Source organism: Mirounga leonina, unplaced genomic scaffold, assembly GCF_011800145.1.
Source record: "Mirounga leonina isolate KUSES-001 unplaced genomic scaffold, KU_Mleo_1.0 Mir_91, whole genome shotgun sequence".
NCBI classification, from domain to species: Eukaryota; Metazoa; Chordata; class Mammalia; order Carnivora; family Phocidae; genus Mirounga; species Mirounga leonina.
The window spans coordinates 37669785-37813963 of record NW_023270839.1 but is presented as its reverse complement, the minus strand read 5'-3'; the positions used below and the strand labels follow the sequence as shown (position 1 = coordinate 37813963).

Genomic DNA, 144179 nt, shown 5'->3' with positions numbered 1-144179 from the left:
ATAGGGATCTGACCTATTTAGAATTGGTCTTGGCTAGCCTGAAATTTAGCACCAGTTAAGTCCCTGGCTTAGCTGGAACACCTGTGAGCTTTCCCAGTGTCTGATGTTGACAAAGGGGGGAGGGAGCAGAGAGGGCTGCATACGTCTCAGGTGAAGGCACTGGTGGGGAACTGGAGAGAACAAAGGACTTTCTCAGATGTGGCCAGATAGAACAGCTGGGGAGTTCTCAGCAGCATACGAACTCCAACTGGAACTTCATGGTTCTTTGGGAAGCCAGGTGGGATTCCCTGACAGCGGGCTGACAAGGCAAAGTGGCTCTGGGTCCCTTTATCTGCCAGCAGTGCAAGGACCCAGGGACATTGTAGGAGACACTGAGCTTTGGAGGAGGAGGGAGAGTTATAGAACCCAGGTCTTCCTGACCTTGACTTCTATTCCACCTGTCTTTATAGTGTCTCAGAAGTTGAGGGTTTTGACACCATCCTGGGCATTAGTAAGGAACTGAAGCAATAACTAGGAGTGATCATTAGAAAGTGTTCTGAGTCTTACTATGCATCAAGTGCCAGAATAAATTCCAGGTGAATTAAAAAGTTAAAGGATAAATATCATAACAAAAGAATGAGAAGAAAGTTTAGCTGATCCTAAGATGGCAAAGGCCTGTCAAAACACAAAAGCAAAACAGGAAACACCAATAGGTTTGAAATATATGTATACGAAATTAAAAAATTCTATATAGTTTAAAATCACTCCCCAAATTAATAAGATAGAGTTAATAGGAAATAACAAGTTGGGAAAAATATTTGCAGCATATGTGATTACTGGTTAATGGCCTTAATATGAAAGAATACATAATGGAGGAAGTGCCTAGCTGACTCATTTGGTAGAGCATGCGACTCTTCATCTCAGGGTTGTGAGTTCAAGCCTCACACTGGGCGTGGAGCCTACTTAAAAAAAAAAAAAGATACAGGGGCGCCTGGGTGGCTCAGTCTTTATGCGTCTGCCTTCAGCTCAGGTCATGATCCCAGGGTCCTGGGATGGAGCCTCGCATTGGGCTCCCAGCTCAGCGGGAAGCCTGCTTCTCCCTCTCCCACTCCCCCTGCCTGTGTTCCCTCTCTCGCTGTGTCTCTCTCTGTCAAATAAATAAATACAATCTTTAAAAGAAAAAAAAGGATACATAAGGAAGAAATGGATGATCATCTCAATAGAAATATGCTAGGTGCCAATAAGCACATGAAAAATATTAATTAAAATAACAGTGGTATGATAAAATACCATACAGTTCTTCAAGATGGACGGACATAGGGAAAAACATAATATCCAGTATCGTCAAGGGTACAAAGAAAGGGGCATTCTCAAACATTTACAATTGGAATGTAAATTGGTTTGATTTTTCTGGAGGGCAATTTGGCAGTTTATATTATAAAGCTTAAAATATGCATAACTTTTGACTCAGGAATTTCTCCTCTAGGAATTTATCTTTTTTTAAGATTATTTATTTGAGACACACACAGAGAAAGAGAGAGAGAGAGAGAGAGCATGCTAGCACGAGCAGGGCAGAAGGGCAGAGGAAGAGAGAGAAGCAAACTCCCCACTAAGCAGGGAGTAGGGGTCGATCCCAGACCCTGGGCTGACCTAAACCAAAGGCAGACACTTAACCGACTGAGCCACCCAGGCGCCCCCTCTAGGAATTTATCTTAAGGAAATAATCAAGGATGTGCACAGAGACTTATCCACAAGAATATTTTCTACAGTGTTATTTTTAAAATGACAAATCCTGGGAAGGGGGTATTGAATGGTCAGATTTGACAGAGTTGGGGAGTGGCTACACGGTCTTCATTACTGTATGTGTTTCCTACTGTAACAAATTACCATAAAGTTAGCAGCTTAAAACAACATAAATTTCTTATCTCACAGTTCTGTAGTTCAAAGTCTGACCGGAGTTTTACTGGGTTACAACAGAGGGGCTGGCAGGACGGTGTTCCTTCAGGAGACTCCAGGTCAGAGTCTATTTCTAGCTTCTAGATGCTGTCCACATTCCTTGGCTCTGGCCCCCCTTCTTCCATCTTCACATTCAGCAACATAGCCTCTCTCAGACCTTTTTCATCACTTCATCTCTTTCTCTTACTCTTCTTTCACTGTCTTCCTCTTCCACTTTTAAGGACCCTTGTGATCACTTTGGGCCTACCCAGATAATACTCATAATTAGCTAATTAGCAACCCTAATTCCAGTTGCCATGTAACTATAGGTCCTGGGGATGAGGGCATTGAAGTCTTTGGGGGTCATTATTCTGCTACACTATTGTATTATTCCATATACTTATCTTTACAAAGTATTTAATATTTTGTCATATTTAAAATACTAAACATTAAAAAACCCAAACCCAATTACCACTTTAGTGTATGGATGAAAGCAGGATATATATTCATAGGATGAATGCCATGTCCACATTAAAAGTCATAATGTAGTAAAGTATGTAGTAGCATGGAACAATGTTCATTATAGGTAGTGGGGAGATAATCAAGTCTACAAAAGAATACGCACAAGATGATAGCAATTATGTAAAACCCAAATCCCCAACAAACCTAAATCCACGTAAATAAAAAATGTTTGGAAGATTATCGGTCAAGTTGTCAATAATGTTTATCTCTGGATAGTAATTTTAATTTTCTTCATTTTTTCTGCATTTCCCAAAATGTGTGAAATAAAAGGTGATGGAGAATGTCATGTAGGACATTTTTCTGGTCAAGCATTTCCCTGGTTTCCTAGCTTTTTTTTTTTTTAATTAACATATAATGTATTATTTGTTTCAGGGGTACAGGTCTGTGATTCCTCAGTCTTACACAGTTCACAGCGCTCACCATAGCACATACCCTCCCCAGTGTCCATCACCCAGCCACCCCACCCCTCCCACCCACCTCCACTCCAGCAACCCTCAGTTTGTTTCCTGAGATTAAGGGTCTCTTATGGTTTGTCTAAAGGTTTTATTTATTTATTTGTCAGAGAGAGCCTGGTTTCCTAGCTTTTGATCGTATTCACACCCATCCCTCAAAGCTCGTCCTCCGCAAGAATATTTCAAGTCCGGCTCTCGACGCCGTTTCTTCAGGCCCGAGTTGTCCGCTCTGGAAGGTGTAATTCTCAGAGGCGGGAAGGAGCCTTGCGGTGAACCACGCTTGGTAGCGAATCGGTGCTTCTTAAAAACTTTCTCAGGGCAAAGCAAACCCAAGGCAGAGCCGCATCCCCCGAAGAACTTAACCAGTTCCTTGGAAGCTGGATGCACAAGTATACGAAACTTTCGTAATTTCGCGGCCACGGATTAATAGTTTTGATTAATGCTACTGGTTCTAATAAACGAGCGGACACCTGCCGCACCGCAGAACCGCCGCAGAGCTGGCGCCCGGGGCCGTGGAGGGCCGGTCCGAGGCGCCCGCCGGGTCCCGCCACGCGACCGGGCTGGGGCGGCCGCCGCCGCTCCCTTCTCCGCGGCCTAAGCCCCAGGCGGCTTCCCAGCCGGGCCGCACCGCCTCAGCCTGGTCCCGGGCACCACTTGTCCGAGGCGGAGCCCTAGGGCCGGCGGCCCCCGCCCAGGAGGCCCTCGGCTCGCGCCGTCCGCGCCTTCGGAACGAGGGCGCCCTCAGACGCCCGCCGCCCGCGCTCTGCGGCCCCGGCCGAAGCCGACCCCACCACCGAGAGGAGCGCCTAGAGCGGACGGGCCCGCCTGCCCCGCCGCTCCGCTCCGCCCAGCCTCCTCTATCCCGGAAGTTGATACCGCTCGCCCGATCGCGTGCTGCTCGCTAGGGGTGTCGCCTTAGAGATCGGGACTGGCTGGGATTGCGAAAGATCAACATGCCTGTGAGTTGTTTACTTCTGGCTCTCCGTTTGTTTCGGGCTTCTCTGCCGGGGGGCCGCGGGGGCGCGTTCGCCCGACGCCTCGGCGGGCCCGGGGAGGGGTCCCTGCCGAACACGGCTCGGTGGCTCGGGTCCGCAGCTCCTCCGCGCGTGGCGGACTTGTGGGACTTGCCGGGGCAGCGCGGCGTGTCGGGCCCTGTTCTGGGCGTGGAGCGGGGAGGATCCGGGGCGGCCCTGGGCTCAGGTCTGGAGTCAGTGGCTAGGAGGGGACAGCTCCTCGGGTGACACTCAGCCTTCTTGGGGTTTGGTGGGCGCCCGTGAGACTAATCTTTGGTCTTTTTGCTTTTCTTGGGCTGGTTGGTTCTCGCCCCCTCTCGGAAGCGATTTTCTGCGGTTTCCTTTTTAAAAACTGTTTTCGCAGTTGCCTTACATGTTAACTCCGTCAAGGACAGTCACGCTTCAGCCACTCAGAGTTCCTGTCAGATCAGATGTTGGACCCCGGGGGCAGGGAGCAGAAATCGCCCCAGCGTTGGCACTGTCGGGTCTACCTCAGCGATTTCTGCTCTCAGCGGGCGCGGGGTTGGGGTCAGGTTCTTAGCACCACAGTGTTGTTTTTATTGGAGACTAGTACTCAGTTGAGTAAAGAACGGGATTACGCGACCAGAGGCTTCTTGATCGTCATAGGGTTCCTTTACCGGGACTTGGAGAACACAAGCATTATAAAAAGTACTGATTAAAGTTACTTAACAGGCTAAATAAATAACATCTGGCGTGTTGCCTCTGCTGAGTGTGACTGTTATCCCTTGTCTTGCATGTATATTTCACATATGGTTAAATCTGCCAGCAGTGTGGATTCCTTCTAGCAATAATAATATGCTTTTTTATTCAGTTGGCTAGAGATTTACTACACCCGTCCTTGGAAGAGGAAAAGAAAAAACATAAAAAGAAACGGCTAGTTCAGAGCCCAAATTCCTATTTTATGGATGTAAAATGTCCAGGTAAAATTTCAAATCTTAATTCCTTTCCCAAGGAAAATTTCTGAAGGGATTGCTAGTGTGGTGTGTATGTTTAGATAGATAAGTTAGGACCTTTTGTGGAGTAGAGGTGGGATCACAGAATTGGAAATGTCAAAAAGGATATTTTCCTAATAAACTATCCAAACCACTATAGAAACATTTGGGGGGAGGGGTTGCTGAAGATGAGACTCCAAAGGGGATAAGACATTTGACTTACTAAGTCGTTAAGCTGTTCAGATGATTAGTTTTCTTTTTTATGGTGCAGTGAGAAGTGTGTTGATTCTTTAGTGTTAAGCTGTGCTGCCCAGTGTGGTGGCCATTAGCTATACGTAGCTACTGAGCACTTGAAATGTGGCTAGTCAAAGTGGAAAATATTCTTAAAGTGTAAAATATACACTGGATTTTTAAGATGTAGCACACACATAAAAACCATATTGATTACATGTTGAAATGGTAATAATATTTTGGAAATACTAAGTTCAATAAAATATATTATTAATTTCACCTGTTGGCTTTTTAAAACTTTTTATGTGACGACTGGAAAAGTTTAAATATGTGGCTTGTTATTGTACAGCACTAATGTTCTTCATCTATTACAAGGTCTTTACTAGAAATACGGTGAACAATAGGCTTTATTTTCTTCTGCTTTTCACTTTTAACGTTGTCCTTTTTCTAGGTTGCTACAAGATTACCACGGTTTTCAGCCATGCTCAGACGGTGGTTCTTTGTGTAGGCTGTTCAACAGTGTTGTGCCAGCCAACAGGAGGAAAGGCCAGACTCACAGAGGGTATTCGTTTGGCATTTTCTAACCCAGTGATGAGGTTTTAGGATTATAAATGTCCACCTTATTAAAAACCAGTTTAAAAGAAATCATAAATTCATTACTACCAAAATAATTTTATCTTTTGTTGTATGCTCTTTCAGTAAAGAGTGCCCTGCTCAAATGGATAAGTTTATACCTTTGATTTTGCAAAGAACTCCTTTAACTATTGTTTTTCTTGGTCTGGAACACCTAATTCTGTGTAGTTATTTAGGCTGCTTAATTTGGAATATTAAACATAAGTCAGAATGGAGCAAAAGAATAAGTACATACCATAGGACATAAGGGATTTTTAAAACCATAGAATTTTTAAAATTCTCTTGTAAATATTTTGTTTCATATGTATTTGACACATTTGACTGGAGACAGTTTTTATCATTGCTAGCTAGGCAACAGATAACTAAGGTATAAATTAAAATGCCAGCAGTTTGATTTCTCAGAGCACCTACTTAATGGTTAAATAAAAATCCCATTTTATTTATTTTTTAAAAAGATTTTATTTTTAAGTAATCTCTACACCCAACATGAGGCTCAAACTTAAAATCCCTGAGATCAAGAGTCGCATGCTCTACCAACTGAGCCAGCCAGGTGCCTCTAAAAATCCCATTTTAATTCCTCTTTCACTTTTGTGCAGTAAGAAAAAAATAGTAATTATGTATATTGTTTTCCATAGTAGTACTTACAGATTTGTAATTCTGTAATATTTGAAATTTGCTTGTGATATTTTGGGGGTGTTGTGAATTCCATGTTCTCACCAGAAGAGTTTTAAGTAGATTGGCAACAAATCCAACATCTATTTTGTGTGACCTGGTGAGATCTAAGTACAAAGTCACTATATGATATTTAAGTGCAGTATTTCTCTCAAAAGTATACTTGTAAGATTTTTTAAACCTTTATATCATGTCATGATCTTGGAGTTTTGTGCCAATGGATGATTAATAGGGTATTAGAGTTTTCCTAATAGATTTGAAGAGAATTCTAATCAAAATCAGTTTCTTAGGAAAGTAATTCAGAGTAACTCCTAAAAATTAAGATTGCACTTTCTGACAGCTTGGATTAAAGTCTTAACTGTTGAATTTAGGCTCATGGTCTTACATAGACTCTAATATAGCATTTGAGAAACAGTTATAGTCACATCAGAATAAATTCAAATATACAAGATTTATTATAGTAAATTTCTGGCATACAAGGATAAATAACCTGTATGTGAATATTATTCTAATATTCCTAAAACTTAGGGTTTTTTTTAACTGAAAAAATACTTTTTGTCATTAAGACTATAGCAGAGAGAGTGTACACTTGTGTTTAACATGTTCTCGTGATTCCTTTGCAGGGTGTTCATTTAGAAGAAAGCAACACTAATGATCCACACAACCTCTTGAATTTGTGTTATATCGCAGAAAGCCTTATCAGTTCAGTAATTCCAGTTATCTACCAAGATAATGTAATTATGCTTAATTTTGTAAGTTTTACAACAGTGATGTCCTATTTTGGTGTCAGTTTTTCAATAAAGTTTTGATTATGGGCAAATTTCCCTTCTCTCTTTTTTTTTAGTGTGTGTGTGAGTATGCTGTATGTTTCTATATACCGTGTGTGTGAATTTGGTATAAACATTTAAAAAAGTGTATTCTGATTAGTTTGTCTCATTTCAGGAGTAGAAACCGTAAATATTTGATTATCAGTCCTTTTCCAAATTGCTGTGAGTGGGCTAAATAATTAAAAAATGGAAAGAAGTCCATTATTTGTTAATTCTAAATACAGTTTTGCCATTGTAACTATGGAAACACATGTATAAAAGTACATATTTAATGCAGTAACATTCAGTATAATTAAACAGTAATTACAATGTAATGCCATGGATTTATGTGGCCCTAACATACTGCAAAATTTAGTAGATAACTGCAGCTGGGGTCTTAATTATAGGAAGCACCTTTTGGGGTAGGAAATTTGAGAGGAGGCATCAGGAGTAGCTTGATTTACCCTCAGGATGTCCTGGCTGAGAATGGTAGATGACATGGAATTCTCTGGTCCAGACACATGAGCACTCATGACTACAGATGTGTGTTGAGTGGCTCTGGTGTACTTGCTTTTTATCACAGCAATGGCCCCAAACCCAGCCTCACAAAGATAGGACACCATCAAAAGGCATGTGGTGCCATATAATGTAACTGAACTACCTGGAACTAGAATTAGGCATGGTATCCGAAAGGTATCAATTATCAATGTTTTTGCTATGGTGCCCCAACTCACCTCAGCTTGCATAGTTTAGGAAACTTGGCCCTAGGGAGAGCCAGTGGTGATGACAGGCTATTGATAGGGAAAGGGGCAAAACCTATGAAAACTAACTTAGAGGGCAAATCCCTGAAAATTTCCTTGGAAATATTAGTGAAAGAGGATTGTACTTGGAAGAGCATATCTAAGGATTAAGTTATGGAGATACTTGCCACTGGGAAGTGAATGGTGTATTGAGTTTTATTTCATTATTAATTTAAACAGTATTACTGGGCTTGAAAAATAATAGTACACTAGGACAAACTTCACAGTCTGCCACACACTTTGTTACTTACTAATTGTTTTTCTTTAATACTATTATTTATACTGATTTTTTTCATGTAAACACTTTATTAATATTTTATTTTTAAGTAATCTATGCCCAACGTGGGGCTTGAACTTAAAGCCCTTAGATCAAGACTCACATGCTCCACCAACCAATCCAGCCAGGCACCCCAGACATAAACATATTTTTAAAGAAAACTTAATCTCTTCTATAAATAGAAAATCCAGTTACATAAAGATAACTAAAAAATAAAATGGAATTCTTGGCTTCTGACCTGATCAGATGACAAATGGTTTCTTATCTGGTGTGCCTGGAAATCATCAGAAAAGATTCTTCTTGTTCTTGATCTTGTTCTTATTCCTATTCTTCTTCATATAATGTAGATATCATAAAATTCAACCTTTTACAATGTAAAATGCAGTGGTTTTTAGTATATTCACAGGTTGTGCAAACTGTCACCACTGTCTAATCCCAGACTGTTTTCATTACTCCATAAGGAATCTCCGTATTTGTTAGCATTCACTTCCCCTTCCTTCCTTCTCCCAGCTCCTGGCAACCACTAATATGCTTTCTATCTCAATCAATTTGCCTATTCTGGACACTTCATATAAATAGGGTAATATAATATGTACCCTTTTGTATCTGGCTTCTTCGACTTAGCATAATGTTTAAGATAACCACACTGTACTATGTATCAGTACTTCATTCCTTTTTATGACAATAATACTCTGTTGTAAGAATACACATTTTGTATATCCATTCATCAGTTGATGGATATTGCATTGTTTTCACTTTTTGGCTATTTTGATGGCTTATTTTTTTTTTTTTTTAAAGATTTTATTTATTTATTTGAGAGAGAGAGAGAGAGCACATGAGAGGGGGGGAGGGTCAGAGGGAGAAGCAGACTCCCTGCTGAGCAGGGAGCCTGATGTGGGACTCGATCCCGGGACTCCAGGATCATGACCTGAGCCGAAGGCAGTCGCTTAACCAACTGAGCCACCCAGGCGCCCACTTTTTGGCTATTTTGAACATGAGTGTACACTTTTTTATGTAGACATATTTTAAGTTCTCTTGGGTAATATACCTAGAAGTAGAATTGCTAGGTTATAGTAATTCTGTGTTTAGCTTTTTGAGGAATTGCCTATTTTCCAAAGAGGCTGCACCATCTTACATTCCGACTAGTAATACGCAAGGGTTACAATTTCTCCACTTCCTCACCAACACTTGTTTTTGTCAGTCTTTTTGATCATAACCATCTTAGTATGTGTGAAGAGCTATCTCACTTTGATTTTGATTTGCATTTCCCTGATGATTATGTTGACCACCTTTTTATGTGCTTACTGGCTATTCATACATCTTTGGAGAAATGTCTATTCAGATCCTTTGCCCATTTTTAATTGGGTTCAGTTTTATTGTTGAGTTGTAAGAATTCTTACATGTTCTAGATACAGCACATATATACGATTTTCTCCCATTCTGTGGGTTGTCTTCATCTTTGTTGAATACCATCCTATGGTATAGAAGTGCCATAATTCATTCAGTATTATCCTGTTGATGGGCACTTTGTTTTTGTTTTTTTCCACTATAATCAATTGTCATAAATATATTTAAATATGTTCTTAATAATGGTGCTTTTATTTCTGTGAGTTAGATTTCTAGGAGTAGGATTGCTTGTTGGAAAGATAAACATGTATCTTTAATTTTGACAGGTAATACCAATTGCTTTCCACCAGCAATATAAGAAACATTCTCTCCCTCCTCCATCTCTTCCATTAATAAATGGAATCTAATTTTTTTGCCATTTTGATGACTGTAAGATTATACATCACTGTTACTCTAATTTGTGTATCTGCTTACTGAGTATGTGACTGTAAAGAAGGCAGAATAAGCTGTTATCTTCCTAGAATTCCTTCTCATTTGCTTTTTCTTAACAAAAAATTCTCCGTATTAGAAGTATGGCTAAAAATAGTTGGAATATAGTTTCCTGTTGCTGCTGTTAACAGATTAGCACAAATTTAGTGGCTTAAAACAGCATAAACTTAAAGGATCATCTATCTCTCTAAAACAAAACAAAAAATACACACACAAAAAAACAAAGAAACAAGGAAAACAGAAACTTACTATCTTACAGTTCTGGAGATCCGAAGTCCAAAATGGCTAAAATCAAGGTGTCAGTGTGGCCATGTTCCTTCTGGCGGCTCTAGGAGGAGATCTGTTTCCTTGTCTTTTCCAGCTTCTAAGAAGCTGCCTGCATTCCTTCGTCCGTGACCCCACATCCTCCTTCCTCTACTTATGTCTTCACATCTCCTCTGACTCTTGCTTTCTACCTTCCTCTATTTTTTTTAAAAGATTTACTTATTTATTTTAGAGAGAGAGAGAGATTGTACACGTGAACAGGGGGAGGGGCAGAGGGAGAGAAATCCTTAAGCAGACTTGCCACTGAGCACAGAGCCTGACCTGGAGTTCAATCCCAGGGCTGATTTTGGCTCAATCAACCCTGAGCCAAAATCAAGAGTCGGATGCCCAACCAACTGAGCCACCCAGGCACCCCTTCTTTCCTCTTATCAGGACACTTGTGATTACATTGGGCTCACCCAGAAAATCCAGGACAATTTCCCCATACAGGATCCTTGATTTAATTACATCAGCAATGTCCCTTTTGCTAAGTAAGGTAACCTATTCACAGGTTCTGGGGATTAGGGGGCCACGGTTCTGCCTATCACAGAATACCAAGTTTTAAAATGCTATCCCAGATTTGAAAACTGAGATTCTGAAAATATGAGGTTATTCATTCCCTAATCCATTCCAATGGCTAATGGTTGTGTGACCTCTGGCAAAATAAGAATAATTTCTACCTAATAGGGTTGTTTTGAAGATGAGTAATATACAAGGTGCTTAGCACAATGCCTAACACATAATAAGCAAGTTGTTAATAGTTTTTTTTTAATAAAAAAGGATACTATTAAATATCAAGTACTTTCAAGTTCTGTTTTTCTTTTCCAAATTATTTACACATTTCATTACCACACTAGAGGATAGTTAACTATTTTTTTTAAAAGAGATTTTACTTTTAAATAATCTCTACACCCAATGTGGGGCTCAAGCTCACAACCCTGAGACCAAGAGTCACACGCTCCACCAACTGAGCCAGCCAGGCACCAGTGAGCATAGCTACGTTAACTACGGCTGCAAAGTAAGCCACCCCCTAATGTAATGACTTAAATTAATGGTGATTTATTTTTTCTCATGATTCTGTGGGTTGGTCTCACCTGGGCTCACTCATGCAGCTGCATTCAGCTAGAGGCTCTACTGGTCTGGAAGGTCTAAATGGCTTTAGTCACAGGCCTGGCAGTGGGTGCTGGCTGTCAGCTAGGGCATCTCGGTTCTCCTTTGTGTGGCCTCCCATGCTCCAGTAAACTAATCTGGCTTCTTTACAAGGCAGTTTTGGGGCAGTATTCTCAGAGGGGAAGCTGGAAGCTGGAAGGGCTCTTAAAGCCTACGTTCTGGAACTTACACAGCATCATTTCCACCATATTCTATAGGTCCAAGCAAATCACAAGGCCAGCCTAGATTCAAGAGAGTGGAGAAACAGTCTCCACCTTTGGCTGGGGAGAAAGGTAAAATCACATTACAAAGGAGTACACACAATGGAACAAGAGGAATTTATGGCCACTGGAAAATTACCACACTTTGGGAGAACTTTGAGGTTACTCATTTCCTAATCCATTAACATGTCCACAATAAATTCTTAAAGAAATGCTTTATTCATTTCCCCTATTCCAGATGAGCACAGAATATAGGTGGGAAATTTCTATTAGAAGAAATCAAATGGCTCATAATGAGCATAGGAAAATATGTCTAACTTCACCAATAATACGTAAATGCAAGTAAAAACAAACAGATACCATTTTCCATTCATCGTATTAAAAGTTACTGTTGGCATACACACAACAGAATTAAGTTCAACCATAAAAAATTGTCCCTACTCAAATATTTTTGACCTACAAAAACAATTTCATATGGTTCAACCAAGAAAAGGATGTTCCTTACAGCATTGCCTACTAAAAAAAAAAAAAAAAAAAAAAATCCGTCAATAAGAAAACAGTATGAGATAGTCCTACAATATAGTATTTTATAGCAGTAAAATACGCTGACCAGATCACAAAACAATGTTAAATTTAAAATGGAACGTAGGAAACATGTATACTGTGATGCTATTTGTATAAATGTAAATAATACAAATTAATACTATTATTAGATATGGATACATACATGGCTGTGAGAGAACTAAACAAGGAATAGGAAGGGTATACACCAACTCCTGATAGCTATTGCCCGTAAGGCAAAAGGGCTGGAACTTTGGGTGGCAGTTAAAGGGGTCTTCAGCTTTATCTCTTATGTTTTATTTATTATTTTTTAATGAGGAAAATGTAACTAAATGTTAACATTTTAGGGTAGTGAGACTATACTGAGTATGTGCCATGTGAATCTTTTGTGCTTTGTGGTATTTTCAATTTCACAAAATAAAAGACCAGTTTGATACAGGAAGGTAAAGCAAACACTTTGTAGCTAATGATTGCCTTGACAACTTGTAAATTACAGAAAAAAAAAAAAAAAACCCAAACACAAGAAACTTGTGCCAAGTTCTTTCCCCCAATATTAAGGATCAACCACACCAGAGATACAACTTTGGGAGATATGTAAATTTATCAATACTGTTTCTAACAATATTAAGTGAGAAAAGACGTTATCATGGCAAAAATACCTGAAATGGGAATTCTTAATCTAGGGTCTGTAAATCCCTGACATTTGCCTATCACCTCATTTTGAGAAAGTTCCCAGCTCTTCTCAGAGCTTCAAGAATCCTAAAAAAGATGAAAAACAACGAAAGCAACTGCCTTGTTCATAATACGCATTCACTAAATTTACGGGGCTCTTCACAGTCTGTGGACCCTGCCACACCTATAGTTCAGTCACGGTGCACTTCTCCCTGACACCCAGATAATGCTCTTGCCTCATCTTTTTCTCCCAATTTAAATGTCCCCTCTTTGGAGCCTCTGAGCAGTTCACTCTGTGGTCTGTGCAAAAGTACAAAGTTTATATTGATATCACATGATCAAATTAGAACCATGGCTCTCTATCAGAAACACTTTTTAAATTATAATTCTATTTGCTTTTAGTCAGAATATATTTTAAAATGTAAATACTAAATTTAATCTAATAAATTGAAGCAATGACCTTTTTATGTTTATCAAAAATGGCACGGATGGAAAACTTTGACAAATATGAATACAAGACATAGAGATCAGAGCCAGAAAGAAATCAGGAGATGAAGTGGATCTGTTTTAGGGAGCTGCTTTCTCTGCACTTCAACCAACTCAGAATTATCCATCCATTTATTTACCTTTATAGATCAAAGTGGAAAGTGAAGAAATAGGCTTAGGGCTCAGAAATACAGGAAACCCCTCCTTCAGAGGAGTGTAGAAAAACTGATTTCTTTCTGAATTTTCCTGAATACAGTATAATCTCCAATATACTCATCTATGGCTGTTACAACAAAATTTCCTAAGTTGTCAACACTTTGACAAGCCATCTGTGGAGCCAGTCTCCCACACTGAATCAGGGTGGGTCTGTGTGATCACGAGAATTTGGTGTAAGCAATGGTGTATAACTTCCAAGGCTAGAATATAGAAGACATTGTGGTATTTGCCTTGTTCTCTCTTCAATTACTCAATCTGGGGGAAGTTATGGGACAGTCAAGCAGATCTATGGAGAGGTCCATGTGGTAAGAAACTGAGATCTCTTGCATTAAGCCAGCAAGTAATGGAGGCCCATGGGTGAACCATATTAAAATAAGATCCTCCAGCCCTAGGCAAGCCTTCAGATGACTGACATCTTGTCTGCATTCCTAGGAGAGACCTTGAGTTAGAACCATTCAGCTGAGCTGCTTCCAAACTTACGAAACACAGAAATTGTGAAATGGGCTAATTTGTTACACAATAGACTCCTGATGCATACTGTACTAGATGAAAGAAGCCAGACACAAAGGGCCACATACTGTAAGAGTCTATTGATATGAAATTTCCATAATACGCAAATCCAAAGAGACAAAAAGTAGGTTGGTGGTTTCCAGGGTCTTGAAGGAGAAAGGAACAGGGAGCAAAGCCTAATGGGTAGAAGATTGCTTTTTTGGGGTGAAGATGTCCTGGAATTGAATGGATATACACCTTATAAATCTACTAAAAACCACTGAATCATATACTTTAAAGTATATGAATTTTGAATTATATCTGAGACATGTATTTTTTACATTACAGATTTGTTACCTAGAAGTAGAGTGAGGCCATAACAAAAACCTAAAACATGGGGGAGTGGATTTGGAATGGAGCAAGTGGTTGGAAGTTGGAGTGAAGTCTTTTGAAGAGAGCATTAGTGAAAGCCCAGGAGCCTTGAAGAAACTGTTCAGAAGTATGATGGCCTTTCTGGAGGCTGCAGGTGTGGACCTAAAGGAGAGTAAGGAAAATCTTATTGGAAACTGGAGGAAAAGGAATTCTAATTTTGTGGTGGTGGAAAGTTTAGCAACATTGTTGCCTGCAGGGACAGGGAAAAGTAGAAAATGTGCCCAATGAACTGGGTGATCCAGCTGAGACGTCCAGTGTTCAATGTGTCTCCTGGATTCTTCCTGCTGCTTATACCAAAATGCACAAGAGACATAAGCTAAAGGAAGGACTACTGGACAAAAAGAATAATGATGGTTTGGAAAATTCCCAGACTCTCCAGATGGTGAATGAAGCTAAAATGGCTTCAAGGTAAAGATAAAATTTAGGGCACTTCCAGGAAGACATGGTCTAAAATGAAGCTGAAAGGGCGCTTGGGTGGCACAGTTGGCTAAGCGTCCGACTCTTGGTTTTGGCTCAGGTCGTGATCTCAGGGTGGTGAGATCGGCCCCACATCAGGCTCCAGGCTCAGTGAGGAGGCTGCTTAAGTTTCTCTCTCCCTCTGCCCCTCCCTGTACTCACACATGCTCTCTCCCTCTGTAAAATAAATAAATCTTTTTTTTTTTTTAAATAAAAAGATAAAATGAAGCTGAGGGTCTGACTAAAATCCTTTGACTGCTGAAATTTCCAAAATGGTGCCTCAGAGAGCTATATAAACAGGGTTTATTAGAAACAAGTTTTTTCTCTAATTGTCTTAGCAGAATCCCAAGTTACAGAAGCATTTTCTTTGAAGAGATTTGGTGGTATGCTTTTTGTTTACTAACATGAACCCCAATGAGATCTGTAGGAGCCTCGCCAAGTTTAAACAAATCGCACTGGCAGGAACACTATTCCAACTGAAAGGAGAGAGAGTCCAAAAGAGGCCTTTGAACCTCCAAACTTATACAAGCAGAAAGCAGGCTGAGAAAACCACTCAGCTACAAACACATGCTACCTTTCATGAAAAAATAAGAAGTCAGAGGGCAGAATCAAGAGCCCAGAGAACATAGCCCAAGAGCCAAGAATTATCCCCAGGCCTTGAGTACTAATCAAGGAGCTGCCAACCTGTGTCTGGTTGGATTTCAGAATTGCTAAGATATGTCTTCCATTTCCCCCCTTTCTACAGAGGAGGGTCCGTAGCCATCACTGCGTAGGTTGTGCCATTGTCTGTTGCACATGTGGGGAACAGATCACTCACCTTGAGTTCACAGGTCTTCAGATAAAGAAGAAACTATACTTAAGGAACTACCCCCAAGGAACCTCATCCACACCTATACTTACGTGATAGTTTTGAGCTGATACTATAATGGAATGAAATTTCTGGAAAACTTGGGAGGAGGGAGGAAGGACATTAATCATTGGTGGACCAGAGGTCAGACTGTGGTAGATGACGCCCAATGATCTCCACCTCCTGATATGCATACCCTGTGTAATCCCTCCAAGACTGTTATCAGGGTTGGTCTGTGAGATCTAGAGAATATAGCAAATGTGATGGTATGTGATTTCTGAGGCTAGGTTATAAAAGACATTGGCTTCTGCCTGGCTCATGGATCTCCCTCCTGCCCTCCCTCTCTCTCTGTCCCTCTCTCTCAATGTCTCTTGAATCACTTGCTCTGGGAAAAGCCAATTAACATGCCACTAAGATACTCAAGCAGTCTTACAGAGAGGCCCACATGGAGGGAAACTGAGACCTCTTGCTACTCACAAGCCAGAGGACTGATACTTGCCACCAGTCAAGTGAGTAAGCCATTTTAGAAGCATTTCCTCCAGCCCCAGAGAAGTCTTTAGATGATCACAACATCTTGTCTGCAACCTCAAAGAAGGGCGTCAGATTCACCCAGCCATGCTACTGAATTCCTGAGCCTCGGAAACCATGAGATAATTTTTTCTTCTTTTAAGCTGCAATAGATAACTAATAGACAATTTCTCATAAACTTGTTTCTGCTGTCATATTAAAAAAACAATATTTGAAGTTTCCTGTTGAATGATATTTTCTTTATATTACATATTCAAAAATATATTTTTTATCAGAATATTTTATTTCAAGAATTAACACTTTCTTCAAAAAGTAAAAATAATATAATTACTTCCCTGAGTATAAAGAACTAATCCTACAATAAAAGACAATTACAAAATTAAGCAATTAGAGGTACATAATTCTCTGCATTCAATTACACCCTATTACAAATCTATTTTTAAAAAATCTCATGTATTTTGGGGCTTTAATGTTTCAAACGACAGCAACAAGAAGAACAAAACAGCTCATTTTGCACCTGCAATGTTAAGATACGTCAGATCTGTCTTTATCAAATTCCAGAGCAATCTTTAAAGCAGTGCTATTGAGGCCAACAGACTGCATATTGCAGATGATAGAGACGACTATTCCTCTTGGGGGAACCTTGTTATTTATAGCTTCCGCATCCAGTTCTTCGGGAAGGACCAGCAGCACGCTGCTGGCACCCACCGCACCTCCGGTGTGTGAGGCATAATGCCGCTGCTTTCTACAAGAACCATACGTTTGCTTCTTTTCCACAACACCCCAAGCCATTGCGTATTTACCCTCTTTATCCCAAGACATCTCTGTGTTAGGGACTGGTGTCCAAATCATAACCATTGTTTCTGGCTTGAGATATCCGGGTAAAAGATTTTCATGTGAGTTCTTAAAGAGCCCAACTTGGTAACCATACAGCATCGCATTCCCAAATTTCAGAAGGTCACCCACTGTAGACAGAAATCCACCACCAGCCCATTTATAGGAGTTATCCACGTATGGTGTGTTGACAAGACGTCTCTTTTTATTGTAAACATAAAATCTAAAATGAAATAAGAATGGTCATTAAAAACTTAAAAGTCTATTATGGACTTTACACATGAGAACGAATAGGAAAATATGTACACGAGACAGGTTGTTTCAATGTAGTGATCATACATTCTGAGAAACCATTAATTTTCAGTATGATTCAGATTCTAATAAAACACAGATAATTGAGTAATTAAAGCATAGAAAGTGGGTTTTTTTTTCCTACTGGCACAGCTTGCCCATTTTAAGTGTATCAAACTTTTAATACCTGTAAAAGTGAATTGATTAATATTACACATGATACATTTGCCCAGTGCATATGCAGAAACACTTACTAGATATTCCCAGTCCTTGGGCTCAGTGAATCATGTGCCACATGTGAGTTTTATAATGAAAAGAGTACACATTGAGATGTTTAAGATTAATATTTATAAGGAGACTACATCTCTTGGTTAAAAATGCCATAGGAATACTATGTGTAATGATGTGATGTGGGACTCCTTGGTGTAGTGAGAGAAGCTGGAGCTCACAAACCCATTTGAATCCTAACTCATCCTTACTAGCTGGTAAAATATGCTTTATTTGATTGACACTTACACAGTTCTTGCTACATGCCAGGCATTGTTCTAAGAACTGTATCAGTATGAACTAATTTATTCTTGTAACACGGTTCATAGGTAGGTACCACTATAATTCCTATTTCACAGATAGAAAACGGAGGCACAGAGAGTAGAAACAACTTGTCCCGGATCATACAGCTTGTAAGTGGCAGAGCTGGATTCAAACCAGGTGGTCTGTTGCCTCTGATTCAGCATCCTAATGTGCGAAGTGGTGACAAAAATATCTACTTTGCAGAGTTAGGAATGTTTGTATCAATCACTTTCCATATTTCTGGTAGCTTCCTAATAAATGATAGCTGTTGTTTACTCATGCATTCAACAATTACTGATGGAGCACTTACTATGTGGGAGGCACTGCTTGAAATGCTGGAATAAAGTGTTAAACAAAAGAGACAAAGTGCCTGACCTCATGAGGTTTCTATTCTTATATCAGGTAACTGAAATGAAATCACAAAATAATTAAACCAAAAATGAAATGTGGCCCATGAGAATCCTTTCTTTCAAGATTCATAATAAAATGTGTTCTGAGGTTTTCAGCGTACTGTCCCATCTGTAATGATTGGTCGTCGTCTTCATCCCACCGTGGGACGTTCGTAAGCACTGTCAGACTGAGTCTCACCATCACTTTCAACCGCTTTATGGGTAAGGTCTCAAACTCAGACGTTTCTTCCTGGGACTATGATTTCCAATTCTGCCAACTCTCCAACTGAACCTGCTCTCTGCCCTCATTGTAACCTCCATCTAATTCCCCTTGACTCTTCCCAATTTTCCAGGTCTTCTAGCTCCTGATTTCACCCAATGTTCTGTTCTAGCCTCAACTGTTTCAGCTGTGGTCTCACTAGCACTCTTGTGACAGTATACCAATCTGCCAATCCTGAATAAATCTAGGTACCCCGTTCTTTGGCTCCTTATGTGGGGAGAAAAGCTGCACACGGTCACATAACAAAGAGGACTGGTATCAGTTCATACGCTTGCTAAGGGTCTTCACTGGTGCTACCAAATCTCATTCTTTTCCTGGTTATTCCCTGGTCTATTCTTTCCAATATCTATTCCCAGTCTCTTCCAGTCCTCTACCTCACTCTGGCCAAGGGGCAGACAACTATATCCTTTGTTTTACTGAGAAGATTCCAGTGTGCTTTAGATGGCCTCAAACTCCCATATTTACCTTAAAATGTATTTACATTATAATGCATTCTTTTTTCCTTCTCTCCAGTCACTTAAGAAAATTTCCTATTGGGGCACCTGGGCGGCTCAGTCAGTTAAGCGGCTGCCTTCAGCTCAGGTCATGATCTCAGTGGTCCTGGGATGGAGCCCCATGTCGGGCTCCCTGATCAGCGGGGAGCCTGCTTCTCCCTCTCCCTCTGCCTCTCCCCTGCTCGTTCTCTCTCTCTCTCAAATAAATAAATGTTTAAAAAAATTTCCCATTGTTTTTATGACTAATTCTACTAACCTGCATCCCTGACTGCCTTTTTGCCTCTACAACATTCTTCCACCAGTTATACTTCCTAGATCATTTTATCTCCTTGCAGTCCATTCTCCATGCAGAAGCCTGAGATTGTGTCTTACCCTTCTTCTATTTGAAAACTTCCAATGGTTACCACTGTAATGAGGACAAAACCCAAATTTCTTACGATGGCCTACAACACAATCAATGGTCCTCAACAGAGGCAGTACCAACTCCTTAAGGGAAACTTCTGGAGGCATTTTTTTAGATGTCACAATTATTAGAGATAATGTCTTATGACATTCAGTGGACAGGGGCTCAAGGTTCCTAAATGTCCTATGATGTGTGGAAAAGTCCCACACAGTAGTGTATTCTCCCTCACCGTGGAAGACCTTCAACCATCCTACCAGATAATCATTTAAGTAAAATATCTGTTTATAATGAGCTGAGACTAGAACCCTCTCCATTTTATATATAAACACAAAGCACTTTTTGGACATTTTTATTCTACAATAACTTTTTCTTAAAAGTAACCACTGTGAAAACTGAATAAAGACTGCACTTTATTTTGCTCACAACTTTAGCCAGAGGTGGCCACCAAAGGCATGAGTAGAAGCACCAATATGATATATCTGTATTGGTCTGCATTTATAGTTGTTACATTTATGATGCTTTTATGTCTTACGTCGCATCTGACTTTATCATGTCTTCTAATGTTGTGAGTAAACTTTAACATATTGAAATATCTATAATTTATTATAAATTATATTTCTTTTATTTTTTCTTTTATTATTTTTTAAAGATTTTATTTATTTTACAGAGAAAGTAAGAGACAGAGACAGAACATGAGTAGGAGGCAGAGGGAGAAGGAGAAGCAGACTCCTTGTGGAGCAGGGAGCCTGATGTGGGGCTCGATTCCAGGACCCTGAGATCATGACCTGAGCTGAAGGCAGACCCTTAACCAACTGAGCCACCCAGGTGCCCCTTATTTTAGTTAAGAGTAGTGAGTATAAGTTATATGATCTATAACTTTCATTTCAGGAAACTAAAGGAGGTATAAAATATTTGTTAAATTAAGGGGCAGGGGGTCTAATGGCATTGAGATTCACTGTACAATGCGATTTAGCCCCTACTTACTTCTCTGATCTCATCACTTGCAACATCTTGCCTTGCTTCTTTTCATGCCAGACTTATTTCTGTATTTGCAACAAGGCAATTTAGCTTTCCTTATCAGTCGTGTCTAATTTTAAATAGATCCCCTACATCCTCTCCCTGTTACTCTATATAATATTGCTTTGTTTTATTTTATTTTTTTAAAAGATTTTATTTATTTGACAGAGAGAGACACAGCGAGAGAGGGAACACAAACAGGGGGAGTGGGAGAGGGAGAAGCAGGCTTCCTGTGGAGCAGGGAGCCTGATGTGGGGCTGGACCCCAGGACCCTGGGATCATGACCTGAACCGAAAGCAGATGCTTAACCGACTGAGCCACCCAGGCGCCCCAACTTTGTTTTATTTTCATATCAGTATCTGAAATTCTTAGTCTACATGTTTGTCTCTTTCCATAGAATATAAGTGTCATAAGGGCAGGAACCTTACCTATCTTGTTCTTCGATGATTCCCTACCTAGAACAGTACTTGCCATCCACTAAGCGCTCATTAAACAAGTTTTTGGAGGCGCCTGGGTTAAGTCTCTGACTTCGGCTCAGGTCATGATCTCAGGGTCCTGGGATCAAGCCCCTCGGCAGGCTCCACACTCAGTGGGGAGTCTGCTTCTCCCTCTCCCTTTGCCCCTCCCCCGGCTGGTGCTCTCCGTGTCTCTCCCTCAAATAAATAAATAAAATAAAATAAAAAACCCAAAAAACAAAAACGAAAAAAAATGTTCAATACATGAAAGCATCATTTGTTGGCCAAATATTTAATGGAGACACCTTCCAAGGCACTGGAGAGACTAGTTAAACCATACACTGTAGCTGCTTTCAAGGCACTAACAGTCTTGTCAGACAGTTCTAACTTGCAAAGCACTGTATGAATCACCTGGGGATTTTGTTAAAATGCAGATTCTGCTTCAGTAGGTCTGTGAAGGGGGCACGTAATTCTGCAATTGTAACAAGTTCCCAGGTGATGTCAATACTGCTGGACCCTGGACCACATTTTGAGGAACAGGTTGTGGGGTGACTACCAAGATGGGATGGGAGGAATCCTGAGCACTAGTGAGAGTGAGCCTTGCTCAAATGGCAGAGGCCAAGCTGGGGAGCAAAGTAGTTCCATTTGGCTATAGCAGAGAGCTTGAGGGGATAAGTGGTAGAAGGTGATGCTGGAGGAGTGGACAAGGGACAGGTCACAAAGGACTTCCTGTGCCATGCTAGGAGCTTTGACTCCTTCACCTTAGTTAACAAAATGCTCTATGTTTTCTGTATCCTAAGGAAAATAACAACTTTTTTTTTTTTTTAAAGATTTATTTATTTATTTATTTATTCATGAGAGACAGAGAGAGAGAGGCAGAGGGAGAAGCAGGCTCCCAAGGAGCAGAGAGCCCGATGCGGGACTCAATCCCAGGACCCTGGGATCATGACCTGAGCCGAAGGCAGACGCTTAAACATCTGAGCCACCCAGGCGCCCAACAACTTTTATCTTTTGATCCTTGTTACAGCTTCCAGCTGCCAGTCCTTTCTCCCATTACTGCCAAACTACACAGAACAGCCCACACCTTCTGTTTCCGGGAACTCACCCTCTCCAGTCATTCAACTCCTTAAAATCTGGCCTCTGGTCCCCCATCACTAAACAGCTCTCTTGTGGGTTTTCAAGACTATTCTAATTCCCTTGTATAGTCAAAATCCTATTTGCCTCCTGCAGCACTGTTAACCAGCACTTCCTTGCTACCCAACCTTGGGCCAGTCTGCTGCTCAGAGCTCTCTCTTCTAGATCTCAATCCTATGATTCCCTACATCCCTCCAATCGCTGCAGCCCCACCTCCCCAGGTCTTCTCTTCTACAGAGAAAACTATAGGTCTGCATCAGTACCACAACCCCTGTTCCAATTACAATCAGATTTTTACTAGCATTAATAATTCTCAAATCTGGTTTTGGAGAAGGGCAGGAAAGCTGTTTATCAGAATCACCTGGGGTACTCCTCTCTCTCTCTCAAACTGTACCCTTCCCTCAAAATTCATAACTTTGGAGGGCTGTGGGCATATATAATTTGAAAAATTACTCCTTTCTTCCTTCAAGAATCTTCTATGTCCCCTAAAAGTCCAAGTCATAATACTGGGTGAAGCAAGGGTGGCCAAAGGTATGTGCTTTGAAGATTTAAAAAAAAAAGCAAAAAAAGCACACAGAGAATCTTAATATGCTCTCGAGAACCAATAATTTGATATGTGTGTGGTCTTCTCATTTCTCAAAATAAACTTGTCTGTTTTTGTTGTTGTTGTTGTTGTTTAAGTAGGCTCCATGCAGGGCCTGGACCACATTTTGACTCTCTCTCCTTCTGCCCTTCCCCTGCTCTTTCCCTCTTTAAAAAAAAAAGTGTAATCAGAGTTCAGGCAGAAAGTAATGACCTAAAATATGGGAGAGGCCATAGGAATGAAGGGAGGGAAAAAGGTAAGTCACAAAGCAACGACATGACTCCAAGATCAAGACCTGAGCTGAGACTGAGTTGGACGCCCAACTGACTGAGCCACCCAGGCGCCCCTCAAAATGAACATGTCTTAAACTAATCTCTTCCAAACGTTCTTCTCTCCATTAAAACCTTGGCTGAGGGCGCCTGGGTGGCTCAGTCAGTTGAGCAACTGCCTTTGGCTTGGGTCATGATTCCAGGGTCCTGGGATAAGGTCCCACATCAGGCTTCTAGCTCAGCAGGGAGCCAGCTTTTCCCTCTGCCTGCCGCTCCCTGTGCTTGTGAGCACACACACACTCACTCTCTCTCTCCCTGGAAATAAATAAATAAATAAATAAAATCTTAAAAAAAAAAAATAAAATCTTGGTTGACTCTTCTGCCCTCAACTCTCACATCCATCAAGATACTAAATCCTATTATTCAACCTTTGCTTTGTGACTTACCTTTTTCCCTCCCTTCATTCCTATGGCCTCTCCCATATTTTAGGTCATTACTTTCTGCCTGAACTCTGATTACACTTTTTTTTTTTTTTTTAAGAGGGAAAGAGCAGGGGAAGGGCAGAGGGAGAGAGAGAATCTTCAGCAGGCTATACACCCAGTGGGGAATCCTATGATGGGCTCAATCTCACAACCCTGAGATCATGACCTGAGCCGAAATCAAGAGTTGAAAGCTTAACTGACTGAGCTACCTAGGTGTGCCCCCATTCTGATTACACTTCTAATTCCAGCCAATCAAATCTAGAAGAAACCACATAATAAAAATACATTTTCTCACTGACAAATATATTTCTTACAGTGAACTCCAAGTTTGCAAACTAGGAGAGAACTACCAGTATATTTTGGCTGATAATCAGCTTTGTGTAAATTTCTTTTAACAGTAAAGCATTCCAGGGGCAACTGGGTGGCTCAGTCATGAAGCGTCTGCCTTTGGCTCAGGTCATGATCCCAGGGTCCTGGGATCCAGCCCCGCATGGGGCTCCCTGCTCCACAGGAAGCCTGCTTTTCCCTCTTCCACTCCCCCTGCTTGTGTTCCCTCTCTCGCTGTGTCTCTCTGTCAAATAAATAAAATCTTAAAAAAAACCCCAAAGAGTAAAGCATTCCAAACCACTTATATCAAGGCTGGAAATTAGGACACCCTCAGTCATTCCTCCTTTAAAGTATAAAAATGTGGAGAATTCTAGACTTCAATCTAGAATTTTAAACTTTAAATAAACAAATTATGTGCTTTAATCTCTTGATTCCTTTTCACAGAGGACAAGTTAAAGGCTTTTCATGAAAATAATTTTGTTCAGCTAAAAGATAAGTTTACTATTCCAAATTCTTAAGGCATTTCTGCTCTAAAAAGAATGCAATATAGACACAAGTTCTTAAGTAAGTTACTGAAACATCTCTGTAACTGAATAACTGATGGAATGATGCCAGATAACAAAGAGCCTCTTACTTATTTAAGAATCTCTAGATTCTGCACAAGAGCACTATATAACTACAGAAATCTACATCTACAAACTTAGAAGTTCAAAATACTTTTATTTTTACAATGCTTCTTAAATGCCTTTAGAAATAATTACGTACTGTTTGTGTTTTATTGTTATGAGAAGTTTAAAAACCCACAGAATTTAAAATGTGTATAATAAAAACCAAGCCCACTTTAACGTTTAGCATTAACATTTGGATTGAACCTATTACTATCGAGTCTATCAGCTAATGGCATAGAAAAGAGCTTCATAAAGAACAATGCTTAGGGCACTTGGGTGGCTCAGTTGGTTAAGCATCTGCCTTCGGCTTGGGTCACGGTCCAAGGGTCCTGAGATCACCATGTCAGGCTCCCTGTTCAGTGGGGAGCCTGCTTCTCCCTACCCGCCACCCTTCCCCCCCCACCCCCCCGTTCATGCACTCTCTCTGTCAAATAAATAAAATCTTTTTTTTTTTTAGATCTTATTTATTTGACAGAGAGACACAGTGAGAGAGGGAACACAAGCAGGGGGAGTGGGAGAGGGAGAAGCAGGCTTCCCACGGAGCAGGGAGCCCGATGCGATGCAGGGCTCCATCCCAGGACCCTGGGATCATGACCTGAGCCGAAAGCAGATGCTTAACGATTGAGCCACCCAGGCGACCCTAAATAAAATCTTTAAAAAAAGAACACTGCTTAATTTTAGAAGACACTTTAGCAAATAAAGATAATAAATAATAATCATAAAGATAATAATAGAAAGTAAAGACCATATCTGTACTGTCAGAATACAGCAAACACTTCAGGAAACATCCACTGTATTTGCTTTTGGTTCCATCCAATTATAAAAGACATTTTTGTTGCAAGTATTGTGCCAAACACAGCAAATATGAACAGAGTCTAAAAATAAGCTGATGCATTGACCAGGTATTCCCCTAACAACAGAGTGTCTTTTAGTGGCAAGAATATTCAGTCCACTCCCCCATGGGTATTTGCTTAAAGGGTTATTTAGTTTACTTGCCTATACAATATACTTGTTATATAGAATCAATATACCTATTTGTGTATACTAAGTCAATTCCTAGTCTTCCATTTAAGAAAATCCCAGTTTTATTCAGGACAACACTGTACCCAGCTACTAACTAATTTCTCTGCATCTCTTAGAGCTAAGTGTGGCCTGTTGCTAAAATTCTGGCCAAAGAAATGTAAGTAGTATTTTGGGTCAGGATTCTAGGGAAATACCTTAAAAAGGTGACAGACATTGGGACACATTGTTTTAAACACAGGCACACACAGAGGAGCAAAAAGATGGTAAGTATTTACTCTTGGGTTACAATAACTCTAAAAAGCCTACGTTAGGATAATACAAATATATTTAATTTATGATAATTATCAAGGAGTAAGCAGACTAACAAAGCTGCAAACTTTTGCTGGAAATTTTATTTCCTGCAAAATGATGAACATAAATGAATAGAAACATATGTATTTACTAAGTTTTACTTTAAGGTTTTTTTTTTTAAATATATGTATCTTTGAAGTTTCCTTTTACTCCCTGAACTCCCTTAAAAAGCTGGCACCTTTAAGCTCTTTTAAAATAATTACTAACAAAAAAAGAATCAGAGTTGAGTTTTAGAGGCCCAAGTAGATATTGCATCAAGTAAAATAAAAATGAAGCAACCGGACAGACCATTTTCACAGGTAACATTCTTTCTTTCCTTTTTCAGTCCCCTTTTTCAGCAGGCCATTTAATGTAACTAAAATGAATTAACTACCCCTTTAGCACCACTGGGTGCTTCTAACAAACTCAGAGCTGATAGGAACCTTTAGCAGAAGAAATGGAAACCCACAGCCTTTTTTTTTTTTCTTCAAAGAATGGGAGATAAAATGAAATTAACTCACCATCATATGTCATATTTTGATTTTTGTGCAAGTCATAAATTACTCATTAAGAAAACAGCAAACTGGGGGCGCCTGGGTGGCTCAGTTGGTTAAACGACTGCCTTCGGCTCAGGTCATGATCCTGGAGTCCCGGGATCGAGTCCCGCATCGGGCTCCCTGCTCCCGGGGAGCCTGCTTCTCCCTCTGACCCTCCCCCCTCTCATGTGCTCTCTGTCTCAAATAAATAAATAAAATCTTTAAAAAAAAAAAAAAAAAAGAAAACAGCAAACTGCCTTGCAGTTCTGTACATTCAAAGAGTCCTAATTTTCAATTTAGAAAAGCAGCTCAGTGATTATACCTAATGTTCTTCTCTCCCTTACATGTAAGTGTAGACATCCGCTCTCAAATACCTAGATCTAAATCAAAATAAGGTCATGTATCTATGCCATCTTTACTAAAGAATCTTTTTTAGATTCAACTGGCAACCTCTGGTATTTGTCAATTTTTCTTATCCTTTCCAGTAGAATGTAATGTTGGACCTAAAAATAATAAACACTAATTGAGATGGTTTGAGAACTACAGGCCATTTTAAAATTAAAATTCATTGCTTGCTGCTAACCTAATTTCTTTTAGGTCCCCAAAAACTCCTTCAGGCTGATTTGCAATGCATATTTAATCCTTTTAAATAAACTGGTAATTTAAAAATAGTAATTTAACTAAATATAACAGAAGACTGAACAAAACTAACGGGGATAAGAAGATAAAGCTAAATAATAATCCCACCATTATATTTCAAGTACCATTAAGCCATTTGCAAAGCATGTACTAAGAAAAATATGCAAAGTAAAAGTAACATTTGATTTGTTAAATGCCTTACCTTTCTAGTGAAACAAATAATAATGAGTAAAATGGAAAACATAACCACATAACTCATAACTGTCATTAGTCTCAAAATTCTCTCCCAATGCCCATTTTACAAATCACTAGAAAAAATTATGATAAAATTTTAGTTTGATATATTTCAATGAAATGACTCAAACTTTTACAGGGGGAAAACCTAGCAGGTACCACTTCAACAAAGCAATTAAATCACCACCACAAGTAATGGGACAAATCGACTTCATGTGACTTCTGAGAGACATTACAACTAAATGTACTGTATGATCCTGGACTAGATCCTGAAGCAGAAAAAATTTTTTTTCCTTTTCTTTTGCTATAAAGGACATTATTGGAGGAACTGGTAAATTTGAAGAGGGTCTGTAGATTTGATATAAGTATTGTGCTGATATTAGTTTCCTGAATGTCCTTATTTTTAAAAAACACACATTTAATTATTTATGGGTAAAGGGGTACCATGTCTGCAACTTATGTCCAAATGGTTGAGAAAAAAAATAACAGAAAGCAAATGTGGTAAAACAATAACATTTGGGGAATCTGGGTGAAGGCTATATGGGAATTCTTAGTATTTAGTCTTATAATTTATCTTTAAGTATTAAATCATTTCAAAATTAAAAAAAAGTTAAAAATAATAAAAGATAAACAAAGTATTAGCTACAATATATATAAAGGGATGATGGAAGAGCAAATTATAGATACCCATGATAGGAGCAATTCTGGTTTAACTATGCATGAGTTTAAATTATTATTGCTGTCTTTCATCCAAGGATCCTGGAGTGCTTTGTAAATACATTCAATTTCCCTTACTTTATAGATGGGAAAAACAGACATGCAGGAAAGCTCTCAAAATGTGGCAAGTGTAATTTTGGAATGGAGACAAGGAAAGTTTGACTTTTAATGTACAACACAGTGTTAAAATGTGATATGGCGAGACACACCAAAGGTATCATTTACCTTGCTCTATTGTAAATCACTGGCTCATTTTCTTCCTGCACAGTTGTCAGCATATCCAAGTCATGGAATATTTTCTGCATATAGTCCAAATATTTATATCCTGAAGCTCTTTCTACTATGGCTGCCAGTAGGGTATAGCCAAAAGTTGAATACAAAAACTGACTACCTTGAGACATCATTGCAAAGGAGGGGAAGAAAAGAAAATGCTTCATTATTATTTAAAAACATGCAAAATATTTCCCACTGAAAATTGACATATCTTTACCTTTTTACTTCAGCATTTAGAAACAGATCATGGATGATATATTAATAAATTTAGTCAACTTTGCAATGGCCCTGCTTATTCCATTATTTAAAGATGATCAGAATGTGAATCTACTCCTTTCCATAATAATGAAATAAGCAAATAAACCCTACCTCAAAACTAAATTAAAATCCTTCAAACTGGTACCAAAAGCGGAAGGGAAAGAAAAGCAAATTTGATTTCTTGAGTTAATGGTCTTGTTCTTAATATATCTAATACCCAATGTGTAAGGCATAAATTAGTTGTGCACATTCCTATTTTAAAAAAGTGTATGTAGGTAGAAAAACTGTTTCAAATATATATTAAAATACAAATACATATTCAAATATAGATACTATTTCAAATACATACCTGTATATCATTTGGGATTCTGGAAACACAGAGTATATGATGTGTACTAATAACTGGAACCTTATATTTTAAGACAAAATCCATAAATATATTTCTTTGCCCTTATTAATTTTACCTATTATCTATTCATGGTAAAAAACAACTTTTAAAATGAAAATGGAATACAAGTACATAAACCTATGGTAAATTGAAAGATATTAAGTGGTGTTGGTAGCCATCATACCAAAAAAATACATTTAAAAAATATTTTTCTAGATCAGCTTTTTGGCAAATAAATGGATGAAACCCAATTTCTTTAATGAATGAAGGCACAAAATAAGTTGAGCAATTTAAATACTAAATTAAACACTAACTAAATACTGGCACATTAGCAATATTTTATCATGCCCTCTTTGGTCCAGATTTTACTTGAAGAACAATTATTACAACATTTCTCCATAATTTTCCACAAATAGCTTGATCCGGAAAATCCACTAGATGAATGATGAGGCTAAATCTAAACAACTGGCTACCTGGATGCTAGGCTTCTTCAAAAACTACAGACAAGAAGGCACACGTGGGACTGACAACAAAACCCATGCCACAAGCATCAACCACATTCAATGCCCTCAGACTGGGATCATTTCAGGTTTTCTGAAAATTAATACTTCAATAATGATGACTTTGTTAAGAGAAGGAATTAACACTCACCGGGTTTAAAAAACAAAGGGTCATTTTTAAATAATCTTAGGGATTCAATTGAATTCTCAAACTTTTCTTTCAAATACAATTCGCCTTGTTCAAAATCATTCTTTTTCTTGCCAGGTTTTAAGTTCCGGCCTTTGGCATCAGTATCTTGCTCTATCTTAGCTTTAACAAAGTCACTCTTTTCATTACTTTTGCCTCCTTTTTCTTTGAACTCTTTTTCTTGGTCAGATTCCATTATCCCTCTCATCATCTTCAAGGCTTTGTAAGCTTTCTCTTCTTTCACCTTTTTCATGTCTTTTTCATAATGACGAATTCCACTTAAATGGGAAATCAGTAATCTTGTTGTGACAGAAACCTAATTGTAAAAACATGGAAATTCAATTACAATATTAAACTTTATAGTGAAAAGTTAGTAGGGGCGCCTGGGTGGCTCAGTAGGTTAAGCATCTGCTTTCAGCTCAGGTCATGGTCCTCCAGTCCTGGGGTGGAGCCCCATGTCAGGCTCCCTGCTCAGCAGGAGTCTGCTTCTCCTTCTCTCTCTGCCCCTCTCTCCCTGCTTGTACTCACTCTCCCTCTCTCTCTCAAATAAATAAAATCTTAAAAAAAATTAAAATAAAAAATTAGTTGCATTGGAATAATGTCTCAGTAATATTTTCCATTTTAAACTGCTGCTGAAAAACATGTCACGTACACATCTTCAGCTTTAAGTTTCAGAGAAATACTCAATCGATTATCACTTGAATTTTAAAAAACCCCTTGAATCCATTAACAACAGTTAAAGACAAACCAAAGAATCTTATGAAACCTTTTAAACCATTTAACATGCTGTTAGTAGAATGAACTGTGAGTTTCGTTACCTTTTCACCTTCATATTCTTTTTCTGGGAATTCAGGAACATAATGTTGTACTGGAATATCAAGATCCAGTTTTCCAGCTTCCCACAGTTTGGCAAGAGCAACCATGGTGAGGCTTTTGCTGATACTGGCAATTCTCATAACCGTCTCTGGCTTGCATGGTACACGATTCTCAACATCAGCATAACCTAAGCCTTTAGTGAAAGAAAAGCAAAAAATTACTAATAACAAGCTTCATGGTCAAAGGAGTCTTTAAAAACTGAAATAAAACTATCTTAGAACATCCCATGTGTTTGTTGAAAGGAAAAGATATTACACTTTTAATTAAGAGTGGATGAGAGTCTTAGTAACACTGACAACAGTAAACCTAACAACTTAATCTTTTAACTAAACCGAAATTGTACTCTGTGCACAATAGTAATTTTCTGTTGGTTCAGATACTAATTTTTCTTAGTTTATCCAGACAATTTAGTTATCCCACATTTTACGTAAGTTATTCTATGTTCTTTAAAGAAAACATCATTATTCTTCAGATTATATTTACTCTTGATTCTTGGGTTTCCACTAGATTCCGTAAAATAACCACCCAATAAAAGTTAATGTGAAAAGGTGTCCCGCACACCCAATCTAGGTAATCATCAGTTTACCTCAGCTGCAAACCAGAAAAAAAAAGTACTATTAATTCAAAGTTCCTAGAGAACTTTTTAAGTCTGGTTTCATCATCTGGAGGCTGAAAGTGTGAAAATCTAAGCGATAAGAACTGAGATCTAAAAAGGACGAAAAGGCATACAATGATTGCTTTTAAACTGTAAATATAGATTATGCTGAAAAATATTTGCAGAAAAACAAAGCCCTCACCTGTAAAGCTGACATTTACATAGTTTTTGATTACAGTTATTTTTCATAAATTGGGTATACTTGGGGGAAGAATCATTTTTCTTTAAATTCAAAACCTTATTGCTCCCATCAACTTCTTTTAAAGGTACTAATTCCTTTAAATGATGCCTGAAACATTTCCTAAAAGTAGGGTTCCTAAAAACTTGGGATGACCAGTTAGACCAATTTGTGTGCAATGGGTAAGTAAATCAAATTATAAAATATGATTTGATAAAATTATCATAAAATGATTAGAAATCTCTTTCCCAAGGCTTCTAACTTTTGGTATGAAAAACATTAATGACACCTCTGCCCGGTAAAAAAAAAAAAGTAATAAAGGAGATCGTAAACTCATTAAGACAAGGAACCACGAATGGCCCTAGTTCTTGGTACTGTGCATTTAACAGATAGGGGTCTCAGTAACTTGTTAATTAAATTGTTAATTAAAAAAGAAAACAAACTTCTGACGTTTTATCTAGTAGTAAGGGTTATCTACAAATATGCAGGTAACAGATTGTTCTATATACAACTTTCAGAACAATAAATTCAGTCCTTAGAAACAAGCCATCTTGAAGACTCCAAGAGTCCCATTTAAATCTTGCTGTTTACAGAAAGCCCGATTCTTTATTCTGTTAGACATGTTTTCTCTACAATACGCACGGCTTCACGAAAACTGAACGTTTCAGGGGATCCACTCCTAGCAGTAAAACATCAAAATTTCATTCATCAACTGGCATCAAACAAGCCAGCGAATCACACTTTTCCGAGCCCACCTTCTGACCAGACTTCTTTTCCATCTACAGAGACTCCAACCACCACGCCGGGGGCGCCCACCTCATCCTAAGACCGGAGGGAAAGGACAGTTTAGAGACGAGCCGAACCGCCTGGCCGGCGCACAGAGCGCGGCTCTGGGGCCTCCCGCCCCTCCGCCCGGCCCCGCCCCCTCGGCGGCGGCGGGCCCGGCGCTAACGGCGAGGGGCGTGCCTGGTCTGCACGGAGGGCGAAGGGGCGGTGCCCGAGGCGGGCGGTGTGACCTCCGCCCCGACTTGGGCAACCCGCAGGAGCTTCTGACCGTGGCCGGGCGGTCGGGGAACGGGAAGTCCTTCTCGGAAGCCGGCCGCGGGCATCCCACCGCCTGGGGTGGGGTCCGCTCGGGCCCGGGCGATGACCACCAAGTGGCCCCATTCCGAGGGGACGCGGGCAGTGGGGCGCCAGGTTCCCGGCCGCCTGCGCCCCCGTCTCCGCACCTTGATCCGGTGCAGCAGGTCGCGGCTGCTGTCGATGGCTCTGGCGAAGCGCCGGGAGGGGGGCGGCGTCGGGGTCTGTGCGGACCACGGAGCCAGAGGCTGCTCCTGCGGCGGCAGCTGTTCGGCCTGGGGCGACGCCTCGGGGTCGGGGGCCGCTGGGGGCTGCGCGGGGCCCGCGCCCCTCAGGCCGTCCGCCAGCTTCACCCCGAGCGCCAGCCCCAGCCCCAGCCCGAGACCCCCGACCCAGCCAGGGCCGAGCGGCGGCAGGCCGGCGCGCTGGTGGGCCCCGCGCCCTCCGCGGCCCCAGGCCCAGCCCCCGGGGGTCGCGGCCCGGGTCATCACGGCTGACAGGAGCCGGTACATGGCGTCTGCCGCGAGCCGGCAGCCTCAGAGCTCGCACAGGCCGGGCGGGCGGTGGAGGCGCGGGGAGGGGCGGGGACTAGATGGAAGGGAGTGGGCGGTGACCGCGCGCAGACCGTAGCAGTCGACGCCGGATGCCGGAGCGTCGATCTCATCGAGCCCTTCCTCTTTTCCCTTTCTTTCCTTGCCTTGTCTCATTCTTGATGTTCATTCATCTTACCCCTCACCGCTTTTCTCCCCTCTGCCAATCCTCCGATCAAGTGTCACCTCCTCAAAGAAGGCTTCCCAGTTGCCATCCCAATGGGAGTACTCGCCACACCTTTTTGACCCGCCAGTGCGCACACCTCTATTTTTTTTTTTTTTTAAGATTTTTTTTATTAATTTGACAGAGACAGCGAGAGCAGGAACACAATTAGGGGGAGTGGGAGAGGGAGAAGCAGGCCTCCCGCCGAGCAGGGAGCCCGATGCGGGGCTCGATTCCAGGACGCTGGGATCATGACCTGAGCCACCCAGGCGCCCCCGCACACCTCCTCAGTAACACTTTTAACACTTCATTTCATTGAACTTAACTTGCTTCCTTACCAGACTGTGCCCTCCTTAGAGAGCCGTGACTTTTACTTTTGGATCCTCAGCTCTTGGAACAGCACTGGCACACAGCAGCCTCTGAGCATCTCCTTTTCCCCTAGAACTCTCATCTTGCCATCTCCTTTCCTTATGCCTCATTTCAGCGCCTTCCATTTCCCTAAGGCCCTTTTAAAGTCTCTCACTGCTGGAGGTCCAGTGCCACACCACATCGAACATTAAGGTATATGCAGACTTATATTAAAAACAATTTTTTTTGCTGTAAACATTTAAAAATTTTTTTTGCACTTGAAAATTTTTAATCCAAAAGTAATTAATATAGTTTATAATTAGCTGATTTCTGACATCTGTAGACGATCAGAGATTCTTGTGAAATAAGAAACCTAACCTCGGGGCGCCTGGGTGGCTCAGTTGTTAAGCGTCTGCCTTGGGCTCAGGTCATGATCCCAGGCATCAGTCTCCCTGCTTGGCAGGAAGCCTGCTTCACCTTCTCCCATTCCCCCTGCTTGTGTTCCCTCTATCGCTGTGTCTCTCTCTGTCAAATAAATAAATAAAATCTTAAAAAAAAAAAAAAAGAAACCTAACCTCAAATTGCTACAAAATGTAAAATGTGTACAATCCTAACTGAACAATTAATGGCAATGTTAATTTTGAAGATAAACATCCATTCCAATTTTACAACATATATACATACATATATATACATATATATATATATAGAGAGAGAGAGATTTTTGAAAGCTTCTAGTCCTTAAGTACAAGAGCAATATACCCAATGTATAAAATGACCCTGTCTTTCCTTGCAGGTGGAATATATACATAGAGAGTTCACAGATTTGAATTGACAAGATATTGTCAGGAGAAGAAGCTGTAAACATCTTGAGTTAATAATTGTTTAATTATTTAAAAGGCAATATGGTAACCACACATAGTCGGGAGGTACTGGGGCTAAATAATTATAAGGTGTTCGGGCTGCTAACAAAGCCACATTGGAAGAGATCAGGGTATCCTAAGATTCAGGGGTTTGGCAACTGAAACTCACAGAGGTTTCTGGAGCACCACCTGCAGTTAGAGTGGACAGGTGCATTCTATCAAGATGGTATTGTTGGTTCCCGTCCCGGGAGCCCCACTACTCCAAGCTCATGACAGCAAGAGGAAAGTGTAAAAGACCCATAGCTAGTGGTGGTTACAATGAGTGCTCACTTTATCATTCTTTTAAAAATTGTACATATATATTTTATGTACTCTTCTGTACCTCTCCTTGGATGAAAAAATGGAACAGAAGCATAGAGCCATGCAGAGAGCAAAAACCAAGTTTCTGGTGGACTTCCACCAGTTTAGAAGCAGGTAGAGGCCACCTGAAGTATGGCTTCTGTGAAGGTAACAGAATAAATGTTCTCCATGCAAGCCAAGTACCTAGGAGGCAACCAAACCAACCAGCCGGCAGGTGTATTGGCTGGCTCTTTACTAGCACCATGGGGCAGGAGCCCAGAACTCCACTATTTTAGCTTGCTCTGGACTGGGAGTCACAGAAACCAGACAGAAGAAAAGTAAACAACTACACAGGGAGGGGAAGGGGAAGAAAGGAAGAGAGGAAAAGGACAAGAAAGAAAAGGATGAAGGAAAATATTTCTAAGAAATACTGGCAACAAAATCAATAATCAAAAAGTGAAATCATGGGCAATGCTCTTGGGTCCCCTCCCTCTTCGGGAACTTTGTACTGTCAATAAACTTTGCTTTGCTGTCCACCAAAAAAGAAACAAACAAAAAAAGTGAAATCACCTCAAACAAATGAAAGCAGTAGAACAATCTATAGGAAAAGAGAAAAGAGGCCATTCTCTGGCTTAAAAAGAAAACAACCCCCCCCCCAAAACACAGTGGGTTGACAGAAAACAAAATATGTGTTTTTTTCAAAGAATCCTCAAAGAAATGAAGGCATAAGAGTCACAAAACAAACCAGGGATTATGAAAAAAAAAATAGGAATAAATGAAACAACATAAAGATGTAAAAAAGAATTTATCAGAAATTGTGGAAATAAAACATCATGAGAGATTTAAAAAGAATATCTTTTCTGAAATTGGAGGTATAAATTTGGTGGGCTGTCTCTATCTGAGGTCAGCTTTCGTTTTCCCTTAATGTTTACTTTTGCAGGCTAACCTTCTCCAGCTCCTCTAACCATTCTTCATATCTCAAGGTTCCAGGCCCCAGATTGGCTCTAAGAACTAGACAGACACAGTGCTTGAGGGTCCACCAGTAAAGTGAGCCCATCACCTCCTCTCCTCTGGACAGTTAGCATTTTTACCAGTTGAATCACAACACTGGTTCATAATGAATATGTGGTCAGCAATCAAGTCTTTTTCTTTTTACATAAACAATATAGTCAAACCCAGCTTCCCTTCCATATCATGTATTTGCAAGATTGATTAACCTTTCTCTTACCTGTTTTGGCTTAGTATTTCCATTGGTATTATTATTATTGTTGTTGTTTTAGAGAGAGAGAGTGATATTTTAGAGAGAGAGAGCTCAGGTGCACTGGGGAGGAGCAGAGAGAGAGAGGAAGAGAGAGAATCCTTAAGCAGGCTCCACGTGCCCCCCGCGGAGCCCGACATGGGGCTCAATCTCATGACCCTGAGATCATGAGCTGAGCTGAAATCAAGAGTTGGACGCTTAACTGACTGAGCCACCCAGGCTCCATTGGTATTATTTTTAACCTAAATTCTGACATAGTCTATATTGTAAACCTTTTAACTTTCATATCATCTGCAAACAACATGTCTTGTTTGTATATGTCTTGTTCAAATATTGAATATGTCTTGTCTTGTTCAAATATTGAATATGACTGGACCTCCTATAGAACCTATTGTACAGCAATAGAAACTTTTCTCCAGGGGATCAGAGATCCAGTAGCCAGTCCTCTTGAATTGGTTGTTCAAACAGAAGCCCATCATTGCCATCTGTGACAAGCTAGTGCATGATGTCCTGAAAGTACTTCCATTTCCTCTCCTGTTTTCCTCTTCAGAATGTTTCCCATTGCACTTTTAATCTCAGATTCATTAAAGGCTTTCACAGAACCCTACTCTTAAATCATCCAACACATATATATGGATATCTGCTCTTTTTCAGACAAAGTTGGTGCTGAAGTTACAATGCTTACTCAAAAAAGACACATGCCGAGCCCTGCTAGAGATTATGAGGCTGGAGGGTAATATATTCATAAATCCTATAAACGCACAAGTAAAATGTAAAATTCCAGCTGTAATAAGTGCTGTGAAGGAGAGATGCATCATGTGTTGAGAAGTTATGATGGTGAGATTTGATCTAGTCTGGAAGATTAGAGGTTTTTCTATTGAGGTAAAATTAGACCTAAGACCTTAAGGATAAATGGGAATTAACTGGGTCGGAGTACAGACAGAAAGAGGAAGTGTTCCATGCAGAGGAATCAGCAAGAACAAAGACCCTGCAGTAGGAGGGAGGAGGTTTCATTCAAGGAGCTAAAAGAGGCCATGGTGGCTGCCACGGAGAACAGAGGGGAGTGGAGTGATAGATGAAGCTGAGAACTGACATTCAGGACCTTATCTCCCTCTTCTATTTCTTTGGAAGAAAGAATACTCTCCTAGAGCTGCTTCCTGCCACGAGTCCTATTCTACGATATCTCAGTATAGTATAAACTATACATACCTAGTATTATTTGTTTTCTTGGGATAATCTCAAAATTACTTCATCATTCATACTCTGTGCTTTGGTGTGGAGATATCAGAGGTCATAAATATTACTGTTAAAAAGCTTCCTGCCCCCGCTTCCAACCACAAGAATTCAGAGCACTTCCTCTTTCGTGTTGCGACATTCTTTGTTACATTTGTTGCTCCATACTTTAAATGTTTTGTTTGGGTGGTTTATTCTTTTATCCCTTAAAATTTAGTTGAGGGTACATTGACTTTGGATGGCAGCTTGGGAGTGTCTATTAATTGTTGAAGAAATACTTGTAACGTATGGCCCGGCAATACCATTTTTAGGTTATATACTCCAGAGCTGTGACTTTCAAAGTATGGCACTTGGACCATCATCATTTGCATGACCCGAGTACTTGCTAGAAATGCAAATGTTCAGGTTTTGCCCAGATCTACTAAATCAGACACTCTAAGAGGGGTACCCAGCAATCTGTGATTTTTTTTTTTAGAGAGAGAGAGACAGTGCTCAGGGGGGAGTCTGCTCAGGATTCTCTCTCTCCCTCGACCTCTGCCCCTACCCGGTTGCTCGCTTACTCATGCACACGTTCAATCTCTCTTAAATAAATGAATAAATCTTTAAAAAAAAAAGGGCAATATAAGAAATCCTTGTGGTGACGGAACTTTTCTCTATCTTGACTGTATTCAATTGTCAGTATCCTGGTTGTGATATACTATAGTTTTGCAAGATGTTACCATGGGGAAACTGGGAAAAGGGTATACAAGATCCACCTTATTTCTTGGAACTGGGTGTGAATCTACAATTACCTCAAAATTTAAAAAAGCTTATTTAAAAATAAAAGATACATTATGAACCAGTATGAATATTCTGAAACTGAAATAGAGTCATGTGCATCCCCTACTTAAATGCTTTAAAGCTCCCTTTAACCAATAGCAGAAAGTCCACACTCCTGTGGTTCATCATGAGGTAGAATAACCTATTGAGAAAAACTTTCTTTTTTTTTTCCTTTTTGGAACTGGATTCACCACAAAGGAATGAACCACATCTCCTTTCTTGCCAAGAGGGCAACCAGCCCTCAGAGTCCTGAAGGTCTGGGCTTTCCTTACCTCCCGGGGGGTAGTTAACAAGTGCAGGTGGTTGTTGGAGAGGTCTCAACTCACCCAAGTATATACAGAAGGTTTTGTCTTTCCCAGTTATCTACTTTGCTGGGCCAAATCCCTTTCCAACTGGGTAGAAAGGAACTTTAGTGACATCTCTATCTTGTCCAAAACCTTTTCAGCCACATTTGCTATGAAAGTAGTGTAATATCAAGGAAATATTCAGTTGCTCTAGGTACTATTTCCTTTGCCAAGTGTGATTCAATGCCCTCTCTCCAGGAGCTGGGCAGGCTGCCTCTTGCATGAAGGCCATGGCAGGGGTTGAAAGGGGGCTTCTGCTTGCTTGCTTTCACCTTCCTTTCCCTTCCTTCCGGTCCCTTGCCCTCACACTCACCACCAGGAGCAGTTGTGGGGACAGTGAGCCCACAGGAGAATAGTGGTTGGTGCAAGTTCTGAGTGTGGCCCTGCGTCTGGGCCATGCAGCCGGCAGAGCCTTAGAGAGCCTGCCCCTAGAAGGCATGGTTGCCTGGGTACATAGAAGGCTTGGTTGCCTGGGTACATGGAGTACGAGCCTCCCAAACCCGTGGCCAAGCTCAGGGAAGACCTCCCAGGACTATGTTGGGTACTGATAGGGTTAAGTGTCCAGAGAGGATTCCCACCTGCAAGTAGCCTCCACAGACCTGGGGACCCCCACAGAGCCCAAACCAGCAACAGCCATAGACAGAGGACCAGCAACACGACCCTACAACTTTCTGGGGTTCTTGTTTAATACTAAGGAGGTATAAGGAGTCCCTCCCCTACAAAGAAGGTCAGTATAGTGCTTTTTACCAACCTTGATGGGTGGAGCTTCCACTGAATTTGATTTGATTTATGCAAATGAAAAGATAAGGCATTATTTGCATCTTCAGCCCCATGGACACTGCCATTTTTTTAAAAAGACTTTATTTATTTACTTGAGAGAGAGAGAGAGAGAAAGGGCACGCACAGGCCAGGGCCAGAGGGTGGGAGGGGCAAAGGGAGAGGGAGAAGCAGACTCCCTGCCGAGCAGGACCCTGGGATCATGACCTGAGCCAAAGGCAGATGCTTAACCGACTGAGCCACCCAGGCGGCCCAGACACTGCCATTTTTATTGAATAAACAAATGAGCGGAATAATACATTTTTGTTACATTCTTCAGCCCTGAATCAAGGTGTAGTGGATATTTGTCATTCCTTTGGGCCCCTTCAAAACACTTCCTTTCTTTGAGAAAATTTCTTATCTTATGAAGGCTACCTCCCTAAGGAATAACAGCAGTAATAGCAAAAGCTCACATAGTGCTATCCTGTGCCAGGCCCAGGTCTAAGCTTGTTACACGTCATTTCATTTAAACGTCATGCCAACTCTCGAGGCCGCTGGTGTTCTTATCCCTGCCATCTTGGACAGGAGGAAACAGAGGTACAGGGAAGTGAAGTAATTTGCCCGAAGCCTCACAGCGGGTAGGTGGTGGTGTCAGGAATTTATTCTCCTAGTTTCCCTTCACTTGGTGGCAGGTGCGTGAAGAAGCCTCCGCCAATCAGAGGTGCCCACTTTAGGAAGCTGGTAATGCCATCAAGGGTGCTTCCTGGGCAGCAGTGACAGGGATGCTCATCCCGCACCAGCACCTCGGGGGGGGGCGGCAGGACTGCCCCACTGCAGGCCTGGGCGGGGCTCCAGGCTGCGCGGTGGCTCTCAATCTCCCAGCCTCAGGGAGTGCCCCCCAGTTAATAACTCCATGCGTGTCTCCTGCACATCTGCTGTCAGGCATAATTAAAAATAGCGCCCTTTCCCTCTCAAATGGGGCGTGAAAATATATAGTCATCCCACCCAGTATGTTTCAGTAAATTCCTTTCCACTTGAATGGGCTCTAGGGGTCTTTGTAATTGGCAGCTAACATTATGCCCCCTCCTTTCCCACCTTCCTCATCTCCCACTTCTCACCAGGACTCTTGCCTCAGTTCTCTGAAAACAGGCTGCTGGATGCCTCCGGGCCTTTGCACAGACTTTTCTTCCTGGAATGTTCTCATCTCCAGTGTTCCCCGGCAAACCCCGCCCTGGAGGATGTTAGCTGCTCCCTTCCTGCCTCCATCTTGCCCTATAGTCCCCTCTTGTGGCACTTAGCCCTGTGGTACAACTTGACCTAACTTTTTGGATTTGCCAATGATCTGTGAGTTCCTTCAGAGTCCAGACTGTTTCATCTGGGTTTAGCCCTAGTGCATGGCACACGGTAAGCTTTCAACAAGTATGTACTGAAGACTTTATATGAATGAATGGAAAACTGTACTTAATATAGAAAAATAGTTGCAGTCTGCTACTAGAGTTTCATTTTCTGAAGGTTTTCACTTGTCGGTCTTGATTTTGAGCTTGAGAGAATCCTACTAGAGCACTGGAAAATGGAATTCATATTGGGAGAAGACCTCAACAGCACTGGGCTATCTCACCCCCTTAGGGAGGAGAGCTCACCATTATTAGACTTTATTATGTGCGGGCTTCTTCATACACATTCGTTCATTTAATAGTGGGCATTACCTCCCAGACAAGTAAGAAAACTGAGGCTAAGAGAGGCTAAGTCTTACAGAAATAAAGTCAAATGGAAGAACTGGAATTAGGGTTTGCTCCGGGGTCCACCCATTTCCTTGCTTTGCTCCCGGGGATTTGTACAAAGTGATTCAGGCAAGGGAGTATGCATTTGACATGAAGACTTACAGGGAAGGAAGGGCCACAACCTCCTACATCCTCCATTCCCTGTCCAACATTTCTGCATACTGTCTTTTCAGCCTGTTTCTTTGGCTCTGTCTTCAAATGGAGACAAAACAGCCTGTGGTATTACTGTAGGATTGCAAAGCTGAAAGCCATTTTAGACATTATCTAGTATGGTGGTTTTCATGGGATGGGGCATTGGGAAAGGCACTGAGCTATTTTTTTTGCTTATCCTAATTGGAGGAAGGGAAAAGGGGTCCCTGGCATTCAGTAGAAGGGGGCCCAGGATGATTTTAAAAGCCCTTCAACCGGGCGCCTGGGTGGCTCAGTTGGTTAAGCGACTGCCTTCGGTTCAGGTCATGATCCTGGAGTCCAGGGATCGAGTCCCGCATCGGGCTCCTTGCTTGGCGGGGAGTCTGCTTCTCCCTCTGACCCTCCTCCCTCTCATGCTCTCTGTCTCTCATTCTCTCTCTCAAATAAAATAAAATCTTAAAAAATAAATAAATAAAAAAAAATATAAAAAAATAAAAGCCCTTCAACCTGTGGGAGAGTTGTGCTGGCAAAGATTTCCTCCCTGACCAAACTCTGGCCGGCCTCCTCTGAGCCCTCTTCTTGACTTGGCCTCAACCTTGGCTGTAAAAAATGAGAATCGACACTAACAGTTTCTAAGGTGCCTGCCTGACAGAATTCAAGGCTGCTAAAAGCATTTATGGTTTGTTTCAGTCAACACCTGAAAACAGGCCATCTGTCTCCCAGTTTCTGGGGGTGGGTAGGAACCTAACTTCATACGGACAAACAACCTCACGCAGGTTTTAGTAGTTTTCCCTTCCCTGATTCTGTTCATTCTGCCCCCTTGCTGCTCCCTCATTCTTCCTTCAAAACATTCCCATCACCTCTGCACAAATCAGAAATTTGAATTTCCCCCACTGTCGGTAGTTCCTGAAGAAAATCTGTTTTCACCACTTTCACTGACTCCCTGCTATGTTTATCTTTGACAGTGCACAGTGGATTGTTCAACCCAAAATACTACCCTTCAAAAACAGAGATCCTTGTTTTCAAAGCAAGGCCTTATGGGTGTGTTCACTTTGTGAGAATTCATTGAGATGTATACTCCTAATTTGTGCATGTTTCTGTTTGCATTTTATATTTTAATGTAAAAGTTCATGTATGAAAAAATAAGAACCTGAAAAAAATGATGAAGGATAAGTTAAGAAATAATCGTTGAGGGGTGCCTGGATGGCTCAGTCGGTTGAGCGGCTGCCTTCAGCTCGTGTCATGATCCCAGGGTCCTGGGATGGAGACCCACACTGGGCTCCCTGCTCAGCAGGAGCCTGCTTCTCCCTCTCCCTCTGCTGCTCCCCCTGCTTGTGCTCTTGCTCTCTCTCTTAAATAAATAAATAAAATCTCTAAAAAAAAGGAATAATCATTGAAATAGTGTTAAGTGGAGAAAGTAAAACATTCTGATTTTCAGTGGCAAAAACACAAACATATATAAAGACATGAGAACGTGGAGGAAGAGGAATTTGTATGATTATAGGATTTTTTTTTTTTAAGATTTTATTTATTCATTTGAGAGAGAATGAGATAGAGAGAACATGAGAGGGGGGAGGGTCAGAGGGAGAAGCAGACTCCCTGCTGAGCAGGGAGCCCGATGCGGGACTCGATCCCTGGACTCCAGGATCATGACCTGAGCCGAAGGCAGTCGCTTAACCAACTGAGCCACCCAGGCGCCCTGGATTTTTTTATTTTTAAAGATTTTATTTATTTATTTGACAGAGAGAGGCACAACGAGAGAGGGAACACAAGCAGGGGGAGTGGGAGAGGGAGAAGCAGGCTTCCCGCCGAGCAGGGAGCCCGATGTAGGGCTCGATGTGGGGCTTGATCCCAGGACCCTGAGATCATGACCTGAGCCGAAGGCAGACACTTAACGACTGAGCCACCCAGGCGCCCTGATTATAGGGGTTTTTAAAAGTATGTTCTTTAACTGTGTACCTACAGAACTCTTTGTTGAGATATACTTGAAATATAATCAACGATATGTATTTGAAGTATACACTTTGATAAGTTTTGACATACATATATACCTGTGAAACCATGACCACAATCAAGATAATGAACATATCCATCATCCTCTTTATAATCCTTTCCTCCCTTCCTACTTATTCCCCTATCCACTCCCCAAACAATTATTGATCTGTTTTCTGTCACTACAGATTAGTTTGCATTTTTTAGAATTTTATATATATGAAATAATAAAGTATGTATATACTCTTTTTTGGGACTTATCTTCTTTTATTCAGCACAATTATTTTGAAAGTAATACATGCTAATTCATGTATTAATAGTTCCTTCCCTTTTACTGATAGGTGGCATTGCATTGTATGGATACACCACAATTTGTTTATGTACTTATCGGTTGATAGACCTTTTTTTTTTTTAAAGATTTTATTTATTTATTTGACAGAAAGAGACACAGCGAGAGAGGGAACACAAGCAGGGGGAGTGGGAGAGGGAGAAGCAGGCTTCCCGTGGAGCAGGGAGACCGATGCGGGGCTCGATCCCAGGACACTGGGATCACGACCTGAGCTGAGGGCAGACTCTTAATGACTGAGCCACCCAGGTGCCCCATGGGTTGATAGACCTTCGAGTTGTTTCCAGTTTTTGATTACTACCACTAAAGCTGCTATGAACCTTCATATACAAGTTTTTGTGTGAACATAGGTTTTCATTTCTCTTGGGCATATACCTAGAAGTGGAATTGCTATGTCATATGATAACTGTATATTTAATCTTTTGAGAATCTGCCAGATTGTTTCTCAAAGCAGCTGCATTGTTTCACTGTCTCACCGGCACTGTATAAGAGTCCCAATTTCTCCATATTCCTACCAACGCTGTCTTTTTGCTAACAGCCATCCTTGCAGGTGGAAAGTGGTACCTGATATGGCTCTGCTTTGCATTTCTCTGATGGCGGATGTTGAGGTTATTGGTCATTTGTACATCTTTTTTGGAGAAATGTCTATTCAGATCCTTTGCTCATTTAAATGGGCAAACACTCTTGAAATGACAAAATTAGGGAAATGGAGAACAGATTAGTGGTTACAAGAGGTTAGGGACTGGGACAGGAGGAGGAGAGAAGGGAGGTGGGTGTGTTTATAAAAAGGCAACTTGAAGAATATTGGTAATGATGGAATTATTCTTTATCTTGAATGTGGTGGATACATGAACCTACACATGGGATTAAAATACATAGAGCTAAATACACACGCACACACGCACGTGCACGCACGCACACACACACACACACACACACCCAAATGAGTATAAGTAAAACTGGGGAACCTGATTTGGATTGGTGGATTGCAGTTCTATCAATATCCTGATTGTGATATTCTACTATAGTTTTGCAAGATGTTAACATTGGGAGAAACTGGGTAAAGGGTACTTTGGATTTCTCTGTATTATTTATCAGTGCATGTGAATCTACAATTATCTCAGAAAAATAAGAAGTTTAGTTTAAAACATGCAATTAAAAGAACTCTTATGGTTAATTTTTCAACAAAACATAATTCTTAGTGCGTACACACCTGACAACAGAGGGTCAAATGATGTGACGCAAAAACTGGTAGAACTGCAAGGAGAAATAGATGAATCCACTGTCATAGTTAGACGCTTCAACTCCCCTCCATCAAAAATGGACAGGCCCTGGGTGCCTGGGTGGCTCAGTTGGTTAAGCGACTGCCTTCAGCTCGGATCATGATCCTGGAGTCCCGGGATTGAGTCCCGCATCGGGCTCCCGGCTCGGCAGGGAGTCTGCTTCTCCCTCTGACCCTATCCCCTCTCATGCTGTTTCTCTCTCTCTCTCTCTCTCAAATAAATAAATAAATAAAATCTTTAAAAAAAAAAAATGGACAGGCCCTGCAGGCAGAAAATCATTAATGACACAGTTGAACTCAATAACACCATCAATAAACTGGATATAAAGGACATCTATAGTTCATTTCATCCAATAAGAGCAGAATACATATTCTTCTCAAGCTCACATGGAACATTCACCAAGGTAGACCACCTTCTGGGCCATAAAACACAAACAACCCTTAAGAAATTTAAAAGAATAGAAATCATACATCTGCTCTCAGACTCCAATGGAATTAAAATAGAAATTAGTGACAGAACAAAATTTTTTTTTAAGTAATTAATAACAGAGAATAGCTAGAAAAATCCCCAAATACTTGGAGACTAAACAACACACTTTTTGAAAAAGACTTTATTTATTTATTTGAGAGAGAAAGAGAGCAAGAACGAGTGGGGGTTGGTCAGAGGGAGAGGGGGAAGCAGACTCCCCACTGAGCAGGGAGCCAGATGCGGGGCTCGATCCCAGGACCCTGAGATCATGACCTGAGCAAAGGCAGACACAACTGACTGAGCCACCCAGGTGCTCCCATACTTCTTTTTTTTCTTAGTAAATAATTACCAAATTATCTTACAGAATTTATATATCATTTAATCCTTCCAAAAATAGGATTACATGGTCTGGACTGAGCTTGTATTCAGATTCTGAATTCACTTATTCAGCAAATATACATTAACCCTATTACAGCCAGGTCCTATGACAGATGCAGGGAATACTAAGATAAATAAGACATTGGCTTACCTTCAAAGTACTTATATTTTATGGAGTGTAAAAATAAATGGAAATAAAAGAAAAATCCAAATGTACGAGACACTGGAAAGACAGACACACTGAAGATTCATCCTGGAGACAACCACTTCTATAACTACATGTTACACCATCTCTCCAGTCTAAACAACACACTTCTAAATAACACATAAAACAAAGAAGAAACCTCAGGGAGATTAAGTTAAAGATTATTGAACTAAGGGTGTTTGGGTGGCTCAATCAGTTAAGCATCTGACTCTTGATTTTGGCTCAGGTCATGATATCAGGGTCTTGAGATTGAACCCACATGTGGCTCTGTGCCCAGCACAGAGTCTGCTTGGAATTCTCTCTCCCTCTCCCTCTATCCCTTGCCCTCCTCTCTAAAAAAAATTATTGAACAAAATGAAAATGAAAACATAACTTACCAAAATTTGTGGGATGCAGCAAAAGCAATGCTTAAAGGGAAATTTATACCACTGAATGTATATATTAAATAAGAAAAAAAGATCTAAAATCAATCATTTCAGCTTCTTAGAAAATTAGAAAAAGAAGAGCAAATTAAATACAAAGTAAGCAGAAGAAAAGAAATAAAAATTAAACAGAAATCAATAAAATTGAAAATAGAAAATCAATAGGGAAAATCAATGAAATTACTGAGCCTCTGTCTAGGATAACTAAAGAAAAAAGGAGAGGGGAGGAGAGGAGAAGAGAGGACAGAGGAGGGGAAGGGAGGGGAGGGGAGAGGGGAGGGGAGGGGGGAGAAGAGAAAGGGAAGATATAAATTACCAATATCAGAAATGAAAGGGGAACATCACCATAAATCCCACAGACATTAGAATAATCAAGGATTACTATGATCAACTTTATGCCTACAAATTTGATAACCCAGATGAGATGGACCAATTGCTTGAAAGACACAATCTGTCAAAATGCACACAAGAAGAAATAGACAATCTGAGTAGGTCTATACGTATTAAAGAAATTGAATCAATAATTAATAACCTTCCAAAACAGAAAACAGCAGTCTCAGATGGGTTCATTGGGTGAATGTTAATAAAAATTTAAGGGAGAAATTAAACCTATTCTCTACAATCTCTTTCAGAGATTAGAAGTGGAGAGAATACTGCCTAACTCATTCTATAAGGCCAGAAGTACCCTAATACCAAAACCAGACAAAGATAAGAAACTATAAACAAATACCTCTCATGAACAAAGATGCAAAACTCTTCAACAAAATATTAGCAAACTGAGGGGCGCCTGGGTGGCTCAGTTGTTGAGCATCTGCCTTTGGCTCATGATCACAGAGTCCTGGGATCGAGCCCCACATCGGGCTCCCTGCTCTGCGGGAGGCCTGCTTCTCCCTCTCCCACTCCCCCTGCTTGTGTTCCCTCTCTCGCTGTGTCTCTCTCTGTCAAATAAATAAAAAAAATATATTAGCAAATTGAATCCAACAATGTATAAGAAGAATTATATACCATGGCCAAGTGGGATTTATCCCAGGTATGCAAGGATGGTTCAACATTCAAATATCAATTAACGTAATCCACCACATCGACAGGCTATCACATGATCGTATCAATAGATGCAGAAAAAGCATTTGACAAAATCAATACCCATTCATGATTTAAAAAAATCTCTCAGTTGGGATGCCTGGTGGCTCAGTCAATTAAGCATCTGCCTTCAGCTCAGGTCATGATCCCGGGGTCCTGGGATCAAGTCCTGAATCAAGCTCCCTGCTCAATGGGAAGCCTGCTTCTCCCTCTGCCTGCCGCTCCCCCTGCTTATGCTCTCTCTCTGAAAAATAAATAAATAAACTATTTTTAAAAAAACCTCTCAGTTAACAAGGAATAGAGAATTTCTTCAGCTTGATAAAGAATATCTACATGGGGTGCCTGGGTGGCTCAGATGGTTGGGCATCTGTGTTCAGCTCAGGTCATGATCCCAGGGTCCTGGGATCGAGCCCCACATTGGGCTCCTGGCTTAGCGGGGAGCCCGCTTCTCCCTCTCCCTCTGCCTCTCCCCCTGCTCATGCTCTCTCTCTCTCTCTGTCTCAAATGAATAAATAAAATCTTAAAAAAAAAAAGAATATCTACAAAAACCCCTACATTTAACATTAACTTAATGGTGAGAAACTTTCCCACCAAAATCAGGAACAAGACAAAGATGTCCCCTCTCAGCACTTCTTTTCCACATTGTACTGGAAGTCCTAACTAATGGAATAAGACAAGAAAGGATATAAAAGGTTTACAGATTGGAAAGGAAGAAATATAACTTTTGTCTATCGATGAAATGATCGTCTATGTAGAAAATCCATAAGAACTGACAAAAAGCTCCTGGAACTAATAAGCCATTACAGCAAGGTTTCAGGATACAAGGTTAATATAGAAAAGCTAATTGCCTCCCTAATATACTAACAATGAACAAGTGAAATTTGAGATTAAAAACAATACCATTTACATTAGCACCCCCAAATGAAATACTTAGGTATAATCTTATAAAATATGTGCAAGATCTATATGAGGGAAACTATAAAACTCTGATGAATGAAATCAAAGAACTAACTAAATAAGCAGAGATATATTCCATGTTCATGGATAGGAGGACTCAATATTGTCAAGATGTCAGTTCTTTACAACTTGATCTATAGATTCATTGCAATCCCAATTAAAATCGCAGCAGGTTATTTTGTGGATACCAATACACTGATTCTAAAGTTCATATGGATAGGCAAGAGATCCATAACAGCCAACACAGCCTGAGTGGCTCAGGTGGGCATCTGCCTTCGGCCTGGGTAGTGATCCCGGGGTCCTGGAATTGAGCCCGGCATTGGGCTCTCTGCTCAGCGGGGAGTCTGCTTCTCCCTCTGCCCTGCGCCACTGCTTGTGCTCTCTCTCTCTCTCTCAAATGAATAAATACAATCTTAAAAAACAAAACAAAACAAAAAACCCAGCCAACACAATATTGAAGGAAAAGAACAAAGTTGGGAGTATTGACATTACTCAACTTCAAGACTCCCTTTAAAGCTATAGTAATTAAGTACTGGCAAAATAATAGACAAATAGATCAGTGGAACAGAATAGTGGGTCCAGAAATAGACCCACATAATTATAGTCAACTGGTCTTTTTTTTTTAAGATTTATTTATTTATTATTATTTTAAAGATTTTATTTATTTATTTGACAGAGAGAGACACAGCGAGAGAGGGAACACAAGCAGGGGGAGTGGGAGAGGGAGAAGCAGGCTTCCCATGGAGCAGTTAGCCTGATGTGGGGCTCAATCCCAGGACCCCGGGATCCTGACCTGAGCCAAAGGCAGACGCTTAACGACTGAGCCACCCAGGCGCCCTATTTATTCATTTTAGCGAGAGAGAGCTCATTCGTGAGTGTGGGGGAGGGGCAGAGGGAGAGGGAGACCCCTGCTCAGTGGGGAGCCCAATGTGGGGCTCCATCCCAGGATCCTGAGATCTTGACCTGAGCTGAAATCAAGAGTCAGATGCTTCATCGACTGAGCCGCCCAGTCGCCCCTATAGTAAACTGGTCTTTGACAAAGGAACAAAGGCAATACAATGGAGAAAAGTAAGCCTTTCAACAAATAGTGCTGGAACAACTGGACATTAATATGCAAAGAAAAAAAAAAAAGAACTAGATACAGACCTTATGCTCTTCACAAAAATCAACTTAAAATGGTCACAGACCTAAATTTAAAAATGCAAAACTATATAACTCCTGAAGGATAATATAGGGGAAAATCTAGATGACTTTGGGTTTGGCCATGACTTCATAAATACCACACCAAAGACATGCATGATTCATGAAAAAAAATTGATAAGCTTGACATCATTGAAATTAAAAATTTCTGCTCTGCAAAAGATACTGTCAAGAGAATGAGAAGACAAGCCACAAACTAGGAGAAATACTTGCAAAAGACATTATCTGATAAAAAACTGTTGGGGTACCTGGTGGCTCAGTTGGTTAAGTGCAACCACTCTTGATTTTGGCACAGGTCATGATCTCAGGGTCGTGAGATTGAGCCCCTTGTCCGGCTCTGTTGGGCATGTAGCCTGCTTAAGATTCTCTCTCTCCCTCTCCCTCTGCCCACTCCACACCCTTCCTCCCCTACCATGCTCGTGTGCATGTGCATGCTCTCCTTTCAAAACAAAATGAAAAATTGTTATCCAAAAATATACAAAAAAACTCTTAAAACTCAACAATAAGAAAATAAACAACTGAATTAAAAAATGTGCCAAAGACCTTAGCAGACACCTCACCAAAGAAAATACACAGATAGCAAAGAAGCATATGAAAGAGTGCTCCACATCATATGTCATCAGGAAAATTCAAGTTAAAACAACAATGAGATACCACACACCTATTAGAATGGTCAAAATCCATAATAGTACAATACCAAATGTTGACAAGGATATGGAGCAACAGGAACTCTCATTCATTGCTGGGTATGCAGAATGGTACAGCCACTTTGGAAAGACAGTTTAGCCATTTCTTACATAGCTAAACATATTTTACTGTACAATCCAGCATCTCTCTCCTTGGTATCTAGCCAAAGGAGTTGAAAGCTTATGTCTACACAAAAACCTGCACATGGATATTTATGGAGCTTTATTCATAATTGTCAAAACTAAGAAGCAATTAAGATATTCTTCAGTAGGTGAATGGATAAACAGTGGCCCTTCCAGACAACGGATTATTGTTCGGCAGCAAAAGAAATAAACTAGCTATTAAGCCATGAAAAGACATGGAGGAAACTTACATGCTTATTACTAAGTAGAAGAAGCCACTTTGAAAAGGCTACATACTATTCCAACTATAGCATATTCTGGGAAAGGCAAAACTATAGAGAGTAAAAAGATCAGTGGTTGCCAGGGATTAGTGGGGAGGGAGGGATACGTAGGTGGAAAACAGAGGATTTTTAGGGCAGTGAAACTACTCTGTATGATACTATAATGGTCATTAAAATTTGGCCAAACCCATAGAATGTACAACACCAAGAGTGAACACTAATGTAAAGTGTGGATTTCAGGTGATAATGATGTGTCAATGTAGGTTCATCATTTGTAACATACATACTGTTCTGGTGGGGGATGTTGATGATGCAGGAGGCTATGCATGGGTGGGGGTAGGGGATATATGGGAAATCTCTGTACCTTCTATCCTAAATCTGCTCTAAAAATAGTCTATTTTAGAAAACCTAGGGTACAAATGAAATTGTGATGAGTTCTGAAGCGGGTTCAAATCCCTGCTCTGGCACTAACTGTATATTAAAAAATTCAATCTTACCACCTGCAGAATGTTTTCATGTCTTTTCCTGAATGTGATTATTGCACAATTTCCAATTTCTGTCTTCTGCATGTAGACTTCTTTGATTAATACCAGCCCTAAATGTTCTCTCCTTTACCTTGATCTTTTGTTTTCCAATTACTCTCCATGCTGTTTATTCAAATTTTGTTTGCAAACCACTGAAGGCATAACTTTGTCTTAGACATGTTTGTGTCCCTCCTATACAAAGCTCAGGACCTGTTTTGTGGTCTCTTGGGTCTGAATTTGGGTGATGAGTCCTGAACCTCAGTTTCTTCATCTGTAAGTTAGGGCTAATCATAATGACGTTGAAGGTTTGTTGTGATGATGCTTCACCTTGTAAAAAAGATGAAATATAGGGGCACCTGGGTGGCACAGTCACTTAAGCATCCAACTTTTGGTTTTGGCTCAGGTCATGATCTCAGGGTTGTGAGATTGAGCCCCACCTTGGCTCGGCACTCAGCACAGAGTTGGCTTGACTCTCTCTCCCTCTCCCTCTGCCCCACCACCCTGCTCTCTCTCTCTTTCTCAAATAAATAAATAAATCTTAAAAAAAATGAAATATAAACTTGAGTGAGGAGACTGGCTGATTAGGAGTAGAAATTAGAACAGTTTATTCCCCTCTAATATGATTTTTAGTGAAAATACAAAAACGAGATGTCAACTACTAAAGTCACCAGCTCTTTTCCTGCTGCATGTGAACTAATCTTCCAGTTTATATTTGGATGGTTTGCCTTCCTTTCACCTCTCTTTCCTTCCACTTGTCAACTTACTTGTTTGGTCACTGCCTCAGTGATTAAAGACAAAATAGGAATTCAATTCCTATGCCTCTCCTGGATTGGGACTGATGTAAAGGTAACAAACAGCCCCGTCTTGAAATGTCATAAAGACCTTTTAAAGGAAAGGAATGGAGTCACACATGAATGAGTTCTCACTGGAGTAATGAGAATTTTAAACTCTTGGGAACTGGAAGCAAACCCTGCACTCCCCAGGGTCTGTGCCCCATCTCTACCGATCAGCAGGGAGTCAGAAACTCTGCTCCATTCTGTTCCTGCGGCTGACTGTGTCTCCTGAATTAGCCACAGGGAACCTGATGGGCATCCCTACTTCACTGATGGGCAGGTTGTGCCACAGAAGGGATCCAGTGGAGGGTCTTTCAGGCAGGTGATTTCTCCTGTGGCCTTAATAACAACTAGCCTCAGACAGAGATTAGCTCTGGGGAAAGTAGATTTTTTTTTTTTTTTTTTTAGGTTCCCAAAAGCAAACAATGAGGTAACAGACTGCTGCAGGCATCTATTTTAGCCTCAGAGCTCTGAACAGTTTGCAGTTGCAGATGTTAAAATATCCAGAATCCATGGAGAACAGAACAGATGACATTATTCAGCCCGCCTATGCAGCTCTGGGGGCCTCCTGCAATTCACAGCATTTGATGACTCATGTGCGGAGCAACCCTGTGTATGCTCCCAACCCGCAGACAATTCACTTCAGCTTATAAAACCTTTTACAGAGAGTCACTGCAGGGCCAGACTTCGGCGCTGGGGATATAAAAGATGAACAAGCTCCAGGGGACCCTCGGGAGCTCACAGCAAAGACAGGTGGAGAAGCCCTGCACGTGGTCCAGCTGGCTCCGTCCTGCACACGGGTGCCTGGGGAGGGCGAACGGGCTGAAATCCAGTCTGGGCTCTTATTGCCAAGGCACGTGCCTGGGCATGGAGGAAGGGGTGCCTTTTTTGCACAAAGGAGTAATGTGTGTTTCCCGGCAGCCCTGGACCGAATTACAGACCTAGAACTTGTTCATACAGTAACATAAGTTCTCTAATAAAGACAGGGATCGATAACTATGAGAAGGGAGGAGAGAGCAGGGAAGGAGTTAAGGAGAGTGCCAGAGAGGGAGGGACATTTCCGGAGGGCCGTGGAGGAGAACAGGAGGAATAGGAATTCACCCCATAGAATTGGAAAAAGAAAGGCCGAAAGGCAGAGGAAACAGAGTGAGCAAAGATGCAGGGCTTGACCAGATAAGGCCTGTTTCTGGAATAGAGAGTGGTTCAACCTGGCTGATGGAGGTGAGGCCAGAAGTTGGGCAGGTCTTCTAAACCACACTGAGGGTACTGGGCCTCAGCTGGCAGGCTGGCTGATGGTTCTCAAACTTGGGTGTGACCTGAAGCACACGGAAGACTTGTAACAAGTGTAATTTCCTTGGCCCAAGCCCTAGAGATGAGTTCTGATTCAGTAGGTTCGGGATAGGGGTGGGGGTTTTAAGAGCGAACACTTAACAGTGATTTTCCCGTTGGATTTTGATCCAGTGGTTAGAAGACAAATAGTGCTGAGCTCTGGGGGTGTTCAGAGGAGGTAAGGCAGCAGAGTGTCTTCTGGGCTTGCTGGAGCAAAGACAACCAGCTGCAGAGTGGAGAGTGGGGGCAGCTGGGGAGATCCATTTGGCCGGTACAGGCTGTTAGAAAGCTATCTCAGAGCCTGGCCCTTAATTAATCCACCCTCAGGTGCGAAGGTCAGATAACAGCTTTAGAATGCGAAGAAAGCAGATGGTAGGGACAGAGGCAAGGACTTCAGGCCCAGCTCCACCACCTGTGAGTTGGGTCACTTCAGGCCAGTCATTTCCCCTCTGAGTCTCTATCTGTACAGTAACAGGAACTCTGAGGCCCCTCTTGGCTGCATATTACGGGACTTCAATCCCTTCCAGTGAGAAGTTCATTGTATGAAAGGATGCTGGATAAGTAAAAAAAAAAAAAAAAAAAGACTAATAGTGGAAGTTAGAATAGGGTCAGAGTCGTTTTGAGAAAGGGAAGTTCTTTCTTTCTGAAATCTTCTCGAGCCTCTTTGTGTGTCTCATAGCACCTAGCACAGTGCTCTGCACCTTGTAAGCACTTAGTACCTACTGCTGAGTAACAAACAGCATCCAGAGTGTCAAAGTTGGCTCTTCAGGGCGGGGCACATCCAAAACTCCCCCTCTGTGCTTTAACCAGCCTATATTATCAGCATGCATTTTATGTAGTGACCCTCCTATTATCCAGACTTCTCTTAATTAGGGCTCTTGATTATCTGGATGTTTTAAAATAGCCTCAGATAATGACAACAATAAACCTGAGCTGGCTGTAACCTATCGGTGATTGGGTAGGGGGAAGGATTAGAGATTTTTAAAGGTGATGGAAACTTTCTCTTGGACTTACACAGCCCTTAATATATTCAGACTGTGTCTTTAAAACTTGCCAAATGAAGGTAATTTTGTGGGATATTTGAAAGTATAACAGAAAGCAGACTTTGGTTTGGGAAGTGGTGTTCCTTTCTGTCCCCAGTCAAAAGACAGATAGAAAGTTCCTTCATCTGTCAGTCTGCAAATGGCAGGAGCCTATGACAAGGATGTAGTGTGCCAGAGCAAGGCATAGGCATGTCACACTCGCTGTTGGTCAAGGGAAGGGCAAGACCAGTGTGGAAGCCGTGAGCGGGAAGGCGCGCATTCGGAAGGTGCTCCGCGGTTGGGGCAGAAGCTGTTGGTGTCTCGCCCACATTCCCCTGCCATGCCTTCCAGTTGCCAGTGCCTGTGGGTCTGTGTCTGAGGATTCTTTGGTGCCACAGCCAGTCCTGGCCACGGGTGCAGCACACAGGGGGTGTCAGAGAATCCTTGCCATGTCACCCTCACCCCTGCGAAAAGACAGACCGATGGGACCAGGTGTATGCCTTCACTCTCTTGCCCCTGGGACAGAATAACTGTCTTCTAGAGTTCCCTGGGGTGGGGGTAAGTCACCAGATGGGCACAGTGGTACCTTGCATGATCACACGTCATTCCTCTCCGTCTCTCCTCTCTACTGGCGCTTCCTAGGGCCATCTCCCAGACAAACCACCTGTCCTGGAATCCTGGTCTCCGGTGCTAGTTCTGGGGGGAACCCCAACTGACATATCAGGACCCTGGAAATGTGATCGCTGCGGTCACTGAGGTGTAGCCCTCGTGTTAACAAGAGACAGGGCCACCATGTGGCTCACTCAGCTATAGAGGAAGTAGCTGAAGAGTCCTGCATAAACAGAGGTGAGCACAGGGGACATTCTGGAGAGCAGGGCAAGAAGGTGGGAGAAGGCAACCTTGATCGGATGTCTCCTCTGGCCCCGCCCTGGGTTTGGTGTTAGACGTACATGATCTCTATCAATCTACAACAACACTAGAAACTAGGAAGACACCATCTCCATTCCACCGGTTAGGAAATGACAACTGAAGGAAGTAACTTGTTTATAATCACGTGACCATCGCGGGGCATAGAGAAGGGATTTAAACTCAGGCCTCTCTAGTGCCAAAGCCTATGCTCTATTTCCCAGAGCTCACCTAATAGCCCACACAGAACGAATAACTATCAGTGACCAGTGTGGTCTTTACAGAGAAGAGCCAGCGGTTCCTGCAGCCAGGCTGGGCCTCCCAGTGGAAGTACCTTAGAGGGAAGCTGACGTCAGTTGTCTGTGTTTCCCACTCAGTGTCCACGTCTCTGAAATTCATTCAGAAATGTTCCATGAGAACCTGTGTGTGTGCCAGGCAAGCGGGAAGGACCTAGGTATACAATACTGAACAGACTCGCTCCAGCTCTCGTGGAACCTAGAGACCAGTAGGGAAGATGGATCTTTATCAAATAATCACACTCATAAATGTGTAATTAAAAATGAAAGTAATTGCTCTTAAGGAAAGAAACATAGTTAATGAAAACTTAAAACAAAGGCTTGTCCTAGATTGGGGGTCCTCAAGGGAAGCTTCCTCAGGGAGTGCCATCTGAACTGTGATCATCGGGTGGGCGGAGGGGAGAGGTGGAGGAAGCCGTGAGGTTAGTGTGGATGGACAGGAGAAAGGGTCAGGATGAGGCAGCAGAGGCAGGCAGAGGCCAAGGGAAGGGTTTTGAGCTTCAGCCGAAGAGCAAAGGGTCAGACGTGGTTACTGAAACCATCGTTCACGTTAGAGCATGGAGAACAGATTTTAGGTGAGGAGAGGGCAGAATTGGTGCAGAGGGGGCAGTTAGGAGGCTCTCCAGGTAACACAGGCAAGACAGGAATGTGACGTGGCTGCCGTGGTGGCCATGGAGAAGAAAAGTGATGGATTGCTTCTTTGTGGAAATTTGGAGGTAAAACCCATCAGGGGTACGCTGAGAGTTTGAATATGAGGGCAAAGAGTGGAAGATTTCAAAGAGGAAATGATGCTGAATGGCTTACATAAACTCCTTTTAGCTGAACTGATGTTTACATTCAATTGCAGTGAAACACTGTTGAAAGGACAAAATGCCCGCTCTTGTGTATTTTATGACAGGCCTGATGAAAACAGCTGCCTCGCATGTGAGAGGGCTGCACATCCTCATGAACCTCAGACATGACCACGGTGGTAGCTTCCAGAAGAAGTTTACATACCCCAGTTCAAGCCCTTGGGTGGCCAACATGGTTGCCGCTTTTCCTGTCAGAAACTCCCTAAGAGTCTCCGTCATAGGGGGAGGGGCTGTCTCTAAAACAGAACCACCAGCCAGAGCCCACTGACCTCAGAGTGAGAGGCTTATAATAAATCGGAGCATTCTGGGAATCCAACCCCAAGAATGCTGGCCCCCTTCCCCACTCGTGACTGTCTTTCGAACTTTAGAATTTGGCAGTCGTTCAAACCAAATAACTCTGGGGTGCAAAAGGCAATGGAGTCAAGAACAATCTCTGCCTCATTGTTTCATATGAAATGCCTCAGAATCCCTGCCCTTTTCCCTTTTCAGTTAGAGTTATCCTCTGGTATAATGAGAATTTGCATAAACATTTTTTTCTCAATATGCTTTCCTCTAACAAGGCATTTGGTTGCCTCATTGGGAGAGAATTTCCAAGATTTCAGACTTGAGTGTCTGGTCCTAAGTATCCTGGTGGCACCACTTGGGTGTCCCAATTAAAGTCACCTGTTAAAATGAGCAGGTATTTTGGAGCAAACATCCTGGCAGTTTCTGCTATCCAAGAGTCAGGGACTTGGCCTCCCAGCTCAGCAGAGAGGCAATAGGGAACAGGAGTATGTCCCCTGGGATGAACACTGAAGGCTCCCAAACAGGGAGCATAGCATGGCCAATGGGCTCCGAACGGGGCCATTACTTTTGTTCAATTACACATCAGGAAAAGGGGAAGAAATGAGGAAAGCAAATTAATACTTAATAACTGGTGCATCCAACACATAACTAAGGCTCTAAAATTTCATAGTTGAGATCTATGCACACCCGAGCCCTGACTCCCACCAAACTCCCTACTTCACCATTAACATCTGTGATTCCCAACCTGCACTTTGAATCATGGGAAGTAGGGTTGGGGGCGGAGATGAGAGTGTGAAAAAACAAACTAATGCCTTTGGTAATGATTTCATTCATTACCGCACAATATGTAAGTCACCCCAACTCACTCTATTTGGGGCCTCCATCTTACCTGATGGCTTCTAAGGCAAGCTGTGGCCACTTCTGTTCTGTCATCTGTTCTGCCTGTCCAGCACACTCTTTCCCCCAAAAGGCACACACCTCTGTTTCCTATTTGAACCCAGGCCATACCCTGTCTTAGCACTGAAACCTTGTACTGCTCAAGAACATGAACACTCACTCATCCCTCTGGTTCTCTCCTTTCTGGCCTCCTCTAATTCTGGTTTCTAGGAACCAGATCTTGGCTCTGACCTGCTTGGTCAATGCCTACCCCTGCCCTTGGGGAATGTGGGGCAGATACTTAGATTTGCATAAGCAATCTCTGAAGTGGGAACTAATATATTCCCTATTTTACAGCTGGGGAAATTGACCTCAACAAGAAAGGTTAAGTTATCCATATAATACCACCCAGCTCTGGACTTTACTGCTTTTGAGTCTGTAATCCAAATAATCTATTACTCTAGTTTCAGCTGCAAAACAGAAAAAAATTATTACCCACTTACTTGGATGGTGAGGATTAAAGAGACAGAGATGTAAAATTAGTGAGACTAGCATACATAAAATAAGGCTCAGATCATTGGGAGCCAACTGGGTAAACTGTGGGCATGAAACGTTACCCACAAAATACCAAGTATTTTGTATTAGTCAGCTCTGGCTTCCATAACAGAATATCATAGACTGGATGGCTTAAACAACAGAAATTTGTTTTTTCACAGTTCTGGAGTCAGAAGTCTGAGATCAGTGTGGCAGCAAGGTCAGGATCTTGTGACAACCCTCTTTGTGGCTTAATCACATGGTGGACCTTGAGTTTCTTCTTATGAGGATACCAATACCATGGTATCAGATTGCACCCTTATGACCTCAGTTAATCGTAATTACCGTCTTACAGGCCCAATCTCCAAGTACAGTCACATTGAGGATTTGAGCTTCAATTTACAGATTTTGGGGGACAGAATTTAGTCCATAGCATGTTCCTCTAGGTATCACTAAATCTTGGAAATCACACAAAGTCATTCTTTTCTTGCACATTCCTTCCCAGTAACTCATGGCTCTGTTCAGCCTTCTTTCCTGAGGGAGATTGGAGGGAGGGGTACCTTTTGTCTAGATTCTACCCTCAGGCTTCAGGAAAGGTTATCCAAACAGACTTTGTTTCTTTCGTAAGTTTTTCCTGCACTTGGGTTACTTTGTCACACAAACATATCAGGGATTTCCAGAGAAAGCCCCCCAAATTCTGTGAGGCTGACTCCTACCCTGGGTTCAATGATTTGTTCCCTAGTTCACTCAGCCAATCTTTCCATTTTAAGGAAAGGGAAAAACTAAACTGCAGGGCAGTTTTTCTTATCCCCAGAAGGACTCATCCCAATGATAGTATTGGCCGCCAAAAGCATCCTCTATGGGACAAGGGCAAGCTTCTCTGAAAGGTCATAACTTCCCATTTTTGTCCTAAGAGGCTTTTTCTTATTAAGTTGTTAGAAGCTGTTATAATCTGGGCTCACTGAGAAAATCTTAAGAGGTCCTTGCTCTGATACTTAAAGAAGCTTACGTGCAGCGCTATCAGCAGGTCACTCGTGGAAAGGAAAGTTAGAACATGTTAATAGGTCCGGGACTTCAATCACACTTAGGAAAATCACAGTTGGGAAATTTCTAGAATGGGCTGGGCAGTCTCTCAGAGATCTGTACTATCTGAATGCAGTAAAAGGGTAAAAACCTATAGGAAAGAAGCCCCAGGTTCTCTCTACTTCAGATGATCCACTTTGGCTTCAGCTGTCCGACCAGAGGGTAAACCCCATCTCTGTGCTTTACCATTTTGTTGCCAAGTACCCCGGGTCCGTCTCCTTTTTCCCGAGCATAAGCCTAAGAGGGAGGGCCTCCTTAAATTTGTGTTGAATGTGCCTCCTTAATTTTGAACCCCAAGTGCCTCACTCCCCTCACTCTAGTCCCGCCCTAGATGATCACATCTGCCTCACAGGGCTTTGTGAAGATGAAATTATGGAACGTATGAAAAGTGCCTGGCACGAGGTGTACATTGACTACATGTTAGTTTTATTTCTTGTCCTCCTTCTAAAAATATCATTGTAGGAGGGACTCTACCCTTAGTTATCACCTAAAATCTGACTAATGATAACTGACATTTATTGAGCTCTTAGGTGCCAAGCATTACGCTAATAATGATCATTTACTGAGTTCTTTCTAGGTATCAAGGGCTTTTTAAGCATTATTCTAAATAGTCCATTCAATACTCTTATAAGGTAGAGATTATAATCACCTCCAATTTACAGATGAGGAGTCTGAAGCGAGGAGGTTGGAAAATTTGTTTAAGGTCCTATCGCTAGGGTAGAACAAGTTGTTGGGCACCAGGGCCAGTCCTGAGAACAAAATTAGGGAATAAGGCAGTTCTTGAAAGGGGAGAGAGAAGAATCAAAGAGTGAAATGCTTTTTAACATCTTCTCTTAGAAATAAAAAATGGCTGCACGCTTTCATCTCTAACTGAACCCCTGTATTAATCCTGTGAGATAGGTAGACACACTCTTATTTTACAGAGGAGCTCGGAGAAGTAAAATTTCTTGTCTAGGGGCACCTAAAATTTCTCAGCAGGTGGTCACATGTCCATGTGGGTTTTCCACCGATAACAATGGCATTGTCAGGGTCTCTGGGCTCACGAATATTGTACCAGTCTCAGCCACAAGTCAAGTGCTAATTTTCTGCTCATACTTGTCTTTCTTGGGTCAGAAATTCTTCACGGTACTGCAGATACAGGTAGGTATTATCTGAGTTTTGTGGCTCTGTATGTATTCAGTATGTTCTGTATTTATAGCTGTGTAACAGTTAACAGTGCAAGGAGTTTATATGTAATTCCATGCTAGCATATATTTAAATGGCATTCAAATACAATTAATTTTGGCAAGCCTAGAGGTCTACAAGATATTTCCCTTTAAATGTATATAACCATGAACCCCAAATAAGTCAAATTGACAACATCAATTTAAAGATGTTTTGCTAGGGGTGCCTGGATGGCACAGTTGGTTAAGCATCTGACTCTTGGTTTTGGCTCAGGTTGTGACCTCAGGGTTGTGATCTCAGGGTTGTGAGACTGAGCCTGCATTGAACCCCGCATCGAGCCCCACGTCAGGCTCCATGCTCAGTGCCTAGTCTGCTTGAGATTCTCTTTCCCTTTCCCTCTGCTGTACCCACTCTCTTTCTCTCTCCCTCCCTCTGTAAAAAAAAGAAACTACCATTTGTTGAATTTTGGTGTAATATCAAAGAAGAATGTCCACAACTACTTGAAAGTCTATAAAAATACTCTTCTATTGGGATGCCTGTGGCTCAGTCGGTTAAACGTCTGCTTTTGGCTCAGGTCAGGATCCCATTGGGGTCGAATCCCACATCGGGCTCCTTGCTAGCGGGGAGCCTGCTTCTCCCTCTGCCTGCCGCTCCCCCTGCTCATTCTCTCTCTCTCACTCATATTCTCTCTCTGATAAATAAAATCTTTAAAAAATAAAATAAAATACTCTTCCCTTTCCAACAATATATATGTGTAAGGTCATATTTTGTTCATATATGTCAACCAAAACAATATATCAAAATGGGTTGAATACATAAGCAAATATGAGAATCTAGTTGTTTTCTGTTTAGCTAGACATCAAATGGATTTGCAAAAATGTAAAATAGTGTTACTCTTCTCACTATTTACTTTGCAAAATATATCTTCATTAAAAATGTTAGATATGTTAATATATAATGAGTATTATTGTCATTTAAAAATAAATTAGTAAACAAATCTCAGTTTTAATATCTAATACAAAAACACTGATAGATACAACTCATAAGCAAAAGCTCTTTGGGATTCTCAATAATTTTTTTTTTTTTAAAGATTTTATTTATTTGACAGAGAGAGAGATAGCGAGAGCAGGAACAGAAGCAGGGGGAGTGGGAGAGGGAGAAGCAGGCTTCCCGTGGAGCAGGGAGCCCGATGTGGGACTCGATCCCAGGACCCTGGGACCATGACCTGAGCCGAAGGCAGACGCTTAACGACTGAGCCACCCAGGCGCCCGGGATCCTCAATAACTTTTAAGAGTATAAATGGATCCTGAAACCCAAAAGATCATCCTTGAGTGGGCCTTCATCCCAGTATGCCATGGAAGGGACATGCTGCTCACCTTTTTTGGATATTTTCTCTTGACAGGGTTCTTCTGTATTTGGTATGTCTATACATCATGAGCTATGTGATAATTTTGCATACCCACCAGTTTTCTGGTTGAATGACTGGGAAAGTTTTCTTCATACAACGTTATGTGATGTCTTTGGCCTCTACTTGTTGACATTTACATATATCTCTATTCTTTTTTCCTCTAGTTGTGACAATTCACATAGCATTATTTGGCCTCAATAGTATCTAATGCAGTGCCTGTGGAGACACTGAAATCATGTTATGGTATTCAGGGTTGTCCAGATGACCCAGAATCTGCAAGCATTAATATTATTTTAAATAGGAATCAAATGACAGGATAAAATATGAAAGTCCTCATGGAGCATTCACAGACACCTGAAGGGGATTCTGTAGCTCCCAGCTTAAGAAGCCCCAGCCAGCTGGCTCAAGCACAGTGGCCAGAGCCCTGTGTTGAATGAACCTCAGAGATACTGGAAATGCTCCTCAGCATTTACAACACCAATTACATAGTTACTTAGTAGTTTCTTAAAAGCTGTGCCTAAATACCATCTTAAGAATTGTTCTTACTTCTATGCCCTGGGACTCAGTTTGAAATGCTTTCTTCTCAGCTTCCTTGATCACCAATACACCAAAGATCTACATCCAGGTTTGCCCTTAGTTCTTCCTCCCAAAGTTCCCATCAGATACATCATAAGCCTTGTCTCTCTCACAGATGCCTCCTTGTGTGTGTACAGAGGTCCTGAGTCATCTTCCTTCAACTGTTCCACACTCTGGCTTCCCCACCTTGCTATTAAGCTTTCCAACGGGCCATTGTGAGCGTTTCCCAGGTACACTAAACACAAACCATTCCTTTCTTCCCTTAAAAAGTCAATCAATATTTCCTCCATAATCCCTGTACTGCAGAGTTGAATGCAGACACTCAGGGGGTGTTTGGTCATGTCCTCTTATATCCAATAGTTCTCAAATGTCTGGTTCCAGCTCTTCTGCTTACTAGCTGTATGAACTGGGCAGATCACTTGGCTTTCTGAGCCTCAGTGTCCCCATCTATAAAGTGGTCATAATACCACACGCACTGCCTGTTGTGTAGGGAGTTGTGAAACTAAATTTGATCATTTGAAGGATGTAAAAGTATTTTGAAAATTGCAAAGTGCTAGTCAAAGGCAGGTTGGTAGTAAGACACACATTGACACTTTATGATTCCTTCCATTGAGGGTGGACAAGAGTGTCATCTCAGCACAATCGATGTATTGAAGATTTAGGAACATGAGAGTCTTAAATAGAGGATATTTTCCCCCTGCATAGTGTGTCTGCTTCTTTTAATTGCAGTATATCATGTTTGAATATTGTGGTGCTTGATGATATTTTTTGGCAACCTATTACTGATAGAAATGAGAAATCATTTGCCTCTCCAAATACATTGTAACCGCCTCCTTGCTCCAAAAAGAGGTGCTCTGTAGAGTAAGTAAGTTCAATTTAGAAATAGAATATCTGCACCCTGAAAGGCCAGGTTTCTTTTTATAATGTAACCATATTTAAGACAACTTGAAAATAAAGAAATAAAAATAACCTAGAATCCTACTCTCTGAGTACAACTTTTGTGTACTTGCCCATTACTGTCCAGTTATCATCCACAAGCACAGACAGCTTAAGATAGCTGTAATTATAATGTACACACCATTTGGTATTCTACTTTTTTCATTTAACATTGTAGCAAACGTTATTTCTCCACATTTCTACATAGACTCCATGTTTATCATTATAATGGCAAAATAGTATTCCATGAACTTAATCCTCTTTGGGTTAATCATAATCCCCTTTGGCTCAGGATTTAGATTGTGTCCAGGTCTCTCTTTTGCTACTATTAATGATGCTGCAGTGGATAGCTTCCTAAACATAGCTTTTTGCCTTACTGAGAGATAAACTCTCAAGGGTGGAATTATTCTATTCAAAGGGTATGAACAACCTTTAGGATTCTTGCAAATATATTTTTATTGCTTTCCAAAAGGACCTCCCAAATTGCAATATCATTAGGTGTATTTGATTTCATTGCAAACATTCCATGATTGATCAATTTATTGTAAAATTTTACTAACCAAATAGGTGTAAAATGCTCTTTTAGAGTTGATTTGTTTTTATTTCCATAAAGGAAAGACAGTTTTCAAGGGCTACATTTTAGAGGAGAAAGTTCAGGCACCAAGAAGAGAAATCCAGGCAGCAGACAGTATCTTCATTTAACATTTTGTCCACTGCAAGAAGGCAGAGCATGAGTTCCCAGTCTCTGTTTTAGAGGATGAGAACAGCTGGACCTGCCCTGGAACGCACATAGCATCCAGGCCTATAGAATGTAGTAGAGGAACAGTCCTGCAGATGTTTACACATACTTGCTGGAACTCACCAATAGAGACTTTCAGTTTTGCCAAACTTTGAAACCAGCAATGCAAGTTGCAAATATTCCAGGAAGGGATATTAGATTGGCAATATGAAAGTTGATCATCGCCCAACTACTGGCATCTAGACCTAGTCAGAAGGAATTTTCAGGCAAACAGAATCTGGTGTGATGTTTATTGCTACTTAGAGGAAGCCAGGCCTCCTTGCTTTGCTACTTGCACAAATTCCAAAGGGAACTTGGGTGGCAAAAGCCCACTCTAGTTTTCTCAGTTTTATGTTGCCCATTTGCTAGGTGCTTTGCCTGAAAGAAGTGCTATGAAATGTGTGAACTGGAATCTTGGAAATAACTCTGAGAGTCTCAGAAGTGACAATTTTAATTATGAAAGCTTGTTCCATTAAAGTAAAATCAGCCAACACCGAAGAAATACAAACAATTATAAGAACATATTTTGAGCAAATATATGCCAACAAATTAGGCAATCTGGAAGAAATGGATGCATTCCTAAAAGTGTATTACCAAAACTGAAACAGGAAGAAATAGAAAACCTGAACAGACCCATAACCAGCAAGGAAATTGAAGCAGTAATAAAAAATCTCCCAACAAACAAGAGTCCAAGACTGGATGGCTTCCCAGGGTAATTCTACCAAACATTTAAAGAAAAATTAATACCTACTCTTCTGAAACTGTTCCAAAAAATAGAAATGGAAGGAAAACTTCCAAACTCATTTTATGAGGCCACCATTACCTTGATCCCAAAACCAAAGACCCCATCAAAAAGGAGAATTACAGACCAATATCCCTGATGAACATGGATGCAAAAATTCTCACCAAAATACTAGCCAATAGGATCCAACAGTACATTAAAAGGATTATTCACCACGACAAAGTAGGATTTATTCCTAGGCTGCAAGGTTGGTTCAACATCCATAAATTAATCAGTGGGCTACACTACATTAATAAAAGAAAGGACAAGAACCATATGATCCTCTCAATAGATGCAGAAAAAGCATCTGAAAAGGTACAGCATCCTTTCTTGATTAAAACTCTTCACAGTGTAGTGATAGTGGGAACATACCTCAATATCATAAAAGCCATATATGAAAAGCCCACAGTGAGTATCATTCTCAACTGGGAAAAACTGAGAGCTTTCCCCCTAAGGTTAGGAACATGACAGGGATGTCCACTCTCACCAGTGTTGTTCAACATAGTACTAGAAGTCCTAGCCTCAGCAATCAGACAACAAAAAGAAATAAAAGGCATTCAAATTGGCAAAGAAGAAGTCAAACTCTCACTCTTTGCAGATGACATGATACTTTATGTGGAAAATTCAAAAGACTCCACCCCAAAATTGCTAGAACTCATACAGGAATTCAGCAAAGTGGCAGGATATAAAATCAATGCTCAGAAATTAGTTGCATTTCTATATACTAACAATGAGACAGAAGAAAGAGAAATTAAAGAGTCGATCCCATTTACAGTTGTACCAAAACCCATGATACTTAGGAATAAACCTAACCAAAGAGGCAAAAGATCTGTACTCAGAAAACTATAGAACACTCATGAAAGAAATTGAGGAAGACACAAAGAAAGGGAAAAATGTTCCATGCTCATGGATGGGAAGAACAAATATTTAAAAATGTCTATGCTACCTAAAGCAATCTATACATTCAATGCAATCCCTATCTAAATACCATCAACTCTTTTCACAAAGCTGGAACAAACAATCCTAAAATTTGTATGGAACCAGAAAAGACCCCGAATTGCCAAAGGAATGTTGAAAAAGAAAACCAAAGCTGCTGGCATCACAATCCTGGACTTCAAGCTCTATTACAAAGCTGTAATCATCAAGACAGTATGGTACTGGCACAAATGCAGACACATGGATCAATGGAACAGAACAGAGAACCCAGAAATGGGCCCTCAACTCTATGGTCAACTAATCTTCGACAAAGCAGGGAAGAATATCCAATGGAAAACAGGCAGTCTCTTCAATAAATAGTGTTGGGAAAATTGGACAGCCACATGCAGAAGAATGAAACTGGACCATTTTCTTACACCATATACAAAAATAGACTCAAAATGGATGAAAAGACCTAAATGTGAGACAGGAATCCATCAAATCCTAGAGGAGAACACAGGCAGCAACCTCTGTGACCTTGACTGCAGCAACTTCTTGCTAGACACATCTCAAAAGGCAAGGGAAACAAAAGCAAAAATGAACTATTGGGACTTCATTAAGATAAAAAAGGAAACAGTTGACAAAACCAAAAGACAACTGACAGAATGGAAGAAGAAATTTGCAAATGACATATCAGATAATGGGCTAGTATCCAAAATCTATAAAAAGCTTATCAAACTCAATACCCAAAAGAACAAATGATCCAATCAAGAAATGGGCAGAAGACATGAACAGACATTTCTGCAAAGAAGACATCCAAATGGCCAATAGACACATGAAAAAGTGCTCAACATCACTTGGCGTCAGGGAGATACAAATCAAAACCACAATGAGATACCACCTCACATCAATCAGAATGGCTAAAATTAACCACTCAGGAAACGACAGATATTGGCAAGGATGCAGAAAAAGGGAAACCCTCTTACACTGTTGGTGGGAATGTAAGCTGGTACAGTCACTCTGGAAAACAGTATGGAGGTTCCTCAAAAACTTGAAAATAGAGCTACCCTACGACCCAGCAATTGCACTACTGGGTATTTACCCCAAAGATACAAATGTAGTGATCCAAAGGGACACCTGCACCCCAATGTTTTAGCAGCAATGTCCAAAATAGCCAAATATCCATCAACAGATGAATGGATAAAGAAGATGAATGGAATACTACTCAGCCATCAAAAAATGAAATCTTGCCATTTGCAATGACGTGGATAGAACTCGAGAGTATTATGCTAAGTGAAATGAGTCAATCAGAGAAAGACAATTATCATATGATTTCACTCATATGTGGAAATTTAAGAAACAAAACAGAGGAGTGTAGGGGAAGGGAGGGAAAAATAAAACAAGACAAAATCAGAGAGGGAGACAAACCATTTTTTTTTTTTCATAAGAGACTCTTAATCGTAAGAAACTGAGGGTTGCTGGAGGGGAGGGAGGTGGGGGGATGGGGCAACTGGGTGATGGACATTAAGGAGGGCACATGATGTAATGAGCACTGGGTATTATATAAGACTGATGAATCACTGATCTCTACCTCTGAAACTAATTATACACTATATGTTAGTTAATTGAATTTAAATAAAAAATATAAAGAAAAATCAGATACCCCTTTTCACTATTTCGTATTCTGGGTCAGATATTCTTTTTAATTTTTTTTAATTTAATTTTTTTTTTTTTTTAGAGAGGGAGAGAGAGGTGGGGGAGCAAGCGGCAGAGGGAGAGGGAGAGAATCTTAAGCAGGCTCCATGCCGGGCATGGAGCCTGAGGCGGGGCTCAATCTCAGGACCCTGATATTATGACCTGAGTTGATATCAAGAGTCAGACACTTAACCGACTGAGCCACCCAGGAGCCCTGGTTCAGATATTCTTTTTTTTTTTAGATTTTTAAAAACTTTATTTTTTTTAAATTTAAACTCAAGTTAGTTAACATAGGGTGTATAATTAGTTATAGGGATAGAATTTAGTGAGTCATCAGTTGCATATAACATCCAGTGCTCATTACAAGTGCCCTCCTTAATGCCCATCACCCAGTTACCTCATCCCCCTCCACTCACCTCCCCTGGTTTTCAGGTACTCTTTTTTTTTTTTTTTTTTTTAAGATTTTATTTATCTATTTGAGAGAGAGAGAGAAAACAAGAGAGGGAACACAAGCAGCGGGAGTGGGAGAGGGAGAAGCAGGCTTTCCGCGGAGCAGGGAGCCTGACACGGGGCTCGATCCCAGGACCCTGAGGTCATAACCCAAGCAGAAGACAGAGGCTTAACCAACTGAGCCACCCAGGTGCCCCGTTTTCACATATTCTTAATAAAACACACAGAAAATGACCGAGCCTTAATTTCGATAAATTCAAAAGTAGTAGCAAAATATAAAGGGGAAGGCTTTATTAGAAAAAATGTTTTTATTTTTAATCTTACTTTATTGTTTTTATATATTTTATTTATTTATTTGAGAGAGAGAGAGAGCAAGAGAGAGCACAAGCAGGGGGAGGGGCAGAGGTAGAGGGAGAAGCAGACTCCCTGCTGAGCAGGGAGCCTGACCCAGGCTTGATCCAGGGACCCCATACTCATGACCTGAGCCGAAGGCAGACTACCACCCAGGTGCCCCAGAAAAGATGTTTTTTAATTGTTAAAAATGTTACTGTAAGCAGAGGTGATTTCAGGCTGGTAGGGATGTTTACTTGTTCCCTATCCTGACTGGCCCTTTACATATCTAACTTTTTTCTGGTAAGAAGGTAGATTGTAGAGGGGGAAAAAAATCTTATTTCATCTTAAAAACAATTGTATGAAGCAGATATTACTGTTGTCTTCATTTTACAGATGAAGACGCAGACTCAGAGAAGCCAAAGGCCTTGCCTCCATGGTCACATGGCTCAGAGCGCATCTCTGCTTTCCTGTTGGAGCCCTTCCACTTCCGCTAAGGGTTTACTCTTCCTGCATTTGAAATCGAGCAAAGGCTGATATTCTTCTACCCAGGTCCTAGAAGGGGTCTGGGAAAGAGTGAGGAGGATCCTGAGAAGCCCTTGGATGATGTGTGAACAGCAGGTGGCAGCAGTGTCCTTGGAGTCGTGGTTATCCACCGAGTCCTTGGAAAGCAAGGTCAATGTGCAGCGTGGAAGGCATGGATCTAATGCCTGACCTCTGCTCTCTGACCTGCCTCCCACCCTCCATCCACCTCCTCCTGAGCCAAGTGCACTATCTGACACCTAGGAGGGTGGTTTCCTTTCTCTGCAGTGTGTATCCCTGAGGAACCCGTGGGGAAGAGTGGGGAAAATGACCCAGAAGTCATTTACAATGGAAAGGCTCCATCTAGATAATGAATGCCATGTACAGTTGTGTGATCGTGGCATGTTGCCTTCTCTGTTCCTTGATATTCTGTTCTGTAAAATGGGGATCATAAGGGCCACCTGCTTCCCAGGGTCATTGAGATGACTGAAGACACATGATATATGCAAAGCCTTAGAATAGCACAGTGAATACAACACATGCTACTCATTATACTATTCTTTGTAGAGGGCTTTATCATTTGCAGTGGGCTTTCATACCTATCATCTCATTCCATCCTCCCTCCATATTTTGAGATGCAGATATTATGTCCATTTAACACAGAAGGACTCTTAGGTTGAGTCAGTGGAAGTAAAACTTAAAATGAACTTTGAAGTCAGACAGAGGAAGTCAGATTCCTCTGAGGTGTGGGAACACATGCAAGTTAATTAATGCTTCAGAGCCTCAGTTTCTTTGTAAAATGGTTAGAATATTACCTATCTTGTGTGTGTGTTATGAGGATTAAATAAAACAACATATATGGGGCGCCTGGGTGGCTCAGTTGGTTAAGCGACTGCCTTCGGCTCAGGTCATGATCCTGGAGTCCCTGGATCGAGTCCCGCATTGGGCTCCCTGCTCGGCAGGGTGCCTGCTTCTCCCTCTGACCCTCCCCCCTCTCATGTGCTCTCTCTCTCTCATTCTCTCTGTCTCAAATAAATAAATAAAATCTTAAAAAAAAAACAACATATATGAAGCTCTTTGGTGTAGTTCCTCTTACATAAGGAACACATAACATTACTAAAACTATGTCTTAAAAATCAGACATACAGAAAAGTCAAATGGAAGGCAAATTACTCACAGTCCCACCACCCAGAAATAGCTCTGTTATTATTGCGGTGTGTTTTTCCCTCGGCATTTATGTGTAATATGACTGAGATCATATCACGTGTGTAGAAATAACCTGACCAAAGTGTGGCCCTTAAGAAAGGGGCAGAGCTGGGCTACTATACCAGGTAGGCTGGCTCCAGGTGGGAGCTGTCCTGTGTAACCATTTCTCTACACTGACTCTATAAAGTTAAGGCTTACATGACTTTTGAGAAACTGATGAAAAATGTTGAAATGTTTCAAGTCTGAAAATATATACTTACATTCAAAAACATGTCAAGGAACCAGAAGTAGACAAAACAATCCTATCATATAGTTAAAGGCTGGAATTTTGCCTGGAAAAATAGTGTTACATGTGGGCAAAAAATTTTTTTTCTGCACATTTCTGTTTAGCCAACATTCTAGTCATTAAAATATTACTGTTCAGGCTGTTATAATTACAATGAGTATATTTGGTTAAACCAGTAAATTAGTCATTTGGCAAATCGATTAAATTGACAAACTGTGTGAATTGATCATTCAGTGGATTGGGTTTTGGGGTGCACTGATTTTTGGCTAATTGGTTTGCATCTATTGGACATGGAGTAGTGTTCAATATATAAACTTGTTGAGTAAATGAATATATGAATGAATGAATGCCTGAATCTTGCTATAAGCAAGATGATCTTTCCTTCTGAAATTCAATGGCTTTTCAATCTACAGATACAGTGCAATCCCTCTCAAAATACCAACAGCATTTTTCACAAAACTGGAATAAATAATATTAAAATTTATACATACTAAAAGCTGGAGGTATCACAATTACAGATTTCAAGATATACTACAAGCTGTAGTAATCAAGACAGTATGGTACTGGCACAGAAAGAGACACAGATCAATAGAAGAGAGAGACCCCAAAAATAAACCCATGATTATATGGTCAATTAACTTATGACAAAGGAGGCAAGAATATAAATGAGGAAAAAACAGTCTTTTCAATGAACAGTGCTGGGAAAACTGGACAGCTACATGCAAAAGAATGAAACTGGACCACTTTCTCACACCATACACAAAAATAAACTAAAAATGGATTAAAGATCTAAATGTGAGACCTGACACTATAAAAATCCTAGAAGAGAACATAGGGCAGTAATTTCTCTGACACTGGCTGTAACAATTTTCCTAGATACATCTCCTGAGGCAAGGGAAACAAAAGCTAAAATAGACTACTGGGACTACATCAAAATAAAATGCTTTTGCACAGCAAAGGAAACCATCAACAAAACCAAGACAACCTACTGAATGGGAGAAGATATTTGCTAATGATATTTCTGATAAGGAGTTAATATCCAAAATATATAAAGAACTTACACAATTCAACACCAAAAAAGCACTCCTATTACAAGATGGGCAGAGGGGGGCACCTGGGTGGCTCAGTCCTTAAGCGTCTGCCTTCTGCTCAGGTCATGATCCCGGGGTCCTGGGATCAAGCCCTGCATCGAGCCCCACATCAGGCTCCCTGCTCAGCGGGAGGCCTGCTTCTCCCTCTCCCACTCCCCTTGCTTCTCCCACTCCACTCCCAGTGATCAATACATAGGTACTGGAGATGTCCTGTCCAACACGATGACTAGAACTAACACTGCTGTATGATGTACAGGGATGTTGTTAAGAGAATCAATCCTAGAGTTCTCCCACCTACTGTGGTCATCATGTCACAATATATGTGAATCACACCGTCAGGCTGTATACCTTAAGTGTATATGGTGATGTCAGCTATTTCTCAATAAAACTGGAAAATAAATAAGATAAAATAAAATGACACACACACTCAATGACTTTACGTGATGTCAGCATTTTAAGAGCCTTGAAAGTTTCCTGAGACAAATTCTGGTTCTAGAATCATGTTGGTATACTCCTATTCCAAATCCATGCTCCTGGCCTGGTTGGCTGCTTAGCATCGGCTGGTGTGTCCCAGTGGTTCAGGGTCAAAGCCCACACACTTTGGAGTCACAAGAACCAGGTTCCAACCTCACCCGGCTCACCCCCTTACCAGCCCCAGAACACTGGCCAGCCAGTTCACCCTTGAGCTGTCCTTGATCCACCCTGATCCTCATGGATCAAATGGGCATAGTTCTGATGATTGCCCCCTCCCTTGTTTCTGGCATCACTGTCAAAATCAAACAAAATATGTCAATGTTTGCTGGGAGCAGGGGAGTGCTAGATGAATGTGAGTTCATTATTATGACACTATTAGACCTCAGGGTGCAAAGCGAACTGGTGGGTGAGGAAGGAGTAGGATCTCCCTGGGGAAGGAGGGCCAGGTCTACTCTCCGGAGGAAGGCCACTCCTCCCCTTTGCTCTTTGGCCTTGGCCCTTCTGGTCACTGACACCAGTGACAGTGGCAGAGAGACCCACAGACCTTTTAAACTGCCCCGTGCAGGTCACCTGCCAGTGAAGAGCAGACAAACAGCAGTGGCCTCATAACCAGCGCCTCCCCACTGGACACGTCGGGCTGAGGTTGTCTGTGCAGAGCCAGTGAAGGAGGGGTGAGGAGAGCAGCCTGGCCTCTCCCACAGTCACTCCTGGGCCTGTGAGGCCCAGCTGCAGATTTTCCCCCGGTCTGGCCTCTCCTTCTCTGCCACGCACAGCTCTGAAGCCAGCCTGCCAGTGTTTGGAGCGAGGGTCTACCAGCTACCATCAAGGAAAGCTGGCTGGGGAGGGCTGGGGACAGGACAGAACGCAGCCGGGTGGGACAAGACAGCCTGGGAACACTAAAGACAAAAAACTGGTGGGAGTGGGGAGAAGGCTGGAGAGCACTCTTCTTTTCTCCTCTCTTCTTCTCAAGTGTAAGAGTGAACAGGGGGTGGGGAGGTGGGGGGGGCAGGGGGTGGGGGGGCATCCTTCAGAGGGAAAACAGCAACCAGTGTCAGCTTTCAGAGCTTGCATGGGCTACAGGACATTCCTGCAGCCATCAGGAGACCTACCACTCAGTGATGCTGCAGACCGTCCGGTCCAGGCCAGAGGCCCCCCTGCAGCTTCTTGCCTCACACCCAGGCCATCAGACCTGTGCAGGCCCCCTGTCACTAGCCCAACAGTAACATATCACCTCCTCATTCTGGTTTACTTTCTCTTTCATGACCTGCATTAGCCCTGGTAAAGACTCGGCCTACCAGTTCACTATACCTGTAAGATACTTCTTTCCAGAAAGCTTCACTCCTACCATCTAAAAGCTCATATACTGGAAGAGCCCTTCAGGGTTTAAAGCACTTGTGTATAGATGGACTCTGCATGGAAAGGTTTTGAGCTTACTCAATGCATTTATTATCTGATATCAGCTGGGACCTCCATCTTACCCCTCAGAGATCTGGTTCAAGTTGGCCCGAACCCCAATTCCAGGGCCTGTGATCAGGGCTGGTTTTAGACGGTAACAGGCCCCAGGGCCTTTCAATTAATTATGGAATTCACATTCCACAGCATATCAAACACATTAGAATACACCCATATTTCCCAGGAAATATAACATTTTTGCATAGCAAAAACAAATAAAAATGAATTTTGCTTTTGAAATTATGTAGCTACTAGTCATCCTGTGCTGTCATCACAGACGCACAGGAAATTTTATGGAGTGAGAAAAGTCAAGCCATAGCATTATTTCCAAATATGAAGGATTTATAAATACATAATTTAAAAATGCAGTTGACATAACTGTATGTTTTAGAGATGTTTAATTAGAATGCTTTACTTCCCATTTTATACTTTTCTCCTTGTTTTAGATCCATTCATTGTTTTTCTCATCTCACATGTTTTCACAGGCCTTTGAAAACTGTTCTTCGGCCAGAGGTCCTGCGCCAGTGGGGTCTGCACACCAGATGGCCCTGTTGGAAGGGCCATCTGTGAAAGGCCCTTCCCAAGACTTTGGCCTGTCCTCACCTCATTTCTAGCCTCCTTCTGCTCCCTGACTCCTGCATATCTGCTCATGCTTCGGTTTCAGCTGGTACCAAAACGGGTCACAAGGCTCAGTTCCTTTCCTGTTTCCTATAAAAGACCACCAGGAGGTGACTCTTGGTGGAATCTGATCAGGGCTGGTCACCAGAAGGACCAAGGATAATCAGGAGCTTAGAACTCTCAGCCTCAACCCCCTTTCTCTGGAGAGGACAGGGGGCTGGAAATGGTGTTAATCATCAACCATGCCTACATGATGAAGCCTCCATTACAATTCCAACAATAGCTGGTTGGGGAGCTTCTGTGTTGGTGTGCACACCTGCATGCTGGATGGTGGCCGACCCCCCCTCCACAGGCACAGAAGGTCCTGGGCTCAGGACCTTCTGGATCTTGTCCTATGTATCTCTTCATCTGCCTCTTCATTCATTACCTTTACTATGTCCTTTATAATAAACTGGTTAGACCTAACTGTTTCCCTGATTTCTGCGAGCCATTCTAGCGAATTATTGAAGCCAAGGAGGGGATCATGGGAACTCTGACTTCTAGCCGGTTGGTGAGAAGTACAGGTTACAGCCTGGGACTTGTGATTGGTGCCTTAAGTGGGGGCAGTCTCGTGGGATTGAGCCCTGAACTTGTGGTATCTGATGCTAACTCCAGGTAGAGAGTGTCAGGACCGAATTGAACTACAGGACACCCGGGCTAACATTGGGGAAATGCCTGAAGTGTGGAAAAGCCACACATCTGGTGTCAGAAGTCTTGCGAGTATGGTAGTACTTTGATTTTATGATGCTGGGCAAATTCAAAGTTCCTTCACATCAGGAAGAGATTGAGGATTCTTTGCTTAAAGGTATTTCGTGACATCTAACACATTACACTATGAAAACAGGGAGATGGAAACATTCACTGGTGCCGGCAGAATGAAAGCCTGCTGTTTCCCATTAACTCCCTTCAGTTCACATCCTGAAGGTGGAGCTGACTTTTAAATTGCTCCCCAGCAGTCCAGAGTGCGGCTCGGAGACTCCCACGCTGCTACCGCTCTGTGAGTTCTCAGACAGCACTCGGCTGAGACCCTCTACGGTAAGAAGGGAAAAATGGAGCTTCAAAGCTCATACTGGGGAGACCAACCAAACCCCTCGGGCAAACCCAGGAAAATCTAGAATTCCAGAGAGCCAGGGGAAATCACAACTTTCAGACTGGGATTGAACTTCATCAGTTCTCCTAACTGCGAGGTGATGTCTGGCTTGACAATCCCTGTGCTGCCAACTCAACCCAAGTTCACTTTCCTTGAAGTTGAGCAGCTGCAAAACTAGGAGTTTGGGGAGAGAGTAGGGATGTGGGGGCCAAAATGACAATCCCATCTTTATGGATAAGCTTGAGGGTGGGGTGGGGGACAATGGGAGAAATACCAATTCTGGAATTCCTATCCTTGTTTTGTTCCTGTCCTGTCCTCCCCACGTCCCCCCCACCTCCTGGCCTCCCAACACACACACACACACACACACACACAAACACACGCGCGCGCGCGCGCGCCCCTTACAGTACGGAAACCATTTAGCTGCACACGGATGATTTCCCAGGCATATTGTTGGAGTAAATCACTTCCTTCTCTACCCCCGAGAAAGGTCTCTTTCTGACTCGAATCATAATTCAAACAGTCTGCCTCCAGTGAGCTGAGACTGAGATGAAGTATGGAGTGCATCAGCACTGATGGCCTGAGCTCCAAGAATTAGGAGCAGAGAAAAGATAAAGAGAAGGTGCCTCTGGGACAATGCAGTGCCTGCTTCAGACAAACCTGACTGCCAAAACTCAGAGAGAGAATGTCTTCATTTCTCTAAACCAAAATAATTACTTTAAGTAGCAATATAAGACATATTCTGAAATATGATTTTAGGGGTGCCTGGATGGCTCAGTTGCTTAAGCGTCTGCCTTTGGCTCGGGTCATGATCTCAGGGATTGAGTCCTACATCGGGCTCCTTGCTCAGTGGGGAGTCTGCTTCTCCCTCTGCCTCTGCCCCTCTCCCTGCCCATTCTCTCTCTCTCTCTCAACTAAATAAAATCTTTAAAAAATGATTTTATTCATAAGATTTCTATTTATACAAAACTTTCTAGGAATCTAGGTATCTCACAGGTTGAGTATTAAAAACTACTGGAACAAGCTGATGGGATAAGTAGAAGAGCCTCCCTTTAGAGTAGACAGTCAGCAAACCTTTTCTGTAAAAAGCCAGACAGCAAATATTTTAGACGTTTGGACCATAAGTCTCTGTTATGACAACTCAGCTTGGTAGCTATAGCACAACAGCCGCCCTAGACATCACATAAATGAATGGATGTGACCGTTCCAATAAAACTTTATAAACAATGAAATGTGAATCTCATATACTTTTCACATATCATGAACTATTATTCTTCTTCTGAATTTTTTTCAACCATTAAAAAATTTAAAAACCAATCTTAGCTCTCAGGTTGTACAAAAACAGGTGGTGGGTTGAATTTGGCCCATAGGTGATAATTTGCCTAGCTTATAAAATTCCCAGGACAAAGACACACAAAGGTAAAGTTTTGTTTTTGATTAATGTAATCCTTTTTTTGTGGTTCTGGTATTTTATTTTATTTTATTATTTATTTATAAAAGAGATTTATTTATTTATTAGAGAGAGAGAGCAAGCACACAAGCGGGGGGAGAGGCAGAGGGAGAGAGAATCTTAAGCCGACTCCCTGCTGAGCATGGAGCCCAGCGGGGCCCCATCGCATGACCTGGAGATCACAACCTCTGCCTAAACCAAGAGTTGGACCCTTAACCAACTTAGCCACCCAGGCACCCCTGGTTCTGGTATTTTATTTTTTTTTAATTTTTATTTATTATTATTTTTTAAAGATTTTATTTATTCATTCGAGACACAGAGATACAGAGAGAGAGAGAGAGAGAGAGAGAGCACAAGCAGGGGGAGCAGCAGAGGGAGAGGGAGAAGCAGGTTCCCTGCTGAGCAAGGAGCCCGATGCGGGACTCGATCCAGGGACTCCAGGATCATGACCTGAGCCGAAGGCAGACGCTTAACCGACTGAGCCACCTAGGCGTCCCGGTATCTTATTTTATTTTAAAGATTTTATTTATTTTTTAGAAAGAGAGAGTGGCGGGGGGCAGAGGGAGAAAGAGGGAGAAGGAGTCTCAAGCAGAATCCCTGCTAAGTGCAGAGCCCAACGGGGGGCTTGATCTCACGACCCTAAGATCATGATCCGAGCTGAAACCAAGAGATCAGTCACCCAACTGACTGTGCTGCCCAGGCACTCTGGTTCTGGTATTTTAAAATAAGACAAGTGGGTAAGGAAAATGAAAGTCAAAGGAATAAATTATTAATACAGGAATTTCAAGAAGAATAAAGAAAAAATATTTTGAAGGTCTCTCATTTGACACTTCGTGTTTTTTTGTTTTTTTTTTTAAGATTTTATTTATTTGACAGAGAGAGACAGCGAGAGCAGGAACACAAGCAGGGGGAGTGGGAGAGGGAGAAGCAGGCTTCCTGTGGAGCAGGGAGCCCGATGTGGGGCTCGATCCCAGGACCCTGGGATCATGACCTGAGCCGAATGCAGACACTTAACCAACTGAGCCACCCAGGCGCACCTCATTTGACACTTTGTAAAACAAGTACTAACTTTATTTCCACACAGAATGGGTTTCACCTCTATCAAATTCAACAGAATTTTATTGACCTCTGTTATATTCTAGGAACACACTAAGTGCAAAGACTGTGAAAAAACAGCCCCTGCCCTTTGATAGGGGGCAACTGCTCATCAAAGGTCCTTTCTATTTAGTAATAGTAGCCAATCCTTTATTGAACAAAGCATTTGTTGAACACCTACTTCACTCTAGGTCCTGGATTAGGTGCCAGACCTTCCAAGATAAATAAATTCCAAAGAAGGTTATGGTAAGTGACTTTCTTCCCTGCTTTCATTTAGTTCTTATTTTCTTGAGGGAAAACCAGAGGCACGGAGGGTCTAGCTGGCTGTCCCAGATCGAATATCAAAGTGGGAAACTGGAGCATGACTAGCACCTGCCTTAGCAGGTGAAGCCTCAAGGGCACAGAGCGCAAGGAGGCCTCACACACAAATACTGCATGACCTTGAGAGTGAGCACCTCCTTAAATTTTGCACTCGGTGCCTCACTTGCCTCACGCTAGTCCTGGTTGGTGCCTTAGCTTCCCCAAAGGCCAGCTGTGGTCCCCGGAGGGCTGGAATGGACTTGGGTGGGTTTGGGCAACCTCGTGTTCATATCCCCTTCCTGAGATGCCCCAACTTCCTGGTGAGGAATTCCTTCTTTCTCATGGGATAGTCTTGTGGAATTCCAGGCTGGCCTCACCCTCAGAGCGTGAGCATGGTGTGGGCATCGTGTCTTCCCTTCCTGGACTGTGACTTCTGAGCCGAATGAGTTGTTTTCTGTTTCTTCTCCCCACCCACAGGACATCTATAGTCTCTCTGAGTAATGCCAATGTTACATTCCAAGTCACACCTCCGAGCTCTGCTCTTCCAACTGCGGTCCACCCACCAGCAGCACTGGCATCACCTGGAGCTGGTGAGAAATACAGACCCTCCAGCTTGCCTCAGACCCCAGCCAGAACCTGCATTTGGACAAGGTTCCGGGTGATTCCTGTGCTCATTTAATGTGGGAAGTGCTAATGTACACTTTCCCCCTACCCTCCCGCCACTGAGTCCCCTTGGGCTTCACAGCCACAGGGGCCTGGGAAAGGGCCTTTGTGGGAAATGCATAACTTGCTGAAACTCCAGAAGGCACAGGGCTGGCCCTCCCCTTCCAAGATGGGCTCGCTCCCTGAGGAATCCTTGGCCCAGGGCTCCTTAGACACACTCATGCGGTCTCCAGTTGATGGCTGACACTAAAAGAAAAAAATAGGCACTGACCTCAGAAAACAGTGACAGTGTCATCCTTTGAGTAAGCCTCTCTCCAGGGAAGCTCCTCCCCTTTAAAAGTTTGGGGTAGTGGGGGCAGGAGACTCAGGAAGCTACTTCGAAGGGTGACATTTCCCTACAAAGTCCCTCAGACTAACACGGGATGGTGGGGGATGGTGGTGGTTCTCTCAGAGAAGGGACCTGTTCTATCTACCTTTTAGTATGGGCCAGGAGTGAAGAAAGGGCATTAACAGCCCTACTATTTACTGACAGCCTGTCATGTGGCCTGGACACATTTTACCTTTTATTCTTTAACATAACCCTAAAGGATAGGCTTTTACAGAGGAGGAAACTGAAATTCAAAGAGGCCAAGTAACTTGCCTCAAGTTCCCCAGTTGTTCTCTGGGAAGAACCAGGGATAGAACCAGGTTTTGTCAGTGTTGCAGACTCACAAAAACACATGAAACGTAACACATAAGAAGTAACTGTGGTGACTGGGTGATAGTGGGGAGGCTATGTGCTCTGGTAAGCGCTGTGAATTGTGCAAGACTGTTGAATCTCAGGTCTGTACCTCTGAAACAAATAATGCAATATATGTTAAGAAAAAAAAAAAAGAAGATAGCAGGAGGGGAAGAATGAAGGGGGGGAAATCAGAGGGGGAGACGAACCATGAGAGACGGTGGACTCTGAAAAACAAACTGAGGGTTCTAGAGGGGAGGAGGTGGGAGGATGGGTTAGCCTCGTGATGGGTATTAAAGAGGGCACGTTCTGGGGCGCCTGGGTGGCTCAGTTGTTAAGCGTCTGCCTTCGGCTCAGGTCATGATCCCAGGTTCCTGGGATCGAGCCCCGCATCGGGCTCCCTGCTCGGCAGGAAGCCTGCTTCTCCCTCTCCCACTCCCCCTGCTTGTGTTCCCTCTCTCGCTGTGTCTCTCTCTGTGAAATAAATAAAATCTTTAAAAAAAAAAAAAAAAAGAGAGCACGTTCTGCATGGAGCACTGGGTGTTGTGCACAAACAATGAATCATGGAACACTACATCTAAAACTAATGATGTATGGTGATTAACATAACAATAAAATAATAATAAAAAAAAGAAGTAACTGTGGTTGGCGTTTGTCCCATGTGGGTGGTGGTGGAGGCAGTGATGATGGCTCTGGGTGTGGGTGTGTGTGAGCGTGCGTTGGGGGAAGGTGGGATGGAGTCCTTGGGAGAGTCAAGGACACAAGTGAGAAGCTTGCAGAGGAACCCAGCTCCTCTTGGTGGTGGGCAGCGATGAGATATGCAGTCCCCTTATTACACCATTTACACATTAATAATTTGAAATAAAATATCACTATAGAATAAGTGGAAATAGACCAAGGACATTCAGATTTTTCCAATGATGACTTCATCAATGCTTTTTTTGGGGGGAAATATAAAATATTAAATTCTATCTCCTTTTCTTTTGGGTGCTCTTCTTTTGCTGGTGCACTCAGGACTCATCCTTGTAGGACCCATCTCAATACCAGCGCTGAGGCCAAGAGATGCTCACCCAGCTATTTGGAGGTGGTGACACCCTCCACTTGGAAGACCAGTTGCGTGCCTCATTGTTAGGGAGGCTGCAAACCTAAGTGAGTCACTGCTCTAAGGATTTTTGGAGTGCTTGCTCTCCCCATTCCTGGGCTCTGAGTCAAGAATGTAACTGAAGCCCCAGACAATAGGGTGTGAAAGGAAAGATGTTCCCTAGTGTCAGATACCCGGGCCAACCAGACCCAAAAGCACAGAGCAGGTGCTTGGCTTTAGTTCCTGGTGCTGGCTGGTGGGTCGCGCACCCTGCCCCACACCCCACACCTCTCTAGACAAAAGCCACAGCTAAGAAGCTTGCGCTCCTGCCTCCTCCCACATATCTAGGATGCGCTCCAAATGAGGACAGCCTGCTTCCTCCTGCCAACCCCTTCTTTCAAGGCTAAAGATACAGAAGGCAGGAACCACATCCCAACAGAGGAAACCATGAAGCAGGACCTTAGATATGAAGGATTCCACCAGAGGAGGATGAAGGTATTTTATCATCTGAAGAAAACTTTCAAGGGCCCTAAGTAATCCTCTAGTGTCTGAGAATAAGATCAACAACTAGGTGAGCTGGGTTTTCAGAGTGTTATTGAGAAGTCCCTGGGAAACCAAACCCTGAGGCAAACCCCCATCATGCTGTGGAGACACAGGACCTGGGCGCTCTCTTCTGGATGCCATGGAAGAGGTGACTCCCTGAGAGCTGGTGATGGTTGGTCGATGCCTCGGTCACTGAGGGTCTACTCAGGCCCCTCTCCTCCCCACTGGAGAGGGGCTGTTCTGTTTCCCAACGCTGGATTTGAGTCCTGAAGGGCCACGAAGCCTTGCCTCCTTGTGACTTCAGGCGGGGGAAGAACCCACTGACCCATCTGGCCCTGAACCGTCCTGATGGGCATCCGAGGCAGCCTCACAGGTGAGTATGGAAGGGACAAGGGCTTTCCTTTGAAGCCTGGGGAGAGTGGCTATAAGGGCTGGTTGCAGGGACTCGAGACTCAGGTGTGTTTCAGGGATGATAACACAACAAAAGAAGTTGTCCATCCTGGAGTTTTTTTATCAGGCACTGTACTAACAACTTGACATGCATTATCTTCCAGAGTCACGACCTTAGACCTCCGTTTTGCAGCCAGAAAAGTTAAGTCACACAGCCACGGGTGGCCTTACAATTCCTCTAGCTTCCAAGCCTGGGACTGTAACCACTGTCCCAGGCTGTGTCCTCTGTAGTACAGCCGAAGTTACTCTATTACTGCTGCTCCCCTCCGTCACTGTTCTTTATCAGTAAGGAAGGGGCTTCCCGAAACTGAAGCAAGAATGGCCCTGGATGGTGCCGCCGAGCCCCCATGCCCGTTATTCACGTTTATCAGTTCTGGGTCTAGACATGGGGTATAGGAAGGAGCAGGGTGACTGCTGTGAGACCACTGCTCAAAGCTCAAGTTTCTGTGTTTTTGTTGGTGGGAGGAGATTGGGGAGAAACGGAGACCACATGTGGAGCTAGATTTCTCAAAAGTCTCTATTGCAACCAGTTTGGGAAGTGTTTGTTTTGTTTCTTTTTTAAGAACCCAAAGCTTGGGACCCAAATGGGCTGTCTAGTCCTGGCTAGAGCATATTTAGGGTATGCCTGTACTTAAAAAGAAATAGCTTTTTTTTTTTTTTTCCTTTAAGTGTATGTTTTCATGTCCCATCAGTCAGAAATATCCAAAATTATAATGAATCTCTTATCAGTTCTAGTTATGAAAGAAAAAAAAAATCAGAAACATTCCAAATGATCAAAAATAGAATAACAAATTATGGCACATTAACCAGATGCAATACCATATAATAATACATGAAGGCTAGCGTAGCAGCATAGGAAGTAGCTACCTATGCAAAAATTTTTGGATAAAAAATACTAAGTTTTCAATAAAAAGCCCTAAATATACATACAGGCAAAACATATGAAAAATAATTATTTTCAAAAGTGGTGGTGAGATTATGAATGACTTTTCCTTTAGTGATTTTCTCTATAGTGTTAATAACATGTGACAAATGAAAAACTCAAAGTGTATACAATTATATGGTGGCGTGTACCTTATGTATATATTCTGGCTTATTTACCTTGCAACCTTGTATCCAAATATGGCAGAGCTTTTCATTTGAACTTGCAAATTGCTGCATGAAATTTACATGTTCCTTTAAATACATAACACACATCCACCGCTGTTAATACAAATTGGGATTAATTCTTTGGGTTAGAGTCTTTGTCACTCAAATTTAATTATGCCATATTGATCCCTAGCACTTATCTTTTTGAGTAGGAACCCAAACTAGAAAAGCAAAAGAAGCGCTCCCGACCCCCAGCAGTTCTTACCAATACAGTAGTGAAACTCAATGTTCTCTCACGCACCACCTCACTTTTCATCTTTCCATGAAAGCTGGAAAATGAATTATCTGGAGACGCCCAGGTCCCCTAACCTATTAGGAAGGTGGAAGACCAGCAGATCAGGTCACTGTCTTCTCTAAGGGCTACAAGAAAGGGTGCTGGGGGATCTTTCCACGGAAGAAGGGAGTGTTCATGGCATCTCTCATCCATTTGCTTTTCCAGAAATCCCTGCAAATTTCCCTACTGGCATAGAATGCTGAGTTTATAGTCTCTAAGAGTCTATGTACTAATTTATTTATACTCTACTGTTTGCTCTAAAGATTGAGAGATGCTCTAGGATAAAAGCAAAGGTATGGTTAAGACCAAAACCAAAGATTAATTTAAAACAAGTTAAATAGCATAAGACAAAGAATAGGACGGTGGGGAAGAAGGGAGAATTTTTCAGTTAAAGTCAGGTAGAAGAAAACTACAGTGAAGAACAAAACACTTGGTGGCCTGAGTAAAGAGCAAAACCAAGGCATTTATAATGAGCAGAGATCTTGTTTCTAAGGTTTGAGAGGTCAGGGTGTCGTGAACCGCCTGTGATGGGAGTACTTCTAAGAAAACGACGAAGCAGGCCCAGTTTTAGGTGGTTAACAATCTTCCAGGAAGGAGGCATGATGCCTGTTTTCAACACACTCCTATATCATTTACTCTCAATTTGCCATGTAATCACATCCTATTATTTTTAAACGTGTGTGCACTGCTTCTTCTATAGACTTCGAGGGCGAGAAGTCTATTTTATGCTTTTTCTATATTGTTCTACAACCCCCAACCTAGAGTTCCTTTCTAAAATGATGTGCATGCTTCTTAAGTGGAAGTGGAGTTTCTTAGTCCCAGAGACAAAGTCATGTATAATCTTAATTTCCATCTCTTCTCTAGTTACTAGAAGACAATATGGGAGTCCTTTCTGTGTTTAAGAGAAAGTGAGCAGAACAAGAGATTATAGAGTAGTAAAAAAATGGCAGCTGGAGAGGGGAGATCACAAGCCAGAAACAGGAGCTTTGAAGGATGAAGAGATGTGACCGGGTTTGCCAGGATTTGAGTCTAGAAACACTTCACTTAGGCACATTTTCTTTACGTTTATTATATTCCTATTCCTAGACAAGTTATTCCAACTTGTTCCCTTTTAATTTCTTGGGAAGGTGCTAAGGCAGATAATTCTGGAGTATTTTGGAAAGGAGTACTTTGTGAGAACGCAGGAGGAAGATAAATCATGGGAATGGCAGTCTTCAAGCTGAATAAATCAGTAATTCATCACTTCCCATCTGGGTTCTGAGATATAGTATGTAGCAGTCCCTTAAGAGCAAAAATGAAAAAATCCTATTGCCCTGGGGGCTGGCTCACACTTCTAATATAGGCTTTTAGCACCAGTACTAAACCCTTTTGGGATAGTGACAGGGCTTGCTTTAGATAACGGTGTCCTAGAACCACAGCATGATTCAAGTAGTTACTAGCAAACTGTTTTAGTGTGAAAAATGGTTTTCATAGAGGAAGTGGGACAGAGTGCAGGGTGGGGGTGCTGAGGCAGAATGTGGTCAGCCCATCAAAACCTAGCTCTTTGGAAGGCCAAAGGGCTATACCATCCTACTGCGTGTCCCTGGGAGTTTAATATCCAATCTGTGAGTCTAAGGAACAAGAATTCCAATTCCTGAGCATCTAGCATTCCAAAGTTGAAAACAGATCGGGACTAACCATCACGAAGTGTGCTTTCCTCTTACCTGTCCCCACCCACCCCGGTCATGCAGCATCCACCCAGAGGAGCCTTGGCCCAGCCAGGCCCAGGCCCAGGGGGCCTCTTGGGAGACAGAACAATCCTGGGCCATACACACAAAGGGCTTGTTTGGCCGTCACTAGCTTTCCTCTGGAGACGTGGGTTCTGCAGTGGTCCTGCCCTGTGGCTGCTCAAGATTGAAACAGGGCTGCCTGCCTTCGTTCACGTCTGCTTCAGGGCCCCTGGGCAGTATTCGTGTATTCTTACTGTCCGCTTCACTCTCTAGCATGTCCAAATGCAGTTCAAGAACGCAGCAATAGAAACTTATTTTCAAAGGCCAGTGTTTTGCTTAAAAAAGGAATTTGAATCTATTGCTTTGAAACATTCTTTACCTTCTGTGCACTGTTGGTAACGACTCTAGAAGTGTTACTTGAGCGTTTGTGTCTTGGCCATCTGTCCCATCAACGACCGTATTCTGAATGGCTTTTATGTGTGGTATGGAGGCCATGTGACAGATGGCCTCTAGGGGGAATGGTCCTGGAGATTTTTCACTTCAAAAGGAACAGAGTTACTTTCAGTCTCCCTAAGGATCCCCAAGGAAGGAGGAAAAAGGCTCAGGCTGAGGAGCAGAAAAGGGCCTGGAGGTGGTAGGAGCATCAACACACACCACTTGGTTTAGTTCCCAGGCTTGTGAGAAGTGCAGAATATGTGAAGAGGCTGAAGAAACTGCTGCTCAAAATGGTACAATGAACCAAGGTCATGGTGAGTGGTGGAGCAGGTTTCAGAGCTTGCCCCTCTGCTTTCCGGGCCCTGCAAGAGAGCTAAACTCCACTAGCTGAATGACCTTGAGCAAGCCATCAAAACTCTCTAGGCCTTGATTAAAAGCCTCCTTCCAGTTGGGCTCTGAATCAGCATTTCGGTGAGGGCATCAGCCTTGGCAGGCCCTAATAAGGCCTTGACTCTTTGTTCTCCATGGCCTTGGAAACAGATGGAAAGAAAACTGTCTCAGGCAGCAGGAACCAGTCTTATCCTCTAGGTCGATGCCCATTTGTCAAAAACTTGGCAAAGGTTGCATTCATGTTAGTGAACCCTCAACATAGCTTCATTCATTGTTTGACATACAAAATTTATGACATCTGTTGGAGGAATGTAGCTCTGAACACTCTCAACGTCAAAAAGTATATATAATGGAAGGAACACTTCTTGCACTGCCTGACATTTCTAATTTTTTCCCAAACCCCTGTCTCCAGTTCAGGAAATGATGGCTCCCTGAGCACCCCAGAGCTTTTTGTTTTGATTGGAGAATTCAGATTTTTTTTTTCTTCTGTATGTAGATTTGACTGCAGATTTTAAAACAAAATTACATCTACAAATAGTGTTGACAAGTTGGAAAAAGTGGTTAACATACACTCAAATATTTGTTCAAGTAAAAAGACTTTTTTTTTTTTTCCCTGGAGAAAAAAAAATCAGGCCAAAAATATGACACTCTGGAGAATACATACCAGCATACACAAAAACTAGATTTTCTTTCTGCTAATGACCTCTCCAGGAGCAATAAGGAGGGGAATTGTTCTCCTCAATGCCAGTCTCAAAAAGTTAAGAATGTATCCAGAAAGTGCTTCTCTTTTTTTCCTCAGCAACAGATTATGGAACTCTCATTATAAATTTAAACATTCTGGGGAGATGCTGATTTCTTACTTGTACCCTTTTTCTCTGTGGAGAGCCACAGTGTTTTACCCTGAACACGGCAACTTCTCCAGCTGCTCACTCTGAAATCCGGGCCTGCTAATGGAATTTAGGGTATGAATCTTGAACTATTTCTCTGTACTTCATGGTTTTCTAAATGGTGACTATCAGCTTCCAGCCTCGGTGCTCCCATTTGGAAGAGCCCTTATCTTCCTCCTGACCTGGCAGGGGCAGCATGTTCAGAGATTATCACATTGGAACAGACCCAAGGTGTGTGCCATGTGGAGACAGGGTGTTCCCTCCTGCCTATCAGAAAGATCAGGCAAGAATTCTTGGAATTGGCCTGATGCTTCATTAATTCATGATTTCACTGGGCCTCTGGAGCCCAGGGAGGAAGTTAGGCGGAAACCACTCACGAGTGGTCACGGCAGCCCCGAAGTTGATTCCACCTACATCTTCCCCGTCTTCTCCCCCGACCGTGTTTGCCGCCTCATCTGTTTCTAGCTACGTCCAGCAGTGGCTTTTCTTCTGCTGCACAACATCTGAAACATGTGAGACGATCCGCGCGGGCCTGCAACCCGACGCCCGACCCCACTCCCCGGGAGCCATGGGACTGAGTAGTTCCGCGGACTGAGCCTTGGTCTCCGTGTTAATGAAACAGGGACTGACGGGAAGCTGAGAGAACCCCTGTGAGGCACTTCTGACCGGTTCTGGCATATGGTCTCTGAGAACAGTATTCCTAAGCATCGTCACGGGGGGCGAGGTGCTGGCCCAGCTCCACCTCGTCAGGTGGTGGAGGCTTGGTGAAGGCCCTCCGCAGTGGTCTCTGGAGCACACATAACATAGCCTGAGGACAGAGGCAGTTGATGCTTATCAAGCAGGTCCCAGGGGCTGTGCTTTATGACACGGGTGATACATTCCAGTCCCGTGGTAATACCCTGGGAGCTAGGTGCTCCTCTCATCCCCATTTCATAGATGAAGAATCTCAGATTGCGGGACTTGACCGGCTAGGCAGCTAGTGAAGGTGAAGCCAGACCTGGCTCCCAAAGTCAAAGGGTGCTGGGTTCAGGGCTTCTGTGACTACAATGAGGCAGAGAGGCATTCTTGGTCTAGCTGAGGACAGGCAGCGGGGAGCCTAGGGGTGCTGAAGACAAGGGGGACCCAGAGCGTTTCTTTGCCTCGAGAAAGGGGACCGTTTTTCAGAAGTGGGAACCCGCAAGCCTGGCCTCCAGGCTTCTTTTGGGGTTCTTTGCCTTACACGCCCTTCCTTTCTGTGGAGAGAAAAATGCCTGATCAGAGCGCTTGGAAGAATAGCTACAGATATATTTAATCCTTTTTAGTGAAAACATTATCTGTCATCCAAATGAGTTTTCGTTTATTCCCAGTCTACCGCATTCGCTTTCCAAGAGAACATCCTTTTCCGCCCTGCAGCCCAAGTTTGGCCAACTAATTTTGTTTGTAATCTCCTTTTGTTTGCTTCAAGTCTTCAAGAGTGACCGGTGGTATTTTCAGTTTCCAAGTCGGAGAGAATGAAGTGTGGGAATTCAGAACTCAGCAGGAGTGCAAAAGCAGAAAATCACAGAGACCCTACAGAGCAATACTTTTAAGGAGAGTCACGAGGCTGGGGGACGAGAGCTCGCTTGGTGCATTCACTCACCATCTGACATGTGTGGGCTAAAGACTTAGCTAAGACTTGAGGGAGGATCCCCCAAACAGTACAACCCCTGCAAAAACCTTTATGTGTGTGCAGACAGGTGCCTGTAACATGGAGAAAGCCTTTTGGAAAGGGTCTTTCCTGCTGGGTTGTAACTGTAACAGACCTAAGGGATGCTGCCTGGAGTGCTGGGGGGAGGATGACACACAAAACCCAGCTTCCCCCGATCTCTGGGATACTGTTTTAAGAAACCATTCATGAGGGAAGGTAGGTCAACCATACCATCTGAAGTTCACAAAGTAAAAAGGTACAAATGACAGGACCACCAAATTTAGAAAATGTCCTACAATGTGCATTTTATTCCATACCATTATACAATGTTTACATATAGTTATAAATCTTAAGAAAATGTTTTTTCTTTACCAATTGTACGTAGTGCCTAAATCTTTAACATGGAGAAATGGAGAGTGGAAATCCACATCGAATGCTATCCTACAAGTTGTAATGAGCCACAACTGTGCCAACGAGAAGGAGATAGAAGTCTTACAAGAGCAGCGTGCCTTACAAACCCTTGGCTTTAGTGAATTCAGGCATACAGGACCCACAGTCTCATCTCGTAGTAAAACTCAAGACAAAATAAATTAGTGTTGGACAGAATTCTAAATTGTACAATATTGAACGAAAGACCACAGTGGGACTTTTTGTTTAAAGTAGCACCAATCCACACCTGATTGTGTTTTCAACATTAATCTGCCTATTGAATACATCGTTGGCACTTTGAGTGGAAATCTTTCTGCTTTAGTGAGGATTCCTGGACTGGCTGAGTACACTGGGTTACAAAACTCTCTATGAAGTGTGGCAATGTCAACCTGGGAAATGGCACATTTAAGTCATTACGGCCCTGCCACGGGCTCGCGCGCACGCGCGCTTGTGTGTGTGTGTGTGTGTGTGTGTGTTCCCCATCCCCTGACCTAGCTGGTATTTCGTGGCTGTTTTCTGTGACAGTGTAAATAAAGTAAATAAAAATGCGTTTAAGGGGTTTCATGGTAAGCATGGTGTTTCCAAACAAAACAAAACAAAATAAAACAACACAACAACATGAAAGAATGTGGTCGCAGCTAAGGAGGTTTTCACATGTTGTTTAACTCCAGTAAAGTCTGATCCAGCATCTGATGCATACTAAGGTTTTCTTCTTTGGCATGAGCCACTTTCTCTGTGGTGGGATTAGAAAATTAAGTCATGAATAGCTGCACTTTGGACACAGTGGCGGTTTTTACATTTAGGCAGGCAAACATCAGTCACAAACAAAGATGAGATGATTAGGACAAGGCATGCTGGTAAGGTATTACTCATTGCCAGACAAGGACCCACAAAGGGGGAAGATGTCTTTAACCCAAAGGAACTACAGGCACAGCGGGCTCTCACAGAGCGGTCAGCTGAACCTTCACCAAGGGTCCACTCAGAATAAAGCGCAGGTGGGGCTTGGCGGAGGTCCACGGGCCGTACGCCGTGGGGACAGGGACGGGTACTTGCAGCACTGCAGTTAATACAGCAGACATTTCTGAGTTACAGGCAGGTAAAGGTCTGGGAGCTGTGTTGTAACACAATCTCACAGGAGACAAAAAGGAAGTAAGTAGGTTTTCTGACAACTTTTAAAACGATTTATTTCTGCTGCTCATTAAAAAAAATGAGTATCAACATATTTCATGCACACTTCAGTAGGACATTCTCTTACTATTCTTATAGTGTTCTATTTATTATTAGAATGACATTCTCACCAGGTTCCAACAACACCATTAGACGGAATAAAAGCATACCTTTCAGACAATCAGGGACTTCTGACATGAGCTCCTGTTTTCAAAAGCTATTTTGCCCAAGCATAGGTACATTTAATCAAACACTATACCAGATATTACGAAGTTAGGAATATGAATATGTAATAGCTATATGTGTATATATATATTATATATTGCATCCTATATATAATATATATATGTGTATAGTTACTCCTCTGCTTTGGCTTTCTAACTTAAAGCAGGACTCAGTTCTCTGTAGGAAATAGAAAACAATTTTTGGTCCTCATTATGTATCAGTTCAAACACGAGGACCTGCGATTGAATTGTTATATTTAATTCATATACATATACGTAATTTTACCACAAAAGCAGTTTCGGGGTTTAAAGAGAACTTAATTATTCCAGATATAAGAAGAAAACACAGGTGAAGCCAGCTTTTTAGCTAATTCCTTCCATGTACAATTCTGCAGAAAGCAAGTGTTGTCAGCCCTATTAGTTGAAGGTACGGCAGTCTTAGATTTCCTGCCCATGGCCTCCATTCCTAGAATTCAGCCCAAGGTCTTTCCCACTTAAGTTTAATCCTCATTCAGGGCCAGCTTTAGTTGGTTAGTTAGGCGGCGGTTTTGCTCAAGTTGCTGGTAGAGTTGATCTGGACAGGTCAGCAAGCAGGTTAGCAGAAGAGAGGAGGCAGAAGGAAGAGAGGTTAGCCAGATTTGGTAAAGGAGTTAACAGACAGCACACAGAGATACCTCGGGTCACCTGCTGAGCAGCTCACCCTTCCCCGGTGGTCAGCTGTCCCTCTCCCAGGAAGGGTGGGCGGTAAAGGCCTGGCAGACTTAGGAAGAGCCAGGATTTTTCTCTCGGTGGCCGGGAAGGGAAAGGGAGTGACAGGGGCAAGGGGGAGGGAGGGAGGGAGGGAGGGAGGGAGGGAGAGAGAGAGAGAGAGATAGAGAGAGAGAGAGAGAGATGTTCCTCTTGTACCTTACTAAAACCACTGTGTGAATGAGCCACATGCAGTTTCTGGCAACAGCCCGAGTGTCATAGTGGAGAACTTAACAGTGAAACCTCAACCTGCCCATTTTGCCCACCTCTTCCCAGAACCCCTTTCATCTGCACTCTCGGGGCTGGCTTTCCTTTCAGGAAGTACCGAGAGGGGGCCCCCAGTGGCTGCTGCATTTACAGTCCTTGAAACACAGAACTAAGCTCCCTGTCCCTCCCCCAGTCACCACCATACAGGGTGCTACTCTACTCATACAGCAAAACCAACAAGCACTCATCTCCACACGAAACCGACTTAAAATTCATTTGCTTACTTCTTGAAGAGAATGGCATTCATGCACGGCGCGAGATTGAGGTGTAGAGAGTGAACAAAATCTCAAACACCCACAGGGAGAGCAGTGCAATGTCAACTTTACACAAGGGCATACAATCTGCTCACATGGCAGGGAGGCCAACCACAGGTGTCAGGCTGTATCTGATGGCCCAGGGGATGCCGCCAAAATGACAAGAACCTGGCACTTACCATGAGAAGGAGGATATACAACTGGTTCGAATGACAGTGACAACCTGGACCCAGAAATTCTACTTACTGATCTTGAAAAGCTGACAATCCTACCCCTGGGGAGAATGCAACCATCCAGCCTCCGGCCCCCAGGTGTGTCAGGAAATTAATCAAGTCTTATTTCAGCTTCCTCTCTTAAGTGGTAGGAGATGGGGGGAAGATGCCATATGCACTAGGCTTTCTGCTTGAAGTATCTGCTACCTTGTCCTTTTTGCTCATCCACATTCTCTGGATATTCAAAACCCTAGTCAAATGTCACCTTCTCCATGTAGCTCCAAGTGTACACCATCTATGAGTTCAGACATGCTTCACTCCTCTACCTTCCAGCAAGGCCAGCTCATCAGGGTCAAAGAACACTTCCGGCTCATCTCTTCACATCTCCACTGCCTTCCACAGTGTCTTGTGTAAGGGATGTGGCTCTGGGGTTGCAAAGCTAAACCCCACCGGCACATTCACATTACCACATGTGGGGTGATCGCCATGGGCGGGCAGGATGTCTCAGTTTGCCAAGTCCATGTCCAGCCAAACTGGAATGAAAGAACTTTAGGGAAACCCTGGAGAACCCAGAGTCGATGTGAACTCAGCTGAAATGACAGATGTTCCTACCACACCCCCCTTTGGACCTGCTCCCCTGCAGCTGCCATGGAGCTGGTCTGCCCAGGTGGCCTGAGGGCAGGGACCAGAAACAGTTACACATTTGGAAGGGTCTTCCCTTCCTGTCCTACCTCCCAGACATCTGGAACCTCTAGGGCCCAGACTCAGCAGTGCTTTCTGTTTGATCCTACCAGGTTCTTGCAGTAGCAACAGCTATGGTCTGGCCTTCTGAAATAGACACCTGGGCCCTGACAATTTCTGGATGGAATCAAGTCGCTATTGATCCTCTTGTGAACCCACACCTTCTGGGGCTAGTCTAGATTTGCCTTCCTAAACCATTAGTTTCCCATTTCCCCTTGTAGAATGTTCTTACGTAGAAAGTGTGAAAGTCTCTACAAGGGTTTCCAAAAAAGAAAAAAAAAAAGTGCCTCTAGAATTAACTCCTCATTTTGTCTATAGCAGGAAACAGGGTCACTCAGAGAAGGGCCCACTTCTATCACTAGGAGTTTAAAAAAAAAAAAAAAAAAGAGAGGACAGGAATCATAGTCAAAAGCAGACCCAATGAGGCTTAGGGAAAAAAAAAAATCCATGAAATTACAGAAGTCTACACTCCCAAGGGAGAGACACTGACTCCAGATTCTAAATTTTAGAGAGCCTACTATAACACTATTAAAATAATTTGTGGTCCTCTTAAAAAGAGTATTTTTCTTCTGCTCTGAAGTCTTTGTAGAGTGAATGACATTATTTTCAGTTTGTCTAAATTTATTTGACTATAGTGGTATATATCAACCCTCTCAGACTAACAAAAACAGATGAAAATCACCCACATTTAAAGCACAGGAGAAATATAGCCAGACTGTTGAGGATGCAGGAATGCTGGGAATTAAGAAACAAAAAGTCCACATCATTTTAAAGTTCTAATTTTGCAATGTGTTTCTCTTTGAAAATCACTTAGCTGTTTTTGAAGTGAACCAGTAAAGCCTAAATAAAATATAACTCTATTCTGAACAATTTCTACTAAATTTGCTTTTAGGAAAAAAAAAAAAAAGAATCAACTCCAATGGCTATCTTTAAAAATGCCTACAAATGAAGGATATCACAAAGATTATGTACATACAAACCCTCCTAAAAAAATACGTGATGTCCTTAAGGGCACAAAAATGAACCTTGACTTAAATGTTATCATATTTAGAAAACTAAGGGGCGCCTTGGTGGCTTAGTGAGTTAAGCGTCTGCCTTCGGCTTAGGTCATGATCCTGGGATTAAGCCCTGAGTCGGGCTCCCTGCAGAGCAAGGAGCCTGCTTCTCTCTCTGTCCCTCCCCACAGCTCATGTTCTTGCTCTCTCTCAAATAAATAAAATCTTTAAAAAAAAAAAAAACTTAAGATGTCATTGCATGATCAAAATGAAGGTGGCTGAGTAATGAATATACTTTTAAAAAGCTTTAATGGTTCTTTAGGCTGTAAAAGGATGATCAACAATAACCTTAACTACCACTGTCAGGACACAAGTAATTTTTCGAGATCCTGGTATGTGAATTCCTGGCAGTGTGGGCCGCTAGTTAGTCATGTCCCTGCAAGCAGGGCCACCTCAGCATCCACACAGGGGGCTCACCACATCCCACACCAAACCTCTGCCAGAGGAAGACAGTATTCAAGGCACATCTTCTCACTCCAGCAAGCAATGTCCTCTGTGCGGACGTTCTCAACGAGGACTACATACCAGAACCATCACCCTCTCAAAAACACAAACCACTCTCCCCCCGCCCCCGGAGATGCCCAGGCCTCATTCTAACCTTGGCAAACCAAAACTCTTGAGAGGGACCCACGCATGAGTATTTTTTAAAAGTTCCATAAGGAACTACTGCTTTAGAAACTTTTAATATTAATGTTCAGCATGGGGGGGGGGAGCAGCCAAAAACTAACCCTCGTATGTGTGAAATAGATTTGTAGTTTTATTCAGTGTTGAAACAAAAAAATGTCAATAAATAAGTAAAAAGAAGAGCAAACAGAAACAGCTTGCACAGTGTTTATTTGACACTGAAATGAAGAGCTTCTGTACAATGGAAAGCAGTGTGCCTGGCACTGAGGCAGGAGGCTAAAGGAACGAGCCAGGTCAGCTGGAGAAGAGACAAACTGCAGAGCTCAGAGAGGTGGGACAGCCAGCTTGATGAAGGGGTCTCGGGAGAAGTGAAGCAAAGAAACTTATCTGCATGAGGAGAAAAGGTGGGAGAAAAAGAAAACAAAGTGGCACAATGGAAAAAAGGAAAACCAAACTAACAGAGGAGAGCAGCACCTGACACACAGATGAGAAGCAGACATGCAAAACCTGCTGCCAGCTGCACCTGCAGGAGGATGCCCATCCTCACCCACCAGCGTCGGGACCCAAGGCCAGCACACACCCCTCCAGGCGAGGGGCCATTACCAAGAAGACCCAAGAACAGAGTTTAAAAACAGACTTTAAGCTAACCCACCTTTCAGAATAGTTAATCGTACACAATGTTACAAGTTTTCCCTATAGAATCACCACATTTTAGCACTGGAAAAGACTTTAGAGACAGAGGTTCTGATTCACTCCCGCATTTACAAACGAGGGAAGGGAGCATGGAATTCTCTTTACTTTCCATGGGGATAGTCAATACATCTTATGGTGATGTGGAGATTCTAGAACCTGTGAGGTGGCAAGGACAGGCCACACCCTTCAGGCTACCATTTCCCTGCATAGGTGGGTCTGGAAATTTCCAGCTTACATGGAATTCAGTGCCATATTATTAGAATGAAGGGAACCCTCTGTGGAAAGCTCCAGGTTAGAATTTAAAGAGGCAGAGAAGTGTGATGCTTAGGTTTAGTTAGCAATATGCGGATTAGTTGTGTATGCTCAAAGCTCTCATGAAAACAAGGGATCTACTCCAACTCTCACTGCCTCATGCAGTTAAAAGTGGGCATTAACTCCCGAACTCATACTGGGCAATCAGGGTTTTATTTCCCAATTCTTTGACACCAGTTGTGGCGTTCGTTGTGAGTATTTCAATTCCTTTTATCTAAACACAAAAAATTAAAGGCTCTGGTATTCAGCAGATGAACCATTTCTCTCCAGAATTCTTAAAAGTGAGGAAGAGATGATCTCTCACAGCACCATTTCTTAGGCTGTACCGGATCAATTTCCTCTCAGATCATCAATAACTGGACTTAAGGAACTTTAGGGTTCCTTAAATTTATAGATCTTTTACAAAAATGATCATACTGTATTTAACTGAATCTCAGGATACCCATTTTTTGGATATTTCTGGGGAAGTTTGTGCACGATGGCATGGCCTCCAATTTTACTTGAGCCTAGTTTGATTTCCTAAAAGGGTAGCTCTCGAGTCCTTCATATTTCAGTTCACTGCTTGGTGGGAACAATCTAGCTCAGAGATTGTGAAAGAAACAGATTCTGAAAGGAAAATGATTTGTACAGATAGACTTAATCTGCTTGGCTTTTGTATTAGTAGAATGTGAACAAAACCAAACTACCCTAAGTGATGCAAAGAGAGTAAACAGAAAGGTGTGAAGATGGAGCTTCTGGAAGTACAGAAGGGGGCAGTGGTGAGTTTATCGTATTAGCATGAGGGCACGGATGTGAGCAGGCAGGGTGGATGAACATTTACATGGAAGTCATATCGTTGAGAGCGTGGTCCAGCTCCTCGCTGATGGCTTTGTACTTCAGTTTCTGAGCGTACAGCTCGTCTATGACCAGGAAGTGGAAGGCAGAGGTGCAAGGGCATGGAGAGTGATCAAGAGATGGAGGGTGAGCGGGGGTGGCGCAGACGCCATCCCGACACAGCAGCAAGAAAGGGGCAGTGCATGAAGGAAGTGGTATCGCAGCAGTTGGCCAATGCAGGAGGCGTGCGTTTTGTTTTTAAACGAATTGAAACAAAAACAAAAAGAACAAAAGCCATTAGAAAATAAAACAAGAAAGACCCAAAATGAAAATCATCACAAGTATGGTTGGTATAGCAGTAACCCATGTTAAACCCTAAATGAAACCACAGAAGGCCGTCAGCCGGGTAGGTGACAGCACACCTCTCCTGTCTATAGCTCCATTTCCATGGCGCTGGAGCAGTCAGCCACCCGCGACTACGAACAGTGGGGAAAATATCCATGGGCAGTGCTTTGGAAGAACAATTTTTGTCTCTCGTCTGTCATCCTGATCTGGCTCCGCCTTCCACCCCCTGACTTCCTGACCAAACTAGACTCCTGGGATGTCGGTTTCTGAGTGCCCTGTGAGTTGCTCCTGGGGGCGGGGGGGGGGAGGTCTTCTTGCTAAGCTACCCTGCTCCTGGCCTGGGGGGCCTGAGAAGTGAGGGGAGCCATTCGTTTAGGGTGGTGCTGTGCCAAGTCTCCAGTTTAGTCTCTGTAACGAGGAGGGTTTCATTCTTTGCTGCACTCTGGCGGATTGTTTTGCAACCATCTGTCACCCTCTCTTCCCCACCAGCTTGGTTATCATCAGCACCAACGTCCGGTGCCTTCGCCAGCCCCTTCTGCCTTTCTCGTCCATTTTAAATATTTCCCTGTATTCTTTTTCATAGCTGACCCTCCACACGCCTCAGAGTTCAACATTTAGGATTTCTGTGAGACAAAGGTGGGTGTTACTAAAACAAAACCTACATACCTTAGGGGAGAAAGGCTTAAATATAATCTCAAACAACAATGTCCTATTAGCCCCACACCCCTTTCAGAATGTGGAGCATTTGCCAAGATATGAAGGACTTAAACCCAACCTTTATATTGGATTCTTACTTGGAAGATGAGTTGTGTCTAAAAACAAATCCATGCCACTCTGACAATTAGGAGGTATCACTGAGCAGAAAATACGCTAGTCGCTCTCACCTACAACCGCCTCACCCACAATGACAAGTAAACCTGCCACACTTCTCAGAGTGTGAAGTCAAGCTGGATGGCATCTGCCGTCACAGAGAGACGGGCCTCGTCTGGTGGCTAGCAGTCATCTGGTGAGCAGAGGACTCAGGTCCAAGAGTTTAAGAGCCACAGAATGAAAACCCCAAAGGGCAGACAGGAAGAATGTGCAAGAGCAAAGAAGTGTATCAAGGAGGATGCATTTGGATTGGAAAACCGCTTTGCAAGGTCAGTAGTCAACCATAAGAACTAAATAAAAAATAAAACTTAAGATCTTACCTTCTAAGTCATCAATGCTTTTCTCCAACTTAGTTACTGACCTCTCCGCAAATTCAGCCCGAGTCTCGGCCTGTAAGGATGCCATTTATTTCAGTCAGAATTGGGAAGTTTTACATCGCTAGTAGCTACAAATACAGGGAGAACTAGAGAATGAAAGTCAAGCACAGCACCCACGAAATGGGTCTGGAATGGCCTGTCAGTCCGTCACTAGCATAGCACATTAACTCCAGGACCACCTCTGAATATTCCTGACTGGGCCAACCATACTTTTGAGATGAAGAAGCCCCGACCAGCTCCATAAAAACGGGACTCAGTTAAAATCCAGTTGGCTTCATCTAAAACATTCATAATATTACCTCCTTCAGCTTGTCAGATAGGACCTTGATCTCTTCCTCATATTTGTCTTCCTTCTGCGAGTACTGTAATCAGAAAGAGCATTCCAGATGTCAAGCTACAGCTCCCTCTATACTCAGGTCTTCAAATACAAAGAAAGTGCCAGCCCAGCCAACAGATGTTGAGGATCTCTTAGGAGGTAATGGAGCCTCTGATATCAAATGGCACACTACAATACATTCTCTGTTTTCTTGCCTATTGTTTTACATGGGATAAGAACAAGATAACTCAGCCAGGTGGCGCTTGGTTTAAATTAAATTGTTGCAGACAGACTCACATACTCAACATTAAATATGTTCTCAATTCAAAGAAAAAAAAGGAATGTTATCCAATAACCATCAGGAAATCACCTCACAATGATGCCATTTGCTAAATAAAATGCCTAAGGGACTCTTGCCTTCATCGGCGGGGCCTCAGACGAGAAAGAGTGCATGCCTTTTGAGCAGCTCTTATGAGACGCCTTTCCCCCACACCGTGCTCCTGGCCTACCTTCTCAGCCTGAGCCTCCAGTGACTTCAAGTTGTTCGTCACAGTTTTCAATTCTTCTTCAAGCTCGGCACATTTGCTAACGTTTTCGATCAGAGGCAGAAAGGGTGGGAGACAAGCCCAAGGAAGGAGGAGAGAAAAAGGAGAGGGATGGGAAAAAGTGAGAACTGAGTCCTAGAGAACAAAGGGCTGCCTTAAAGTAGCCAAATCGTCAGGTATTAAAATGCTCCATTTTGTCAAGGACACTGTCCCCGACCTTGCAAGAGCACCAAGGCAGGGTGACAAAATCCAACAATTCTGAAGTGTGATAATTTGGCTTCTTTTTTTGGCTGCACCAAAGAGCATTTATGAAGGAAAAACAAAGGAGTATAAAGGACCCAAAGAAAGCATTTAAAGCAAGACAGAAGACAGCAGAGGGTGTCGTTATACCAAACGAACCAGTAGACATTGGAAGCTGAAAGACGTCTGGGTTGCAGTTAAACCTAAAACCACACGAGCCATCAGTACCTTATCCTCTGCAGCCATTAATGCTTTCAAGGTCTGATCCATTATTCTTAATTGTTCTTCCAGCTGTCGAACTTGGCTGTTAGTGGACACAGGAAATGCACAAGGCCATTCTCAAAATCAGTGTGCAGGGAAGGCATGCAGTGATACACGCATTCATACAGACACCCCACACAAGTCCTCCGTGTTTCATACTCGCAGCTCATCCACGGCAGATGAGCGCAGAAGGAGCCCGGAGCTGAAACAGGTAAATGTGCAGCTGCCAGAAGGTCATGCTGTTTAGTCACTGCTCTGGAGCACCCCACACACAGGACACCGGCACCGGGCCCACCTACCTTTCCGAGAGCTCAGCCCGCTCCTCCGCGCGTTCCAGGTCACTCTCGATGATGACCAGCTTACGGGCCACCTACAGCACAACAAACACAACACACACACACCATGGGGCTGGCAAGCGTTAAGTAAGGGGACAGGGCATGGAGGCGGGTACTGGATCCATTAGACGTTCTTACAGACAAATAAGATGGCCCTTTTTCTCGTGGGCTGGAGAGAAGCCACTCTCTACCAGGAGGGCCAATGGAGAGTAGGCCAGAGGCTTCTGCTCACAAAGACGAATAGTTGGTTATGAGTAGGCAGTCTCGTTTTAGGTCTGACCCAGGTGAAGTCCATATAATTACACAGCAGCCAGTCAAAGTGTGGAAGGAGGGAGAGCTATAAAATTCACAATCTCAAAAATAGCAGCATGATGAGACACGCTGCGTTGGATGCTGTAAAGGTAGGGGCTGCCAAAAAACACTGAAAGTACTCCTGAGAACTCTATCAATTTAGAGCTCTGTACCTCAACCTCCTCTTTGTGGAGGAGGTTAAAAATGACAACAGAACAGCAACAAAAGCTAACATGGGATGAGCTGGTAAGATGACTAATGAAGTCAACTCGGTATTCAGTGGAGGAAAGAACCCGGGAGAAGAGGTCCTCTGAAGCATTTCAAGGAGGGTAACCTGGAAGTAGTAGTAGTAGTAGTAATAATAATAATAATAATAATAATAATGGTGGTCATAATAATAATAATAATAATGCGATGGAAAAAAGTAGTGTCAACACCATTTCAAGAGAGCCATGATACATTAAGGGAAAACTGAAACAAGTCGTATTAGCTTTGTTATCATAGCAGGTCGTTCTCATGGGGCATGACCAGAAGCTGATTCACTGGTGAACCTCTCTTGACAGTGGGATTGAAAAGAGAGGACAGACTGAAAAGGGCCTCTTGAATCTACATGGCCTTTGGTGCATGGACTGTGTCTCTGTGCTGCGTGAACGGGATGGTGCTAGGCGAATCACACCAGGAAGAGTGGCCTGCATGGTGACAATACGAGAGGCTCTTTCCACAAGGGACAAGAGGCCCAACTCTCCCTTCTCCTGGCCAAAGGTCTTTTGTCCTGGTCTGGGGGTGGCAAAGGCAGGGGATCATGGGGGAAGCTTCAGTCCTTCTCAGTGCTATGGACTGGCTTCATGATAAAGCCTGGGATCCCTTAGCAGGATCAAATCAGAACTGCTTTCTAGAGACAGAGGAACTCTGCCTTCTTAAAACCACCCATTTCCACCAACAAAGCAGATCGTTTCACTAAAGAACACAAGGCTGTAAGCATTGCTCCCTGGCCCCCACCGAGGCCACTGCCGTGGAGTCCATGAGGCTTTGGGCCCCAAGATCTGACCTCTTCATACTTGCGGTCGGCATCTTCAGCAATGTGCTTGGCCTCTTTCAGTTGGATCTCCTGAATTTCCATTTTTTCCTCATCTTTTTGGGCTCGACTTTCAATGACTTTCATGCCTCTGAAAAGGAAGACAAGCAGGAAGACCCAAGGTTTAGAGGAGATCAGCATAAACCCACACTGCACTGGTTTGTGAGGCTTGGTATAACTGGCAGACCCAAATAGAGCACAGAGCTGTTTTTACTTTCCAGCCCATGAAGCAAGAGTTTCCAGAGCTGAAGACAGAAAAAGCCACATGCTTCTCTGTTTATTGTGAATGAAACCTCACTTTTGATACTGGTGAAACGGTCTAGGGATCTAATGTTAAATGAAAGATACCATGTCAGGATCCTGTTTGAAACTGGGAGGCATGGGAACAGGAAAAGCAACATACTTTACTTGCTATATAAATAATGGGGTTTCTTCCTTTTCCTGGTGGGAGGCTTCAGCGTGAAAATGGACCAAAGTTATAACAAAAACAAATCTGTCTTCATGTACTTCTTCCTACAAAGAAGGTAGCTATTCTTACCCCATTAGCTACAAATGTAAATATCAGATTGAACCATATGAAATTGCTGATACTTGATACATCAGACCTGTAAAAATGGCAATTTCATATGGGTCAACCTAATACTTTAGATAAGAAACTATGAATTTTGCCTTTAATAGAATTCTTTCATAATAGAGGTGTTGAGAAACGGACTGATACCAATGTCCATGCTGGTATGTACATTTGGATCCCACGGTGTTAAGTTTTGGAAAATGTTAATTGTTCTGTGATATATTACAGTTTTATGGATTAAGTCATGTTAAAATGGGATTTATTTAGCAAAATCTAAGCAGACAGTTCAGATAAATAAACCACTATTTTTTTTTTTTTTTTTTTTTAATTCATGAGAGACAGAGCGAGAGAGAAAGGCAGAGGGAGAAACAGGCTCCCAAGGAGCAGGGAGCCCGATGCGGGACTCGATCCCAGGACCCTGAGATCATGACCTGAGCCGAAGGCAGACGCTTAACCATCTGAGCCACCCAGGCGCCCTAAACCACTATTTTTTGATGAAGTGCTACGGTATATATTAGAAGACTGAGATTCGAGTCTTGGCTTGGCCGTCAATTCGCTCTGAGACTTTGGGCAGGCCTCATCACCTGCTAAGCCCTTGTTTTCTCATTTGTAAAATGAGGGGCCTGGGGTAAACGACCTCTAAATTCCTTTTTACTACCAAGTCTAACATTGCCAGATTGCCTTTTAGGTTCACTAACAAGTATATTTCAGGAAGAATCAGCCACAAAACCACTGGTATGTGTGTACTGTAAGAGATGATGAGTCATCCTAAGGAATTCCAAAACTCTTGGTTAGGGAAGAAACAATAAGCAACAGTGAATAATGAGCTGGAAACTTCAGCTTAAAAGCTTCTTGAATCTTCAAGTCTGAATTCACTCTTTATCCCTGGTGGCAGGGAGCAGAAACTCACTTCTATCCAAGAGGGAGAAATGGAAAGAGGGATTGACTCCATTCACCTGCCCAGGTCACAGCACGGATCCGCACTCCCAGCGTTCTGAGCCGCCACACTACTCTCTCAACCCTCCAGCAGGAGAACTCTTTCTAGTTTCGTGGAGTTGTTCTTGGAATGCTTCTGTGCAATACGAATACATGAGCCTTAGCGGCTGAGCACACCAGAAAATGCCTTCTAGAACGCATGGAGTTGTGTTGGGCTATATGGGCATGGTTTTCCTTTACTACCACAAAGCTGAATCTTGGAGACATCAGTCAGGTAAGAGCCAGGTCACAGGGAGCGGGCTCAGAATACGCAAGTATCCGACTGTACTGACATGTGCATGAGTGTCTTATTAGTGTTACTAAGTCCAAAACAATTACTTTAGCAGATCGTATTTCTGTTTTATCTGTGCTTCCTCTTCCACTTATTTTTTGGGTTATTTGACAACTGATAGGCCCAGTCTCCTCTGCATATTTTAAAATAAAGTTTATCTTTTAAAAAATGCCTAACTGCTCTGTGGTCAGCAGGAATGAAGGAACCAATAGGCATCCTTAGACTATCTCATTTAAATGTCCCTCTCCTTCGCTGGACGGTGAGCTCTATGAGGGCAGGAATAGGATCTTTCTCTTCTTTGTAATCTTGGGGTTTAAAATAGTGCTTGGCACACAAGTGTCCCACTCACGTTAAATGAACAAACCTAGCAAAGTTATACCTGGGACTGACTGAGGAAATGATCCCACCAAGGGACTCTAAAACTCTTAAGCCCCAAAGATCAGGGAAGCCCCCCTGTCGCACCCGGAGGAGAGGCTGGTGCGGAAAGGTGGGCTGGGAGACGTGCACTCACCTCTCGCTCTCGTCCGCGGCCTTCTCAGCCTCCTCCAGCTTCTGCAAAGCTGTTGCCAGTCGCTCTTGGGCACGATCCAACTCTTCCTCAACCAGCTGGATGCGTCTGTTCAGAGAAGCTACATCGGCTTCAGCCTAGGCAGAGAGAGTGAAAGGTACTTCAGACCAGGAGAGAAAGCGAGGGCAGTGCCTTCAGGAAGTGGCGGAGCCTGAAACACCAATTTCAGACAGGAAGCCTGGCCCTGTGGGGAGCTACCTCCAGGCTCACCACAAGCCCCGGTCCACTGGAGTTCTTGGAGGTGCGGCTCCGTTGATTTGGTACAGTGAATGCACACACTTGTGTGTTTACAAGTCTACACGCACCATTTTCAGCGGCCAGAGGGATTGTGAGCAAGTGCTCTCTCGCTAGGTTCCTTTCTTCCACAGAACTCCACACTGGCCCTACCTGACTGCCCAAGGAGCACTTCAGGACGGCCACCTCACTCACTGGGGCGCGAGGGCTGGACAGAGGTGAGACTTACCCAGGCTCGGCCGCACAAGACAAGAGCAGGACAGCCAGAAACCAGACTCAGGGGTCTGCATTCTCCTTTCTCCTGGCCACTTGCTCAAAGGAGTCTTATAAAGGAACTAAAATGTTTAAAAATTCAGCTGTTCCAAGATATACACCATAGACACGCAACGAAATCCAGTAACCGCCCCTCTCCCACCCTCTTCTCAGTGACCCCTGCAGAACTTGGTCATGCTGGAGCAGGGCCAAGACAAATTTCCCATGTGTTTTTGAGATAAGCTTACTGGCATTTCTTACAAGGTTGCTACAAGAAAAGTTTCAAACTCCGTAGAGAAAGCAGTATAGAGACTATTTTTATTGGTATCTGTATCTGAATTAAGAGGTTTCTTTTTTGGGGATGCGATGATTACCTACTATTACAAGCACTTGCTACTATGAGCCTCAGAACACTTGTAAGACTGTGATGGTCCCTCATACATACTGCATTAGGGTCTGTTTAGATACTATGCATGGAAGTCAGCTAGCACTTACTAATCAGGTACCATTTCCTCATCCGCATCCACTTTGAATATGTGCTTATCATGGGGTGATAAGGTTTTCAGGACACTTGAGAATTTTCTAAAAATTACAATACATACATACTTAAGCACCCATGTGATTTCTATCTATATTCCTGTCTTCTTTACTCAACAGGAAGCCTCTTGCATGTAGGGAGTCACAGTTCTCTGCACACAATATGGGCTCAGTAAATGTCTACTGAATAAAACAAGTAAAAATCAACCTAATTTAAACAAAGCAACTTTCTTAGCTCATGGACCCATGACGTACACGGTTTGAAAGGCACGTGTAGTTAGAGAGAGGCTGTGCTTATGGCCTTGAATGAAATGAATCTGAGAACATCCAGCTCTTTGCTCATCAGGATTTGTAAAATTTTAAATGCCAAGTTTTGTCTGGAAATGAGGTGATTAGGGTATCTCCAACCATGGTGAAGGACTTATAAAAAATTCAAATACACTTTTATCTCATCAAAAATTAATTATGTAGGGGCGCCTGGGTGGCTCAGTCGTTAAGCGTCTGCCTTCGGCTCAGATCATGATCCCAGGGTCCTGGGATCGAGCCCCGCATCGGGCTCCCTGCTCCGCGGGAAGCCTGCTTCTCCCTCTCCCACTCCCCCTGCTTCTGTCCCCTCTCTCACTATGTCTCTCTCTGTCAAATAAATAAATAAAATCTTAAAAAAAAAAAAATTAATTATGTAGTAATAATTGGCTGATGGAGTCAGGGAATAGGGGAAAAGGGAAACGGATCTGAGGAGGACAGTTTACAACCACATTGGCGTACAAGGTAAATCCTTACTGGGTTCTGCTAAGTCTGACCAGCTGGTGAGTATGGTTTTCTCTAGACGAGGGGTGAGGGTAATAGGAACAATACATTTCTTACATACAAGGAACTGTCTTTTTAGTTCTATTTTTTAAAAATTAGAAGGAAGTGTACATGAAGGGTATACTTTGGGTCAGGTCTGCTTTGTTCACTTTTCCGTATTTTCCATTTCTAGTAAAATTCTATTCCCTTTATGAAGGGGGGGGGAGATAAGCATGCAAGTTACAAAGTTGAAAACAAAAAAGAAGAGCAAAACCAAAAATACCATAGTAGAATGTCTATGTCATGTACTCAAAAGTATTTTTCTCCCCCCCCTTCTTTATTATTTCTTTTAATCTGAAGGCAAATATCTTTGTTACAGGTGCTGTGGCCAGAGAAATGTCAACAAGATTTTCCAAATGTTCTTGTAGCCACCACATTCTAAGTTTCTGCTTTGTGTTTCATTTGGGCCCCAACCTTGAGAACTTCCTACTCACAGAAAGAAGACTGTTTCTGCTCTAAGGAAAGGGCCTTCTGGGTGACAGGGCAGTCTAGGTCCCCAGCTCCTCATGTGGCTGAGGCACCAGAGAATAAGGAAACCATACCCCATGCTCATTCCTGCCTCTGTACTCGAGCTCCCTCCCTGAGAGGTCCCCCACATCAATCTGTATCTTCCCTCTTACTGCCTCTCACTCTAACCATTCCCTCCTTTAGTTCTAGACTGTTTTATAAATGTCACTAACTCTTTCCCTGGGGGCATGTTGTAGAAACTTAGACATCCTGACATTATGGGTTGTGTCCTATAGGACCTCATATAGGGTTTCATATAGGGCACCCAAGCCACAACTGGGAATGGAGGTCCATTCTAGGAGCTAGGAATGTTCACACACAGAAAGCAGACATGTGGGTGGGTCACAAAATGGGGTCTCATTTGTTTAGCTGGAAGAGTCCCTAAAGCATCATTCAGCAGGTCCCACAACTGGCTGAGTGTCAGAATCCACTAGGAGGTGCGCATTAATAATGCAAAGTTCTAGGCCCCATTCCTAGAGATTCTGATTCAGGAGGTCAGAAGGGAGGGCAGGCATCTGCAATATAAATAAGCAACCTGTTCCATTCCTGCACCTTCCCCGCCCCACCATCCACAGAAGCTGGCTAATCCTGTGGGAACCACTTTTTGAGCTCTCCGGTCAAAACAAAGGAGAGGGATCTTTGATCCAGAGGGCTGACTATGCTCAGGCCATCAGTGGGAGACAAGACTAAAGCCCCAGTTGCCTGGGTCCTCGTGTGTGGGTTCTGTCACTTCTCATGGCCTCCAGGGATCTCCGGCACTCTCTCTCTTCCTATGTCAGAGTGGGAGGTCCTCTACAGCCTCCCCTAACACAACTGCCCACGCGAAAGAAAGGCTTCCGTGACAGAGGCCAGCCAGGACTAGAAGAGTTACTGTACTGAATATCATCCACTAAACAAGTCCTCTTGGTCCTTTCTTAAATACGGTGTGGCATTACATCAAAAACTTCATCATAGAGCACTCACGGGTGACCCCTCCCGTATGGACAGAGAGCATTTGCTCTCAAGCCGGGAAGCCAATACCTGCTGCCCCTGAGGTTTCCCAGGACAGGCACAGGTGCTTGTCGGCTCCAGCTGGGACCTGAGGGCAGTGTCTGGGGTAAGCCTATCCCCATGAAAGCTTTCCCTGGGAAAAACCTGGACTCTCACTGGCTTCTCAGGCCCTACCATACTGGTATGGTCACAATGCTGTTTGGGTCCCCAGAATGCAAATTAAGTTTAATTCCACAAATGAATTCAGAGCACTTCTTTCTCTCTTATTTTTACTTGCACATGTGTGTGTGTGTGTGTGTGCGCGTGCACACGTGTATGTGTGTATTTGGGATTATGCCCTGTGTTCAAAAGGCTCCTCTCACCTTCACTAGCTTTTATTTCTGGTGTTTTCTAAGTTCTGAGGTTTATTTAGGTATTCTCTAAGGCTCCTTTCATCACAGAACCTGGGCTGTCTACTTAAGATGTAACCTGCGACTACCTCTGCCCACAGCCACATGAGTATCTGTTATTTTAAAAGCACATACAACTAACAAGGCTTTTGGGAAGGGTCAAGACCCCAGACGCAAGATTATTTCCAGGCATGGAAATCACCCTTCGTGTGCTGCGTTAGCTTCTTCTAACAACGGGCCCGTGTGTTGACACGGCTGGTGGAGTCTTTCAATTTGGGACGCTGCTTTCTTTTATTTCAAAAGTGCTATTGTGTCCCAACATGTAATGAGCTCCTCAGAAAAGAGACTGCTCTATTAGCAAAAGCTACCAGTTAGCTTCCTGCAGATCTGCCGTTAACCACCAGGCACTTCGCAGTTGTGCCTGCCCTGTCCCCTGACCCAAACCGAAGGTACTAGCTACCTACACAGAAAACAAGGGCAGGCACACCACTGCCCCCCACCCAACACGGCACCACACGGAAATCAAGGGTATGGCCACCACAATACAGCAAAATATTACTTCAAGTCTGATTTGAAAGAAAACTTTTACGAGGCCTACATTTTCATGAAATCCAGATGTCTTAGCCAATACAACTAAAAAAAAAAAAAAAAAACACACACACACACCAAAAACCCAAATAAAAATAGCAATGATGTTTGCTTTAAAAAAAAAAAAAGTATTCTAGTTAATACTAATAAGAAAAAAATAATTGTAGGAAAATAACATGATAGCCTAAAAAGTGATCCTCTGGAATATGTTTTCAAAGCTCTGACTGAACCACAGTGGAACATGGGAGGATCAAAGGTCAGGCATTTTTATTTCACGCAAACTGTAGTTACACAGAGGTTTCACCCAACTTGCTGTGTAAGACCAAATGACTACAGCCAAGTTAAACTTCTGCCCTTATATGGTAAGGAAAGGGGGAAAAAAAACCACTGATGACATTAAGGGGCACTCCCATGGATAACAGATAAACACAACCTCCTCTATCTGTGCCAAGGCCTATAATTTATGAGGCATATTTGTATAATGAGGGAGAACGGACATGAACAGGGCATTGTAGTGCCCTTGCCTTGCCTACATATGAAAACAGAAATCATGAGTATATATTCCAGTTACTGCCAGGAACCGGGGGTGCGAATGTGAGCACAAAGCACACTCTCGAGCCTCCTGGTTTCAGAGATATTTACCAACTCAAAAGTGGTAATAATAAATAATAATAATAAAATTACCAGTTAAGAACCTATAGGCTGTAACTTTACGTCTCCTTGTTTGGGGGATACGACCCAGAAAGGGTTGGAAAGACTGGCTCCTTCTTGCTACTTTTCCCTTTGAGAATGACAAAAAACATACAAAACCCCAGTGGGTCACAAGACCCAGAGTCAATCATTATATCAGGCAAAGTATCCTAATTCCAACAATCTGAAGGGCCCACACACCTTGGAAAAACAAACCATTAGGAAATAAGCAATAGCCAATTTTTCCAAGGTAAGTGCTGACATAATTGGGCCAATTAACTATAGCATGTCCAAACTTTTGAGAATCAGAATTTAGAGCCAACTCTCCAGATATTTTTTGCAGTGGCTCAGGATTCTGTCACTAAACCTGTATCTTTGCTGCCAAGATAAACTGACTAGCTTAACTCACAGCTCTGAGAACTACCAAGAGGCCGCCTTCAATAAGCTACCTCTAAGTTTCAGCTGCAGAAGTCAGAAACAACTCTCAATCTGAAATGGTCTCTTCAATGGTTTGATTCAGTCCTCAAACTGCTATCTTAAAAAGGTTCTGTGTCGGGTCACCTGGGTGGAGTTTTCCAAATTACTTTCAAAACAAACAAACAAACAAACAAAAAAACCGGAACCAATTAAACCACTTTAAATACAAAACTTTGAAAAGAATGAAAGCATCATCTTTAGCCGACAGGCACAGGAAGACTACTGTCATGAAAACGATGCACAAAAGAGAAGATGAGTATAAGAGTAACAACGTGCCCTTCATGAAATGAATCTTCTGCTGCTAACCTCAATCACAAGACGCTCCTGGATAGGACCACATATTCCCTTTCTTAGGAGGGTGAGGGGAATTCTACTGACTTCCGCCACTGACATCACTTCAACCAAACATCTTCTCCGGTCTGCCCATGCCCTCTCTCCAAGTTCCAAAAGAAAAAAAATTGATTAAAAGCATTTATATGGAGTGTTTTCAGATGTAGTGAAACGAGCAGGCCATTTTTAAAGACCCTCTGATAGGTGGTGAACTGAAGGCAAGGGGGCAACGAGCAAAGCCAAGTGCTGTGCAGTTTTAATACCAGCGGACACTTAGCACTTCCTCTGTTGTGCCAAACACCGCTGTAACTTCTTTACACATACTAATTCCCTTCACCACCCCAACAGGCACGTATTAGTATTATCCACATTTTAAAGTTAGGGATCTGAGAGACTGAGAAGTTAATTTGCCCGGTGTCTCAAAGGTAGGAAGTAGTGGAAGCCAGGATTCAAATTCTTGCAGTCTGGGTCCAAAGTTCTCGTTCTTATCCATTTTAATGGCTCAAGGACAGCGGCTAGCCAGTCAGAGAGGGAACTGGAATCAATTTATTGCCCTATCAAATTCAGACACATCTATGCAGTCTCTGTTGACTGGTTCTCAAGAAAATGATCTTTTGCTTATTAATTTCCCGATTCCCGTCTGTATTTTATCTCAAATTTCCTCTAGTTAGGGCTTCCTCCTAAGAGAACCCATTTGCTTCTATGCATTTTATGCAAAACAGGTCTTGGAAGTTTCTGCAGCCAGCCATATTGCCATTACCAACACCTAACCAACAGGATTTACTCAACTCAGAATGGGTCCATATTAAGCACAGCTGGACACCATATTATGCTTGTCATTAAATTCCCAAGGTGTTTGAGTATCCTGATTTAAAACACACACTCAAAAACCAACAAATAGCAAATGCCTGAACTACCTCTGAAATCCTCTTCCTGCCTTAGGAGAAAAAGGAAGGAAGCCACCAGGTATTGCATTCAACATGGGGGAGGGGGAAGCCGGCAAGAGAATACACCCAATCATTGTGGACATTTAGCCAACTTCTTTCAATACTCGGTAACAAAGGAATGTCTGTATAAGGCCACTAGGGAGGAGAGATGGTTAATACAAAGGAAACGGTGAACGGGTCTCTTACTGTTAAGTCAGAACCTGGCGCTGTCAACGTCTCAACCCCCACAAAGAAACAGGCTTCCAGAAAACCAATGGTCAATGGGGATGGTGGAGTTTAGCATTCCCAGGCCCTAAAGTCTGGCAGAACCCCAGACTTGCCCTGTCAGCGCCCCCTTTCCAAAGGAACGGATTTCCAAAAGGATTTCCCTCTTCCCTCCCCACCCTTCGAGTAAATAAGGCTAGCAGCGCAAAGTGCACATCCCGGGGGACCCAAGACACCCGGGCCAAATGCAAAAAAAACCCCCAAATAGAGCCCTTTCTGGGAAAGTGCTGCTTCCAGAACCTTCTCAACACCACTCCTGCTTCCCCTCGGAGCTTTTACTTTAAACCAGCTAAGATGGAAAGGAAGGGCTGAAAAGAACAGGCAGGGCCACTCCCTAGAACCAGACGCCAGCTGCCCCAGGTGCGCCAGGTGCACCCCCGGAGGCCTGGGGGCAGCGGTAGGTGGGCTCCGGAGGGCCCTGCTCCTTGCAATGGGCCCGACTGCGGCGGAGGCGCCTCTGGGTGGGGGTGGGTGGGCGATGGGTGGGTCCCTTACGGTCTCCCTCAGCTTCCTCTCGTAGTCAAGCTCGCGCTGCAGGCTGCCCGCGCGCTCCTCCGCGGCGTCCGCCTGCTCCTGCAGGCTCCGGATTTTCCTCCGCACCGCCTCCAGCGAGCTGCTCCCGGCCATCGCTCGGGGCGGCGGCGGCGGCGGGCCGCGGTGGGAGAGGCCGGCTGCTGCGCTCCGGCCGCCGCTGCCGCACTCCTGAGCGCCCAGCCGCCCCGCCCAGGCCGCGCCGCACCGCGCCGTACAACGGCGGCGCCCCCAGCGGCCCAGGACCAGCCCGGAAGTGGCGGTCTCCCGGGCGGCGCAGGCGAACCGCAGGCGGGTGCGCGAGTGCCGGGGGCGGGCACAGCGGGCGGGGCGGGGCGCGCGCCGCGGACCCCGGGAATTTGCAAAGCGGGGAGATACTGCGCATGCTCGCGGCATCCGGGCGGGTGGAGGCGGTGGGTGCGCTGAGGGACACCTGGAGAGCTGGGCACGGCCGGGTGGTAGGCCAGCGTGCCAGGGATTTTACTTGGACTCCCAGCGCCCCTCCCTGGCTCCGCGTTGCCCCAGGGTAACGGACCTGGCTGTTAAGGGCGACGGTGCCGCCTACTGGCGGCGGGATCATCGCACTCGGGAGTTCTGGATTCCCAAGCCGGAGGAGAGAAGCTGAGCGAGGGGTTTGGGGCCTGAATGTGTCCCCAGAGGGACCTAAAGAACCCCAGCACTCAAGAGCCTAACCACCACAACCTTCCTCCCTCACCAAACTCGCGAAGTGGAAGCCACTAACATATTGCATTGTGATTAAACCTTCTAAATGCAGCTTTCCTAGGTTAGAATCCGGCTCCTAGATCTCTCCTGGCTGTTGACTTTGGTCAAATAACTGGACTTTTATGGGCTTCATCTATAAAAGTGGGGTTAATAGTGGTACTTTCCTCATAGGGCTGTGGCGAGGATTATGAAATCATACAAAGCACTTAGCACAATACATTGTACATAGTTAAATGATCGCTTTAGTGATATAGATGCAGGCACTGTCTTAAGAGTCAGGCGGGGGCGCATAACCAGCTGTGTTCTCAGGGCCCCGAGCCTCTTTGGGGCTCACTTTTCTTTCCATAAAAACAATCATCTCGAGGGTCCCTTATACTTACAAACTTCTCTGGTTTTAGATCAGCCTCAGAGATCTTCTGGAATCTGACCAATTCTGGGCTGGACTGAGATGCCTTTAAAAAGGCACAGCCGTGAAGGCTACAGAACCCTCAGAGCCTCTGGCTACAGTTGGATGAAAACCCAATCTCTGGGAACCGTCCTCTGCCAATTCTCCCACTGGGCTCCATTTTTAAATGCCTTTTAAGTCTCACGGCTCTCTTCCTCACCTTTCTCACAGGAGGCCCTTCAAGTCAATTTCTGATGTGTTTAAGTGTGGGAATAATGAAGGATAAAAAATATACTTGATACCTCCCTCCCCCTCCAAAGCCCTAACAACGACCCTCCTCCTTTGCTTTCCCCCACTCATTTTCTTTGGACTTTGTAGCAGTCTCTGCTGAGACTTTCACAAACCTCAGCATGTGCCCTCACGTCCTGTAGGTGGAGCCTCTGGCTTTGTTTCCACACAGTTCATCTGGTCAGGAGGGAGGTTACAACTCCTCCCCTAGAGGAGTACAGACTGTGGGCCTCCAACTTTGAAGGTGGAGGAAGGGGGCGTCTGGGGGCCTCCAGGAGGAGCCAGGGAAACTGCTGGACACTTGCAAGTGCTCTTGGCAGCCAACTAATGACTTAACGTCCTGCTTTTCAAACACCTGGGAAAGACAGTTTCAGGTGAGTTCATTTTCATGCTGATGTCATTATACAAGAGTTTAGGGCAGTTCTCAACCTTGGCTTCACATTTAAAAAATACTAATGCGTGGGTTCCACTCCCAGAGGTTCTGATTTAATTGACCTGGGGTGCAGCCTGGATTAGGGGTTTTAAAACCTCCCTAGGAGATTCTGTTTACGTAAGGTTGAGAATTACTGATTTAGGAAGCAAAGACCTACAAGGAATAAAGACTCACATACTGCAAATATTAGATACATCACAATTATTGGGGAAGGAGTGGGGGGCCAGAGAGAAAATGGAGCCTTTGATCCCCTTCAGGCTCATTTAGGTGGAACACCAAAAATTTCACACCAAAACCACCAGGGTGCTACCTTGTGAATTACAATCTTTCAAGCTAGGAAGACCCCCTCCTTCTGCAATAAAATTTGTAAAGTATGTTGGTAAATAAGTAGAAAAACATTTTTAGTAGTAGGAAAAAATGAAAATGTTTTTACACTGGTGAGTAATGACAGTAAAGTATCCTCATTCCAAATGTAGTATGAAGCTACCTCAGGAAGCTGACCTACCTCCCTCTTTCTCTAGTGATATCAGTCTCTTTCTCCTTAAGTCTTGGCTATTTTTACTAGTTAGGAATCACTTTAAATATAGCAATTCTTCGCAAATGTTCTTCAACATCCCTACAGGTTCCAAACAACCTAAAATGTCTTAAAAGGGAAGACGATCAATATACTACAAAAAAGAAAGAAAGAAAGAAAGAAAGAAAGAAAGAAAGAAAGAAAAAATGAAACAAAACGAAAAGTAACATATTAGGGACAGTTTCCCGGTAGGAAAAAAAAGAACCAAAACAGTTTCAAAAATTTCCCTCCCCTGCTAACCACGCCCCCACCAAGGTGGCTTTAAATATCCTCATTTCCACTTCTGCCCCACCTCATTCCAGCATTCCCTTAAACAAGACTTTTTCATAAGGACATGATAGCACTACATAGTTACAATAATTATGATCTTTTTTCCCTTTAAGAATTGTAGTAGCTTTTTTCTCCTTCTCTTGCCTTCAGTCTTACTGGGCTATTTTCAAATTCTCTGCATTCTTTTCCTTATAAGGAATATCTCTCCTTGATCTATCAGCGGCTCTTTTGAAAAAGCTAAATAAACGTCCTGCTGGAGAATTTGGGGGAGACAGACATCCTCCATTTAACCTTATACGGAGCAGACATCTGATCTACATTATACAAAGCAGGCGCAGAGTTATGTGTGTTTTTGGCTCTTTTTCTAAAGCCAGGTAGTTTGTAACTTTAATGTTTTAGCTAAGTCAGTGCTTCTGTGAACCCCTTTCCAATAATCTTGACGGTCATTGAAATATTTTTGTCTATTCTAAATGTCCTATGTCTGGATTTCTCATTTACAAAGCATGCTTGGAGATTACATTTTAAGCCTTTCAAGCCACAAAAAGCCTTTACTGGTTTCAAGACCCAAGACCCTCCAGCAATTTGCATTGTACTCTCATACAAGAAATTCTGCCTTTGTGCTTGGTAGTTCAACTTCTGGGCACAGCTTTCCCCGGTGCTCATACATTCTTGGAATTGTTACTAACTTCCCAAGGAATTCTTTCCTAATTGGGCCTCTAGCCTTAATGAGCTTCTACAATGGAATCCAACAGTATGAAAAGAAGTCGTTCCTTTGGAAATCTGATGCTTGGCTTGACTTATGGGGCAGAAGAGGCAGGCTCTTCAGTGAAAAAGATTCCAAAGTGCAGTGGACAAAGTGCTGGTAGAGTTTTTGCAGTATGTGCATCACCCCTGAAACTATGTGGTGGTTGTCAGAAGGCTGACAGGTGGGGGTGGGGCAAGCAGGAGGGGCAGGGGGCAGTTAGCTCACTATACCATATAAAGCACTGAGCTATATATAACTCCCAGGGTACTTTCAGGATCTAGTGCTGTCAGACTGCAGACCCAAGCAAGTATCATCTTCCCAGGCAGATCTTAAGGGCTGGATTAAGGCTTCCCTAGTGAGAAAGGAAGCTTCAGGGGTCTCTGCACTCCAACATCAAGCTCAGCCTTCTAAGTAAAAGCATCATGCCATTCCTTCAATTTAGAGGCCAGGTCCTCTGTACCCTGATTAGACTCACCATGGAAAACCAGGCATTCCCACCCACCTAAGGTGGCAAAGGAAAGAAGGTAAAGAAAACCAGGCATTCAGTTTGCACAAACCTTGGTGATGACACCTCAGAGGTTTTCTGCCACCAGGGAGGCAAGGTTCACCTCCAGCATCCAATTTCAGCCACTCCACTCCCAGCTTTTCACCCGCCCACCTCCACCCCCAGGAGTGGGGGAAAGAAGGAGAAAAAGAGGAGTGGATGAAATATAAATGTGTGCAATAGAAGTCTGAGGCAGCATCCAGTGCTCTGGGCCATGTCAGGGCTGTGTGCGGGTGTCCAGCAGGAGGAGGTGACCCTCCTCCATTGCTCCTTGGCCACTGTGGTGACCGCAGAGTGGCCACCGGGCAGGAGGTGAGGGAGGTGGAGTGAGTGCACTTACGTCGGTGGCCTTTTTCTCCGCCAGCTCCAACTTCTCCTGGGCATCTTTGAGAGCCTCGGAGTATTTGTCCAGTTCATCTTCAGTGCCCTTGAGTTTCTTTTGCAGCGACACCAGCTCATCTTCCAGCTGGGAGTTGGCCGTGGGGGACGGGGAGGGGTGGGGGTGGGGTGCAGCAGGCAGCGTGATCCCGCAGGGGAGGGGTGTGGGTGCACAGAACCAGAAGGACAGGGACAGCGGGAGAGAGAGAGAGGGAAAGACAGGGAGGGAGAGAGAAAGAGAGAGACAGAGTTAGCCATTCGTGCGCCGCGCCACGCCGCGCGCCCCGGGTACCTTGGCGGCGGCCTCATCCGCGGCCAGGAGGCTGTCCTCCGCCTTGTGCAGCTCCTCCAGCACCCGGTCCCGCTCGTCCTCCGACGCCCGCAGCAGCTTCTCCTTCGCCGCGATGTCCTCCTCGAACTGGGGGGCAGCGGCGGGCGGGCGCGGGCGGCCGGCACGGACCGGGTGTTAGACACACACACAACACACGAGCGCCTGGTTGGCTGGGGCCCCTCGGCTTGGGGCGCCGCCGACTTGGGGTTCAAGGTCTCTAGGTAACCTCTTCTCTCCCGAAGCTGGAACCGCACTGTGGCCCACCCTGCACCCCCACCTCCCGCGGGACGAGGCTCCTGCCGAGGCCTCAGCGGGCTCAAGTCCACAACTGGGGGTGCAGAAAAACGCCCCTGTCTCCCTGGCCTTCGGGCCGTACTCTCTATTCTGTCCCATCTTTGTTCTTAGGAAAAAACTTCAAGACTGCCCCCCCCCGCCCCCCGCTCAGTCTCTATCCCAGTTTTATTCTTTCCAGTCAAAAGTCCAGAAGAATATCTAACACTTGCTGGACTCGATTCCCCTCAAACCATCCCCCCCCATCCAACATTGACCCCCGATCCTGAGAATCAAGTGCCTCTAGGACTTGAGTTGACTTCGCGGGCTCTGGGAAGTAGAGGAGGGAAATAAAGGTCCCCAGACGAGACCAAAAAGTTAGAATAAGCCCGAGTCTTGCTCTTCCCCTCTCCCTTCTCAGTTGCGCGACCCTGGTGGCCCAGGAGTGGGGGGCGGCTCGCCCCCGTCCTCGGGGTGAGCGGCCGGGAAGGGGTGCCAGGCGCCCAGGGCTCGGGGGCACCCGGGCGGGCGCAGGGCCGGGGAGGCGCAGACCTGCTTGCTTCTGTCCTCCGCCGCCTTCTTATCGGCTTCCGCCTGCTCGGCTCGATCCAAGGCGTTCTCCTTGTCGAGCTTGAGCATCTGCATCTTCTTCTTGATGGCGTCCATGGTGGCGGCGGCGAGGGGCCCTGGGGCTGCGGCGGGAGCGGCGAGGCGAGCGCGCGGTGGGGCGGCCGAGCCGGAGTGCGAGCGCGGAGCCGCCTGCTGCTCCCAGATATGTACTTTCCCAAGGGGGCGACCGCATTCCTCGAGACAGCCAATACTTTTTTGGAAAAGCTTTTTTCTCCTGCCCCCTTTCCCCCTCCTCCTTCCGCCCCCTCCCCCCTCCCCGCTCCTTCCCGCGGGGGCCGCGCGCCCATTCGCTGCCGCCTGCCGGCCTCCCAGTTGACGGTGGATATGACTATATATGGGGACCGGAGCCGCCGAGGCGGCGGCCGGGCGAGGCCGCCCTGTTTCCAAACCTGTGCGCCAGGGACAGGGCGCCGGGGCCTCGCTAGGGCCCAGTCGGGCCGAGGCGCTGACCTCTGCCCTGTGCCCGCCGCGCCCCCTCCTGCCGGGGCCCACGCCGGGCCGTCAGGGTCCCCAGCCGGGCCCTCCCGAGCCCCAGGAGGCCGGGAGAGCTGGGCAGGTGGTGGGTGCGCGTCGCCCGGGGGAGCCGCCAGACGCCCGCGCTCTCAGCATCTGGCCCAGGGGGGCCGCCAGCAGCCGCCGGGCCCGGCCCCAGGCCTGCGTGTTCCCCGCACCCGCCCCGTGTACTTCCCCCGCAGCTCTCAGCTTGCCAGGTGTCATCTGGGTGCTCCCTCTCTGGAGGAGGGAAGGGAGAGTTGAGAGGAAGACCTAGGGACCCCTCCTGAGACTTTCCTGCTGGTGCGGGTCAGGATGTCTGGGAATGTCTTCTGTGTGCCCTTCTCCCCAGGGGAGGGACAGTCAAAGACTTTAGGGACACAGCACCTAGTTGGCTTAGTTGTGCATGTGCCTGTGTGTGGTGGTATGGCAAAGGGTAGGCTGTGTGTGTGGGTGTGTAGGTGGGTGGGTGGGAGTTTAAGGAGAAAGAACTTTGAACTTAGACTCAGGCACCATGGTTTTCAGTCTCTATCACCTGCAGCTGTGTGACCTTGACAAGTAATTTAGCTTCAGTATCTTTTTAAATCCAGGGGGTAGATGATCCCTGAGGTGCCTCCAGATCTAACTCTTTGTCATTATCCTTGCACTGATTTTAGGGAGTTGGCCTCTTTCCATGTTTAGGTGCTCAGATACCAGGTTGCCAAAACGCTGGCTAAGTGTTATCCCAGCTAAGTCATTGTATCCATGGCCATAGCTCCGAGGAGGGATCAGGTCCAGCTGTGTATAGTGAGCTCTGCTTGGAGGCAGGAGGATTTCCCTTCCATCTCTCACTCCTCCCAGCCCCCAAGAGGGAAAACCCTATTCTTTTCAGGGCTTTGGTGGGAGGGGAAGAAAGGGGGCTGTCCTAGGGCCGTCTGACACTGGCGAGGCAGAGTTGGTGAGGGTCTTGTTAACAGTCTCCGCAGAGTAATTCACAACCTGTACTACATGGATACCGAATATTCCCCAGACGGTTTCTGAGCAGATTAGGCAGGCCAAACAACTTGTAAGTTCTTCAGAGAATGATCAAGTTCCTCTCCAGGATTTTATCAGGTTTCTTCCACTAACCCAACTGCCCAGGCGGGAAAAAATACCCTGACCTAATGATCAGAACATTAGACCTGTGTGCATAGGAGCTGCCTGGCACAGAACTTCACCAAGACCCTGTAATCACCCTATGTCAACCCAGCCACTGGAGCACAGAAAAGGTTGAAGGCCTCTGGGCAATAGACAGATGCATGGACCACAGGGAGCTGACTCCCTAGCTTGGAGCTCAGCACAGGGGGCAAGAGTAGGGACTCAGGAGTTAGACTGCAGATTCCAAACCTGGCCTGGCTACCTCCTTGAAGTGTGGCCTTAGTCAGGTTACAACCCCTTTAAGCCCCCGTTTTCTCTTCTGTAAAAGTAGGTGTACGAAGTCTTCCTTCTTAGCGTTGTCACAAGGATGAAAATGAGATAAAGAGTGAAAGGCATTTGTCTAGCACATAGCAAAGTGCTCGGTCGATAGTGGCTGTTTGGGTGGCAGAAGGCAAATCATTTCTCCTCTCTGGGACTCAATTTTCTCATCTATGAACCCAGGCAACCAAACTAAGGAAACTCCTGGAGAGATCGTATATTACGGACTTTCCTCCACTGTGCCTAATAGAGCAGAGGATCTCGTTAAAGTTTCCTTAAATGTCTGGTGCTACAGATAATTCATTAAACACACTGTTGGTGAGCACCTCCAATATTCTAGGCAGGCACTAAGCTCTGGGATTCCAAAATGAGTAAGACATGTTCATGCCCTCCAGGTGTTCAGCATGAGCAGGGGTAGAAGAATTCAGAGGAGGAAGATCTAGAAATGACCACAGATCATAGCAGACAGAAAAAATCTTTTCTGAAAAGTGGTGGTTTTCATTTTTAAAATTATTTTATTTTATTTATTCTAAAGATTTTATTTATTTGACAGAGAGAGCATAAGTAGGCAGAGAGGCAGGCGGGGTTTGATCCCAGGACCCCAGGATCATGACCTGAGCCGAAGGCAGACGCTTAACCGACTGAGCCACCCAGGCGCCCCTAAAGTGCTGGTTTTTTAACTGATTTTATTTTATTTTTTTTATTATTTTTTTTTAAACAAGTTTTTTTTTTTTTTTTTTTTAAGATTTTATTTATTTGACAGAGAGAGACACAGCGAGAGAGGGAACACAAGCGGGGGAGTGGGAGAGGGAGAAGCAGGCTTCCCGCTGAGCAGGGAGCCCGATGCGGGGCTCGATCCCAGGACCCTGGGATCATGACCTGAGCTGAAGGCAGACGCTTAACGACTGAGCCACCCAGGCGCCCCTTTAACTGATTTTAGAGGGGCACCTGGGTGACTCAGCCGGTTAGGCATCTGCCTTTGGCTCGGGTCATGATCTCAGGGTCCTGGGATCAAGTCCCGCATTGGGCTCCCTGCTCAGTGGGGAGCCTGCTTCTCCTTCTCCCTCTGCCGCCCCCCCTGCTTGTGCTCTTTCGCTCTCACTCTCAAATAAATAAATAAAATCTTAAAAAAAAAAACCAAACTGATTTTAGAGGAAGGGTAGCAGTTAAAGAGAAGGGTATTGTATGAGCTGAGAGAAAAACAAGGCATGTTTGACGGTGGTTGGACAGTAGGTTTATTTGGAGGGTGAACTGGGACATGAGACTGGAAAGATAGATGGGGGGCATATGGGACTTGAATTTCAGGGTTCACATATTCAGGTCTTCTTGTGTGGGTTGAAGCCAATCACTTCTGTTCCCCTCCCTGCACCTCCCACCTAAGTCTATGTGCAGAGGAGGAAGACTGGGGTGTCCAAGTGTGGAAATAGAGCCACACAGAGCCAATTTTTTAAAATCCCATAGTACCACATCATTATCCCTAGACTGATGGGTTAACATAGCAGGTCCCTGGGCTCAGTAATTTCCATTTCACCGCTGTTGAGAGTTTGCTCCATAAACAGCCTGACAGCCAGACCCCACCCAGCTTGATGGACTGTACATCCATGACCTCTCTGTCATCAAGAGCGAGGACAAGCAAACATCATGACTTAACTCAAACAATATCTTCCATACTGGGCAGGTCTCCTGGTGGCTGGAGAGGATCAAAAGGACTGGGCTGGACGGCCACGTGCTACAGTGTATATCCCTGTTCCCAGCTGATTGGCCATGACTCAAAGACAGATCCATAGGCTAACCAGGGACCTAGGTTGCAGCCTGTCAGACAGAGGGACTGGGATACTCAGCTTCTCTCTCACTGCACTTTGAACGAAGGAACATGGAAAATGTGAATCATTAGCTGTGGCTGCTGAAACAAAAGGGGTTTGCAGTCTTGGGCTAGAGATGTCTTAAATGAGGGTGATTAAGGCTATTTATGCATATTTGGGCTTTCTCTCCAATCAGGGTCTTGGTAGGATTATACATCTCCACCCAGTTAAGTTAGTTGTGGTCAGTGATTTGTTTTGGCCAAGGAAATGTGAGCAGAAGTGACATATGGTGGACACTTTAAGACCACATGCCTCTCCTCATGTTCCTTTTTCAAGACTGTCACTGCTCTGGCATTCTGGGTTCCCAAGTAGCTATGATAAGAGGAATTCCCCCTCTCCCCAACTAACCCTTGGTGGATATGTAGCCAAAGTGAGATATAAACCTTTGCTATTTTAGGCCACTGAAGTCGGGGGTTACTGAAGCATAACTAGCTTTCCTTGACTAATACACTGCAATAGGCCATGCATCCTCTAAGTTATGAGGAAGCAGAGAAATTTGGTTATGGAGAAAGAATAGAACAGACTTATCAAGATAAACAGAAAGACCATTAGGGGAAAGAGACTGGGAGAGTGTGATCATATTTCAGTTCCAAGGGTCCTTGTAATAACTCTCTTTCCTGGGGTAACATGAGAGAGTCTGCGTTCTTTGAAAGTAAAAAGCTGACCAAATCATGCTGATGTAGAAGCCTGCACAATACCTTTGGCCCTGAGCTTCTGTATGGACACTAAGAACATCCGTGGAATTTCCAGATTTCTCCAGGGCTTGCTATCAGTCATTTCTCAATAAATGTTTGCTGAATGATGGTTTATTGGCTGTTAGTCATACGAATAAGTAGGAGAAACAATACCGGGAAGGAAAGATAACAAAACTAGGAGTGAAAGATTTATTTCCATTGAAAATACGGACTCCGTGGTTTATTTTCTGAATAATAAATATAAGTATTGTGATAGGGTAGGACAAACATCCCTCAAATATTTATTGAACACCTTTGATGTGCAAAGCATTTAACTAGAGTTTATGAGGTCAGGGAAGGTGGATTAGAGACATGGATCTTTTCCTCCAGGAAAATATGTATGTTGCAGATAAAACCCTCTCTCTGGGGGTCATTTATTTGTGTATTTCCAACAGTGTTATGACCATTGTCCCAAATGCTGTCTGGGCCCCCTGTAGCTATGAGGATCACATATCTCAGGTTTTCTTGGAGAGCTTTAATATTAAATAGACTGTCCCTTTACCCCCATAAGAGCACTCCTACTTGCCACACGACATTTCCCAATATTTGGTTAGAAAAGAGAGTTAACATAAGCAAAGCTTGCTACCGGGGACACCTTTAACAGGAACACTTACTTGAATATGTACATGAGGGTTTGTTTGTCTAAAAACATAAAGCAAAAACCAAAACCCCATTTTACCTGATAGTCGCACCTTGTTTCATAGCAATAGCTCTGCGTATGGTGACTGCTCCAGAATCAACAGTGCTGACTCAAGCAATTAAGGGAAAGTGAAGAATCTATAATTAAATTGAGAGACAATTGCTTCTTCTACTGGGTTTTGAAATGCAGCGTGTTATTATGCTCATGGCTCATTGTCTCATGGAACAAGATACAGCATCTCATGGAACAAGATACAGCGTGTCTTCCTCATCCACAGGGGAGTTTTCTTTCTCATGGGCTTGGGATGCCACCACCACCAAGGACCCAAGAAAATAGACTCTGCTTCCGGGAAGGGTTCGGAGCTCTGAGAAAAGTCTTTAGGCCCTGTGGATGCTTCCTTCCTTCATTGTTGAGTGACTCACGGCTGGTCCCGACTCTGCGGAGAGGCCCCCGAGTGCAGGTGCTACCTGGATGGTTTGCACAGGCAAAATGGTTCTCCCAGTACAAAAAAAGGCCTATGGCTTTTCCTGCCTTACATCTTCTTTTCTTACAACAGCACCAACTATGTGAAGGATTGCTCAAGCCTGACTTGTGGAATTTAGCAGCCTCAAGAACGTCTGTATGTACAGTTTATTCATGTTTATTATCTCCTCCTTGCAGCTTATGACAGCATCAGGATGAGGACTATTATTCCCACTCTACAGATTAGAATATCAAGGGCAGTGCAGGATCACTGAGCTGGGAGGTGGCAGTGCAGAGACAAGAACATGGATGTCCCGGCTCCCAGCAATGGTGCTCTTTCCATTAACCCTGCCCCAGCCCACAACACATTACAAGGTGAAGAGGAGAGAGAAGAGGGCCACCAGAGGTCATTTCTACATATGAACGTGGTTGACAGGGGACAGTAGTGAAGCTGGGCCCGAAAGGGTGTGTTATCTTGTATGGGCCCAGCTCCGTACTGCGGCCCCGGCCCCTAGACCCCACCCTGGGCTGTTGGGAGAACCTGGGCCCAGGAGACCTTTCTCTCCTCTCACATTGATGGCTCAAGATGGGACAGGAAGGACATCTTCATGAAGAGAGAAAGGCAGGCACATTAAATTTGTTCTTAGTAGCTTCAGGGGAGAGTTCGAGGTGATGGCTAGAAATCTACACCTGCTTTTCTCAAAACCGATGGGTTGGCAAAGGAACGAGCCACCAATCAATCCAAAGAGTATGTCTGGGGGGAAACGAAGACATAATATGTGGTCAGGATAGCAGCTAGTTCTTCCTCAAGACTCCAGCTGTGCTGAATGAAAGTGTCCACAGACTTTGTAGTCCAGAGACTTGAGCCAGCCTCAGGGGCCACATTTCAGCTTTGGAATGGTTTTAATCATCACTTCCCAGCAAACCCCGCATTCTTTTCGTATTGGATGCCACCTGTTCATTTTTATATTTTTATACTTGGTTCTCAAGTTTCCACTGATGTCCTTAAGAGGAACATATGTGAGAGTGACCTTTGCAGCTTCCCGAGTGGCGGGCAGAACTCCACTCTTACCCTGCATACCATGAAATCAGATGCAAAAGGGCCTGTGGAGGTGGGTAAGCCCGAGCCCCCCGCTCTAGTTGACATCTAGCTGTCACTCCTCCAGGCTCTCGGAAGGCGGCTGTGTTAGGTGTGCTCTGACTTGGGATTTCTAAAACTTTTGTTCCTGCGACTTTGCCATACTCACGGCCAACAGCTTAATTTTCAGTTGAGATTATTTGGTTTGGAGGCCTACAGGTAGGCCCAGGTGACTGAAAAGAAGCAGTGAACTTCGGTGTTTTTGTAAAGACCCTTTCTTGGCTGACTAGCAAAATCCTTCTCCCCAAGCACTTTCTGCTGGGACCCTGGTTTCTCCTTAAGAGAGCCTGTTTTCCTGATTTAATAGAAATTGCTATTCCTCAGTAGAAATGCTTCTTTGAGTGTATGTTCTCCAGAGGACCATTTCCACCTCAGTAACTTCACTGGAGGAAAGAACCAGACCTTTCTGACTGCTCGAGGTGGAGGAGACTCTGTTCTTTTTCTGAGGTGCTGCTGCTTGAGGAAGGAGTTCCTGGCTGGAGGCAGGGTTCCAGAAGAGGCTGGTTATTTTTAGCATGGCCTTCTTTCCTTCCCAGCACCTGCCGTGATCTGTAACCCAAGGGGCTACTTAAATGCTAGCAAGATGACTGAGGACAGGGCAGCCTGAGCTAATGTCCTAAAATACCACCCAAGGGAGGCTTTTCTTGCAAGAGCCAGATCATTTCTAGCTCTGTTCCTTTTCTTGTTCCTCCCCCAAACTGTGGGGCTGTTACAGATCCTGGCCGAGATGTGTGACTTCTGCCTTGGGAAGAGGTTGGAGAAAACCACTAGATCTGTCTACCTCGATGGCAGCCAGTTTAGTTATAATGATTCTACTCTTGGCTCTCATCTTCAGTTTTTTTGTCTCTGTTTATGCCGGACAGAAGCAACAAGAGGCTCTCAACACATATTTCCCTGAAGCAAAATCCTCTTTTGATATCCATGAAAATATGTGAGGATGAGAGACAAAGTCCAGCCAATGCTCTATATCAGATGATGATGATGGGGATGCAAACATCTTTCTCATTGCAGATGTAACTCTTTGAATTCATTATCCCCTGAAGATGGTGCAAGCTGGAAATAGAAATATGTTCTCAAGGAGCCTGATAAGTTTGTGGAGGACAGATGCATCATGGGTCATGAAGGACAATGAGAAAGTCGTAGGAGGTCTCTAATCCTGGAGTTTGACATCAGCCCATGTTATCCACCACATTCCTCAGGGCCTGTCATATGTGCAGGACTGTGCTGATAAATTCTAGGGCTAGCCCGTGGGGAAGTTCTTATGTGCATCTGCTGACGTCTCAGCCTCCTCTAAATCCTCCCAAATGCCATGGAAGGCTTGGTTATGAAGTCAGGAGCTTATTTCCAAAGGAAATGAACCAGAACTTAAATATTTAAATGGGTTTTGTCCCCTGTAAAGTGGTCAGTTTTAAGTTATTTGGCTGAAAAATGTAAGCAGTGAATCATACATACAGTGATACAATTTAGTAAAAAATGATAGGTATACTTTATATAATATATATGTATAATATATATGGGTACATATACAAACATAGAATAATTGGAAAGTTGCCTATCAATCTGTTAACTGAATTCATTTCCTCTGAGGAGTTGGGGGGGATAGGATTGAAAATGGTGGTCAAAAGTATAGCCATATATTTAAGGTTTCATTTTTATAAGTGGAATATTTTTATGAATTATATAATTAAAGTGTTAACAATCTCTTATTTTCCCTTTACCATTCTTTCAAAATATATATATTCTTGAGTATATTATGGAAAATTCTGGAGGGTTTATAATCGCCTGAGGGTCTTAGAAGAAGGAATGGGAGCCGAAGCCACACAGCAATTAACAATCAATTAAAAAATAAAGTGGTCCATCTCCTTCAGGGCACCTAACTGTTTTTAAGTGCCTGTTATTTGTCAGGCATTACACTGGGCACCAGAAATTAAAAACGAACAACCCAGCATTCTGACCTTCCTCAAGATCTTTTATTTCTAAGTTGCTGCTTGTGGCAAACTCAAATTTCAAGCAATTCACTGGAACTCCCGTTAGTACTATTTTACAAGCCCCCCAGTAAAATTAGTTTCATTACTCTATCATCTTGTGTTTGGACCCAAAGCAACATGCCCTCGGCTTGATCACATCAAATTTGCCGCACCTGGTTCTTGATGACTTAGGAATGTTTCCAAAATGCAACCTACCTTCAAAGGATCAAGATCCGTCTCACTAGGCAAAGCCAAAAGAATGTGCTACAGAGCCTAAGGGAATAGAGGCGCCAAACGTGGAGCTCGAAAATACTTCTGGAAAAGATTCAAATAAAAGAACATATGCACACTATTGACTATAGTTTCTTGGATGATGGGATTATGAGACATTTCTGAAATACTTTCTGTACTTTCCAAAGTTTAAAAAATGAATATGGGGGCGCCTGCCTGGCTCAGTCGGTAGAGCATGTCATTCTTGATCTCAGGGTCGTGAAGTCGAGCCCCATGGTGGGGGTAGAGATTACTTAAAAAAAGCAAAAAACAAGTATGTTTAACTTTTATAATAATGATAAATCAATGAATGTTAAAAAGCTCCTTTAACCATCAGCAACAATGCTTTATATGTAAATTTGAGGCCTCTTCAAGGAACAGTTTTGAAAGAGTGCTTATAATTCTAAATTGCCTATTAGGTTACTCGTCATATTCTGCATGTTTCCTATTTCACAATCGTGGGCTATTTGTGTACTTGTCTTAATGCCTCTCCTAGCAGGAACACTCCTTGAGTACTATCCCTCTCCCCACAAGCACCCAGCTTAGGACTTCCACTGAGTAATAAGACAAGTAATTATAGCAGCAGACTCTCCCTCATCCAGGCCTGAACAAGGCTAGAGCTTGAACCCATTTCAGACAGGCACCAGAATTCCCTTCCTTGACTGCTAGACTGCATTATGCCTCCTAATATTTGCTGGGAATAGGCCCGCAATGTATGTTTATCGAGTGAACGAATATTCCACATGTGCATTAAAAAAGTGCAGTCCCAAGATCTTGCAGTTACACATCATTAACAGCAACAGGAAAGCCCACAGCCAGTATCTTCTCAGCTAAGAGAGAAAGTCAAGCTCCCCGTAGTTTGTTTTTACCTCTGCTGACTCTCTGTCAGCCTTGACGTCTGAGCAAAGGATGGTGAGCTCATGGCTGTGAAGGATGTGCTTCTCCCAGGTGTGTGGTTAGCGGGGAAGCTGTTGCCCATGTCCTTCTCTTCTCAGTCATCCACCAAATGCTTCCAAGGCATGAGTGCTGGTGGTGGTTCTCTGGGTCCCTCCATTCCAGGGAACCCATGGTGGGTTTGCTCCTTGGCATGATCATTTCTTCTTGGTGCTTGCTGAGCCAGTGGGCCTGGGTGCCTTGGTATTGCTAGAGACAAATAAAGCCGAGAAGAGCCCAGTACTGAGCACACCTGATCTAGTGTAAGGCCAGGCCACACACGAGCCCTCCTGTCCAACCCAGCAGCCTAGGTGGTCCAGTTAAGAGGTCAACACAAGGATGTAGACCACCATGTTTGGGGGAAAAAATGCCTTCTTGGGCTTCGGAGTCACCCAGGTAAGAGTCTGAATAGGGATGAAGGTCCTTAATCTCTCCCAGCCTCAGTTTCTCCTGCAAACCAGAGACAAAAATACCCACCTCATAAAACTGTTAGGAGGAGTAAGTGTGAGAACAGAACTACTGTGTCTGTTGCTTCCCTTCCAACTTTCACATAGGGAAAAATGACCAGCAAATTAATGATTTCCTATTTACCCCTTGAAACAAACAAGCTCATTGGTCTTGCTCTCAGATGTGCCTTCAGTATAAACCACTGATAAAGGAAACTGAGTATTTCTTATATTTTACATGGAGAAGTCAAGTGTACAAACCTCTGTTTATACCTTTTTGGGAGCTGGGAATTATTCTTTTAAAAAAATATTTGGAATTAGACCAACCTGATTTTGCCACTTACTAGCTTTTGATGTTAATCAAGTCACTAAAACCTCTCTGTGCCTCAGTCTCCTCATCTGAAAAATGAGGATACATAATGATACTCACTTCATCAGATTGTTGTGATAATTGAGCTATTTAATGAATGTAAACCACAAGTGCCTACCATGTAGAAAGATTCAATAAGTACTACTTTTATAATTATTTTGAATTTATCAAAAGGTCCAAGGCACGTGAACATATATGCTCACACACCTATGTGTGTTTGTTGGTCTGTGTATAAAACATTAGCCCAAACATATTGTTATCACACCATTTGGGGTTGACTGTTTAGCAATGATCTCTTCTCCACCCCAAACTCTTCTCAAAACAAGACTGCTCTTCTGTGACTTGGACTTCTGATTCCTATGCCCTTCCAGACCACTTAGGTTAGTCATTTTAACCAGATATCACTTGTATGAAATGCTAGGGAGGTGGCTCCTTGAAGTCCTGCCAGAACTGTATCAGGTAGGCTCTGGGGGCAAGTCAAGACCTGACCCTTATTTGTTTTTTTTTTTAAATTTTTTATTGACATGTACCATACATACTGAGATGTGCATATATCATAAACATACAGCTCACTGAATTCTCACAAACTCAACAGACCTGTGTAACCAGCATCCAGATTGGGAATCAGAACATTCCAGAAGCCCCTGTGCTCCTTCCATATACTATCTCTCTAAGGGTAACCACTATCCTAATTATTTCCTGGTTTTGAACTTCATATAAATCTGGCTCCTGATTTTGAACAGCTCAGTGTCTATTTGTTTCTACCCCAAATCTACACTGTGATTAGGTTTCCACCTGTTTTTGATGATTAATTCAAGTGTCAGCAAACTTTTATTCAGCAGCAACTACATGCAAGACACTGTGTTAATTAACTAAAGCAATGAGGCAAAAGAAGCTCAGTGTCTTTGGTGAGTGATTTTTGCAATCTTCCTCGCACAGGGCCACCTCCCTGAGTTGTTTCTCTCTAGAATGAGGTGCAAGTTCCCCATACTCTGCTCTCTTGTCTGGCTCCCACTCTGTGTTCTATCCATGGAAGTGAGTCTTCCTTGGTGAAGGTCCCAAAGGAAACTTACCAGTGTATCTGATTTCCAACTCCAGAGTTCCAGGACGAGTATCTGACTGGCCTGGCTTGGCCCACTCTTGGTCATATCAACTGTGGAGAGGGTTAGGGACACAGGGTGCTAAAGGGCTGTGGACCACCCCCTCCCCCGAAAAGAGGGAGTGCTGCTGAGGAAGGGGGAGGGGCTTGGCTTGGAGGTTCTCAGCAAGGACCATGGTCCAAACTGTCTCCTTCCAGCTCTGATAGTCTATGATTTCTTTTCCTTCTCATATACTGATCCTTGACCCAAAGTCTAAACTGATTTATTCATTTTCTTTACCAAATTTGAACTGAAGCACTTCAGAGATAACAATGCTCGTGGAGGACTAAGGCTCTCCGAACTCCCATTTGAGGGAGACTTTCTGGCTCTGACGCAGTGTCCAGCCACTCAGGATGGTGGCCCTTTCATCTTGCTTTGAGGATCAGCTGTGGTTTTATAGACACACATGCTCTGCAGTCTCTCTTTGGTTTGGGGCAGAGATGGGGGAGTGGGGGGAGGAGTCTTCTATCACAGCCAGACCTGGCCCCTAAAAACTAATTTCCTAGATAGAGGGACCACCAACTGTTTATGATGATGATTATTATTGCAGAGCACTGGAATTCCTGCCCAGATGCCAAAAGTCACCCATGTGGAGGAGTGTTTGCAAAGGTGTCCTGAATCCTGCATAACCTCGTGGTCAGAGTGAGGTGGTCTATGCCGGGTCTATGGTTCCAGCTCTGCTCATATCATGTGTGGAACAGAGACGGAGGCAGGGAACTGTGCTCAGTTTGCTTTACAGACATGAGCCCATTTAATCCTTGCTGCAAATCCAAGAGGGAGACACTATTCCTACTCCTCATTGTTATGAATATGCAAGCTCGGGCAGAGAGTGGTTAAGCACACAAGTAAAGCCTATTATCATTTACAAAATGTTTTCCTCCTGATGATCTCATTTCATCCTCAAGAAACCCCATTTTATGGATGAACTTCTTTTAGCTCAGTTTCCCGATTATGCACTGGTCATATGTGGCAGAGGTGGGACACAGATTCAGAGCTCTGACTTCAATCCCCTAAGGCAGATGATCCACAAATGACTGTAAGAAGCAGCAGATGGTGAAGCATGCCTTCAAATGATCCAGGTGCAACTCTGGGGTTTCAGAGACTGGTGAGCTCATATACAGATGGAGGAAACTGAGGAAGGATTGAAGGAGAAGATAATATCTAGACTGAGTTCTTGTCAGTGGGCAGGACATGAGCTTGAGCCTGGGGAGGAGGAGAAATCATGGGAATATTCTTTCTGACAGGTGGTAGCAGATGGGACAGTATGTCATCAACCTACAGGTGGAGGTCTGTGATCTCAGAATCCCCTGACCATGTTTCTTCAGTTTCTCTGGGTGCCTGCAGTTAGGGACGGGTTGGGGGCAGGGATGCAGCGCCATATTATTTACAAGTGCTGGGGAGATCCAGCAACTTTCTAAAAGAAGGAACAATAAAACTTTTATAGACTGTTGCAGAGTCAGTTGCACCATAAGGTAGAGGCAGGTTGTGTGTGTATGTGCTGGGATGTTTGCAGGTCAGGGCGGGCGGATGGGGAGCAAGCTGGCGAGGGGTGGGGGTGGTGGGGGCTCTAACAGCTTCTCTGGTCCCATGTTAGTTTCCACTGCCAGAAGCATCGTTTATGGGAGGACAGGATCCCTTTTCTGAGTCTCAGTTTCCTCATCTACAAAATGGGAGGTCATAACGCACCATTCAGGATTGCTGCAAGAAACCAACGAGATGTGTCAATTTATCTTATGACCTTACTTTCATTGTTATTTTCTACAATTATTAAGCTTCATCATTCTCATGGGTGCATACCTTCCCAATTAGAAGATCACAGTCTTTGGGGGTAGGGGCCATGTCATCTTCTTTTTATCTTCCTTAGTGTCTGACAAACACACAACAAATTGTTTCAACAAACAAAATAGACAAATTCTTAGTAAGGTATATTTACTAAGCCAGTCCCTGAGTGTAGTTTTTCTGGAGCCTTACCTGAGTTCTTGAAATTGGAATGAGCCTGGTCTCAGTGAGCTGAAAAAAGCAAGGTGGGACTTCACACAATCTTTCAATCCTCATAGGTAAAGTTGCATTGAGCCCCCTGTTGTGTGCCTGGTCATGGGTGAGTCCTATTACACTGGATCTTCTCCTTTAAAGAGATAGATTATTTTAGAATCAAGAACATGAAAGGTGATGATAAATTAACCATGAAGTTATTGAAAAATGAGGATCTTGTCCTTTCTGTTGCTACAGGCTCATCAGCAGAAGAACGAAGTTAATCCCGCCAACCCCTGAACCTCACTGTGTAGGGTACCAGCCTTCCTGTTCTTGAGTCCTACCCAACTTGTCTTGGGGTATGGGGTGGAGGGCTGGTAATGGACAGCTTTTTGTGTGTGTGATTGAAAGATCAAGAGGAAAAGCATCAAGCCTTGGGGCTTTTTTGGAAGATATGGGCCCAGCTAGGAGGAAGGCTTGATTGTCCTTGAGGAGACAGGATCAGGCTTGGGGCTTGGGTGGGGAAGAGGATGGGAGACCTTCATTTCTGAGGGTGGCAGGAACCAGAATGGGCTGGTGGATGCTTAAGGACCATGGCCCAAACACCATACCTAGGGAGCTTTGGCTTCTGTCCCAAGGCTGAGCTTGGCATGGTGGTCATGGATATGTTTGTGGAGCAGCCGTCCTTTGAATGGATCCTACAAGCTTGGGCCAGGGATCCTAACTGACCGTGATAGACCACGACTAGAGGACTTGCTTCTATTTTCTCATGGGTCATGAAAGCCCTGGGGAAGGGGCAAGGGAGCCACAAAATATTACCAACATGGGACTTTGCACTGAGGTTGGCTTAATCGGGAATTGGAGCCTGATTTGATGGAATTCAGAAACATTTCAGTAGTAACAGTTCTTATAGCTCAAGCAAGGAACAAAAATTCATGTCAGTTAAGCTAACAATGATGAACGTTGTACAGAGAAATTGCTATAGAAAAACTCTCCTGGACCTGAACATTGTGTGTTGAGGGTGAGAGATGGCAGAGGTTGACATGGAAGAGCTCAGCATCAATCTGCATAATCTTTGGGTGATAAACTTTTTTTGGATAGTTTACTTTTGGGATGAGTGCCTGGAAAATTTGTGTCTTTGATATATTTGAAGAACTAGGAGATGCTACAAAACCACAGGTAGTCTCTGCAGTGTTAGGAGGGAATTTGGATTTGAGCTTGTCATCTCACATTGTGATATTTGTGGTTAGAGTATCCAGCTTTAGGAGAAAGCAAGGATATTTGGGGAAGTGAGGACCTTACTTTGACTACTCTGCATTTTGTTTCCATTCGTTTATCTCCAGAGCTCCTGCACTCAGTCTTTCTTTTGTCAGTGAAGTTTCCTGCCTTGGTTCCCCACCAGAGTCTCACAATCTGGTGTCATCACTAGATTTTCATTGTTTTGGGGACATTGTCTATTGCTCCAGAAGTCCAGGGTCTACAAAAGGGAAAACCGTGAAGGTATGGTTAAAGAGAGACAGCTTCCCCTTTGATTTTGATATGGAAGGACTGTATTACAGCCCCCTATCCCAAATCATGGTGAATTCAGCCAGTTTTGATGGAGGATCAGAGGATGAAATAAGCAAAGTGAATATGGTGGGAGCTCTACTAGCAGGAAGGCAAGATGGTCTGGCTAAGAAGGTCCAAGTGCCAGGTGAGGGGGAAGGGTGTTCCTTAGGGCAGCAGCTCAAGGATGTTTTGTCAGGTTGAGGATGAAGAATCATAGTGGGAGGAAGTCAGAGCCAAAACCAAGGGTACCATAACAGGTGTTAAATCCAAAAGGTGGCTGAGGTAGAAGAGGAGAAGGAGCAGACAGGTGAGGGAGAGTTAGGGAAAGAAGCTGGGCTGAAGTCAGGACCAGATCTGTGAAGGGAGATGGTGTGCTAGGGTGCCCATGACACTCAGTAGCTGGTTCATTCCCCAGAAGAGAGTGCTGATCCTCAGGGGCCAGAAGCTGAACATTCACTCTGGTCCCTTGAGAATCTATGGAAATCACCTTCATGCCTATGTGCTTTTCTTAGCCAGCTTGCTGCCTACACTCTACTCTCTAAATGTTTGAATCCATCTATCTACCTGACCCTCCATCCCAAAGTGACCAGGGAGAAGGCAACACAGAGAAAGCCTAAGAATCCACTTGTCCACCAACCAGTAACAATAACAACAACAACAACAACAACAACAAAACCCAAACAGTTTTGATGGAGGATCAGAGGTTGAAATAAGCATTTCAGCTCATGGTTTGCTTTATGTCTCTTTCACTGTCTCTACTCTGAGGAAAGAGATCTAGAAATATACATCAGCCAGAGCCCTCTCCCAAACTGCAGATGAATCTGATGTCTGCCTTCTCTTCTCTCTTCACTTCACCTGACAGGAGCCTCTTTAACCGTCTCCTCTGAACACTGTACTACATTCTGGGATCAAGATCGATCTTAGATAGGGAGAATGGCAGGGATCTGGAGCTGTAGTTCTGTGGATCGGTACTGTGTCAGCTTGGTAGCTGTTCCTTTTGTAACCTTGCTACACTCCTCAGCTCTACCTGGACCTGAGCTCCAGGTGTGGGCTTCTGACTGGCTTACCATTTCTATCTTCATTCCCTAAGTCTCTGACTGGGTTCCTCTATCTAGCCCCCCACACCCTACCTCAAAGTCTTGGTCTGAAGTCTTGGCCTGGAGTCTTTGTACCTGTCCTTTGCCCTCCCTTCAAATTATACTTGTCCAATATTTTCCTCCCTTTAATCCAGACTTTCCAGCCTGGATTTGCCTGAATGTTGTGTTCTGGTGAGCCACCAGGATGTCCTCTGGTTACCCTTAAACTACCCTTAGGCCAGCCCACCTCCCTGGACTTCCAGGATTACTTATCACCGAGACTATCCTTGAATACATTCCCTGCCTTGGTGGACCTGCCTTGGCCAACCATCTCTCTTGTGTGATCTATCCCCTGCCCTATAAGCCATAGCTGTGCTCAGCAGTTTTAAAATCAGTAATTCAGCAGCCAACAAATAATTCTTTATGTGACACAGGCTCAGGCTACATGGGTGGTGCTATGAGAACAAGGTTCCCCAAACAAATGACAATTGAGAGGCAACAAATATCAGTTTGTAGTGATACAAGATCAAATGTGGAGTTCTCTTCGTTTACCCTTTTAGAAGAATTATTTGATGAATGTATGAGTTAGATATTGCTGCATAACAATTACCTCAAAATATAATGGCTTAAAACAAGAATATAATGGCTTAAAACAAGAATAAATACTTATCTGTCACAGTTTCTAAGGGTCAGATATTAAGAAGTGGTCTAGCTGGGTAACTATGGTTTGTTAACTCATCAGCTTGTACCTAAGATCTCATCAGCTTGTGGCTAAGATGTCAACTGGACTGCAGTTATCTGAAGCCTTGTCTGGTGCTAAAAATTTACTTCCAAAGTTTGGTGCTAGATTCTGAGAGAACACCACATTTATTCCCACAATCCTCTCCATGGCTCCATAAATGTCCCTATGACATGGTGGCTGGCTTCCTTCAGAGCAAGTCATCTAAGAGACCAAGGAGGAAGCAGTAATTTATTTTATGACCTAATCTTGGAAGTCACAGACTGTCACTTCTACCATATTCCATTGGTCACATAGGTCAGATTCAATGTGGTTGGGACAACATCCCATAACAGAAGCAAGGATCATTGGGGGCCATCTTGGAGACTGATCATCACATCAAAGAACCATTCAGCTTAAAGACCAGAAAGAGAATCAATTTTATATATTAAAAAGATAATATTTGTTTAATGCTTTATCTCTGGTGCTAGAGTAGAGCCTAGCTTATAGGAGGTACTCAGTAAACATTTAGTGAACACATGATGGCATCAACAATATATATGCTTTCAGGAAGTGCTTTATAGTTTATAAAGTACTTTTCCAGATCTTACACAAATTGATCCTCACCACTGAGAGATAGGTAAGGCTAGTATTATTAATACTATTTTTTAGAAGTATTAATAGTATTGTTAATACACTTTTATTTCAGATCTGTAAAGTATCATCCAATCAGATGGGACATGGTCCTGAGTCTGTTCCTCTTCCCCCCATGCTCCACTCATATACACAATCAGGATGTGACCCCTGTTTACCAGGCTTTGCCCAGGCGCATGGGCTGAGGTAGGTATCTTGAGGTAGAAGTGAAATGACCCTTGGGAGGCTGGGCCAACCCCCTTTTCTGGTTGACAGGGTGGATTTACTGTGAAGCTGGTGACACTTAGGCCGGTCACTTGCATGGACCCTTCCAGGTCATTTCCAAACATTTTGGCAAGTGAAAACCGTTTCTTGGTGACACAAGTTCTAGAAGATGGTCACCCCCTCTTAACAACATTCTTAGTCACCTGACAATGCAGCTACAAGTGTGTGGTAAAAGCATTAAGGGCTCTCAGAATAGGTGCCAGGTGCCGCTGATTTCCTCCATCTCACAGGAGAAATCTCTCTTCCATGATACCTGAAGTTATTGATAACTTCTGAAAGTTATCAATATAACAGTGTTCAGTGTTTCAGTGTTCAGATAAACACTGAGAAAGTGTTTCCCAACAGTTACATTTTTTCTTTTCAGGTCCGTCTCATAGATGCGATATTTAAAATATAGATACTAAAACTGGGATTTTTTTCCTTAAAGAAACTAGTTTTTCTTTAGCTAAATAACTGAGAGAAAATCAGATAAGAAATTAATAGATTATGAAATCAATGAAATGGACATAAATTATTCTGATATCAAGCAATACCTTGTAACAACTTAATTTTTCAGTGTCAAAGGCAGTTTTTTTATTAAGAAGAAGTACATTTTGAAGATAAGTAACAAATAGGGTCTTAGACTGGTGACAATCCCATCTTTAGGGAGGAGCTCATCTGGGTGAAGGGAGGTTTCCCCTGAAAGATAGTCTTCTTCTCAGCCAAGGTCTATGTAGTGCAGCTCCTAACAGTCTTGGCCAGGCAAGAGATCCCTGTGAGCCTGGGCTCCTGCAGGCTTAGAACCACCCAGCTCTTCCTATGACCTACACGACCCAGCCTCTCTCTAATGAGCTAGTTGGGGGTTTCTGGGCATGAGCAAATAAAAAGAAACCCAGAGGAAACATTCTGTGTGTAGTTAAAGTAAATATTTGCTCCTCCTCACTCCCCTATCCTTCTCTAGTTTCAGAAGAATCTTTGGATTAGTTCAGCTGAAGTTATTTTTCTTGCCATCTGTAAGGAGGATTTTCCATTTTTTCCAATAAGAAAATAACCCTTGGGCCAAAGGAACTGTGAAAATGTTTAGTCTCCAGGCAGGCATGCAGACTTCTCAGGGTGGCAGAATACCTGCAGTTCAACTTTGGAGACTGCCATTATGTCATTTACAAAATGACCTCTCTTGCTTTTCCTTCACTCACTCACCATCAAATTCCTGGCTCCCACAATTCACAATAACTATCCTTTGGGATTTCACAGGGAGACTTATTGGGGTGGGGTGGGGTGCTGTTGGAATGCCACACACTTACCCAAAAATGTGGTGTGGAACAAGAAAATGGATGCCAGCCAAGGAGACTGGAGAACTGCTAGTCTCAGTTTCTTGATGTGTGATCATGGGCAAGTCATTTCCTGTCTTTGTATCTCAATTTCCCCAATTATAAAAAGAGTGTGATGAACTGGCTGCTCTCCTTTCTAGGTTCAGTGATTTATATGACTCACCCTGAAAGGGGGGCAAGGTGAGACAAGAATCAGGATAGTTTGTAAAATGATTTACATGAAATGAGTGATGAAGAAGCCCATTCTCTGAATATTCTTGGGGGAGAAAAAGAGGCCTTACCTTTAAAGGATGTGTTACTATTAGTGAACTGCATCAGGTCAGGCGAATGGATGTCAGGGGGTACTTGCTGGGAAGGGAGCAGGGATTGTGATCACCAAAGCAGATTGATGAGGACCTAGCTCAGGAGGACAGTGGCTGAAGCTATCAGTAAAGGTAGACCAGGAAGCCAGGTGAATAATTAGGTACCAGGAGACAGAAGTTCAAGGTCAAAGCAAGACAGAGTGAGAAACTGAGTAGTATATATAGCAGCAATCAAACTAGCTTGCAACTGAAGCCTCTCCTGCCTTAGCCAGGAAACCTTTTACATGCTTCCTGCTGAACCAGGGCTGATGATGAGACCACACTGGCCAACTCACTGTTTGCTGGCCCGGGAAGGATCCCATGGGAATGGGGAGTGAACCCATCTAATGTTTTCAAGTGACTAAATATTTATGCAAATAAATATGCAAAACAATCTACTGAAATTAAAAGACAAAGTATAACTGATAATAAATTCATATCAACTTAAAAAAATCAACATTTAGATAAAAACTGTTATATAACCTTTTGAAAACGTAGTTAAATCTTTAAAAATACTTTTGTAAAAATAAAACTATAATTTTAGCTTTCAGCGTCTGCCTGCGGTCAACATAAAGAATTAGTATCATGCTTCCGGTATGTTATGGGTAGGTCTGCAAATATACAAATTTGAAATATGATTTGTTCACTATTGCAAAATATTCTCTAGCCATCATGCGTAACTGTTGTGAATACTCCATTAACTTTTGAGTGTCTTTAGAACCACACATTAGAACATAGAAGAAATAGCACTACTAGGAAAAGATATTTCACTGTGCACGAATCTGTTGTGTTCATATCAGAGAGGAAGAATATAATAATTAATTTGCCTTTACTCTTATCTATGTATCCACTGCTCAAACCTTGCCCACCCTCTGAAGGGAGGAGTCCATCTCCAATGCTGGCCTCAGCACAAGCCACAAACCCTGGCATTTGGGCACATTTTCCTTTTGATTCTTAGACCCACGGCAAGAGATGTGGAGAAGTGTTTCCCTGAGGCCTGAATGGCGTTACTCATGAGAGTGGATGTTTAGGGTTATGGGCTGTGCTATGGCCATGCGGAGCTCAGGATCCTGAGTGACAGAAGCACTCTTGTGTTCTTTCAGACATGAACATATTCTGCGTCAGTGATATATGAGACCCAGGGAAGCAAGGGCTCAGAGAAGGGGCCCCTTTTGCCTGGGTCTTGCCCAGATGATGGATGGTGCAGTTGAGGGATGCCGGTGTGGATGAATGCTGGCTAAAGATTACACGTTCAAAGTAGAAAGGAAGCTGAACCATAGATAAAGAAAGTTCCATTTTTTGGAGGGTCCTTTGGTGAAGCTTTCCCTAATCTCTCCTCTTCCCTTGTAGACAGGATGAATTAACAGCCTTTGAACCACTCCAAATGTATTTGTGTATTATTACAAATATCACATTGTAATACAGAATTTAAAAATACGTTAAGATTTGTTTCCCTGGCTACGTTGAAAATGTGGGGATCAAGTTGGTATCTTGATCGTCCCCATGTTTTCTGTGTGGAGCGTAGCCACCGGTTTATCATAGGCTTGTGGACGGAAGTGGACTGTGAGTGTCAAGGGCTTGTGCTTTGGTGCCAGACATTCTTGAATTTGAATTCTGGTCTCACCACTTCCCAGTTGGGTGACTTCAGAAGTTTCTTAATGCCCCTAAGCTTCTATTTACTCATCTGAAAATGGGGCTAAGTGGCATTCCCACCTCCTATGGCGGTTCTGAGGCTACGGTATTTGTCAAATATTTAGTACAACGTTAGCTGTTGCAGCTATTCCCACCCTTAATCCAAACCAAACCATCTCCTTGTCCTGCCTCCCAGTGCTGACCTGCAAACACACCAGGCAGTGCATACTGGGGCACGCATTTGCAAGGATATTGCAAGGAGACATTATTGTTGGGTCAATTTCTAATCTTAAAAGGGACACGGAGTGTGTGGAAAGTCTGCAGGTCTTTGAGCCGACTGGGAAGGAGGGAGGATTAAGGAATCTATCTAAGCTAGAACAGTAATGGAACAAATGAAATGTAGATCTTCAGTTGTCATTCTCCTCCTGGACAGTGACGCTCTCTGGCAAATATTTCCTGCACTAATGGGGTGGTGGTAATGGCCCTGTGCTAAGACAGCTCCCATCCAAAGCTGAGGAGCTGGAGAGGGGGTGTAACCTGAGACCTCACTCCGGCAGGCCTGACGTCGCAGGCGGGCTAGCACCAACTTTCGGAGCAGCAGACTTGCGGGGGCTTAGCTGTTTCAGGGACGGTTGTGTCCTGCTGGTCGGACACAGGACACGTCCTGTCTCTGAAACCTGGAAAAACACACAGGCCACGGTGGGCTGGCGTGTTCCTATCTGTCAGCTGACTCGCCCTGAGAGAGGTCTTGGCCTCCCATCATTCCACTCACCACAGTATTTGCTCTTTTGGGCCGTGGGAGGCAGGGTCTGTAGCCTGAGCTCTATGCCCTCAATAGAGCAGCCACGGAAATATTTCTAAGCTCTGATTCATCTCCAGGTGCTATGGCAGGTGTGCAGGGACAGGAAGAGTGTAAGAAGGCTCTCTGGTCCCAGCAGCTTATACTCTAGTTGGGGAAAGATAATGTGGTGCTAGTCAGCTGTTAATGTAGTGAATGTATGTCCTAAGTGTCAAATTAATGCTTTGGAGGGCAAAGGAGGGGCCCCATAGAGTTGACTGGGATGTCCTAGGAGTCTGAGAACAAGTGAGGTTTCTTGCCACGTTAGGATGATTCTCTGACCTTACAGTTGCCCATTTAGCTTTGGTGCCCACATAGCCAGCAGAGGTGGCACCACCCAATCGCCAGGACTTGGGGTAGGAGGCAGAGGAGAGGTGTCAGATTCTTGCTCAGACTGCTATGAGATTGTTAATTCTTAGAGCTGCCTGGGATGAGACCTGCAAATCACTTCTCATGAACACCCTAGGCTTGGGATAATCCTTGGGAAAGGTGACACACCACGTATGGGTCCCCTTAGCTCAAAGATGCAGAGCGTCTCAGAATGTGGCTTTCTATCTAATATGCATCTCTAGCAGCCACAAGGTTATACAGCTGGCCGGGGGCCCAGGCCAAAGTTCTGGTTGACCTGGGACCACACGGTAAGGGCCACAATGGAGTGTGAAGTAGCCCATCTTGGCTGCTCTAGGATCTCAGGACAGGCCACAAAGAGCCCCAATTGCAAAGCATTGCAGATGGGGGGTGGGGGGAAGTTGTCTCTTGATCATGCTCTGGATTAGTCTCTGGGTGGGTGGGTGGGGTGCTTTAGCAAGTTCCTTGTTAGACGAGTCTATTCAACTTCACAAGTAGGGCCAGCTTTGAGAGTTCTAAAGAGCAATTATTACTGAGCGACCAAGCCGTTCAAGGCCGCCTGAAAAACCTGTCATCAGATGGTAGTAACTTTGCTGCTTCATGAAACCCTGAAAGGGGCCACATAAGGAGGGACCACTGCCCATGTCCACCATTGTCGTCATCACTGGCATTGTCATTTGTCATATAAGAGCAGTCATTAAATACCAACTAGGTGTCAGGCACAGTGCTATGTGCTGATCCTCATAGCAGTCTTGCAAGATAAAAGTTAACTTTTTCATCTTACAGGAGAGGCAACTCCAGTTCAGAGATGTTAAATAATTTGTTGGAAATTAACTTACTGCAGAGAGCGGCAGGGCTGGGGCTGGAACCTAGGTCTGCCCGACTCTGAAGTTGATGTTCTACCTTGGCAACTGTTTCCACAACAGCAGCAGAGATGTAGTGGCTTTGGCCCCAAGTGACCTTCCTCTGAGTGTAGTTCAAACTCAGCACCCAAAAAACAAATAATCAAGTCAAAAAATGGGCAGAAGACATGAACAAACACTTCTCCAAAGAAGACATGTGAATGGCTAACAGACACATGAAAAAATGCTCAACATCTTTAGCCATCAGGGAAATTCAAATCAAAACCACATCGAGATACCACCTTATACCAGTTAGAATGGCAAAAATTTACAAGGCAAGACACAACAAATGTTGGAGAGGATGTGGAGAAAGGGGAACCCTCTTACACTGTTGGTGGGAATGCAAGTTGGTACAGTCACTCTGGAAAACAGTGTGGAGGTTCCTCAAAAAGTTAAAAATAGAGCTACCCTATGACCCAGCAATTGCACTCCTGGGTATTTACCCCAAAGATACAGATGTAGTGAAAAGAAGGGGCACGTGCCCCCCAATGTTCATAGCAGCAATGTCCACAATAGCCAAACTGTGGAAGGAGCCGAGATGCCCTTCAATAGACGAATGGATAAAGAAGACATGGTCCATATATACAATGGAATATTACTCAGCCATCAGAAAGGATGAATACCCACCATTTGCATCAACATGGATGGAACTGGAGGGGATTATGCTAAGTGAAATAAGTCAAGCAGAGAAAGACAATTATCATATGGTTTCACTTATTTGTGGAACATAAGGAATAGCATGGAGGACATTAGGAGAAGGAAGGGAAAAATGAAGGGGGAGAAGTCAGAGGGGGGACAAAACATGAGAGACTATGGGTTTAAGAGGGGTGGGGGCGGAGGGATGGGTTAGCCCAGTGATGGGTACTAAGGAGGGCACGTATTGCATGGAGCACTGGGTGTTATATGCAAACAATGAATCATGGATCACTACATCAAAAACTAATGATGTAATGTATGGTGACTAACATAACATAATGAAAAATAAACAAAGAAACAGCAAAGGGGTTTATTGGAGAGTCATAGGGTAAATCAGGTACTGACAGAAAGGCTGAAGAGCCAGGCAGGAACCTGACCCTACGAAGACTCTCACATGGGAAATTCCTCTAGGAAAGTGGATGCTGGGAAGCCAAAACAGAAAGAGAAACATTTACCGCAGATTCCTAGAAATGGCAGATCATCAAGGATGGTGGCATTGGAACCCCAAGGAAAATGTGTGGTCAAATGTAGCTAAAACCCACAACCATTGGTGCCTGAAACTTGGTGCCTCAAGACAGGGCCTAAAAATACAAGTCACTTATACACATTTGAACAGGTGATCATGTCCCTTCTATTTGCCCCCCACTCACACAACAACCAAACTTAAGTGGGTGAGCTTTTGTAGTGACCATCCCCAGTGTGGCATTAACCTCAGGACCCACTCACTCTACCCAGCCTCCAAGATGGCCCCCGATGATCCTTGTCTCCTGGTATTCTTACTATTTTATAGTTCCTCCCCCATTGAATCAGGGCTGACCTGTGTGAACAATAGAATCAGTAGATATGACAATGTGTGACTTCCAGGGCGTGGTCATGGAGGCACTGCAGCTTCTTCCTTGGTCTCCAGGATAGGTGGCTGTGGAGTAAGCCAGTTGCCATGTTGTGAGGACATTCAAGCAGCCTCATGCTAGCCACATGAGTGAGCCACTGAGTTGTGGGGTAATTTGGTACAGAACAATAATTAGAGGGGAGAAAGAAAGAAGGTGATATGTATGAAAGCAATAACCAATGAAGGCATCTAGTCTTTACCGGGCCTGAAATGGACCTACCAGCAGGTATGGACACTTACTCAGTAATAGCCGTGACAAGTTCCCAGATTCTCAGCAAACCGAGAGCTCCCGTGTTTTTCATAGGTAGTTGTGTTTGTAAGAGATGCCAAATATATGTGGCCTCCTGGGACAAGGGTAAGGCATTCGTGGGGCCCAGGGTAAGGCAGTTGAGGAATGGCCTTCCCTCTATAGGTAGTGTCCTTCCAGCCCCATAAGCCTGTCTGACCAAAGACCTTCGTGTATTGTTCCCTCTGTGTAAACTAGGGATTGGCCCACTATGGCCCATGGATCACTCACCAGTTTTTATAAATAAAGCTTTATTAGAAAATACCTGATTGTTTGTGTATATTGTTGAATGCTATTTTTGTGCTACAATGGCAGAATCGAACAGTTGTAGCAAATATCCTATGTGGCCTGCAAGGCCTAAAGTCATATAGTCTTTACCAGGGCTGAAATGGACTTTCTCTGGCCTTTTAAGGAACGCTTTGCTGACTCTTGGTAGAAATGGTCAACGCATTGTTGCTTAGCACAGCTGAGAGCCAGAGAGGCAGACGTGGTTGTCCAGTCTCTGTTCCCAGCTCTACAGAGGACAGGGAGGCACCAGGGCTTCTGTCTACCTCTCTCAAGATGAAGGACTTCCCAACACAGAGAGTAGAAATGTCAAGGAGAATCTCACCAAATCCTGACACATGAGCCAGTAGAGGTCTGCCCGCCCGTGTTAGTTACCTGTTGCTGTTTAACAATTACCCCAAAGTGTGATGCCTCAAAGCAGTAAACAGTTATTATCTCTCACAGTTTCTGTAGGGTAGGAATCTAGGAATGGCTTAATGTGGCTGTTCGGGCAGTTCCAGGCAATTTCTCTGTAAGTCACAAGCATTTTCGCCTTCCAGCTCCTTGGTGGTAAGGCAAGTTTGCTGTAGAAGAAAAAAAAACTGGTTGACAGTTTGTTTTGACAGTTTGTTTGTTTCATCACTGGTGGACAGTTGGTTTCATCATCCCCAATGATGACAGTACTCCTGTTTTTATATTATGTAAATCTCAGCCCTCATCATGGTTTATACAGTGGCCCAGAATTTTGAACCTACATTTCCCATGGAGCTTTAGGATGTCTATCAATGGACATGTGACAGACGTGAACAGACAAGCTCACCAGAGTGGGAGGCTTTCACGAAGCAACTCAAAGCTCAGTGACAAATACACATCCTAGTATTTGGAAACTGATCTCTCTCTTAATGAAGACAGAAATTTTAGCAAAAAAAAAAAAAAAAAAAAAAAAAAAGGTGTGTGCTGAACAAGGAGATGAATCAACAAGCAAATAAGATGTATAATATCTCTTTTAATGAAAGACAATGAAGACAAGTGCTTAGATAAAATCCACAATATAGGGCGCCTGGGTGGCTCAGTTGGTTGAGCGACTGCCTTCGGCTCAGGTCATGATCCTGGAGTCCCGGGATCGAGTCCCGCATCAGGCTCCCTGCTCGGCAGGGAGTCTGCTTCTCCCTCTGACCCTCCTCCCTCTCATGTACTCTCTCTCTCATTCTCGCTCTCTCAAAAATAAAATAAATCTTTAAAAAAAAAAAATCCACAATATAAAACCTTTTTTTTTTTTTTTGGTACAGAATTGCTGTGAATCTATACACATTTTAAATGTCTTCCAATATTTTGCATTTCACACTGAAGTTTTAAAAATCTTGTTATTCATTTTTCATGTTTCATTATGTCCTTTTTAATGAATGTCCCTCCCTTGTTTTTTGTGTTTTTATCTTTTATGTTAAAATTGCCTTACAGCTAATTAGTTATGTAGCAAACATGCTTGCAGTGAAGATGCTTATGGTGAAAATACCAGACATGGGTTCTGGCTTAGGGTCTTCCATGAAGTCAAGATGTTGGGGCTGCAGTACCTGAAGGCTTGGCTGGGGCTGGATGATGATATGGTTTCAAGGTGGCTCACTCACAAGGCAACCAAGTCAGGGCTGGTTTTTGACACATGCCTTCACTTCTACCGCACATGGGCCTTTCCATAGGTTGGTTGCTTGAGCGTCCCCACAACATGGTGGCTGGCTTCCCTGAGAGAAAGCACACGGTCATTTCTATAACATCCTATTAGCTACCCAGTAGGCAGGGGGGGACTACACACAGGGTGAATACCTAAAGGCGAGATTCATTGTGAGCTCTCTTGGAGGCTGGATACCACACATCTCACCTCACATAAGAGTACTTGTGAATGGTGGAAAATGTCCTTTGGCTAGGGAAAAAGATGGATACTCTAAGTGGTCTCCGCACGGTGGGATGGAGAGAACTGTGGAATGGCAGTCAGGAGACCTGAGCATCAGTCCTGCTCTGCCCCTGGCCTTCTGAGTGTCCTAGGATGGGCCACATCCCATGATGGAGCTGCAATTTTCTCATCCCTGGATAAGAAAGTCGTTTGCAGTCAGGTCAATGTGGTGTGGGGGTTAAGTCCCCACCGCTTAGCCAGTTCCTCATCTCTGTGGACCTCCATTTTCTCATCTGTAAGAGCAAGGGTGAGAATACCACCTCCCTAAGCTGGTGTGAAGAATAAATGAGCCAGGCCATGTAATATGCCTGCATACAGAAGGTGCCCAATAAGTAGTAGTGGCCATTAATTGCAGCAGAAATAGCAGTATCACCTTTAGCTTTAAGATCTCTGATTCCACAGTCCCCTGTGAGCCCTGTGAACAAGGGGTTTCTGTATGTTCCCTCCTTTCCATCAGTCCAGGCCCCTCCTGATTCCCTGTGGGATGGGCTTTGGGTGGCTATGCTCAGTCCTCTGGGGAAGGCCGGGGTACCCACTTCCTTCCTCAGCATTTTGTGGTCAAGGCACTTGCACTAGCTGAAATTAGAAACTGAGCAATGACAACAGTCTCAAGTCCAGAGTTGGGGCTCGTCCTCGGGACAACTCATGAAGCATGAGCCACAGAGCAGCAGAGGTGGGCTGAACCTCAGAACTCACCTAGTCCCCGGTTGGGCCACCCCTCCAGCCTGTGGGGCCATCGTCCCTTCTCACAGGCACCACTGGAGCAGTTGTCTGAAGATCCCCCACCCACCATGTGAGGTCCATGGATGTGCCCTTGGATAACTGCTCAATCAAGGCTGGTCTGCCCAGACCCACGCTGTGGCCAAGCCACTGTGGGAAGCCCTCAGCTTCACGTCCTCACCCCCCACCCCCCCGCCCTGTGACCATAGGGATCACATCCATCCTATCCATCCCCATTCTCCTCAGCCTCAGCCAGTAACCTAGGCCTCTTCCTGTACCCACTGGCCCCCAGACTCCATCCCCACACTACTCTATTCATCTCACTGGACTGGGTCCCTGGCTTGTTCCCCCTCATCTTCTCATTGCTCCCTGACAGGAAATCCTCTGTATCCTTT

At 43.6% G+C, this 144179-nt stretch overlaps 3 protein-coding genes across 23 annotated transcripts; 1 reads left to right on the top strand and 2 right to left on the bottom strand.

Annotated features, from left to right (window-relative positions):
* The first annotated feature begins 3693 nt into the window (after positions 1-3693).
* Positions 3694-7210, top strand: RPS27L (ribosomal protein S27 like). Its single transcript, XM_034993995.1, has 4 exons — positions 3694-3847; positions 4734-4842; positions 5537-5647; positions 7014-7210. Exons 1-4 carry the CDS (start codon positions 3842-3844, stop codon positions 7040-7042), a joined length of 255 nt encoding a protein of 84 aa, XP_034849886.1. The 5' UTR covers positions 3694-3841; the 3' UTR covers positions 7043-7210.
* Positions 7211-16734: 9524 nt separating this feature from the next.
* LACTB (lactamase beta) lies at positions 16735-33109 on the bottom strand. Of its 3 annotated transcripts, none has more exons than XR_004677236.1 (6): positions 32689-33109; positions 32215-32281; positions 30569-30759; positions 29715-30066; positions 28370-28531; positions 16735-17526 (listed from the first exon to the last, which is right to left on the bottom strand). XR_004677236.1 is itself a non-coding variant. In XM_034993636.1 (6 exons), the coding sequence occupies exons 1-6, from the start codon at positions 33049-33051 to the stop codon at positions 16995-16997; spliced, it is 1671 nt and encodes a 556-aa protein (XP_034849527.1). In that variant the 5' UTR covers positions 33052-33101; the 3' UTR covers positions 16735-16994. The 3 variants fall into 3 exon arrangements, 2 of the variants coding, with proteins under 2 accessions (XP_034849527.1, XP_034849528.1); XM_034993636.1 differs by having other exon boundaries at positions 28370-28535; positions 32689-33101; XM_034993637.1 differs by lacking the exon at positions 32689-33109 and adding an exon at positions 32426-32641 and having other exon boundaries at positions 28370-28535.
* A 54913-nt stretch (positions 33110-88022) lies between these two features.
* Positions 88023-115682, bottom strand: TPM1 (tropomyosin 1). 19 transcript variants are annotated; one of them, XM_034994256.1, is made up of 10 exons: positions 115418-115632; positions 114557-114682; positions 114227-114352; positions 102286-102419; positions 99910-100027; positions 98535-98605; positions 97699-97774; positions 97173-97235; positions 96817-96886; positions 88023-88905 (listed from the first exon to the last, which is right to left on the bottom strand). In XM_034994256.1, the coding sequence occupies exons 1-10, from the start codon at positions 115529-115531 to the stop codon at positions 88823-88825; spliced, it is 981 nt and encodes a 326-aa protein (XP_034850147.1). In that variant the 5' UTR covers positions 115532-115632; the 3' UTR covers positions 88023-88822. The 19 variants fall into 19 exon arrangements, with proteins under 19 accessions (XP_034850147.1, XP_034850145.1, XP_034850139.1 ...); XM_034994250.1 differs by lacking the exons at positions 88023-88905; positions 97699-97774; positions 114557-114682 and adding exons at positions 93655-93850; positions 95289-95367; positions 98203-98278 and having other exon boundaries at positions 115418-115682; XM_034994246.1 differs by lacking the exons at positions 88023-88905; positions 114557-114682 and adding exons at positions 93655-93850; positions 95289-95367 and having other exon boundaries at positions 115418-115659.
* Between the last annotated feature and the right edge of the window lie 28497 nt (positions 115683-144179).

Coding starts and splice junctions, on each gene's coding strand:
- RPS27L (XM_034993995.1), top strand. Junction 4,843..5,536: donor TATGGATGTAAAATGTCCAG/GTAAAATTTCAA, acceptor TCCTTTTTCTAG/GTTGCTACAAGATTACCACG. Junction 5,648..7,013: donor AAAGGCCAGACTCACAGAGG/GTATTCGTTTGG, acceptor ATTCCTTTGCAG/GGTGTTCATTTAGAAGAAAG.
- LACTB (XM_034993636.1), bottom strand. CDS start 33,051: ATGTACCGGCTCCTGTCAGCCGTGATGACCCGGGCCGCGACCCCCGGG. Junction 32,282..32,688: donor ACCTGCTGCACCGGATCAAG/GTGCGGAGACGG, acceptor CTCCGGTCTTAG/GATGAGGTGGGCGCCCCCGG. Junction 28,536..29,714: donor CCCTTTGTTTTTTAAACCCG/GTGAGTGTTAAT, acceptor TGATGTCTCAAG/GTAGTCAGTTTTTGTATTCA.
- TPM1 (XM_034994256.1), bottom strand. CDS start 115,531: ATGGACGCCATCAAGAAGAAGATGCAGATGCTCAAGCTCGACAAGGAG. Junction 102,420..114,226: donor CGGAGAAAAAGGCCACCGAC/GTAAGTGCACTC, acceptor CTCTCTGCCTAG/GCTGAAGCCGATGTAGCTTC. Junction 98,606..99,909: donor CCGACCGCAAGTATGAAGAG/GTCAGATCTTGG, acceptor GTTGTGCTGTAG/GTGGCCCGTAAGCTGGTCAT.